The sequence below is a fragment of the Ictidomys tridecemlineatus genome, chromosome 13 (genome assembly GCF_052094955.1).
Source record: "Ictidomys tridecemlineatus isolate mIctTri1 chromosome 13, mIctTri1.hap1, whole genome shotgun sequence".
Classification (NCBI taxonomy): Eukaryota; Metazoa; Chordata; class Mammalia; order Rodentia; family Sciuridae; genus Ictidomys; species Ictidomys tridecemlineatus.
Window position 1 is genome coordinate 68,851,950 of NC_135489.1, and position 144,179 is coordinate 68,996,128.

A 144,179-nucleotide genomic window follows, 5' to 3' on the forward strand; every position below is an offset into this window, starting at 1 on the left:
AAAACAAAGGTAAGCTAAAGATTACCTTAACTACTTTTATATATTTTACTCATTTCCTTAATCTACAAATTTGTAAATGGTAATAATTAAACTAGGATTTATCATTCTTTTCTAGAAAAAACTACATTGCCATTTAATCTAATAACCTGATAATATAAAGTTCTCTTATCTAAAATAATTTTAGTTGTATATGGATATAATGCTGTTATTTTTATGTAGTGCTGAGGATTGAACCCAGTGCCTCACACATGCTACATAAGCACTCTATCACTGAACTACAATTCCATCCAGTCTCCTTTCTTTTTTTTTTCAACAGAGGCTAGCATATAATGAATTCATGCTGAATGGTAGGTTTGGAAATAATATTTTTAGCCAATGAGCAGCTATATCATCCATACATAGTGAAATCTTTGGATGAAATATTAATGGACAACTAAATATAAGTGAGCTAAGTACTGTTATATAGATTGTATTTGAGAATTGGTGGATCTAGTGGTCCCTGCATTGACATAATTCTTAGTATTGGCAGCTCAGTAAGTGGTATGTCCAGAGGTCAAGGGGATTGTGATTTGAAATCATATGTTACATACATAACCACCTGTGAAGTAAGATTGCCACAGGTATTTCAGCTGTATTGAGTCAAGCAACTCCAGGTGAACAGGACACCTCAGTTCAACAACAAAGCTAAAGGAATAAAAAGAGATATAGAATTAGGAGATAAAGAAATGAAGTGTACACTAATTTTGGGCTGTGGATTTTTAGAATAAAGATCATATGAAAGATATGTTAGAATAAAAAGACACTGGTGAATATTCACTATGAATTATGTTCTTAGTATAAACATAGTATTACAGTGTAATTATAACATGCAGAAAATCTTGTGTATACTTGAGAAATTAAGCATGTAATATTAGGATGTTTATTATTGTATCAAACATTTTTTAACAAATGTTGATGATAATAACAACTAATACTCTTCATGCATAATTAATGTTGATACTAATATGAGTGCAAGGAATAGATTATGTATATTTTATTCATATATATACACATATACATATATACAGTTTTTATTTTTCTATACATTTACATGTTTTGAGTTTTTGAAAATTAAATATATATTCAGAGTTTCTAATTTTAGAATGTATATGTTCTTTTTATCAATCAATAAATATAAATACATATGTGCACATTTATATATTTAGAAAATATAAAAATAAAACTATTATCCACATAATGGAAAGAAGGAAAGGACAGTAAAGGGAGGAGTCCTGAGAGATGTTCTGAATGTTTGTGTCCACCCAAAATTCATGTTGAAAACAAGTGTCCAGTCAAATGATATAGGAGGTGGGACTTTTGGGAGGTGATTATGTCATGGGGACTCCACCCTCATAAATGGGATTAATGTTGTCATTAGATAGGTCCTTGGAGCTGCCTTGACTTTCTACCACAGCCAGCGGGTGCCATCTATGTACCAGAAAGCACAAGCTAACCAGAATGCATGGCATTTTAGTATTTGGCATCCCAGATGCTAGTGAGAAAAAATTCTGTTGTTTATTAGCAACTTAGTCTGTGACATTCTGTTATACAAGCCTAAATGAACCAAAACTAATATGGGAGGGGATGGAAGAAGAGAAGAGGGGGAGCTTATAAGTTCATCATAAACTTCCTATTGCTTTATAATACATAGTTGGCTTATTCATGAGGTGTTCTTCCATAATTGTTAATTGCCTTTGTATGCAAAATGTGCCAATTATAACATTTTTGCTCTGTGTCTACAGCTTGACCCTTTGGTCAATTCTGATATATGTTCTCAGCTCAAGACATTATTTACAGAAGTTTGTATTTCAATTTCTTAACCAGACATTTGCCAATATTCAGGTCTCCCTTGTGGCTACTAAGCTGACTTTTCTCTTTTTTGCTCCTTCTGAACATAGAAACTAACTCATTTAATGCATAGAGATCACAGCGAGATCTCTAACCCAACTATAGAAAAATTTGAAAACTTAGTTATAAACTTTTTTTCTAAACATGGCTCTCTTGGCCAATGCTATTATTTTAAAATCATAGGAATTCCATCACATAATTTCCTGTACATCACCAGAATGGAATATGGCAGTGATAATAACTAGTACTTCTCATGTGTAATTCATGTGGTTGATACTAATATGAGTATAAGGGATAGCTTGTACCCATTTCACAAAGGCAGAAACTGAGAATCAGAAATCAACTACCTTGCCTAACCCTAAAGCTACTCTGATTAAATGTCTAAAATGGTTTTTATTTTAAATTTATCTGCCTCCAAAATTATTCACAAAATTAATCACAGATTCAACTTAAATTAGCAGAACTCTAATTTACATACATTCTTATTTCAATAATGATTACAGTATGATTTCCAGGACATAGATTACTCAGTTATAAGGCACAACACCTCATATTTTCTTTGTCACAGTACAAGTTGCTAATAATTACACCTTTGGGCTACTCTAGGTATTTATCAGATTGTTTCCAGAGCACTTGGTTTGGAGATATTTTAGATCAACATTATGGGAACCATAGCAGCTTTATTGGGAAATTTCCCAGCAATTGCAGAGAAATCCCTGACCTTTCACTAGGGAATTTAAGAAACATCTGTCACTATGGATGGCAGCCATAGAAAGCCCTGTTGCACTGTGCCTGAACTTTGAATTGTGTACAGACCTTAACTGGTAGCAGGACTTAGCAATGATCTTGTTGCTGAGAATCATGGTTAAGTATCTAGAAAGGTTCATGTTTCCTGAATATATAAGTCAGGGGCCAGTAACTGAAGGGAACTGTTATCCTTTATTAATTATTCTAATGCATGTTTAAAAATCTCATGGGCTTGAAATACTTCAGACTTTCTCACCTATTCTTTTCCTGTTTGTATTAGAAATGGTAGACTTGACAGATACTCTTACATTGGTAGGGTTTTGTTTTTGTCTGTCTCCATTCCTTTTAGTACTATGCTGCTTTTCAGAGGAGGAGGGACAAATATTTTACAGGTAAAACATTACTAACAAATACACCTATTATTTTAAAAAGAAGCACCATTCTGTAAGAACTTATCAAAGCAAATTCATAAGACTACATAGAAAATTTTGTTAATTTGGTTCAACTGGATGTCATTTTCTACTGGTTTTATATTAAGCACTGACTCTAGTCCTGGTACAAGGATATCTGGCTTATTAAACTTTTATGGTATATCCTCTAAATCTTGAATATTCATTTCTGCTTAACAGTTTTGTAACTTTTAAATACCTGGTATTTGTACAATTTCCTCTTTAATATTTTAAATACATGTATCCTTTCTTTTACAGCAACAAATGTATATTTCCATTCATTTGCCTTGTCTAAAAATCCAATTCCTCAATGCTTCTATAATTATCTTCAAATTCTAAACATCCATTCCTATAGAATGAAGGTGTCCTTAATACTATGACTCCATTGCAACTCAATTTCATTTTTTCTATTTTTTCCCACTGCTTGTTAGTTCTCTCTTTCTCCCAGTGAATATAGAGAGGATTGAGTTATCAACTGTTCCATGATTTAGAAACAATAAAACTTTTTTTATTGTCAGAAACTGAGAACACTGGAAATTATTTTGTGAAACAAAATCATTTCTGTATTCTTTCAAAATTAAAGCAAAGGCCCTTTAACATAGTTGTTTTGTGACATGGATACTGAGTAGCACCACACTGTCTTTAGAGAAAGCCCAGGAAAAAATTATTTTACCTATAATGATATTTTCCATAGCTTTCGAGTAGTCATTCATTTTTTTTTTAAAAAGTGGTTTATGTTTGCTTTGTCTTTTATTTTAATTATGGTTATGTTTAAATAAATAAAATGAGGTTACCTTACCAAAATCCAAAATGTCCCAATAAATCTGTCATTTCATTCAGAAGGAAGACTGGATACTTCAAAGGGCCATTTTATAAGAAATTAAAAATTAGGTACTGACATGTAAAAAAACAATTTTTAAAATGTTTTGCATACATAAGTATTGAGAGAAAATTATAAAGGAAAAATATCAGGGTTAATGGAGAGTTGTAATGTAATGATTAAAATTTTAATTCATTAAGAAGATAAAACAGTTGTAAATATATATGTACTTGAGAGCATAGTATAAAAGTAAAAGTGAAACAAATAAAAAATTCACATGGAAAATAATTACTCTGTCAATTATTGGTTGAACAAAAAGATATTTTTTTAAAAAAAAATACAAAATAGAAATACCAAAGGTTAAGAACTTGAGCACTAATTTTCAGGATAAACAAAAAACTCAAAAACAGTTAACAACAAAACAACAAATAACCCAAACAGTAAATAAGCTGAAAAAACTAAAGAGATAATTCATAGAAGATATGCAATAAATTAACAAATATATAAAAAAATGTTTAATATCACTAGCAATTAGAGAGATGCACATTAAAACTACTCTAAGATTTCATTTCACTCCAATCAAATGGCAGCTATCATGAATATAAACAACAATAAGTGTTGGTGAAGATAAAGGGTAAAAGACACACTCATACATAGATAGTAGGACTGCAAAATGGTGCAAACACTGTGGAAATCAGTGTGGAGATTCTTTAGAAAACTTGGAATGGAACCTCCATTTGACCTAGCTAACCTACTCCTCAGTTTGTAAGCAAAGGATTAAAATCAGTACACTAAAGAGAAACAGCCAAATCAATGTTCATTGCAGTTCAATTAATAATAGCTAAACTGTGGAACCAACCTAGATGCCCTCCATCAGATTAATTAATAAAGAAAATGTATATATATTCTATTTATATATGTGGAATATATATAAATGGTTTATATGGAATATTATAGGTGGTATATTACTTAGCCTTCAAGAAGAATGAAATTATGGAATTTGCAGGTATATGGATGGAGTTGGAGAATATCATGCTATGTGAGGTAAGCCAATCTTAAAAAAAAAAAACAAAGGCCAGATGTTTTCTATGATATGTGGGTCCTGATCCAAAATGAGAGGGAGGGTGGTGGAATGGAGGAACTTTGGCTTACACAGAGGGAAGTGAGGGAAGGGGAGAGGGTATGGGGGTGGGAAGAATTGTGCAATGAGAGTGACATTATTACCCTATGTACATGTATGATTTCCATTATCAATGGTATAGTTATATAACTAGTCACATATTCATTATAATATGTATCCATGTATCCTCAAATTTAAGAAATGCATAATATCATGACTCTCATTACAATCTACCCAAGGTCAGAACGTGTGTATATATATATAATCATATATATTTTCACATGAACATTCTTATGAGTACTCTAATGTTGGAAGATACAAATTCCCTTATCAGAACACAAACCATAAAAGTTGGCTGAACTGAAGATTAACCTAGTGTGATAACCATATTTAAACAATTTTTTACATAAGAGCATGTAGTATAAAATCAATATTTATGTGGACTTTGAATGATACATATTCAATTATCAAAGGCATATTTCATATCTATTATTATATACTCATGTATATGATATATGTACAATCTACAAATATGAGTAACATTATACACTAACCTGAGTTATTACATGTACATTTAAATGGATTTTCATGCAAATTTTCAATAGTTCAATTTCAGGAATATTCATATTTCCTGATATTCTTATTCATTCCTTCATGCTTGCAGTAACCTTTATAATATTAAATACTAACCTTAATATTACCACTGTAACTATACCTAATTTAGCACAAATCCATATATATTCATATGAGATTTGATGTGTATTTTGACTTATAATTTTAATTAAAAATGGTTAAATTAGTATATATTGATTATATTGTATATCCATTCCTTCCAAGTTCAAAACTTTGTATTCATATGATTCACTTTAAATCATTTCTTGTTTTAATACATATCTAGTCATCCATATTTTTCTACTCTGTTTGACATGAATATTCTTATAATTATACATGGTTTTCAAAATATATATTTATTTTCTTTTTAAATAATATTTTATTTGTTTATTTTTAGGTGGTCCTGAGGATCAAACCAGGGCCTCACACATGCTAGGCAAACACTCTACCACCAAACCACAACCACAACCCTACATATTCATTTTCTACAAAAATTTCAAACAAACTCAATATGTAATAGTAACCCTGATATTACCACTATACCTATAAATAGTTTGAATTAATTAATTTTCATGTATATCAGATTCCATATATATTTTAAAATGTAATTTCATTCATCCATGTTGAATTTCCATCAAATATTTTATATATTCGTTATATATTTATGCATCATCTAGTTAAAAATTGGTATTCATAGAACTCACAGTACAACTTTTTCTATCTAAAAACACTAATTTATAGGATTTCCAAACATTTTCACATGTATAGTAGAATAAATACTCATGTTACCTAATGCACACATTTATTTAATAATAGTAAATTACTGACACAATATTCAGAACTAACCTTGAACTGATGTTTATGCCAAAACCTAATCTTAAATAAAAGCATGTATGGCTATAAACATACATGGTTATATTCATAAATATATTGAAATTTCAATGATATTTTTGCATATATATTTTGTGTCTTTGTAATATTATATATATTCTGCTATTCCCAATTTAAAAACATTCATGATCATATAACTCACATGATACTTTTCCCTATCTCAGAACTTAAAGATGTATATCTGTTCTCAAACATATTTTCTCCTGTACATCCTTTTGAGTTCTGTATGCTGACATTCACATTCAGAATCTAACACAAACCCTACTGAAAACGAAAATCAATACTAATCTTAAACTCATTCTTCTTCCTAAATCTACATTTGAAACCTACAAACTGAATGTTTCAGTGGATTTTGACATGCACATTCAGTACACTTTCATATATTATCATATATTATTTGACTTCTATGGGACATCCATGCAGCCCCTAACTTAAAAAATAAGTGTCTAAATTACATACCTAATGCCCTTCTATGTTTCAGATCTTACATATTTGTATGTTTTCATACATATTTTCACCTATACATTCTTATGAGTATTCATGTTTCCCCATACCAACATTCTTCCAGTAAAGTGACTCCTAACCCAAACAAAAATGGCATGTTAATCCTAACCTTACTCCCTTACCTAAATCTAATTTCATGAATAAAGTTGTTTTTCCAGTACTGGTATGTAGGGGACTATACACCTGCTGAGAACCTCAAAGGTAGATGCCAAAATGATCTCTGGGGAATATTAAGGTTGCTCTGTAGGCTCTAAGATGCCTAATGTCATCTTCCAGGACAAAAAAAAAAAAAACATGGTCAGAATGAGGGGATGTGTCTGAAGCAATCCAGGAAAGATGGACAAAACCAGGCCTGTCAGGATACTTGATGCCAGGTGCGTTGGTATAACTGTCAACTTGTGAAAATGCCATAGGAAGATGGGTGCAGCCTCCATCCCATGAGGCCCTTGGAAACACCTGGTAGGAGAAAGTGGTTGCCAAGGAAGTGACCTCACTTCACTTCTTTGAAGGTAGTGACCCCACCTAACTTCATTGTTGATGGAACTCTCTGTACTTGGAACCCAGGTAGCTAGGCACCCAGAGCCACACACAGTCCCAGTCTGCTTACTTGTTTGGACTCAACAAGTGCAGAGTTGTACTTTCTTGATATCTACTGATCTGTGGATTGGCAAATTCCAGGAAAGCACCAGGAAGGGCCCTTTCCTGAGAATGAAAGTACTTGATCATCACTGGGTCATGGCAGCTTCATTGAGTTTGCTCAAGGAGACCAGAGGTGAGACAGGACAGGCCATTGAAGGTGATCATAGTTTAACCCACCATCAGATGACATTTTGGATAGATGCAGAAGTTCAGGGTATGTCTTGGTATGTTTTTGTAAATATGTTTGAATTTGTGGTTTTTGTCTCATATTCCCTGAGAATATGAAGGGAAAAATCATTTATTTGGTATTTAATTGAGTGTATAGTGGTGAGTCATGGAACTGTGGACAAAGAATGGTTACTGTAAATATGAACAGGAATATGGTTTCACAAAGTAATTCAGGCCCTTAATTAATATGCCTGCTTTTTAAAGGTATATGACCAGACAACAAAGTTTTCCTCTGTCTTCTTGTCCATGTTGTCTGATATTTCAACAATTTTATTTTCCATAGCACTTCATTTTCCTTCTACTATTCCCTTCAGATTGAAATGAATGGAAAAAGTGATCCCCTTCTCTTTTTCCTATAAGCTCTACACCTGAATTGGACTTTAGTTTCTGTGCCTGTCATTGGTAATTAGTTATGACAATTTAAATGCGGGACTTAAGTCCATCCTGAAAGGTTTGCCAACTTTAGACAGTGGCTAATCTCAGATAAAATTTAATAACACCAATAGAATTTAACTACTTTAAAAATATAAGCATATTTCATTCAGTCATTGTTTTCTTCCTAATTTTTAATAATGTAAAATTTGACTCAGGTATTTTTGTATGATGCTGTTCTCTTAAGAATAGTATAATCTTACAGGGATGGGGTTGTAGCTCAGTGGTAGAGTGCTCACCTAGCATATGTGAGGCCCTGGGTTGGATCCTCAGCATCACATAAAAATAAATATAAATAAAGGTATTGTGTCCAACTACAAGTAAAAAATAAGTGTTTTAAAAAAAGAATAGTATAATCTTAACATTTCCCTTTCTAGCAAAAACTTAAACAGGAAATTTAAAAAGTAAATTGTAAGTAAATGGCTATTACTTTTATTTTTTATTAATGCATTATAATTATACATGATATAAGGGTTGATTTTTACATAATTATACAAGCATAGATTATAATTTGTTTCAATTCAGTCCCTAGTACTTCCCCCTTCTCCTCTTCCCTTCCCATTTTCTTTCCTCTACTCTACAGTAGGTTTTTCTTCCTATTTATTTATAGATTTCTATGAATTTAGAAAATACATATAAGAAATACAATACAAATTATACAAAATCTAAACAGTGAAGAATATCTTAATATTACAATTAACATTTCTATCTATATTTATATAAAATGCTTCTGTATAAAGTAGTTTTTACAAAAAAAAACCCACAAAAACTTATATTATACATATTATTTTGTATTTGCATTTCTTTGTGTAATATCTTTCTGAGTCCTCATTTCACTTAGGTACCATTCTATGTGATAATATAGGAAGTGTGTTTATAAAATATTACAAACACTGTCTGGAACATAATAAGCAATCAAATGTCATTTGTTTTTGTAATCGCCTTATCATAAATATGAAATTTGTGTTGCTGTTTTCCTATTTGTAAAACTTTACTTTGGATGGAAGATGGCGGCGAAGGGAGTGCATCACCCCAGTGCGCCGCATCACTGAGCCAGTGAAAGAAGATATGAAATGGCTGAAGGATATCTTGTTGGGAATTTCCAGTGAAATTGAGGCGCTACAGAATCTAATAGACAGGTTTCCATCGTGCGAGGTTCGGCAGTGGGAGCTCCATTTCTCCGCACGGAGGGTCGCATAGCCTGATCGCTCCGCGGCTGGTTGTCTGTGGCGCGCGCTGGGGATCGGCAGGTTGCCGGAGCGGGAGAACAGCGAGGAGAGGGAGAACAGCGATACGGATTCGGAGGGCTCCTGCCAGTGATACATCAGCAGCGCTTGGTGCGGAGTTCCGGCTTGAGACAGAGGAGAGAAGCGGTGGTTCCAGTCACCGGTCTGACCACGGAGGACGGCGGCCGCCATCTTGGAGAGATGATGTAATCATCCCATTGTTCTGCTGATCTCAGCTCATTCAGCTACGGAACAGGTGAATTCAGACTGGTATTTGCCTGCGTCTAGCAGACAGATTTCTTGCTCAGGATCGGGACTGGGGATCTTGTGGAGAATACTCTTGAAGGCTCATGCCTGGCAAGGCGTGCGCCGGGCACTGAGCAGCGGGACTTGGGTTCCCGGGACTTGGGTTCCCGGGGCTAACCGGGCGCAGGTCTGAGGAATCTGCGGAGACTGCCTGTGAAGGCGAGCTCCGAGTGGAGCGTGTGCTGAGCTTGGGGCGACTGGGTTCTGACTCCCGGGACAGTTTTGGCCTGGGGCTGGGGAACCCATGGGGGTCGCTCGCTGGAGCCAGCTCCCAGCAGAGAGAGTGTATCTGGATCGGAAAGGCGGGGTTCTTGCTACTTAAGCTGCTTTGGCCCAAGGCTAGGGAACCGGCGGTGACTGCTTATCGGCCAGGGTCCTGCTGGGTGCTGTGGGGGCAGAGTGGAGCTTCCACCTGCACCCAGAGCAGGCCAAGTGACCCGCCAGCATGGTATCATGAAACCCCAAATGCAGCTAGGGCTGAAGAGAGAAGCCGCCCACGCCTAGAATAGGACCAGCGACCCACTGGCAAGACAGGCCAGGTAGCTTGCCAACGTGGTGGACACGTAACACTGAGGCAGTCGCGTCACACTGGTTGGAGTGGGGGTGGAGCAGGGTTGCCGCCCGGGTCCGGAGGGGGCTCAGCGACCCGTTGGAGAGGTAGTCAGGTACCCCCATTGGGAGTGGGGGCTGTGCAGAACTGCGACCCACCGGCCTAGAGGTCTGCCAGCATGGTAGACACGTCACACCAATTGGAGTGGGGGCACAGCAGAGCTGCCACCCACATCCAGATCAGGACCAACGACCCCAGGGCGTGGTAGTTACGTTACCACAATTGGAGTGGGGTCAGAGCAGAACAGCCACCAGTGACTGCAGTGGGGGCAGACCTGCGACCAATTAGCGTGGTAGACAGACCACCCTAATTAGGGGAGGAGCACAGCCACTACCCGCCCTGCAAGGGAGACTTCCCAACTATACAAGAGCAATATAAATAAATAGGAGGTAAATTTCAAAAACACAACAGTTGCACCAAGCAGAAAGAAACGTGAGCAGTATGAAAAGACAAGGAAAGAAAGGACCACAAGCAATGCAGGTCAACTCAACTTTAGAAGAGGTAATAGCTGCAACAGACGGAATGTCAGATAAAGAGTACAGGATATATATGCTTCAGATGATCTGGAGTCTCAAGGAAGACATGAGACAGCAAAATCAGACAATGAAAGATCACATTGACAAACAAATCCAGGAAGTAAAAGATCAATTTCACAGGGATATAGAGGTAATAAAAAACAAACAAATTGAAATCCTAGAAATGCAGGAATCATTAAACCAACTTAAAAACTCAATTGAGAATACTACCAGCAGATTAGATCACTTAGAAGAGAGAACATCAGACAATGAAGACAAAGTATTTCAACTGGAAAAGAACATAGACAGCTCAGCAAGTCTGCTAAGAAACCATGAGCAGAACATCCAAGAATTATGGGACAATATCAAAAGACCAAATTTGAGAGTCATTGGGATACAGGAAGGCACAGAGCTCCAAACTAAAGGAATAAACAGACTATTCAGTGAGATTATACAAGAAAACTTCCCAGACTTGAAGAATGAGACAGAATCACAAATCCTAGAAGCCTACAGGACGCCAAATGTGCAAAATCATAAGAGATCCACACCTAGACACATTATAATGAAGATGTCCAACATACAGAATAAGGAGAGAATTTTAAAAGCTGCAAGAGAAAGAAAGCAGATTACATTTAGGGGCAAACCAATCAGGATAACAGCTGATCTCTCAACACAGACCCTGAAAGCTAGAAGATCCTGGAATAACATATTTCAAACACTGAAAGAAAATGGGTTCCAACCAAGAATCGTGTATCCAGCGAAATTAAGCTTCAGGATAGAAGATGAAATTAAAACCTTCCATGATAAACAAAAGTTAAAAGAATTCGCAGCTAGAAAACCATCTCTTCAAAAAATCCTTGGCAAAACATTACAGGAAGAGGAAATGGAAAATAACATTGAAAACCAACAATGGGAGATAGGACAGTAAAGGGGGAAAAATAGTCAAAGAGGATAACAAATCAGGTTTAGAAACATCAATAAACAAATATGGCTAGAAGAACAAATCATATCTCAATAATAACCCTAAATGTTAATGGCTTAAATTCACCAATTAAGAGACACAGGCTAGTAGAATGGATCACAAAAGAAGACCCAACAATATGCTGCCTACAGGAGACGCATCTGATAGAAAAAGATATTCATAGACTGAAGGTGAAAGGTTGGGAAAAATCATACCACTCATATGGAATGCGGAAACAAGCAGGAGTGTCCATACTCATATCTAATAAAATAGATTTCAAGCCAAAGTTAATCAAAAGGGATAAAGAAGGACACTTCATACTGCTCAAGGGAACCATACACCAACAAGACATAACAATCATAAATATATATGCCCCAAATAATGGTGCGGCTGTGTTCATCAAGCAAACTCTCCTCAAGTTCAAGAGTCTAATAGACCACCATAAAATAATCATGGGAGACTTCAACACACCTCTCTCACTACTGGACAGATCTTACAAACAAAAGTTAAATAAAGAAACTATAGAACTCAATAACACAATTAACAACCTAGACTTAATTGACATATATAGACTATACCACCCAAAATCAAGTAGTTACACTTTTTTCTCAGCAGCACATGGAACCTTCTCAAAAATAGACCATATATTATGTCACAGGGCAACTCTTAGACATTATAAAGGGGTAGAGATATTACCATGCATCTTATCTGATCATAATGGAATAAAACTGAAAATCAATGATAAAAGAATGAAGGAAAAATCAAGCATCACTTGGAGAATGAACAATAGGTTGCTGAATGATCAATGGGTTTTAGAAGACATCAAGGAGGAAATTAAAAAATTCCTAGAGTTAAATGAAAACACAGACACAACATATCGGAATCTATGGGACACATTGAAAGCAGTTCTAAGAGGAAAATTCATTGCTTGGAGTTCATTCCTCAAAAAAAGAAAAAACCAACAAATAAATGATCTCATACTTCATCTCAAAATCCTAGAAAAAGAAGAGCAAAACAACAGCAAAAGAAGTAGAAGGCAAGAAATAATTAAAATCAGAGCTGAAATAAATGAAATTGAAACAAAAGAAACAATTGAAAAAATTGACAAGACTAAAAGTTGGTTCTTTGAAAAAATAAATAAAATTGACAGACCCTTAGCCATGCTAACGAAGAGAAGAAGAGAGAGAACTCAAATTACTAACATATGGGATGAAAAAGGTAATATCACAACAGACACTTCAGAAATACAGAAGATAATCAGAAATTATTTTGAATCCTTATACTCCAATAAAATAGAAGATAGTGAAGGCATAGATAAATTCCTTAAGTCTTATGACCTGCCCAGATTGAGTCAGGAGGATATAGACAACCTAAACAGACCAATAACAATAGAGGAAATAGAAGAAACCATCAAAAGATTACCAACTAAGAAAAGCCCAGGACCGGATGGGTATACAGCAGAGTTTTACAAAACCTTTAAAGAGGAACTAACACCAATACTTTTCAAGCTATTTCAGGAAATAGAAAAAGAGGGAGAACTTCCAAATTCATTCTACAAGGCCAACATCACCCTGATTCCGAAACCAGACAAAGACACTTCAAAGAAAGAAAACTACAGACCAATATCTCTAATGAACCTTGACGCAAAAATCCTCAATAAAATTCTGGCGAATCAGATTCAAATACATATCAAAAAAATTATACATCATGATCAAATAGGATTCATCCCTGGGATGCAAGGCTGGTTCAATATACGGAAATCAATAAATGTTATTCACCACATCAATAGACTTAAAAATAAGAACCATATGATCATCTCGATAGATGCAGAAAAAGCATTCGACAAAGTACAGCATCCCTTTATGTTCAAAACTCTAGAAAAATTAGGGATAACTGGAACATACCTCAACATTGTAAAAGCAATCTACGATAAGCCACAGGCCAGCATCATTCTGAATGGAGAAAAATTGAAGGCATTCCCTCTAAGATCTGGTACAAGACAGGGATGCCCTCTCTCACCACTTCTGTTCAACATAGTCCTCGAAACACTGGCCAGAGCAATTAGACGAAAGAAATTAAAGGCATAAAAATAGGAAAAGAAGAACTTAAATTATCACTATTTGCAGATGATATGATCCTATACCTAGCAGACCCAAAAGGGTCTACAAAGAAGCTATTAGAGCTAATAAATGAATTCAGCAAAGTGGCAGGATATAAGATCAACACGCATAAATCAAAGGCATTCCTGTATATCAGTGACAAATCCTCTGAAACGAAAATGAAGACAACTACTCCATTCACTATATCCCCCCAAAAAATAAAATACTTGGGAATCAACCTAACAAAAGAGGTGAAAGATTTATATAATGAAAATTATAGAACCCTAAAGAAAGATATAGAAGAAGACCTTAGAAGATGGAAAAATATACCCTGCTCATGGATAGGTAGAACTAACATCATCAAAATGGCGATATTACCAAAAGTTCTCTATAAGTTCAATGCAATGCCAATCAAAATCCCAATGGAATTTCTTGCAGAAATAGATAAAAGAATCATGAAATTCATATGGAATAATAAAAGACCCAGAATAGCAAAAACAATGCTAAGCAGGAAGTGTGAATCAGGCGGTATAGCGATACCAGACTTCAAACTATACTACAGAGCAATAGTAACAAAAACAGCATGGTACTGGTACCAAAACAGGCGGGTGGACCAATGGTACAGAATAGAGGACACAGAAACCAATCCACAAAACTACAACTATCTTATATTTGATAAAGGGGCTAAAAGCATGCAATGGAGGAAGGATAGCATCTTCAACAAATGGTGCTGGGAAAACTGGAAATCCATTTGCATCAAAATGAATCTGAACCCCTATCTCTCGCCATGCACAAAAGTTAACTCAAAATGGATTAAGGAGCTTGATATTAAATCAGAGACACAGCATCTGATAGAAGAAAAAGTTGGTTATGATCTACATACTGTGGGATCGGGCCCCAAATTCCTCAATAGGACACCCATAGCGCAAGAGTTAACAACTAGAATCAACAAATGGGACTTACTCAAACTAAAAAGTTTTTTCTCAGCAAAAGAAACAATAAGAGAGATAAACAGGGAGCCTACATCCTGGGAACAAATCTTTAATCCACACACTTCAGATAGAGCCCTAATAACCAGAATATACAAAGAACTCAAAAAATTAGACAATAAGATAACAAATAACCCAATCAATAAATGGGCCAAGGACCTGAACAGACAGTTCTCAGAGGAGGACATACAAGCAATCAATAAGTACATGAAAAAATGCTCACCATCGCTAGCAGTTAGAGAAATGCAAATCAAAACTACCCTAAGATACCACCTCACTCCAGTAAGATTGGCAGCCATTAGGAAGTCAAACAACAATAAGTGCTGGAGAGGATGCGGGGAAAAGGGCACTCTTGTTCATTGCTGGTGGGACTGCAAATTGGTACAGCCAATTTGGAAAGCAGTATGGAGATTTCTTGGAAAGCTGGGAATGGAACCACCATTTGACCCAGCTATTCCCCTTCTCGGTCTATTCCCTAAAGACCTAATAAGAGCATGTTACAGAGACACTGCTACAACGATGTTCATAGCAGCACAATTCACTATAGCAAGATTATGGAATCAGCCTAGATGCCCTTCAATAGATGAATGGATAAAAAAAATGTGGCACTTATACACAATGGAGTATTACTCTGCATTAAGGAACAACAAAATCATAGAATTTGGAGGGAAATGGATGGCATTAGAGCAGATTATGCTAAGTGAAGCTAGTCAATCGTTAAAAAACAAATACCAAATGACCCCTTTGATATAAGGGGAGTAAACAAGGACAGGGTAAGGACGAAGAGCTTGAGAAGAAGATTTACATTAAACAGGGATGAGAAAAGGGGAGGGGAGGGGAGGGGAGGGGAGGGGAGGGGGGATAGTAGAGAATAGGACAGACAGCAGAATACATCAGACACTAGAAAGGCAATATGTCAATCAATGGAAGGGTAACTGATGTGAAACAGCAATCTGTATACGGGGTAAAGTTGGGAGTTCATAACCCACTTGAATCAAACTGTGAAAGATGATGTATTAAGAACTGTGTAATGTTTTGAACGACCAACAATAAAAAAAAAAAAGAAAGAAAAACAAAACAAAAAAAAAAAAAAACAAAAAAAACTTTACTTTGAAACAATCTCAAATATACAAAAAATGTAAGATTAGTACACAGAATATTTCTTTTGATTAAGTCATTTTGAACAAGTTGATAGTACAGTGCCTTTCAGCCTAAAATTCTCTAGTGCCTATAAATGAGAACATTCTCCTTAGATAACCTGAATTCACCCATCAAATTCAGGAAATTAACATTAATACATCACTAAACTCTGATCAAAGCTAATTTCATATTTTTCCCAATTATCCCCAAAGAGTTCTTGACAACAAAAAGTTCCAGTTTAGAATCCTGTATTACATTTAATTGCAATGTCTCTTTATTATCTTCCATTTGGGACACTTACCAATATTTCCTTAACCTTCATGACCTTGACACTTTTGAAAGCTGCGGGCCATTATTTTGTAGAATGTCTCTTCACTTTCTGTTATTCTTTTGTTGTTGTTGTTGTCTTATTGGGGATTGAACCCAGGGCCTTGTGCATGTGAGGCAAGCACTCTATCAACTGAGCTATATGCCCAGTGCTTCTGTTAGTCTTAAAGGTCCATCATGATCATATTTGGATTTTGTTTCTTCAGGAATTGCACAGGTTATCTGGTCTTTTCAATGCATCCTATCAGTTGGCACCTGATTTTAATTTGTCTCATACTAACAAAAACTTGATTATGGTGGTATTGGTCAGATTTCTCTAATGCTATTTTTTTCTTCTCTTTCTAGTTAGCATTATTTATGGGTCAATAAGGAGTATTTTGGAATATTCCTCATCAAACTTTTAATATTTCATGTAATTATTTCTATGAGTATGGAGTCAGCCTCATTCAAAGAGTTACAATGTTATTTATTTTGGTGCCAAATGCTCTCAGATTTGGCCAGTCCGAGGCCCTTTCAACTTGTTTCTGTGTAGTTTAAACATGTATCTATCATTGTTCTTAACCTCTAAGTTCATTTTGTACTTTTTCTGTACAAAATGAACTTTTTTTCTGTACTTTTTTGTACTTTTTCCCTTAGCAGAGAATGGTTTCTGGAACCAAAATCTGTGTACTACAAGTACTCATTGATATTTGGGGTATTGCTGCTCCTAAGCCCAATTGGTAGAAGAGTTAGGGAACATACCCATATACATATTAATATCTGTATTTCCAAATGTTTATACATGGAAGACCATGAGTTCTTTCTAATACCTCAAGTTCTAATTCATGACCATTCTAATTTTTCTTTTTTCATATTTTCACTTCTCAATAACTAACATTAAAAAATGTGCTTCCCAATATTTGACTGGTTCTGATGTAGGCCAACAATACTCTGTTAATGCACTCTTGCCCTCCACCTCTCTGAATACCCTCCTTACTCTTGGCCTCCAATAGTCTATGCCTGGCTGCAGCTGCCAGCTCCCAGAATGAATATCCTCCTCATTTTTTTCGGGCTTCAACTTACTGTGCCAGGTCTCCCCTAGTCCCCCTATCAGGCATGTCTGCTTTTCGGGGCCCGAATAACAGGATTTTGACTGAACTGTTCAGGAAAGGAAATGAAAAGAACAGTTTCTATCCTTTAATTTTTAAGTTGATGTTACCTATTTTCTCACTACCAGAATTTTTAAAGATTACTACTCTTCTATTGGATGTTCAGGTATCTCACATGTTCTTGTTGTGGTTGTTCTTATAAATAGTGATTTACTGCAGGCAACCTCCACATTTTTTATTATAATTTATGGGAATTTTGCTTGCCAAATTGAGTGCTGTTCAAACTAATACTAACTAGCTTGCTGGGCATGGTGGTGCACACCTGTAGTTCCAGCTACTCAAAATGCTAAGGAGGCTGAATTTCTTGAGTCCAGAATTTTGAGGTCAGCCTGGTAGCATAATGATATCTCATCTCAAAAATATACAAACAATGACAACAACAACAAAAATCCAACAATAGTTTACTCATTTATTATTATTGCTGGTTTAGTTTCTACCTAATTATATTATAGAAATAATGGCTTAGTAAATGAGGCAGCTGGGACTAAAATGAATTTTCAGATAATTTTGGCATTATTTGAAAACTCCTACTGCTTTCTCATAATAACCATTTTTGAATGAAGGTAATTTAAAAATCTATTGTATGTAATCTATTCCTAGTTATTTAAAATTAAGAATATGAGTTTTTAAAAAGTCTCATGTCCTTTGCATGTTATAGAAAGCACTTTACTGAACTCCCAAACTACCTTTTTTGCCACTTTTCTTTTTGATTAGTTTATCACATCATTTATCCTTCCTCAAGTTGCCACTTTGTTTTTATTTCTGCAATAATGCTGTGTTCCTCAAGGCATAGGTACCAAACAATGATGTGAAGAAAAGTATATTTGATATTTCATGAGCATTATATTTCTCATCACCAAAGAAATTAAATCTTTATTTGACTTCTTTACAACTAAGTCACAGTTTAGAACTATTTATATTTTCATGTACACATGAGGGAGACACCATAACCTTTTTCTGTAATTAGGCCTCTGAAGTTTTAATCAGACCCTCCTCTGTGTCTTTGCTCTTACTGAACATTAGTACTCTGCAGCTTGCCTCCAGTCAAAATCACATGATTTTCTGTCCCATAGTATTTGATTACACATCTATTAAAACACTTAGAATTTACTTGTGTAATATTTTTTAATACTGTCTCCTGACTAGACCATGAAGACCATGAGGAAAATAAGTGTTCTTATCTAGCCATTCATTTCCTGCAGGTATCCTAGTGATTTTTCTCATGTAGAAACTCAAATGTTGTCAAACTGAATAACTTATTGTCTTGTTTATAGATGCAGCTGGTGGCCCTTATAGCAGAGACTTAATTATTTCTCTTAAACTGCAGGACACTTAATTCATTAGTATCTGCTAGGATAAAATTAGACATGTCCAAGTATCCAGTTTGTCAATACCTCAAACTGTTCAGAGAATAGGTAGTGTAGAAATAAACAATATAAAAATGCCATAAGATTCTGATGCAAAAAGATGGTTTGCTAGTGATTTTTTCCTCCATCTCTCCCAGTATTCTGACAAGCAGGATACATCTTTTGGTTTTCTAGATTTATCTCTATACATATTCATGTTCACTCATTTGCACTGTTTTTTTTTTTTTTAAATCAGAGAACTTACTTAGATCAGGTCCAGCATTGTAAGCACTTCCAATTTGTACACACTAAAGGTAATTTAAAGGTTCTTTTGCTGTATAAATATAATTTATCTGTGTCCTACAAGAGCCACAACATGGCTTAATTCATTCTTATCCTATCTGTCCTGCTTCATTGTATAAATAAAGCTCCAAAGGTCATGTTTTAAATGTGGAGCCATCTGAGTAGGACATTTTCCAATGGCAGTGATTCTCATATGCTAGTTAATGTCATCTGCAATGACATATAAAAAGCAACAACTTGATTTTTCCTCAGAAAGCTAAATTTTTATTGAATATAAAGGATTATCTTTTATTCTAAGATTGTCCTTCATACTTACTGATGATTTAAATTGAAATTTGCCCTTTCTTTTAATGAAACATTCATGACCAGTTACTGTGAATTTGTACCCTCATAATGTGAAATACTTGAGACAACATATGTTTCAGAATTTAGGTTCATTTTGGATTCTGGAAAGGTAATAAAGTCCATGTATCCTATATGACATAACAGCCACAGTAGGGTCTGAGAGGACACTCCCTAATCAACTACAGTAATGTTTCTGCAGTGAAACATAAGAATATTTATACTACATGAGAGAATAAACCTGTGAATAGCCTCATGTCAGTTCAGGTCAGGCTTTATTGCCAGATGAGGAGGGTTAGTTGAGATGTTGAATGTAAATGAGTTACAGGCAAGAATAAAAAGGCACGTTTGATTTTCAAATGTTTGAATTTTGAAATTGTGAATGAGAGGTTGCCTTTTAAAATGTTCTTAGTTTGAAAAATTAAGTTGGATACCCTGTACAGGACCCCAAGATGTTTTTTGAAATTTCACTGGTCCACAAAATCTGAAAGCAGAGGGAACACTCCTTGAAAGCTGTTGAAGTGAGTGTAACTTTACTTTTATACTCATCCCTAGCCAATGATAATGTCCCTTTCCATTTTGTTTGCAAGGAAATACATTGTCAGTTATAATCTTTGAATGTTGCAAGATTCCCAAACATGCTTTTTTAATTGAAATAATCAAATTTATCTTGTGACAATTTTCAGAGATTAGAGCAGGATAGGTTGCAGTCTAAATCCATTCACAATGTCAAATGGTGGGTTAGGATTTTCCTAAAGTGATGGGTTCTAGCCAGAAAGGTCTTCTTGGTTGTATTTGTTTGGGTCAAATAGAATTGTGAACATAAGACTGGAGGTTGGTCTGTGTTGGGGAAGGGCACAAATATCTATGTGAATTTAGGTTAACTTTGGCATTTGTAGTTTATGTTCCTATTCATCAAATGAAGCTAATAGTTCCCACCCCACAAGTACAAAATAAGTTAGCAGTCATGAAAATACTTGGATGAGGAGGACACTTTAACATGTCAAATGGCTGTTTTGAGAAATAATTTATATACTATGAAGCAATACAATAAAAATAACACAGATATACAATTCTTATCCTAGCAAATTTGTCCAGAAAGTAGACTTGGTACTTTATCCTAGCTAGGCTATAATTAACTCTTGCTTAAAAACTATATTTTTCTTAGCCATTGTGTCAGTTATTTATAGTGTTCTAAATTTAAAATCTACTAAAATCTAAATTTAAAATCTACTACACAGCTACTTTATACTAGCTAGGCTATAATTAATTCTTGCTTAAAAACTATATTTTTCTTAGCCATTGTGTCAGTTACTTATAGTGTTCTAAATTTAAAATCACATTTTTGCCTGCTTTGTGAAATGTATCTGCTCAATCTCAATTTCCTTCTTGGGAAGGTAGAGATAAAAAAGATAATAAATTAATTAAATCAAGTATATTAAAGTGCACCATGTAAAATAAGGTGACATTACTTGTATTTGTTAAATGTTTTTCTCTTCTATATGTTTAAATTTCTAAAAATATTTACTTTTTAGTTGTAGTTAAACACAATACCTTTATTTTATTTATTTACTTATATGTGGTGCTGAGGATTGGACCCAGGGCCCTGCACATGCTAGGCGCATGCTGTACCACTGAGCCACAATCCCAGCCCTAAATTTTAAATTATATATAAAACCATTTCAGAAATGTGTCCTGTAGACTAAAATAAAACTTAGGTATTTTAACAACAAAATTACACTAGCACACTATACATGACAGCCCTTTTCATGAATGGCACTGAACTGGCAGAGGACAGTTGGACATACTGTTACATACTGAGTGTTCAATAAATATAACCTGGATAGATGAAAAGTAGGGAGGAAAGAAGAGAGAGAGAGAGATGCTAGCCTTTGGGCTTAGGTTCCTTATATCTCTTCTCCATATCATGGCTGCCATTCCTAAATGAAATGCAAAAACTAATTCCTTACAAAATCTACAGTGTGAGAACTGAGAATAAATGGATTTGAAAGATCTCTGAGGAAACATGAAAATTTTCTAAAATTATTATGGTGATATTGGCACAACTCAGTAAATTTACTAAAAAAAAACATTGAATTGTATACTTTTTCCAGGTGAATTTTATGATATATCAGTTATAATCCAATAAAACTATTTTTAAAAATTCAAATTACATTTTATTTCAAAAGCTTTGAGGTTCCTTCAGAGGTGCTTATAACTTAATAAAACATATTTATATATAAATATATGTAATTATCAGATGAGGCTGAATGGGCTGGTGCTAAAGTAGGGGAATAAAACAAGGTACAGCAGACCCAACAATTGGAGCTTAATCCAGAAGATTCATGAATTCCAAGGCAAGGCAAGCCAGGTGATCTTGCAGTATCTAAGTTGCCATTTCTTAAATGGCTGTGACATAAATGGATCTGATACTAGGCAGTTTACATATATTATCAAATTCAACTTTACATTTCTTTTTTTTTTTTTTTTTTTGGTACCAGGTGATTGAACCTAGGAGTGATTAAACACTGAGCCACATCCCCAGCCCTTTGTAAAACACTTTATTTAGGGAGAAGGTCTCATTAAGTTGCTAAGGGCTTCATTAATTTGCTGAGACTGGCTTTGAACTCAAGATCTTCATGCCTAGGCCTCTTGAGCCCCTAGGATTACAGGTGTGCACCACCAGACCTCGATATTTGTATTCTTAAATTATTTTAATATGTCTTGGACTAATTTTCAAAATACTTTGAGGTCAGGTTTAAATGCAGATGTTTTATTATTTAATTGAAACTCACCCGTTAGTTGTGACAGTAAAGTCTTCAGATAGAAAACTGTTTTTTATACAATTTCTTAGGCATATCCTATTTTTGTATACATTAACAGACACTTGCACTTGGAAACATCGTTAAATATGTTTTACCTCACAATTAGGATAAATAGAAGAATGACATGATAATCTCCATATTAAACAAGGAAAATGATTTGTTCACCAATTAATTGGGTTTGAAATATTCTAGGGATTGACATACTTGTTTGCATATAGGAATAAATATAGCATGCTATTTAAATTGGAGATTATTACTGTTCAAATCCAAAGCATGGTGATATTGGCATAACTCAGTAAATTTACTAAAAAATAACATTGAATTGTATACTTTTTTTGCATATAGGGATAAATATAGCATACTATTTAAATTGGAAATCACAGGATGAGTGCATCACCCAGTGGAAGATGTTGCTAAGTGCAAGTGATTGTGAGCCCTCCCTATGGTACTTGTCTTTATGGCTGGGATTCTATAAGATGCTCCCCAAAGACATTAACTTTTCTCTTGGGAATTTAAGAGGTATGAACCTTCATATTTATTTCCAATTTTTATGAGGAGTCCATACTTTTTCCATTTGAAGATGAGGTGGAAACTTCCTCTTTCTTTGGCCATAAAACAGATGAGGATAGCTTGTGCAGCTTTTAAAAAATAGCCCCTCTTAGATCAGCATTTTCTGAAGAGTGGTATACATATTACTAGAAGTAGACAAACACACATAATTTGAATTTGCTTCTTCTTTTAATGCTTATTAGAAAAGAGAATGTCTTGGTTGTGCCATATTTATTATTATATGAATGTTATTGCTGAAGTTAAGATGAGAGCAGGCGTCAGCACCCTATCCAGACCAAGTGATAAATTACTGATGCAGTGCTCAGGTATGCCTGAGAAAGTGTTGCTACATTTTTTTAAAAATATCTTTAGTTGTATATAACTTTATTTTATTTATTTTTATATGTGGTGCCTGACACATGCCAGGCAACCACTCTGCCACTGAGACACAACTCAGGCCCTGCTACTGCATTTTTATAGGGATACAGTAAAATCTTATTTTCATAAAATGGTAATAATTAAATATACAACATATTTACACACAATTGTGAATTGGAATCAAAACTGTGCTCTGTTTTTTCTTCCTATTTTATTGTTCAAGTCAACATGTTCAAGGTATATAATATACCTTTATATTTATTAAATATAAAGGTATATTCTGTGAGGGAAATGTTAATACAAGGGAATGATTTTTATGAAATCAATTATGTATCTTTAGATAGATATTGAGACCAAATTTAGTAATTGCTTGAATCATCTACTACTCTTATAGAGTGACCAGCTGTAAAGAAAACTATTATCCCACAAATATGATAAAAATATTTGAAGTTTGTTTTTTCATAAGCGTGTTGAGAATGAACGTATTTCATTGTATGCCATAAGTTTAGGGACATACATTCTGGTGTGATTCTTTTTAACCCCAAATGTTATTTTGAAACACACACACACACAAAAAAAACATATATATATATATATATATATATATATATATATATATATATATATATATATATTTCCTCAAAATTTCAACATAGAATTAATCTTATAATCTGGATATGCCACTCCTAGATACATACCAAAAGAATTGAAAATTGATAACGAAACAAATCTACACCTATGTAGAACTATGTACAGGGTAGCACTATTCACAATAGCCAAAGGGTAGACAGGGGAGAATGGGGATCAGTTTTCTCTTGGGGTGGTGAAAATTTTTTGTAACAAGATAGAAGGCATGGGCAGGTTGGGCTGCTGCAGCTGCAGCTGTGGGAGTCGGGGCGCTGCGTGTGAAAGGTTCCAGATGCATCTGTGGTTCTAGCCCCGCCACCCTCAGCCTCTCCCACCCTAGTCTCCGGGCTGGGTTCTGAGGGGAAGAGAAGGCACTAGCCTTGGGAGCCCCTTGTACACCCCTGGCAGCCTCAGACACCGCCCTCCTTCCCATCACTGAGGCTGGCCTCACTGGGTGCTAGGCTACTTTGCGGAAAGTCGGTGTCAGTGGCGATGGCTGTGTGCTGTGGAGAGTCCTGCTGCCCTCCAGCCTTGCTCCTTTGCCTGGCCCTACAGGGGCCCGCCCTTCTGCTCGCCTTCTTCATCAGCTGGTTGGAGCAGCGTGGATCTGGGAGGTCTTTGGGCTGAGGAGGTGGCAGCTCCTCAGGCTCCATCGTGTCCATGGGTGGAGACTTTGGGAATCTGCTAAAGAAATTCAAGCTGGTGTTCCTAGGAGAGAAGAGCGTTGGAAAAGCGTCCCTGATCACCAGATTCATGAATGACAGTTTTGACAACACTTATCAGGCAACAATTGGCATTGACTTTTTATCAAAAATCATGTACTTGGAGGATCCAACAGTATGATTGCAGTTATGGGACACAGCAGGTCAAGAGCGGTTCAGGAGCTTGATTCCTAGCTACATTCGTGACTCCACTCTGGCAGTTGTTGTTTATGACATGACAAAAGTTAACTCATTCCAGCAAATACAAAATGGATTGATGATGTCAGAACAGAAAGAGGAAGTGATGTTATCACCATGCTAGTAGGAAATAAAACAGATCTTGCTGACAAGAGGCAAGTTTCAATTGAGGAAGGAGAGAGGAAAGCCAAAGAGCTGAATGTTATGTTCATTGAAACCAGAGCAAAAGCAGGATACAATGTAAAGCAGCTCTTCTGACGTGTAGCAGCGGCTTTGCCTGGGATGGAAAGCACACAGGACAGAAGTAGAGAAGATATGATTGACATTAAACTGGAAAAGCATCAGGAGCATCCAGTCAGGGAAGGAAGCTGTTCCTGCTAATCCCTCATGGCATCTTCAACCCTTCTCCAGAAGCTCACTGCTTTGGCTTCTTTACTCTCATTGATTGCAGTGTGAATATTGGCTTTTGTAATATTCCCTTTTGTAATAACGCATTGCAATTTATCATTGCTGCCTATATCGTGGACATGATCCATTAGCTTTACATGCACAAAAAAGTCAGTGTCTTCATTGTTTATATTTTACAAAGAACCAAAAGATTCCAGCATATTCTAGTGATAACCTTAAATATCAGATACATTTTCTTAACATTTTTCTTTTTTTAATGTTATGATAATGTACTTTAAAATGATGGAAATCTCAACAATATGAGCATGGCTTGGTTAAGGAGCAATATGGTCTCAGCAGCATTTACCCTACCTACTTGATCTTTCCCTGCTTTTCTTACCTTTCTCTTATCTGCATTCCCTATTCTCATCCTCTCACAAAACAAACAGGAGGTGGCAATGCAGCAAACCCATTGGAATTATCCTTCAGTTTTATAGATAGCCACTTGCTTTAGGCTAAGATGTCCAGAATTATTCTTGAGCACTGATATAAATTACTTTTTGAGGTCAAAACATGATGGACAATGCTTAAATGAGGAAAGGGTTCTGGTATATCCTCAAAATTAATCCTAATGAACATACTGAGTACTTATAAGTAGATGAGCATAAAATTTATTTCTGACCAAGACAATTGACTTTTTCACATGTACTTTATTAGACTCTGGGAGAAAAAAAATAACCTAGTGCTTCAGAACAGGTTTTTAATGTTTAATTATTCATCATAAAATCAGTTCCAATTAACTCTTTCTCCCAAGTTTTTAAAATTGTTGATATAGCTATTGTTTGTTTTAAAACAAAAAACTATACCACCACCCTTTTAAGCAACAGATTTTGCTTGTATTTTCTTTCTTTTAAAAAAATGCTATGCAGGCAAGGCATTGTGAAAATCAAATTCCTTTAAGAAACAGTGGAAGTATTTAAATTTGATGACTTGATCAAAACTATGACAAATAAAGATAATGATACCTAAAGCTTACCCACAAAACCCTCACAGAATAACAAATACCCTACTATGAACATTTTAAGTCAAAATTAAAATGGAAATAATTTTTTGTAAGCTCCTAAAGGTAGATAAGAACATTGAAAAGGGAAAGGAGAGAATGGAAATAAAAGTCAATATTATGCAGATTTATGCTTTATTTTTTAGCGTTTTTTAAAAATGTTGCATCTTTGAAGCTGGTTTTGCTTTTTATTAGATCTGTATTGTTTGGTTAATTAACTAGTGATTTAGTTTTATATTTAAGCTACAATTAATCTTTTTTTCTTTGGTGATATTTATTTCTTTGACTTTTTTTAGATTTGATTTTTTAGATATTTTGGTGAGTCATTTAGAGCTTCATCACCATGGCAATATGCATTTTTCTTAAAACACTGCAAACAAATATACTAGGAGTGCACCCTTTTAATCTTTACTAGTTACTGTGAGATTGCTGTGTAAGTTAATAAACATATATGTAAATACATTGTTTGCAGGGAGAAAATTTCTGAGCTAAAGCTCATGAAAAGCCTGCTGAATTTATGTTGTAAGCATTACTTAACACAGTACAAAGAAGAAAAGACAACAAAATAACTTCATACTTCCTTGTCTCCTCATTGCTACAAAACCCTTAACTCAATACCTTACTCCCCTCTATTCCTCTTCCTCCTTCACTTCTCATTTATTGTCACCTTGTAATATTCAGAGAGAACTTGGATTATGGATCTGAATAGAGAAATGATTTCAGGTGATCATTAGCCCACATACGTGTAACTTATACTCAAAGATGAGATGGAGTTGTAAAGTGCTTTTGTAATAGAATGTTATTGCTAAAAGCAAAAAAAAAAAAAAAGATAGAAGGCATGATTCCATAACATTCTGAATGCACTAGATGCCCTGAATTTGAATTATTCATTTTAAAACCATAAATTTTATGTCATGAGAATTTTACCTCAATTAATAAATGCAAAGATCTATCTATCCTGTAGTGTGGTATGTTTAATAAACAGAATGATGTTAGGGTATGTATAAGCATTACTTGATTTAGGAATTACATATTTCATGGTTTTCTTTTTATGGTAAATTATATTAATTTTCTACTTTTAGGAATATAAATTTTCCTTTTAAGATAAATTTTAAGTTTAAAAGGATTAATATAAAAGAAAGAAATAATAAAAGTACTACAGATGACAAATGAAGACAATTAAGAGATGAGTGAAAACAGTAGAAACTTCAAAAAATACTGTATTTTATGTTCAAGCCAATTAATTTTTAATGAGAAAATATTGAGTACTAATTGTTGTTCATATCAAAGTTGAACAAAATTTGTTTCTTGCCATCAGGAATTTCATCTAATAAAGATGATAAACCATATTCATAGATAATTTTAGGCAGAGGCTAAATGTGCCAAGTGCTCAGACAGACTGAGATCAAGATCAGGAACCTGTTTGGTTACCAGTATCATTAAATAAAATGAATGGCGAGAGAGAGAGAGAGAGGGAGAGAGAGAGAGAGAGAGAGAGAGAGAGAGAGAGAGAGAGAGAGAGAGAGAGAAATGAACTAAAGCCAAAGATAGCAACTTTAGGCATTGTTGGTTGGTAGAAGGGGTATTGATGGGACACTATTTTAGAGAACAATTTGCCTTCAAAGTTAGAGATGAGGAGCTGCAATGTATTTAAATACACAAGCAGTGTATTTAAGTTCTATGCACTGTATTACTTTCTGACTGTACTTTCTGACAGTTATCTGGGTTCCCTGTCCTTGATGATAGTATGCTAAAGCACTTAAGAATGTGGGCTCTGAAGCTCAATTGCCTTGGTTCAGATTTCAGTTCCATTAGTTATATGTCATGTAAAGTTAGTAACATCACTTGCTTTTACTATCTTAGTTTTCCAACTTGTAAAATGAGAATACTATTATTATCTACATTACAAATTTGCAGTAAGGATTAAGTCAAATGATTAAGTGGATAAAGCATTTTTTTATTATGGTGCTGGGAACCAGATCCAAGGCCTGGTGTATAACAGGTAAATGCTTCGCCACTGAGCTACACCCCAGCCTTGACAAAGTGCTTTTAACATTGATTTGAACTTAGTAAGTGATGAATAAATGATAGCCATTATCATTATTTTTGGTCTATTAGTCCTGTACAGTCTACCTCCTAAAAATATTTTTGAATGTCCCCCAATCCCACTGCCTTAGTTTAAGACCTTATGTAGTCACAGTTGCAATTTTACCCTAACTACTTGCTTCATCCCATCCAAATTCAGAGGGCTAACAACTTCTTGATACACTTTTGCTTAGTCTCATATATTCAACTCAGGTGACATCTTTTGAAACTTTCCCCAATCCTGTACTACCCTAGCCCAGTTAGAGCCATCCACCGGCATTTATGTCACCTTGAGAATACCCCAATTATAGCACATCTCATGGTCCTGTGACTACTTGATGATCCTTAGGCTATGAAACCTTGAAAGCTGCTGTTACAAAGTATATACTTATTGAATGCTTAAGTAGATGAATGGATGATTTCTGCCTGTGGACTGCTGGCTCACAGTCTATACTCAGAAAGTTAAGGTGAACACACTGAAGAATAAATAACTATGAACATTGTGTGGTAAGTGCTGTAAGAGTTCAGGGAAAAAGGAGTATTTGGTGAGTGTTGGGGTAATCTAATTAGGCCTCAAAAAGGTAGAGCTTGATTTGGAATTGAAGAAAAATTAAAACTGTGTGAAAAGAAGGGCAACCACAACCTGTGCAAGGGAGATATTTTATGAATTCAATGGATGGTGACATAAAAAACATGTAACATTTACAAAACAGAAGACACCAGTCTAACTAGGGTGTTTGGGTAGGAGTTATATGTTGAAAATGACAAGTAGTTCCCATAAACAGTGTGTGTTCTAAGGATATGTTTATAAATTATTAGGACTTTAGAGATTACATACATGATAATGAGATTTCTGAGCCAGCCTAAGATACTGTAATTAACCTACTAAAGTAGTCGAAGTGGCCTAGGACAGCACTGGCCTGAGCTCTGGGGCCTCTAGAAGCAGAGGGTCAGAAAAGTTGTGGTGGATTTGGAACAAGAAGATAAAGTGATAGAGGAAGTCAAGCTTTGTCTTTAGCCTATGGCCCTCTCTACACCACTTTTTACATGTCAGTTTCTTGGTTCTACAGCTCAGTTTCTCTGTCATATCCCAAGACCTCTGTGCTGCTAACTACCTTGAAAAAAGCAGTAGAGTTGAGGGTGCTGGGTCTCATCTCCAGCCTTCCCCACTCCCTCAGGGTAACAGCTCTTTGCTATTTAAAGAGACTTGATTGAATTCATTCAGGACAATGTGACAATGACTGATAGCTACCTCATTCTGGCAGCTGTATTTCCTATAATTTTAACAGCCTACTCCTTAGCTCAGCTCAAATGAACTTGTAATTGCTGGAATTTTTGACAGTAGTACAGATCAATAATGGGGTGGGATAAGGGTTGAAGAAAAAAGAGAGTTCCACTGCATAAGATATTTTCATAAGGGAAACCTTGGCTAAAAGATTTTCATAGTTCCCTTTCTTCTTCACCTCCCTTCCCCAAGTTGTTCTTGTGTATTTTTCTCCACAGAGTTGCAAGTTGTGTAGTTTTTTTTTCATAGGTTTACAGCAGTTCTTGGTAAGTATTGTTATTCATTTGTACACGAATCTGGGACAGCCTGTAATGGAAAATAGGGTTGATTACAAAGGCAGGAGCTACAGTTAAGGGGTCCTTGAAAGTGGAGCCTACAAAATACATCTACACAAATAAGTAGAGAAGGTTTTTGAGTAGAATATTGAGATTATGAAAGCAATAAAGAAAGCACAATTAATTCTAAATTTTGGATTATAAATGATGGGGTGTCTACTTGAATCTTGACTTGTAATGATTAATACAAAATCTTATTTGTACCTGCTGTTTTTTTAGTTTACTTTTTTATTAAAACTGTTAATGTCTAGTTCCCTAGTCATCTGACTTTTCTCTGTGGCTCCTGAACAGACTTCCTTTAAGATTAAAGCTCTTTGAGGCTTTTGTGTTCTTGCATTCCCAAGTAGCCCAAAGATCTTATACATTGTTTCTATATTTCAAAATTCAAATCCAATGTTAGCAAAACACCAAGATTACTTTATAAAACAACATTTTTCTTTTTAGTAAAAGTCTCCAGCCCTTTCAACTGTCCCCCAGAACACAACAGAGATAGAAGTTAATTATCTGCGTCTGTTAACCCACAGGGCTGCAGGAGATTCTGCCCTCCTCCCCAAGCTATGCATGGTAAACCATATTGCAAATAGACTTTTTCCCTGTTGTTTTCTTCTTTATAATGTTCATTATGTTAATACCTTTGATGTTTCTACCCTCCCAGTCTGCAGAAAGGAAGAGGCAAGGTAGTGGGGGAGATAGACATATCAGACACTTTCTTAAACCTAAATTATAATGCTGTATTTGGAACAGGATTCATAGGCTTTAATCAAATGTATATATTTTCCTACATATTGAAAGTTAAAGAGTCATTAATATTAGACGCTGGGGCATCTCATTTGCATACTTTACTCTTGACAGCTTGCCATACCATTTGTGATACTGGGTATTAGTGATGGGCAGTGAGTTTCTTGGTGGAATTTGCTCTTTTATTTTCTTGTTCACATCTAATGGAGCAGTTATTGTCAAAATTGGATTTTGTGGTTTAGTCTTTAATCACCACAGGTTGCAGCCATAATTCAATGAAACCTAATAATCCAAACAGTACACTTTCATCTTTTTCAATTTCCAGTCTGTATAAATGACTAGTTTTAGGGGATAATATTTTATTGTGTATTATTCACTGGTCTAGCTGCTGAAAAACCAATGAAATGCATTTTTTACTTTCTAGCATTAACAATACTATTTTGACTTAGAAAACTAATTACTGACATTTCCTTTTCTTGTCTGAGCTAAGTGTTTCCCTTGCTCAGTTCAGTTCAGCAGTCACTTATTGAACAAGCCACACACACCCTACATCCATTGATCATAAAGTTGTTGTATATCTGTTATGCTGGGCACCCTGCCAGGCACACACAGGCTCTATCATGCAAACAGCAAGTGGAACTATTTAAGAATATTGTTTGCAATTTTAATATTTTATTTATTTTTTATGTTTCATATCTTAGTTTTATAAAGTAAGAATTTCTTTTAAATTTTCATTAGAAAAGTAAGCATAGGCATGGAGGAAGAAAGAACCTCTCTCTGCTGCTTTGATTTCACCAAAATTACCTCCTATTGGGTTATTATGTGATAGGCACTGAGTTAGGTATCATATCAATGTGGGATTTAATTCATGAACCTATCTTGTGACAAAATGGGGAAACCCCTAAATAGCAATGTCCCCAAACCTATAAGATTAGAAATTCCTCATGCTTCTGACATTAAAGAAATTGGCATGCCCACATTTTACCTTTGTTTTGTTTTTTGTTAGTTTATTTTATGTTCACTTAAAGTGATTAAAGCTTAAGTAATTACTGATGTGAAAGCATAAAGGTATAGCTAAGACATTGCATCAGAAAACTTTAATGTTTAACATGAGATTTTTAAAAAATTCTACTTATCTAAAACCTGATTTCTTTTGTGTAATAGCTTAAAATCTGATGATTGATGGTGGTGATGGGTTGTATATGGAATTGTCTTCTACAGTATTTTTGATGAATTTGAAACATTTGGAATTAACATATTGGTCAGAAAATGAATCTTTCAATCAAGACTTTTATACTGTAGTTGTATGTCAATATTAATAAGTTTGATGTTGCATCTTTTCACTTCTGTGAACACATTTAGTTGGGCCCTTTTACTCTTCCACACAGCACATTCACATGGACAGACTAAGGAAAAGGAGATGAAATTTAAATCAGCATTTTTTTCTTTATTATACTTTTCCAAAATAAAAAATAAAGTACGTTGGAACCTTTTATTATTGTACTTGTCCATGACTGTCTCTTAACTAGGTACCTTTAGAAACTGCCAAATAACTTCTGATCATTAAGTATTCATTTCGTCTTCTCTGTAGGCTTTAACACTATTTACATCACAGTTTTGTATATTCTAGCCATCTTTGTTAGTGGTCGTTTCATTTAAATTTTTTGGCTAATATCCATTTGTAGCAATGCTTCAAGTGCTTGCCACATACATTTTATTAGGCAAAACTGATTCTATTTCCCATAGTACAATGAAATAGGACTGTCAAGAAAAAAAAAGTAACTCAGTGCATATCAGATACTTTTAGCTTTTTAGCCTGCAATCCCTGAGTAACTTTCAGTACTGCATATTATCGAGCAGAACATGCTCGTGATTATGCCATCACCAAGCATGGTGATTTTAACAGTGCAACACAGGAACTAAGCCTTTATAAAACATTTTTCCAGAGGCTAGCCTCATCTGTCATTACCTCATCTCTTTCAACTACAGTATATTTTCTTGTACCCACAGATTAAGATGTTAAAAAGCCAAAACCCCATACCTCAAATGTATGCTGAATCCTGGCATGAAAAAGAAACCTTAGGTTTATATTCTAAAGGAAATTAGGCTATTATAAAGTAATGCCTTAAGTTCCTTGCTCTAACAACTAAGTTATGCTAAAAGCTCACCTAACCAAGCAAGGATTACTGATGCCCTAACCTATCACTTCAGTGCTATTTTATTTTATTTTATTTTATTTTATCAACAATGGGAACCCCATAAGATACAAAAGGGTTTTATGATTAATTCAAGGTTAGCTTTATTAATATAATCCTTTCAATCTCCAACCTATATAGACCTAAATAAATAAGTTCCTAGAGAAATGAGTCAAACTTAAATCACCTTATATTTTTAGCCAAAGAGCAAAGATGTGAAAATGTTCTTAATGTTAAGTGCCAAACTTTCTGTTATTTCCCACCTAAGTTCTTATTTCCCATGGTCCTGTTTTGCACAATCTCAGACTGATGTGTTAACACCAAATAAACTAGTATATACTTAGCAAAAGGATAGCTGGTGACCTCTAGTTTAATGTTTGTCTACCCAATATTAAGGGATGAATATTACTTCAGAAAGTACTACAGTTCACTTCTAATTTCTCAAAGGGCTTACTTTTAATACCAAGGTTAAAACAAAGGTGACTCCAGCACTAGTTTGATGCATAGTGTTTTATGCTTCTCTTACAAAGGTACCTGTTAATAGTGTTAGTATTAAGCAAAAAAACCTGAGTATTAAAAAGTTAAAAAAAGCAGTAGCCTGGCTAAATCTATTTTTTTAAATATAAAAACTTGGGAGGAATGACAACTATGCCTCTCCCCAATCCAAGCTAAAAGTCATCCTCATATGAAGAGTACTGTAGTTCTACTGAACATTTTAGGTAAACTTAGGCAATTCATAATTTAATTAGTTTTTATTGCCAATAGAAATTACTAATGGTTCCTTTATAATTTATGCTTAGGTGAGTTCCAGTGCATAGGTATTATAATGTATTGCTAACCCTTAATATATATATATATCCTTGCTTTTATTACTAAAAACATTAAAAAAGTTTTTCAAGATCTACCTCAATCAATCTCAGTTGCAGAATTATGGACTTTTTAGACTCAAACCATCTCAAAAACTTTAGAGGAAAAAAAAACTCCAGAAACAATATTGCATTATCTTCCAAGAGGAAACATCTGATAGGAGACTAGGAAGTGACTAATTGAATTATTCTTGGGTATAAGTTTCATTCTCTCTTTTTAGAAAACAAGATTTTAGTTATATATGGGAAGGAAATTATGGAAAAGTTGTTTAAAGCTCATTTTAGTTTTGACCAAAAAAATTTCTCAGTTCTACAATTTACAGACAATGTTATCCATTTCACCTAACTGAACAAATTTTTAAAGTGTATCCATGAATATAAAATACCCAGATGAAAAAAATTCTCAAAATACTACTAGCTACGTTTCTTTAAAAAAAAATGCTTTCAAATTTTTTAAGACTGCTCCCTTGTCATTTGCCGTTGAAATCTTCCATTATAGGATTTTATTTTGCTGTCTGGACACAAGGCCACTAAGGGTGTAAGTTGGTCACTGCCCTTGTAAAGGTCAGAGCCAGAGCCCTTCAAAGGCTAGACACAATTATATAACCTACCAAGGAAATCTATGCTGACAGTTATTTTCTATCTTGCATTATTGGTTTTTCTTTTTCCCTATAAATGTCTATATTTATATCAACATTTTTTTAAGGGTTCTGGGATGGAACCTAGGACCCTGCACATGTAAGACAAGTGCTCTATTCCACTGAGCTGTTTCCCCACCCCCCACATTTTTGGCTCAACACATTACATTCTAAGAGCTGCAAAACTTGCTACATAAAAGCACTCCTTGAACCAAAAGCAAGGTCAAGCTTTCCCCCAAGTCAGGATTTGTTCAGAACTAAGTGTTGTTTTTTATTTTTTGTATTGCCATGGATTGAGGGCAGGAACTAGGAGGGGTGAAGGACAAAGTCTTATATCTGCAAAAACTTGACATTTCTTGAAATTAACTTACCTATTTTCCTCCCCTTTGCTTGCCTAGTTGGTACATCCCCTTTTCTAAATTTAACTACTAAGATTATTTTTCATACAAGTATAAACAACCCTAATCATGAAACTGCTTCTTAGAAGTTTAACACATATCCAGACAGCATTTTTTTCTCCCATCTGTTCCCACTCCTTGCTAATCTGGGAGCTATGGTGGCCTGCCTAGTATTATCTGACCATTTTTTCCTGCTGCGGTTATTAATTTATGCAATTTAACTACAAGGTATACTCAAGACTTTTTGAAAGGCACAAATAAACTGTAGGACACCTAAACTGATGAGCATTAAAGTTGGAACCTTCCTCATTGATTAAGTATATGCAATCTTCCTTCACAATGTATATTGAAAAGTTAACTCGTGCCAGTGATTGCTAGCAGTAATTGCTAAACATACAAAAACCTACTTCATATTGTTAAAATATCTCTATTGTGATCAAATCTTCATCCCCAAAATTTCAAGTGAACCTACATCACCATCTAAAAACTAACTTGTATCAAAAAAATTCCTAGGAGTATGAAATGAAGTTTAAAAATCTGATTTTACAGTAGCTAAAACAAAATCCTAAACACTCAAATATAGCAAACCTGAACTTACCAGAAACAGCCTAAAACACAAAAATAAAACTACACTGAAGTCAAATTTTAGTTCTACAGTTTGACTTCTGCTTCCTCAGTTCACAGTGAGGGTCCTTTAGAAGATTAAATGTTCTGTGCAAACCCAATAAAATTACAATTAGGGTATCTAATGTTATCACATAGCTACAGTTAAGTTAGCAGTGTTGTGTAGTAGTGAAATCAACAACTGGCTTACATGATGGCTTCTAAAAGCATCTGTTCCTGGAGTTTCATGTATCATAAATATGTATATAAAATTATCAGTTGAGGACAGCCGTTAGCATTTCATAAAGATGATACAGTGAGCGTTAACTTCTCCCAGCCAGTACCTTTTCCCCTCATTAAATGTTAAAAGCAGTCTGGGGGGGGGAGGGGAAGGGAAGAAATCAAACTTTACTTCATATTATCAATCAGTACACATTTAAGTTTTTAAAACCTAAATGTTCCAAGTACAGAGTAAAGAATAAAGCTGTCCAGAAAGCACACACTTAAAATTTTTCCTCTTGGGAGTTGTACAAAGGGATTTTGAACCTTGATGGCAAGAATCCCAAAACAAGAGTAAAATGAATTCTTTTTATTGCAAACAAACGTCTAAATTAATTTCTCCACCCACTTTCTTTAGAAAGAAAAAGAAATCAGCAGGCTAAGGAGATACCCATTCAAGAACTGACATGATTAAAAATTAAGATATAAATGGGTGACTCACAATTTTATTAGCTTACAAAGATGGTGGAGTTAACTACTACAAGCACACTACTTAAACAGTATTTTGTGGGAGAAGGGCATACAGACATAGCTAACTTCATATAGATCCCATTAGACAACTGGATTTACAACAAGTTTTTTAATAAGAAATGGGCAAAGCCAGCTTTCTTTTCAGAATCAAAATGCAGAACAAATGGAAAAATTATGGTATTTAACCTTCACAAGTTTGCGCCTCCACAAATAATGCAACCAAGTTTTACATTTTTAACAGCCCTTCTACATACACTCCATCTTCTCCATGTTGGTTCCAAGTTTTAGCTTCATTCCCAATTATGCCAATTCCATTGTCATTTAAACTGAAAAAGTCTTCCCAGTCTTTGTTGGAAATTACTATTTAGCTTATCCCCTCCACTACTACCCAGCAAACTAGAGAGAGGATGGAGTATAATATTGAGCAGTACAGAGTCTTAATGCAATTCATGAGGACCACTTAGTCCTTACATGAATCTGGTTGCTAACATTTCTATTATATTGTGACAATGACTCCCGACTGTTATTCTCTGTGAGAAATAGGGGAGTAAATTCTTAATAAAAGACACCAGGTACAAAGCAACATTTTACTTTGGTTGTGATAAAAAAGTCACATTTTACAGATAAAATGTAGAACTCTGAAATACTGAAACATTCTCTTATTGTGCACAATGCTGAGGTTCTCTTACGATTCACTTTAAAACTGCAATTAAAAATGTACAAAAAAGAAAAGAAAAAGAAATCAACCCACAAAGCTTCTAAAAAAGGAACCCGCAGGCACTTCCTCTTGTGGAATGTTTAAAAAGTTAGCCTACTAAAGAAAAAGGTCGACTTCTTGTGAAGGTTTTGGAGAAATATGTATCAGTTCGTTTTATTTGGGTACTCAATAATATCCTTGGTGATAATGCTGACTCCATGGCTTCTGACCCCAGAATTGACCCTGCTGCCACTGGTTGTAGCCCTGAGATTGGTTTTTATAGCCAGGATTGTTTCCTCATGCTCTGAAGTTCTGGTTATAGTTCCCTCTGTTGGGCATTCCACCTCTGTTGTAGTTCCCTCTGTTTGAGTAGCCACCTCAGCCAGGAAAAACAGGGCCACGAGGGTATGGATTCCACCACTTCCACCGCCACCACCACCTCTCTGTGGCATATTGCCCCGCCTATTATATCCACCACGATTCCCAGGAGCTCCCCCTCTGAAGTTTCCACCACGCATATTGAATCCTCCATGTCCTCTATGGCCACCACCTCTGTTAAACTGGTTCTTGCCACTCTTGTTTTTATTGCTCTTCTTTGAGCCAGTGTTTTGTTTCTTTTCTGGTGGAAGTGCCTTTTTGCTTTCTTCCTTATACTACTCCAGAAGTTTTAGAGCTTCTTCTTTCTGAAGTTCAACATAGGTGATTTCATCAAAGCACTCAGCCACCTCTGGTAGAGTAAAGTTACCTTTCATTTTAAGGACTGCATGTTCTGGTAGATCTTTTCCCTCTACTTCTGCTTTCTTCTGTGTTCTCTGCTTGTAGTCTTCATCTTTTGGACAAACTACAACAGCTTTTCGTTGGAAACCTGCAAACAGGCACATTTTTCTCCTCTGGGCAGCAGCAGATACATTTGTCTGATCCAGAATGAAATTTCGTTTCTTGCGGGCAGTAATCTCGATAAGCTTTCCAAGACACTGTGGGGCTCTCTGCAACAGTGTGTTCAGTTTTCCAGTATCTGCCATTTGTTTTTTAAAACCTGCCACCATCATTTTATCCATAATGGTATTTGTTCCAAGAATGTTGTATTTACCAGGATTTTCAGCTGCATGTTTAGTAACCCAGGTAGTTTTTCCAGCTCCTGGCAAGCCAATCATCATAACAACTTCACAATCTTTCTTCTCTTCAGGCTCCTTTGGTCCTCTAATTCCATCCTCTAGGGGGACATTCTGGATAAAAGTATAGTCTTCAGGTATTGGAAAATATGGCTTTTCCTTCTGACCAAAATTAAATTCAACTGCACAGTTATGGCAGAGAACATGCGGAAAGAGTGGTCGTCCAGCAAGAACTTCCTTACTAATTTTGAAGGCAACACCAAGATCTTGTCCAGTCTTGGCATAGGAGAGCTCTACTTCATCGTTTTCAAAGTTAGCAAAACATGTAATAACATCATTTTCATCAAACTTCTCTCCATAATCTTCTGTCTCACAGTTGCATGTTTTAATTCCTTTCAGAGAATACCCATACGAAAATTCTTCTTCACCAAGCAACATTCCACTTGTAGTCAGTGACCAGCCAATTCGAACTTCATGAATGTCAATATCTTTTGTATATAAATGCCTTACAGGAATCTTCTCTGTAACCTTCATCTCAAAGCAGACTTTGCCTTTTGACACACCATAAGCTGCCCTTCCTCCAGCCCAAAGAAAAGCAAAACTCTCCATAGTAAGAGAAGAAGCACTGTGGCGATCTCTTGATATTTTAAAATGTAGATCACGATTATAAGTATCAAGACAAACCACTGTGTCATCGAAGTGCTCATCTTCTTCTTCAACAGGTGGCTGAGGAGACTTGGCTCTGCTGTACTGGTTTTCTTCGACGTACTCAAAATATCCTCGGCCATGATCTTCTCGGGTCTTTTAACACCTCTTTTTATCTCCGCCTTTCTGTTCTGTTTTGCCATCTCCTCCCGCCTGCTGCTGGCCCTGCCTCGCCCCGGGTGGCGCCACCGTCACCGCGAACAGCGAGGTGGGGCCGCTGCTCTTCCCTGCGGCCTCCTTGGCGGCCCCGCGCTGCTGTGGGGGCTGTTGCTGCGGCGTCGCCGGCGGTTGAGGCTGCTGCTCCCCGTGCCCGTTCTCGTCGCCCGCGCCCTCCTCCTCGTCTCCGAGCTCGTCCTCCCCTTCCTGGAAACCTTGATCGTCGCCGTTCTTCTCTTCCGAGGCGGCCTCCTCCTCCTCCAACGGGCCTGAGTCGGCCGCCCCCGCGGCCCCGTTCTCCTCCCCTAGCTCCATCTGGTCGTGGTCCAGCGCGGCAATCCCTTCTTCTTCCTCTTCCTCCTCCTCGTCGCCGCCGGCCGTGGCCTCCTGCTCGAGGCCTGCTCCTGAGAGCCCGGCGGAATCCCCGCCCAGGTCTAGGCTGCCGTTCCCGGGCTCCATGGCGGGGCGGCCGCCGGCCTCCTCGTCGTCCAGCGCGGCCTGGAGTCGATCCATGAGCTCGGCCTTGAGGCCCTTGTCGGAAAGGCGCCGCTTCTTGAGCTCCTCTTTCAGCTCCGACACCTTCAGCTTTTTAACATTAACAGGCACAGGCGAGAAACTCATGGTGAGGGCCCCGATTCACCGATAGGTGCTGGTTCAACCTCTGCTCCGCTCCCTCGGCCACTGGTGGCGGCGGCTGCTCCTCGGCCCGGGCGGCAGCTGCGGCTGGAGAAGGGTTCGTGCTGCAGAGCGGACCCGCCTGGTTGTCGAACAGCGCCTAAGTTCAAATTCCTGCAGATTATACTTTGAGCAGTTATTTATCTGAGAGGATGGAAAAATATTCTATTTGTTATTATTTTAGAAATGTATATTAAGTAAAAAACAGTGAACTGCATTGAGAAGTCTATCCAAGATTTTTTAGAATTTTCCAACATCTTGTTAATTTCATAAAATGTAGTTTTAAAAACAAATTTTAGGAGATAAAACAAAACATTCTTTTAAAGTAGTATTCACAAACCTTTTCTTTTGGTGGAGGAAGGAGTCAAGGAAGGCTGGACATTTTTAAAAAAAACAAAATTAGTGCAAGAAAATCTTTTGAGTAAAAAAAATGAATATATATATATATATATATATATATTTTTTTTTTCCTGCTTTAGGTTAACTGTGTTGTAAAAGTCTCGCGAGTTGCCATTATTAACTTAGTTTTTCTTTTATGTTAGATTCAGAAACACAGTGACATCTGTCAGGTTCTTTGAAAGGATTTTAGCTGCTGAGGAAGTGTGTTTATGCTTTCAGTCCAAAAGAAATGATTCCCTGGAAAGCACTGGAAAAAATGAGGATATTTCAGAATCATTTTCAGATTATTTTTCATATTCCTTTTTGATGCTATAAGTTATTTTACCTGTTATAGGTGTTAAGCACTTTTTTATGAAGTAAAAAATTTAGACTATATTTGGAAAAAAATACCCAGCTATATCTGATTTTTAAAAGCTGTTTTATCAAAAGCATAAATTAAAAGTGGTGACAAGTTAGTTGAGCTGTCTCACATTATGTGAGAAAATAGCATATGCTGGAGGACTTTATGAATCATGCTGGTGAGAAATCACCAAGATTTACCAGAAGCAACTTTATCATAAACAAACTTCATTAAAATCAACAGATTCCAATTCATAAAGGTTATAAATGTTTCTAGTATTCATACTGTTCAAAAGATTCCAATCACAGCTCCAATTGCAGCTGATTTGTCACTTTTAAGGGATGGTCGAATATATGCCCATATTTTATTAATTCATACTGAGAGACTGCAGGGCCCCAGACCCAACTTTAAGAATTCTAACCCCCGCGCCCTCTAGAAAGTCCCCATGCATAAGCACTCCCCAGCCTCACAAAGCACTCCCCACAAGCACTCCCCAGCCACACGTAGCACTCCCCGACTGCATGTAACACTCCAAACGCTATACAATGCCACCGCCAGATGTTCCATATAGATAATCCTGGGAAAGACAAGCCTGAGGAAATAGGGTAAAAACGGGAACAATGAGGGTAAAAACGGGAACAATGAGGGTAAAAACGGGAACAATAAGGACGGGATGTAATTTATGGGTTTCTTTTCTGAGAACGTAAAGTGGAAAAAAAAACAAGTTTACCCCCCAGGTGACCCCAGGACTGAATTCCAAGGAACCTATAGAATGGCTGTTGCTATGCTAAGCTGAAAACTGACCCCCGCTCCCTATAAAAACTCTGTACCCCCGAGCCCGGGTGTGCCAGTCACCGAAGCTCCCGCCGAGGTTTTGCTGTGCACCCACGGGCACCTGTGTGAGAATAAATCCTCCTGCGGTTTGCATCCAGTGTCTCGCGTGGTCCATTCCGGGTTGGGGAATCTGGGGGTCTTTCAATACAAGCCACAAGTCCATATACAACTTAATAAAATATTTTCAGTGAATCACTTTCTTCCTTTTAAGTATTTACCTCTTTTACCTAATGATATGAGTGAACTGATTTAGAAGATAGAATCCAGAAAATACCACAGGTTTTACAATGCAAAATATTGATCATTGGTGATACACATAGGTAGAATGGAAAAATATGTTAGAAGACCTGATGGGAGGCTAAACTATTTTGACTCAAATCAATCTATATATATATTTAAGTGTGCCTAACTTAGTTTTCTTTACAAAAGAATTAATATTTATTGTTAAGTACATATACACCAAGAGAAAATATTACATATAGGGAACACTTGCTTAGGGAGTTTAAAGCAGGTCTTTTTTAAAAAAATTGTGTAGTTTTTTACTATTTTAGATCATAGTTCATTGCCTCACTTAGAATGAAATAAAAACATCTTATTTAACATGTTCTCATCAGTATTTCTGTATATTACATAAACCTCCTACATGCAAAATTGATATTACGATTAACATAAAATTTAAAATTATGAAAACTAAGTTAGATTACTTACTCAAGTAGTGCATTTGCTCTCACAACTGATTGGCTGCCAAATATAGGTTAAATCAATTTCTTTGCCTAAACTCTTTGCATTGTAATGGAATAAATTCTGACTGCTTGAAAAATTGTGATCTACTAGAAATGTACCTGTAAAATCATTTTTAAACATTAAATATTTTGAATATAGGATTCATCACAGTTGATATAAATAATTTTGTATGTACATTGTATGGCATCAGTGTTGATTTTTAATGTTTATCATTATCTTCTGTAACTTGTCTAAAACACATTATGAGATTTTCATTGAAGTATTGGGTACTTTCTCCAAGACTGAAATATAAATATGAGGTGTGCTTGGAAGTTGCAAAAATGTGTTGCATTAATTGAGCAAATGAAGAAAAATATAAAGACTCTTTATGGTCTTTTTCTAAACCTAGTGCAGGTGATGCTTAGCTGTAGCTCTTTATTGATGCTATAGATAGGGTGGTTCTGCTATGCTAGTGAAAGTTAAAATACAAAACATTTCACTTACTGCACACCATGAAGAGAAAGGCTATTTTTTTCTTTGTGCATTTAAAGACCAATTTGTTTTCTCTTTTTAAAAACACGAATGATACTTGAAATGTTTCAACAATTTTAAGGAAAATAGATTCTCTATTACAATAGTACAATTTGTGATACAGAAGAAATAGAGTATATTAAGACAAAAGACTTGGGATAATTATTATGTAGATATAATCTTTCAACTTCAGATTTGAACACTTGCAGGATGGTATATCATAAATTTCTTAAGGGATTGTCTAACTAGAAATCAAGTCCTTGGTGACATGTGTTTATGTTACAATCTTTTCAACAGTGGGTAGCCTGAGGAAGAATTTCCTTATCATTGTAAACTGCATTAGCAAAGACTCTGTTCTTGACAGCTGCAAACCATACAAACTACCCTGTCATTTTGCCTAAAGTAATAAAGCTTAAAGGCCAATCATATCTAAGTTGTTTTCTGGTATTTCGATATTCACTGTTTTAAACAGCAAATGATTCCTTTAGGCCAATTTTATGGGGTTAATGCATTGTTAGATTCTAAAGACTCACTGAAATAAACAAGATTAGCACTAGCAATCTTTTTATCTTTTCTTCACAAGCACCAAATTTTAACAATAATAGTATGACTATCTGTTAGGTAAGAATTAGCCAGTGCAGTATCACAGTGAATTTTAGCAAGAAAGATGATTGATGTGAGATGTTTTTGTTAGAATTTTGTTTCTTAAGCTAAAAGACAAACAGTGTTAGTGAACTAGCTTTGGACTCCTTTAGTCTCTGCACTTGTACTCAGTGAGCTTCCTGTATTCAATTATTTTGTTTAATAAGTTAAACTATATTTTATAATAAATGCCAATAGCACAATATTTTATAGCAATTGCTTTCAATTATTTCATCAATAAAGCGAAGTCCCTAGATTTCCTGTGAAAAATTATGCAAACTTTATAAATTTTTCTTGTTTGTAGGTGATTCAAAAGATAGACATCATAAAAATGTGCTTTCTAATTTTGACATTTTATTCCAATAAGATTGTCTTTTTTCTAATTCATTGAATATATCAAGATTTCAGAAATCTTATTTAGTAGAATAAACTTTTTAAATTGATAATCTCAAATTAGAAAGAATATTTAGTTCCTCTCAGAGTCACTACAAACTTTTACTTGTGAGTCTGCTTAATCTGTTTGTACTATATATGCACACTCTCATAAAATTGTGTCAAGAAATAATATAGCTAACACCTATGAACTCTTTTTGGTCAGTCTGTAACATTTTTAGCATGTTCTTTGGGAATATGCCTTGTGTGTACTTGCAGAAGGGTTAACTTGTCATTTATTAATGGAAAAAATCATTGAGATACAAGTGATCTTTTAGATCATTTGGAGAATTTACACTCCCTTTAATTAATGCAGGAGTTACTTTGTGATACCTCTCAAAGATGGTAATACATTTCCTGCTTGAATATGGTCAGTGACAAAGAGCTCACTGCCTCACTAAGGCAGCAATTTTCATTCAAGGACAGCTCTTATTTTGTTGAGCAAAATCAGTTCCTCCTATCTTTAAATCTCCTGATCCCAACATAGCTACATAGAATTTTTTTCTCTATTACATTTGAGCTTGAAAATCTCATGTGCCATGGTTTCCAGATCCTATACTCTCCCAGTTATCCTCACCTATTAATCTTTATGTGTAATATGCATTTAAATGGGATCCACTGTATGGTCCCACTAGGAAAAGGCATCTCTCTTTTTAAAACAGATTTCTGCTTGTCTAAAATATCCTGAGATTATGCTAGTTTTTAACTATGGAATTTATACTTGTCCCTCATGAATTTAGAGTTTGCACACTTCTGTTTTGGAGGTTTATGATTGGATTGCTTGCTCCTTGTTGTCAGTGTTTATTCTTTCAGCTGCTTAGGCATGTGCAAGTACAAGTTAAAATTTTGTCTTCAGCCCTATTGCATATATTCTTTAAACCTTCATTTTATTTATTTATTTATTTATTTATTTATTTATTTATTTATTTATATGTGGTACTGAGGATCAAACCCAGTGCCACATACATGAAAGGGAAGTGATCTACCACTGAACAACAACCCCAGCCTACATATATCTTAAAGACCTCTTGACACCATTTAATGTAACTGAAAAACACTATCAAACAACAACAACAAAACACTATTAAATCTTAAGGATAGCTAGTGTTTTTGTTGCTTTTAGATATTTCAAATAATTTTGTTTGGCAATAATTTATGTAGATTCATTATTTTTGTGGTTATATGTGTCTTGCTTTTACATAAGCTTCCACTTTCCCAAACACCACATCATTCTCACAGAGCGAATAAAGGCATAATTGTAAATTTTCACACCATCATGGGAAATCCAGAGTTACTGAGAATTCCAAACATTCAACTTGACATTTAGCATATATAGGTGAGACCTCTGTGGAGCCAAATCTGGGGGAGAGGGATGAATAAGAAAGACTGTGAGAAATAGGTGATATAAACCTGATACTCTTGGGGAATCCATACATAAAGAGGTTCATGGATAATCCAATTTCACTAGTACTCAGTTCACTTTCAATTACGCTGAAAGTTGAAAATATCATAAGTCAAAATGCATTTAGTACACCTAATCTACTCAGCAGTCCAGCCTACCAATACAGTACAATGCAGAATTTGGTTATTTATCCTTAAGATGGTGTGGTTGACTGGGATCTGCATCTTTGCTGTAGCTTCCCAGCATCCTAAAAGATTATCATACCACATATGATTAATTATAGAAAAGGAAAAATTCAGAATCAGAAGTGTTATACTCAATGTATATCACTTTTACACTTTTACACTGATGTAAAGTTTAAAAACAAGTCAAACTATCATTATGTCCGTGCCCATCTCCCTCCCTCTCTCTCTCTCTCTCTCTCTCTCTCTCTATATATATATATATATATATATAGAGAGAGAGAGAGAGAGAGAGAGAAAGAGAGAGAGAGAGAGAGAGAGAGAGAGACATGATTTTTTTTTTTTTTGAGCACCAGGGAATGAAATCAGGGGCACTTGACCACTGACCCACATCCCCAGTCCTATCTTTTATTTTATTTAGAGACAGAATTGCTTAGCATTTTACTATTGAAGAGGCTGGTTTGAACTCAAGATCTTTCTGCCTCAGCCTCTGGAACCACAGGAATTAGAAGTGCATGCCACTGCACTCAGCTTATATTAAGTTCAAAATGTTTAGCAGTTAATCACTATTATATGTCAGGCATAACTCTTGTGAGTATTAGGAATATAGATTTGCATCCATTCAGAAAGACACTTCTTCATCTCCTGTACTATCTTTATTTATAAAGAATTAAATTATTTATTTTACTGTTGTTAAAATTCAGAACCAAGACAAATCGTTTAAATAAAATTTTGTTTACTGTAATTTTAGTATTGATGATGGATGCAAGGGCAATGAAAACATTATAGAAGCAAATCATGTCTTGAATAAATGAGGAGAAATAAGTAGGAGATAAGTACCGAATTTCAAAGTGCCTATCATACAGCATAGAAAATGAAGTTTATGCCTAAACTTAATGGTATTCTTTTGTTTTGTTTTGTTTTTTAAAAAATAGTGTTTTATTAACTACCACACTGTTATAATACACTTTAAACATACAATAAGGTAGCCTTTAAATCTGAGGTGGTCTTAAAGATAACAAATGAACAGAATTCCAAATTTCTGAAGTAGGTGAACTGCTGCAGTTATAGGTATACATTTAGGAAAATTGTATAGCTCTTACAAGACCATCAATGTAACTTTACTTTGTACATTTTTAATTGAAAATATAAACAATAATTAAAAAATAAAAAGAAAATACAGCATAATAAAAAACATACGTTTCTCAATTAAATGTATTGGATACATATAAATTTTAAGGGAAGAAGCAACAAAAGAAAAATGGTTGATATTTAAGTGCAGACTGACTACCTACACAAAAAAACAAACAAAAAAACTTAAAAAATATCATAAAACGTCTAGTTTTCTATGACTAATATCCATATGGTTGGAGTATTGTCACTATGGAAGTGATTTTGTTATGTTTGCATATGTTATACTTTATTGGTAATTTACATGATGGCTTTTAAGGCCCTGGCAGACATGGTTTTTGGAAACAAGATTGGATAAAAATCACCGCTAAGACGCAATACACCTTATTTATTTTTCTTTCTTTCTTTTTTTTTTGGTCCTCCAATATTCAAGAAAAGGGCTAACTCACTATAACATTTTCTTAGCACCCAAATGCCTCAACCTATACATTTTAAACTTTTTTTAAACATTGGTTATATTGCCCAACTTCGTTATTGAAAGAATATTAACAAGACATTATTTTGGCAAATTAAATCTTAAACATGGCTTTTCAACAGGATTTAAAAGGTGACTATCCCTAGAGTTTCATGTTAAAATGTAGTTTTCAAAATCTTACAAGAGTAATGCTTAAAATATTGTACATAGTTAACCTAATTAAAATAATTAGCTTCAAAATTACAAATTGATAAGCTAAGTAAAGCCTACACTATGTAGCATTTGCTTGGAAACTTGATTTGTCAGTTATGCATAATAAAAATTCCAGTCATCAAGAAAATTACAAAAATTTTTATCATAACATGATTTCTTTCACCCACCAACTTTTTTTTTAATCTTACAATAGATAAATACCAAAATGTTCTCATTTTTACACTAAACCACACAGGATTGATGCATTTGGTTAGACTACCATTCGCATTGTTAACTTCAATTTTCTCTTTATATAACTTGGTAAAATTTCATTTTTTCTAGATTCCAAAAGTACCTACAAAACCCATGCAATTTTAGCATTTTAATATACTATGGAATATCATACAAAGTAAGGCATTTCAGTGTCATGTATAACCAAGTTACTGTCAATCCAAAAATGTTTGCACATCAATAAAAAGATATCTAAGAACTTAGGAACAATATTCTTCTCACTACTGTATAAAAATAACCACAATGAATAAGTATTTGTGTAATATTTACTCCATTGTCTTATTTCCAGAAACTGTCACAAGCTGTAAAGGTATTTCAGTGTTGGTAAGAATATCCTGATTGCTGGTGGCAGAAGTATTAACAGTTCCTATCCCTGAAACAGAACCTTGTTGAATATTTGCAAGGATAAGTGTTGTTCCTCCTGCAGTTATCAGAGTATCATCTTGCCCAGCTTCCACAGAGGCTATCACTGTACTGCTAGAGTGGATAACTTTTTTGTTTTGATGTGTTTTAATATGTTTGACAAGGTGGTCACTTCTCATAAAACGTTTTGAACATTCTGGACAAATAAATTTCTTCTCACCTGTATGTGTCCTTCTGTGCCTCTGTAATTCATCACTTCGAGTAAATCTTTTGCCACAGAAAATCCAGTTACAAATAAAAGGGCGCTCTCCAGAATGCCAACGCAGATGCGCTCTCAGATGTGAGGTCTTCCCATAGACTTTACCACATCCTGGTATATGACAAATGTGTTGCTTCTTTTTCCCAAGATTGGTACCTCTCCCACCGCCTTCTTTACAGTTGGGACAGGTGCAAGCTACCCTCCGAAGTCTTTTTCCTTCTTGATGTTGTTGGTCCCCTTCTTCATCTACCACCTGTACTCTTAAGTGTGATAGATCATTGGTATTCAATATAGAATCAACACTGAGCTGCCACTCTTCAGGATCAGGTTCTTCTTCCTTGATCCTAATATCTGCAGGACTGTCAGCATTCTCTCCTGGATGCAGCTGTATACCAGTAGAATCTATAGAGTTTACTGTAACTGTCTGTAGATTTGGCAACTGACCAGTGCTTAGACTAACTGGAGTTGAAGTCAAGGCTCCACCTGCTGCAACTTGACCAAGCGTGAGTGTCTGGACAGGTGTCAAAGTTATTTGTTGGGCAGCAGTATTCTGTATTTGCAAATTCTGCAAGTTCTGGACCCCTTGTACTTGAAATGTTTGCCAATTTCTTGAAATAGTTTGAAAAGTATTGGTATTAGTTCTTCTTTGAAGGTTTTGTAGAACTCTGCTGTATACCCATCAGGTCCAGGGCTTTTCTTGGTTGGTAGTCTTTTGATGGCTTCTTCTATTTCTTCCTTTGTTATTGGTCTGTTTAAATTGTGTGTGTCTTCCTGTCTCAATCTGGGCAAATCATATGCCTTAAGAAATTTATCGATATCCTCGCTATCTTCTATTTTATTAGAATATAGGGTTTCAAAATACTTTCTAATTATCTTCTGTATTTCTGTAGTGTCTGTTGTGATATTGCCTTTTTCATCCCGTATATTAGTAATTTGAGTTCTCTCTCTTCTTCTTTTTGTTAGCATAGCTAAGGGCTTGTCTATCTTATTTATTTTTTCAAAGAACCAACTTTTAGTTTTATCAATTTTTTCAATGGTTTTTTTTGTTTCAATTTCATTTATTTCTGCTCTAATTTTAATTATTTCTTGTCTTCTACTACAATTGCTGTTGTTTTGTTCTTCCTTTTCTAGGTTTTTGAGGTGTAGTGTGAGTTCATTTATTTGTTGGTTTTTTCTTTTTTTTGATGAAAGAACTCCAGGATATGAATTTCCCTCTTAATAGAACGCCAGTAGCCCAAGAGTTAATGACAAGAATAAACAAATGGGACCTACTTAAACTAAAAAGTTTTCTCTCAGCAAGAGAAACAGTAAAAGAGGTAAATAGAGAGCCTACATCCTGGGAACAAATTTTTACCCCTCACACCTCAGATAGAGCCCTAATATCCAGAATGTTCAAAGAACTCAAAAATTAAACAATAAGATAACAAATAATCCAATCAACAAATGGGCCAAGGACCTGAACAGACACTTCTCAGAGGAGGACATACAATCAATCCACAAGCACATGAGAAAATGCTCACCATCTCTAGCAATCAGAGAAATGCAAATCAAAACCACCCTAAGATACCATTTCACTCCTGTAAGATTGGCAGCCATTATGAAGTCAAACAACAATAAGTGTTGGCGAGGATGTGGGGAAAAGGGCACACTTGTTCACTGCTGGTGGGACTGCAAAATGGTGAGGCCAATTTGGAAAGCAGTATGGAGATTTCTGGGAAAGCTGGGAATGGATCCACCATTTGACCCAGCTATTGCCCTTCTTGGACTATTCCCTGAGGACCTTAAAAGAGCACACTATACGGATACGGCCACATCAATGATTATAGCAGCACAATTCACAATAGCTAGACTGTGGAACCAACCTAGATGCCCTTCAATAGATGAGTGGATAAAAAAATTGTGGCAGCTATACACAATGGAGTATTATGCAGCACTAAGAAACGACAAAATCATAGAATTTGCAGGGAAATGGATGGCATTAGAGCAGATTATGCTAAGTGAAGCTAGCCAAGCCCTAAAAAACAAATGTCAAATGTCTTCTTTGATATAAAGAGAGCCACTAAAAATAGAACAGGAAGGAAGAGCATGAGGAAAAGACTAACTGTAAACTAAGACGAATGGGGGGAGAGAAAGGAAGAGAGAAGGGAAAACATATGGAAATGGTAGGAGGCCTTCAGTGATACACAAAATTATAAGAGGTTATGAGGGGCAAGGGGGTGGGGGGAAAAAGGGGAGAGAGTTGAACAACAGCAGAGGAGGTAGAGAGGGAAGATGGGAGGGGAGGGGAGGGGAGGGGGGATAGTAGGGGATAGGAAAGGTAGCAGAATACAACAGTCACTAATATGCCATTATGTAAAAATGTGAGTATGTAACAGAAGTGAGTCTGTATTATGTATTTGGGGAGTTCAAAACCCAATTGAGTCGAATGTATGAAAGATGATATGTCTTGAGCTCTGTAATGTTTTGAACAATCAATAAAAAAAAAAAAAAAAAAGAAAAAAAGAAATGTTTGCCAAGTTATCTGTCCAGAAGGGGTCACTGTCTGTGCCTGAATTAAAAAGGTTCCAGGATTCAGCTGCAACTAAAGATTTGGCAAAGCCTGTTTTGATATATTTTGACCACTGGCTTGCACACCATGGATTGTCTGTGGTGTAATACCTTGCACAATTTGGGCTTGACTGGTTGGCTGCTGAGAATCTTGAAGCTGTAGATGTTGTACAACAGGCTGTGCTGTAGAAACCTGAATATTCTGAGCCTGTGTCTCCTCAGAAACAGGCAACTGGATATAATTTCCCTGAAGATCTGAAGAATGAACTTGCCCACTAGAATTAGTCAAGCTATTTGTATTTTGTTGTAATATACCTGTACTATCTATCGTAACAGGCAACTGTGATGAAGAGGATGTTGGCACAAATAAATCTGTATCAGTATTAGTTTCATTAATATCAGGAAAAACCCGCTCACCAGTCCTTTCTGAATTGTCTGAACTATCCATAGCTTGTCCTGTGTTTATCAAATGTCCATCGGCATTAATGCCTGCAGTCATTGTCTCAGAACTGCCCGAGAGTCCCAAAGAATCTAGATCGACACTATTGATTGGTACAAAGGTAATATTTCCTGGCAGACCAAGAGGCACATTAGCAACTACTTGGGTTTGGCCAGGAAAAGATGAACCACCAATTGCAACTCCCTGAACCTGGACTTGACCAGTCTGTGGTATGAGACTCTGGATATTAGCAGGAGGTGTTCCAGAGGCAAGTAAGGTTTGATTAGAGCCAGGAATGATCTGAATTTGACTGCTTTCTTGATTTATACCCCCATTATCTGAAGAGCCTGTGAAACCAATCTGAACCTGCTGACCATCTGTTGACTGAATCTGTGGTATTACTTGATATTGAACATTGGGCACTGTACCATTTGATGAATCTGATCCTGGGGCAACTGAAAATATTTGTTGATTCTGCAAATTTTGAAGGGGAAGGACATACTGCCTACTCGAAGTAACAGCACTTGGAATCTGTACTAGATTACCAGCTTCATCTTTTATAATTGTAGGTGTGGCTGGCAAAACCTCCCATCGGTTTGGTGCTCCTCCTAACTGGGCAGAAGCCAAATCACCTGTCGCTCCAGCGGCGGCGTCTGGGGCCCCGGCTGCTGCGGCTGCCTCCTCCTCGTCGTCGCCCGGCAATGGCGGCCTTATTTTCCTGCAGGTAGCGGCCAACAGAGCAAGCGGTGACGGCTGAGGGTCCTGGGCCGCCGCCGCAGCCGCCGCCACCGCGCCCTTTCCGTGCTGCTGCTGCTGCATATACTTGCCGTGGCTGCCACCGCCGCTGCCGCCGCTGGCTGTCCACGTCCAAGGCAGCTATTTCCTCTTGTTTCACGGGCTTTTCGGGAGCTGCAGGCACACCGCGGGGGGGCGGGAGGAGGAATGCGGGGGGGAGGGGAGGGAAAGGGGCCCGCGGGCCATGGGGAAATTACTCCCTAGGAGCCCCGACCGAGGCCCCTTCCCCTCCCCCACCCCAATGGTATTCTTTTGAACAAGAAGAATAGAATGCCATCCTTCATGTTGGGCAGGGAAAAATTTATTCTTTAGATGTTTTTATATCACATAAGGGTACACATATTGCTTTCCAAAAAGCAATAATTTGGTCCCAGAATACAGCATGAAATCTTAGTTTAAAATAAAATGATTTTGTTTCCACTTACACTGAAATTTTTTTACTGGAGTAACTTGCTATGATGAAGTTTCCTATTATTTTTATCCATTTTTTCACATTTATCATATGGTAAGACAAGAAAATACCCAATTTGTTTTGAGAGTGCTTCTTAAACTATTGATTGAGAAGTTAAAAAAAATCCTTCAATAAGGGAAATATAAACAAAACCAGTTTAAAACATTAATTTATCTTGTATAACAGATATTCTCAATTTCATATGAGACATATTTATTCCCAATGTAAAAATGTGCTGGTTTAGCTTAGTTAAACATAATACTCTTTATTGAGTGCAACTGTAAAAGTGCTAAGCAACTTGCATGATGTTATCCCAAAACTTTTTAAAGTAAGTCTTCTCCCTGTTTACATATAAGTAAAATCCCTTTACTCTAAGGATGTCTCTTCTATTTGAATGGTACTTCCCCAACACTTTTATTTTTTTTTGGGTGGGGGAGTATCAGGGATTGAAGCCAGAGGCACTTAAACCTTGAGCCACATCCTCAGACCTTTCTATTTTTTACTTTGAGACAGTGTCTTGCTGAGTTGCTTAGGGACTCCCTAAGTGGCTGAGGCTGGCTTTGAACTTATGATCATCTTGCCTCAGCTCTTGAGCTGCTGGGAATAAAGGCATGCACAACTCTTTCCAGGAATTACATTTATTTTTGCATAATCACATCAATGCAGAAATGAGTAAAAAGTAAGATGCTAGGCATTAAAACTTTGGTATTTCTTTGCTTTCTTCAGATGTAGGTTGCTTTGTGATAATTTGTATGATCCAAATCTTTTTTAAGTTAATAAGTAGTAGTGCCACATTTTTAATAAAATCATAGAATTCTTAATAAAATTTGATGTAAAAAATAGAAGTATTCAAAATTACTCCATTGGCATCAGAACTTTCAAAAGTACAAAAGTGAGTGCAAAATATAAGTTGGTCAGTGTTAATTGTATTGAACAACTGAAGGACTCAGCTGAGTGTTGTGGCACATATGTTATCCTAGTTACTCAGGAGGCTGTAACATGAGGATCACAAGTTTAAGGCCTACCTCAGCAACTTAGTGAGTCCCTGTGTCAAAATAAAAATGGATGGTGGTGATAGGAATGTAGCTCAATGACAGAATGCCCCTCAGTTCACTCTCCATTACTAAAAAAAGGAAAAATTGAAGGAATCTATGTTTCTATCTTAAAACATTTTCAGTTTGTTTAAAAAGGTTCAAAATCAGAAAAAATATTTAGGCTGCTATGTACATTACAATAGCCAAGTTATGGAACCAGCACAGGTGCCCATCAACCTAAGAATGGATAAAAATATGTGGTATATATGAACAGTAGAATTCTACTCAGCCATAAAGAATAATGAAATTATGGCATTTGTTGGCAAATTAATGGAACTGGAGAACATCATGCTAAGCAAAATAAGCCAGACTCAGAAAGTCAAGTGTTGAATATTTTCTTTTATGAAAAAGCTAGAGATAGGGAAAAAAATTCAAAAAGAAAAATAGAATGGAAACCAATAGATGAAGTTGCTTGAGAGGGAGGGAGAAGGAGAATGTATGAGGGCATACTAGTAAACAAAAATCTACCAAATTATGCTTGATTTATGTAAATGTATCACAGAGAATTCTGCATGTATATATAAAGTTAATACATTATATTGCATTATATATACTATATATATTTATATATATACATGTGTGTATATATATACATATATATTGCATTTAAATAATAATTATAGAAGGGACATCAATAGGGGAAAGCAAGCAAATCAGGAGTACTTTGGAATGAGATTGATCAAATTATGAAAGTATGAATGTGGCATAATGAATCCCACTATTATGCGTAAGTATAATGCACCAATAAATAATTTAAAAGAAACAAAGGCCACTATAAAATAATAGTTGACAACCTGAGTGTTCCCTCACATCTCTGGAAATGGCACAGATTGTTGCAAACACTTTAAAAATCTTCATATATGTCAGTTTAAAAATAGATTTATTTTAATTTGAAAAGGAAAGAAATTCAATAATCTTAAAAATATTTACCTAATTCTATAACAGTGGCAAACAATTATATGGTTGTTGGCCTTTCAATATTTGGTCTTTGGCAGATGAGTGGGGACAATATTAAAATTTGGGTTGTTACTCAGTTAATGTTGAATGAAATAGGAGCTGTAAAATAACAAGTGATGAGCAAGTATGCTACTGTTTCTGAGCTTTTAAACCTGATTCACCAGGAAGTGACTCTAGCCTGAAAAGTGGCATTTCTCAACTTGGAGTTGAATGTAGGGAAGTTCTTAACTCAAATTGATTTGCCTACCTCTCTAGACACTGTTTCTTATCATGGGAATTGCAAGGGCTTGATTACGATTGCAAAAAGTTAAAATACTGTATTTTTGAGTACCAAAAGTTTAAGAACCATAAGTGAGGAGAATAATTGATGAAGTGGCAAGCTGAGTCTAGGGTATGTGGATAGTTGTGCTAAACTTATGCTTATACTATCCCTCTGACTCCTTCCTTCTCACATTTAAATCTCTCACTGCAGGTGTTTCAAAAATTTTAAATGATTCTTATTCATGATTTTCAAGGTTCCTTGTATCATCTTCTATTTTAATTTTTCATTTTTCTGGTTTCAAAAATATAGAGTGTTTCACCAATCAATGAGATGAGACCTTGAAATCTTAAAAAGAGCATAATTATATTGTTAAGAGCTCTTTGAATCCAAGAGCTCAAAGGCACTTTAGAAATCACTCTTTTGGTTGTACTTTGAAATGCCTAATCACTTTTCCTCCACCTAGGTACATTTTTATTTGATGATTCAACCCAATCTTAGTTTATATTTCATTTTTAAAAAAAATACCATTTCATCACCTGTATTACAAGTTAATGTTAAAGATCAGTTTACTGTAAGATTCAAATATGTCTCTCTTTATAGATATGATCACATCAGAACTTTCTTGGGTTCTATTGTGAAACATGTTCCAAATTAATAGATTGATGTAGCTAAAGATAAAAATATTGAAAATGGAAATTTTAAAATTCTATGGATGGAATAGTTTGCTAATAGATGATACAGTAGATAATTCCTTAGCATCAACAAGATAAATCAATTTTTCATTTATTATGAACATTTTTCCTTCAAGGGATGTATGCCTAATCATTTCTGAATGATTCACAGCTGAACAGAAATATGGGGAACTGGAAATTTTGGTCTTCAGTAGATCAGAGACCTGTCTCCTTAACATATTTTTCATAGATATTTTGCTGAAGTATATAAATAGATGCAATTAAATGCTGCCATGTTTTGAATTATCATAAATTTTGTCTCTTTCATATAAGTATAGTTGCAGTTTATTTTGGGGGAGGGAGGTTAAATCAGCCTTTATTAGAATGTTGTAGCAGTTGTGTTTGGAGAGGGTGGTCCTACAGAATAAGGATTTTAAATTAAAGTCCCTAAATGCATCAGTAGGAAAATGGGCTGGAGAAGAACTAGGAATAGCAGTGCCCAGTCTTCTTGTAGGCACACAGATGTGCATGTACGTGGGATTCCCTCACATGGGCACAGGGGTGGCTCAGTGTGTGGTAGACACAGAATGACTTATACCTTTCCTCACAGAACCAATTTTTAAGGAAAAGGGCAAGAAATAAAAATAAAATAAAACTAAAAGCAGACCTACCTGATCCTTTTAAAAAACATTCTGTAGATTATAAAGGGGAATAGTGAGAGAAAAAAAGTCTGAAAGAAGATCCTGACAGCAACTCCCAGCTTTAAGGAAAGGCTCTAATTAAACCCAAGTGGAAATCCTTAAGTCTGGGGGAAAGCAGCTCACCACACATCTGGACACACTTGTGCTCACTCACTGACAGGTGCACATGCCAGGGTGGCTTGAGATTGTGTCCATCAAAAATATAGGAAAAGAAAAGGAAAAAAATTAATAAAATAAACCACAACAACAATAACAAGAAAAACCCTACAGCAGCCCTCCCTCCCAACTTCCTGCTCAGGTTCCTGGATGCAGCTGCCAGTTGATTCTCTCCTCCCTGATTTGAAGACAGAGCACCACTTCGGAAATCCCTGGGTCTCTGACTGGGTCTGGCTGCATTTGTTCTTCTGCTACGTGTGGGAAGTCTGGGGGTCTCGAGCAGCAATGGAGGCTTTCAGCTGAAGCAAGAGCCATGTTGGCTGTCTCTATATCCATTAGTCATCTGGGTTGGGCCAGCCATCTCTGCTGGGGGACTGCGGCACCATCAGTGAACCATATTCCAGGGTATGGGCCTGGTGGGACTACACTATGCACGTCAGGGACCCCTGGACCTGCGCGGTTTACTTTAAATTCCTATCGTCATGAGGTGATTAGGAAAGCGCGTGCGCCGCGCGCGCGCGCGCGCGCGCGCGCACACACACACACACACACACACACACACACACACACACTTCAATCTATAGGTTGCCATCAGGGGAGGCAGTGGAAGATTGGGAACCTAAGATGGGGAAAAGCAAAAAAAGAAAATGAAATGCCTCGCTCGACTTCAGAAGCCCCGGGAGCCAGCCTCGCCTGAGTGTGTCACAGTGTTCAAGATGAACCCACTGTGTGTGCCTTCTGGGGGCGGAGGGAGGGGGCCAGAAGCACAGCCAGCCCCCGAGGTCCACTTTTCTGCTGGTGTCAGGCAAAGAAAGAAAGGAAGAAAGCCCACGGAAAGGTCCCTCAGTTATGATCCTTGTCCACCATGAAGCAGCACTCCCTCTCCCCAGCTGCGATGAGGCTCTGCAACCAAGGACTGAGATCTTGCTTCAGTAGCAGCATGGCCATCACTTGCTTGCAGAGGGCAGTGTAGTGTGTCCTTTTAGACTTCAGGTCACTGTGTGAGGTTCGCATATCCACTGGCCCATCGCTCACCAGTCTATCACCTCTGCCTGTTGTGGTGGCCTCTGCTGCGCTCAGCAATCCTTGGGATGGACCTGCTCCTGGGTCAGGTGTCACTCTTGTATCTCCATCAGAGTTGAAGTCTGCAGCTGAGGATCATCTCTCCAGTTACATTTTCTTACTCTCCACATCATCCTCTCTAGGGTCCTGTTCAAGGGCTCATTTCTGATTTAGTGTTCGGCATGCTTCCTTAGTCATTCTTAATGGGGCCGCGGATCCTCTGGGCAATGCACGGGTTTGTGGAGCTGCGGGGCCAGGCGGAGGGGCCAGGGGCGCCAGGCCATGAGTATTCGCTGTGCCAGTGGGGCCGCCTGGGGCCCGCGGCGTTGCTCCACGGGTCTGCCCACTTGCCTGTGCCACCTGCCCATGTCGCTGGCCAGATCAGCAGTTTATTTTTTGAATTGTGGATATTATTGATTGCTGAGACAGACTTACATATAGCCTGATCCAGAAGAAAATAATCCTTTAATATTATAGTAAGAGAAAATATGTGACTTTTAAAAAATTTAGTGTTTATATGCTAAATATGAACTGATACCCTAATGGACTGGGAACAAAATTTGCAATTAATTGTTATTATTGTTTATATGAATTATACAACATGATATTTGTTGGTAGATAATGTTATCTTATTATATCAGTTAATCTTTTGGAAAGTAATTATTTATTTGATGCTGATCTCTTAGCAAGTATCCTGACTGCTGTTTTTTTTTTTTTTTCTTGTTTCCTAATGCAATTCCTGGCATGTAGCAGCTACTGAATGAATGTTGAGAGTATGAGTGAATTTAGAGAGGCTAGTTTTTAAGTCTGTAGCAGTGTTTATATATATCACAATCTTACTGAAGAGTAATAATTTAGGGTATCTCTCCTATTAAAGAATGGATACAAAATTTCGATTCTATTCATTGTTGATGATAAATATTCAGATGCAAGCACAAACTGGAAGTAGTTTCATTAGAAATAGTTTGGCAGTCACAAAAATACTTAGTTATGGTGCACCAAATTGTAATTTGATAAAGAAAATAATGTTACAATCTGCTGGAAGGTTGCAATTACTCTTAAAATTAGGAGTTATTTGAGTTATTTTCACATCTTTTATCAAAACAGAGAAAACTATTCGAGACAAATTTATATCTTGAAGCTAGTATGCTTGCACTTAAAGGATAGTGTGTTTGATGTGAGGAATTTGATAAAAAGAATGGCTGACTAGGAGAAAAAGAAACCTGACTAGGGTTTAGAAGAAATATATTTAAAATTAGTACTCAAAAAATCATCCACATTTACTTATGTTTGAAGTTTTTATACTTAAAGTGCTTCAATGCAGTTAAATTATAAGATTAGCAGATATTAGATTTACATGAAATTAATTTTCTACTAAAAATGTTTAAATAAAATGTTTTTTCCACATTACTTGGTTAGCAATAGACAAAAAGTCATAGCTGTGAATATGTATAAGCAATGTACTTTAAAGGAAAAATTATTATGTTGAAATATTAATTTATATTTTTGTTTATTCTCTAATTATATATATATATACACACACACACACATATATATATATATATATATATATATATATATATATATAATTTCTTTTGAATCATTTGTTGGAATGTGGAATCAGTCAAAGAGAGCTTGGTGAAGAAACTTTAAATATAAGAGTGTAGGATTTGATTGTTTTTTAGAGAGTAGTGAGTCATTGCATAGTTTTGAGCAAGGGAATGATTTACAATCAATCATTTTATAGTCAAAGCTATAAATATAATCATAATATGTAAAGCTATGCCATAATGTTTATGAAATTTGTAATCATAACCAAATCCAAGTAACTTTTAGTAGAGACTAGAAGTATGGTAGAGGCAGTGAAGAGGAGGTGAAGGGTAAAAACATTCTAGAGAGATGTAGTACTTAAAAGTTGAAGCCATCTGCAGTGGTTTACTCCTGTAATTCCAGTGGCTTTGGAGGCTGAGGTTGGAGGGTTGCAGGTTCAAAGCCAGCCTCACCAACTTATTGAGGCCCTAAGCACCTCAGTGAGACTCTGTCTCTAAACAAAATACAAAAAAAAAAAAAAAATGGCCTGGGGATGTGGCTCAGTGGTTAAGTGCCCCCGAGTTCAGTCTGAAATTAAAAAAAAAAGTTGATTAGACATGAGAGATGGGGAAGAGTCAGTGGTCAAAGATGACAAGTATTTTGATGATAACAATTTTCTTTTAGAATCTAAAATATTTGGTCTGTAGTTGCAGCTCAGTGGTGAAATGCTTGCTTCACAGCATGAGAGACTGGGTTTGATGCTCAGCAACACATAAAAATAAATAAATAAAAAAGCATTATGTCCATTTACAACTAAAATTATTTTTAAAAAATCCAAAATATTCTTTGTATGTCTCTCTTGAATGTATGACATCAGATACATTTGAGATTCCTAAAATTTCTTTTGACTAACCAAGCTTCCAGAATGGCCATTAAGAAATATGTAGTGAAATGCATTCCCCTGTAGAGTATCTTGAGTCTATGAAAAGACTGGATTTTGAAGATTTAAAAGTGATTATAACTTCAAGAAATAGCTCATGGAGATGAGTGCAGTAAACTTTGGAATAACATCTTCCAACTAGCTGGGCAGACTCTTAACACCTCAACTCCCTGCTATTCTCACTTTCTGGTTGACTCTTGACTTCCTTTGTCTGCTTCTTATCTCCAATCTGAGAGTCAGAAATTATAATTTAGGTGTGAAACAATTGTTTAAATGTCTATATTGAAGGAAGAAATAAATGCTTCTATCTCAGACAAATTAAGGTTATACTTAATTATTTCACAATTAATAGGATGCTTTTTCAAAACACATACTCATACAACCCAAAATGCTCCAATTATCTTTTATTTAAAATTTCCACTTAAATCAAGAATTTGAATGTTTGATACATATGGCAATATGTCATCAAATGATATGGTCTGTATAAATGATGTCATTTCTACCTAATAAACCAGAGCCCATGGTATTTCTTAAAAAAACTTACTCTCAAAGAAATAAACTCCCCAGTGATTTATAATTTTCATCTCTCTTCCACCCCATACACCAGTCTGGCTTCTAGGGAAACATTAAAAATTTTATTAAGAAATTTTAATTGTTTTAATGCATGGCACAAAAATACTTTGCCCAACTGACTCCTTCCTTAGAATTAATGCACTATGGACAAAGACTTATAAAAGAGTTTTTAAAGAACAGTTTTCATTATTCACTTAACACAATTTACTGTGGCTAGAATATGAAATTACTTGTGATCTAGAAGTTAGCACTGTAGTAATCTTCATTAAAATAGTTTCCTAGGAGTGTAGTAAAATGGGCTGGAAGGCATTTTAGGAGAAAAATCCAATACCATTTCTAGGATTAAAAACTGCATTTATAAAATTGAAGTATGATCATTGTTTTTGAATAGATGAGTGGACTATAAGTGATAGTATGGATTTTTGCTTTTCCTAACAAATAGCTTAAGGCCAGCAATATATATGTTTCTTTCTGGAGAAAATAGTACAGAAGGATAATTTCACATTTATAACAAAGTTTTTAAGAAAAAAATACCCTTTAATGTAATGTAATGTACCTTTAATTGTAAGACAGATATAAAAAAGGAGAAAAATGACAACTTAGAATCTTTGCTTCCATAAGCCCCATATGTGAGATGAACTTGAGAGAACAATACTAAGTGGAATTCCCAAACTTATGAGGGTGAGAGCCTGTCTTCCATTTTTTATATTATTCATTCTTGTTTTAAACAATACTGGCAATTGTATTAAAAGCATATGATTGATTTGATACTGAAATTTTTATATTCATTGATATAATTAGAGATGCTGGTAAGTTTGAAGGTTGTGATTTCTGATATTTATTGTTGGATGTATGTTTACTTTAAGAGAGAAATAAACATTCCCTTAAGACCTGGTCATGAATTATGTGAAGTTGAATATAACTAAGAAATTCAGAAAAGGAAAGGATTTTCTTTATCTTTTTAAAAGTACTTTATTAATGCTTTTCCTTTTCCCAAATGGATTTGTCCCAGTGATTTCTAATTGGTTTTTGGATGTATGAAATCTGTCTTTATAATAAACACTAAAATTGGATAACTTGGATGTTTGAATATTTAAAAAACTGAAATTTTATGCAGGTGAAACCCAATTTGTTTATAACATGACTTTCAATTTAAACACACCATGGCACAATTGTGACATTTCAGAATTGGTAAGCTACAGATAATGGGAGTAAAATGACACATTGATTACCATATCATCTGGAAGCAGAACTCCTTTAGAAAAAGTTGGCCTGGGTGTTGGAGGGATTTAAATGCCTGTTCCAGTTTCTTCATTCTGGGATTGAAGAAGGCAAGCTGTTGCTGTAGGTATAGTCACACTTCTCAATGGGCAGGCATGCTGTTAGCAGTAGGGTGAAGGATTGTGGTAGAGGGTTTATGTGCAGCCAGAGGATTGTAACCATTTCCTCTGTGCATTGTGAGAGGGACTGTTGACAGCAATGGAAGCACATGCTTTCTCTCAACCTACATCATATCACCATCTTCCCACATAGAGGCATCTCTAATGTCAATGAATATCAAAAAACTTCAGTATCAAATCAGCCATATGTTTTTAATACAACAGATACAACACCCAATATTTTAAAAACAAAACACTGTCGCTTGTACACTTCCTTATTTTATGTGGCTTCTTAAGGACAAGAAGAGCTTTGAGATTTGGTTTTTTTGTTTGTTTGTTTTTTTGATTGCATAGTCAATATAGAATCAATATTCATCAATTCATTTTTCTTATTTGCTTATTCCTTCTTAAGGAAATAGAGTGAATTCTTACATATCTTTTTAAAAATTTTTTAATTTTTTATTTCTATTTCCCTACCTACCATCCATTTCTCCACTTATTCATCCATCCACTTACCAATCTGTCCATCTGCTTGTCTACATATCTTGTTTCCACCAGAATAGTCCAAGAAATATTAATAGTGAAAAATAATAGATAAATCAGTCTTCCTAAACAGAATTATTTGGGGGCTGGGACTGTGGCTTAGCAGTAGAGCGCTCATCTAGCATGTGTGAGGCTCTGGGTTCAATCCTCAGCATCACATCAAAATTAAAAAAAAAAATAAAGGTATTGTGTCCAACTACTTTTAAAAAAAGAATTAATTGGTCAACATTGTGAGACTCTATATAGTTTTAGTAGAATCTGGATTTTATAAGATGAAGGAAAACTAAACTCTTGAAATATGGTAAGTAGAGGGTTCAAACATTAATTTTAAAGTTTTTCAAGGGCAGGATTGAGATATTCAGTGCATATGCTTTTCAGTTTGGATAATTAACTTTCATCCTATTCTAATTATCTAAGGAATGTCATTTATCATTCCATTGATCTAGCCCAATTCTCTCATCTGTATCATAGTGCTATTTATGTGATTGTGATGGTTGGCATTGGAATGTGGAATCTGTTCTTTCAAATGCTGATACCAATAATGTAAAATTCTCCCTATATTTAATCTGAGTTACATTTTAGGACATTCAATCTCCTCACTCAATATGCAATAGAAATTTTTAGCATTGGCATTGTTTTTATGGAAATGGAGTGGTAAAAGTGCATAACTTCAATGATTTTTTTATTTTTAAACTATATTTTTAATTTTTATTGTTTGAGGCAGGGTCTTGCTGTGTTGTTTAGCTGATCTTGAATTCCTGGACTCAAGCAATCCTGCCTCAGCCTCCCAAGTAGCTGGTATTATGGGCATGTTCTGTGCGCAGCCTAAAAATATATGTTCATTTTTAAATAAGATATAGTAATTGTACACATATATGTGATACAGTGTGTGTGTGTGTAATGTTTATATTTGGGTAATTGACATGTCTACCGCCTCAGACACTTATCATTTCTTTGTGTTAGGAACATTCAAAATCCTCTATTAGCTACATCAAAACACTCAGTTTATTTTGTCAACCACAGTTACCCTATTTAATTGTACTGAATAACTATTAGCAATCCTCTCCTCTATCCCCCTCCCTGACACACAAAGCAGGTGTGTTTATACTGAATTAATTAAACTAAAAAAAATCACTTGCCTCTAACAGAATCTCTCAGGTATCCTTGTTGTATTTATAAATTAAGTGTTGAAACAGGAATTGCTTTTTATAGTTTCTACTATCTGCTATTTTTAATTTTTATGTTTTGTGCATTGGGAACAATGTGGGTTCTGGGTTCAGAAGTGGGTTCAAAATCAGACTCATAGTGAGGCCTTAAACTCTCTAAGCTTCAGTTCCCTGTCTTTAGAATGGGGATGTCATGAGGATTAAGTAGCATACTACAACGTGCCTGGCACAATGCCTGGTACATAGCAGGTGCTGGGTAAATGATCTTATTCTTATATTAAAATAAACATGAGCTATTAATTAGTGTGATTCAATTTTAAATTTGACAGACATATAAGAAGTATGTGCAATAGCTACTCTGGAAAATCATCTTCTAGTATAATCCTACCATCTTGATCTTTGGTGGACTCTGGTATAGCTACATCAGAAAAGAAAGTTTTGGGAAGATAGCAGGTATTTTATAAAATATCATCTATGGTACAGGTTTCCATTAATGAAATCATTTCACACAGATAGATATCTAATTATACTTATGTCATTAAAAATACAAATAACCATCTAAAACTTTGTCTCTCTGGAATCCTTATAGGCAAACACCACATTAAGGAGATACGTTTTTTTATAGCATCTTAAGCAACAAGTAATTTATGCCTTCTTGAAAGAGGTTCAGGCCTTGTCTGGGGTTGTCCTTTGCAGCTCCCACACTTGTGCCACCAATTTTGGGATGCTTCCTCTGCTGTGCTGCCTTCCCAGAGCCCCCGGTGCCGCCATAGCCTGCCTCTGTGCTGTCACGCCCGGCTCTTGCCTCTGGCAACTGCTGCAGTGGGCACCTGGGGCCCAGCATTGGGCCCTAAAGACTGCTCTTTGTGTGAGCCAGGTCGGAGCAGCAGCCAGGCCTCTTGCAGCCTTCTGGGCCCTTGGCTCTGGCTACCGCACGCTGCGCATGGAAGGAGATAAAGCTTTTGTCGAATTCCTGACAAATGAAATTAAGGAAGAAAAGAAAATCCAGAAGCATAAATCCATTCCCAAGATATCTGGAGTGAACGTGACAGAAACTAAATCAGTGCAGAAAGTTGCTGGGGAAAAGATTACTTTGAACATTAACAATAGAATCCCAACAACATTTGATGGTGAGGAAGAGGCCTCAGAAGGGCAGAAGGTTGAAGAACAGGAACCTAAACTGATCCACTCCCAGTTGTGTGGTTGAAATTACGGAGAGCGATAGCTAGAAAGCTCTTGTACTAGACTGTCAGTATCCAGAGGATGAGATTGGACAAGAAGAGGAAGCCTAGAATGACATCTTCTCTATTAAGGAAGTTAACTTTCAAACCACTGGCGAGTCTGAATGAAAAGACTATTTACACTCTGAACACAGATTCCTTAGACTGAGCCTTGTATGACCACCTAATGGATTTCCTTGCAGATCGAGGGGTGGACAACACTTTTGCAGATGAGGTGGTGGAACTCAGCACAGCCCTGGCACCAGGAGTACATTAATTTTCTTGAAGACCTCAAAAGTTTTGTCAAGAGCCACTAGAGCAATCAGAGACACTTGAAGGCCTTAATAGTATGGTGAGCTTTGACCAGTGAACAAAAACTACCCTTACACCAGACTGTGTGCTTTGAATTGGATGTCATCCTAACATCATGGGGGTGGGGCAGAATAAGCACATTTAAATTATTGCTATCATGCTCTCATTTACTATTCATTTGATAGTTTTCCTGTACAAACCTATTATTTCTAGATTTTTGTATAACATAATGATGGACAATAAAATTATTTTATCTCCAAAAAAAGAGGTTCGTATGATATTTGTAATTTCTTCATATAAAGATACCTGATAACATTTTACACTTTAGTTGGAGGACAGATCTTTCAATGCTCAAAGATTTAAAGGTTTTTTCCCCATTTTTTTCAATAAACAAGACAAGTTTATTTTATAGATGTTAATTCATTTCAGGAGTTGGAAATTCTAAGTCTGATTTTTATTTAAAATATTCTCCTAATTCTTCATAACAGAAGATGAGCCTGTGTGTGTTTTTGCAAAAATTCTTGTGGTCTAACATTCAAGTTTTGTTTGGGAGGGGTGATAAAGGACAGTAGAAAAGTTATTAATATCTTTAGAATTCAATGTTGTATGCATAATTTGAATATATCTGGAAAACAATGAAAATTATTTCTACCATCTCCAGTTTTTAATTAATTTCTTAAGGGTGGAAGGAAATACTTTGAAAGATTTAGCAGTCAAATTCAAATGACTATGCAAACAGGTGGCAAAATTTCTTCTCCACCTGCCATGCAACTTTATCTCAAGAAATGTTTCATTCAGCAAATGCTGCTGCTAACAAATAATTCTCTTTTTTCAGAGCAAAAAAAAAAATGGAGGGGGAAAAATTCTTTGAAGAAAACATTTTTCTTGATTTTTTAAAAAATTGTGAGTATTCTGCAACTTGTATTTGGGGTAAAAATGGGAGTTCATAACCCACTTGAATCAAAGGTATGAAAGATGATATGTCATGAGCTTTGTAATGTTTTGAACAACCAATAAAAACATAAATAAATAAATGAAGAAGCAATGAGATAATTAAAAAAAAACTGTTTTGCAAATCCAGTGCAGAATAAATTGGATCTAGGTAGCAAAAATTTAAAAAAATTGTAAGTATGAAAAATATGTATTTTATTTTCTTGGGGGATGGGTGGTGGAAAGCATGAATGAGTGAGTACACTGATTAACCCACCTGTTTTGTAGTATTGTTAAACCATTACTGGCTTTTTTGTTTTGTTTTGTTTCTCTTTTTGTATACCAAAGCACTGGTAGTAACTTTCAGATGTGATAATTATATTAACATGGGATCTTAAAACATTTGTATAATACTTTAAACACTAGCTCAAGAGACCATATTCTTAGTAAAATTATGTTATTAGAATATATTGTTAGACTTAACCTCTGTAAGGAAATGGTGGCAAGCAAAATGTTGCACTGAGAAACCAATTGGCAACTAAATACAAAAAAGGTAAAGATATTGTTCATATACTTTTGCATTTTTACTTTTCTTTGATTCATTTATTTGGTGTGAGCTAGAAGCTAAAGTGCCAATGCATTAGTTGGCATACACAGCCTCTACTAAGAAAAGTTATGTTTCTCTGTATTTTTGAAACTAATAATTTCAAAAAGCACCAAAATTTAGTTTCCCATTCCTTCCCAGTAAAATTTGACCTGATCTGCCTTTCTATATAACATGAATTGGGGTTTGCAATGATTGAACCAAAGAAAATGAAATGTACATTTTATATTTTACCGGGACAACTCCTCATTTTTTAAGTACCAAAGTACTGGATACAGTGGATTTGTGAAGATTTAGTTCTGGGCATTGGGAGATTATTTGGGCTTTGAACTCAAATACAATTTAAGAGGTGATCTTCCATTTCCTATGTGACAAGTTAATTTGCTATAGCAAATTTTAAGAACGTACCATTATTTATAGAATCTCTAACAAATTAAACTTCTACATAACTATGTTTTTAGAAAATATATTTGAACTGTATTAACAGAGCACTCTCGCTGTAGCCCATCTACCAGGACATGGATGTAGTATAAAATCATGACATTTGCCATAAAAAATAAAAATAAAAGATTTGTCCATTAGATGATTTTAAATTTTCTTTTCAAATATCCATTTTGATGAACATTCCATGTAGACAGTAGGGACTTAATATATGTCTGCACTAGGAACTTCAAAGAATGTCTTCTGCTCTGCTCTGATCATTTTATAGGTTTAGAGTCTTTGTTTTAATTTGCATATTCTGGAATACTGATGAAGTTTAACCTACCATTTTTGTTAACCATTAGTATTTCATGTTTGTGAATTGTGTGCTCATGTGATTTAAATATATTTCTCTTAGGGTGATTGTTAAACTATGGAAATTCTGAGGCAGGATTACAATGTTAGCATCATTTTGTGAACATACAACATAATTAAAATGTTTTCCTTGTTTGTCTTAAAACAACAATGCAAAGAAATGTCATATTCTGTGGATGTTCAGTTTGACCATGTTTATAATTCTTTCCGCAAAATGATACAGGGATGCTTCATCTGTAACCTAATGCTCTTCAAAAAAGTAATTGTTTTCTGTTGGAAAGCACAGTTGACTGATTCATGCCCATTTTTGTGAAAGATTACTTTTGTGTTCTGGGGTTGTTTACATTGTTTTGAAAATAGTAAGTGTCCAATGGATAGGAGTGCCTTGACAGACATATGCAGATTTAATATCATGGGAAGAAAGAGATATTTAATTTTTAGAGGACATATATTATGCTTTTCATGCCAGGCTCTGTGTAGAAAATATAGATACTAATAAAGATACTAGGTGCTTGAATATCCTATTAAACTAATTCTCAATGAATAGAAATCTTCTGATTAGAGATACTACTCACCATCAATGTATTTTTTTTTTTTACTTTTCCAATTGATTCTGTAATTTTAAATGCCTGGCTACAAAAGTTATTGAGAAGTATAGGTGAAGATATGTATTAATATTTCTGTTATGATTATGATATCTGAAGTTTAAAATTTTATCCTTTTCATGAGATCTTCTAAGAATTTTCACATTTTAGATTCTTGAAGCACTGGAAATTTAATTTTGTTATGAGGTAGGTGCTTACATTTTCTTTTCTTCCATGTGACAGTTATTAATTTGGTCAAGTGCTATCTGGTTGCATATAAAATCTTGTGGGATTTTAATTTGAATTGCCTTAATTTCCACAACAGTTAATGGATAATTAATTATAATATTGAGTCCCCCCATTGGTGAACTTAGGGCATGTTAACATTTAATCAGGTTTTCTTATATGTCCTTCAACAATGTTTGTAACCTTCACAACAACAAAAGTCCTCCTTGATGTTTGTTGTTGTTGTTTTTTACTTCCTGCTGTTACAATAGTATTTTCTAACTAGTTTCCACTGTGTACTGGGAAGCTATTAATTTTTGGTCTTTTGTCCTAGAAATTTGCTCTCCTTTCTTGCTACTAAAGAAAACCTTTTTGATTTTGTCTTTTTTGTTCTTATTCTTGTGCCCTTATTCCTTATCTTGTCTTATTGCAAGGATCTCCAGTACAATGTTTGACCTAACAGTCACAATTATCTTACTCTTGCTTTGATAGTACTACAACCAAATGTCACTATTCATGTGATATTTTCCATATGATTTTTTCTAAATATATTTCATAAGGTTAGAATGATATCCTTCTATTTCTTGTTTACCAAGATTTTATTTTTTAAATTAAATTTAGTGTCTATTATATCATATGCTTTTTCCAAATATCTTCTGAAATGATAACACATTTCTATTTTCTCCTTCAGTCGTGTAATGTAGTTAATTATATTGATAATTAACTTCTGATAGTTAACCAGTCTTTTATACCAGCACTAAATCTTTCCAGGTCATATATTTTTGTTTTGTTTCAAACAGATGGTTAAAAATTACAGTGCATTTAACACAAGATGATGGGAGTTGATGCGTTTTAAAGAAATAAAATCATTTTCTCAGACTTAGAACTTAATTTTTTGATTACTGTAATTAGACATTATTATGAACTTACACTATTTCATCTGTCACTTGAATTGTGAAGCAGTTTTTTAAGTGGGTATAATTTAATGAAAAATATATATTATAATTTTGGTTTCTATTTTTCATTTTTTAAAATACTTGGCTTTAATATTATTTGATTAAGCTCTCTTAATATGAGAGATCATGTGTATATGAGATACCTATGGGATTTAGATGATTTGTTTTCATTTCATCATGTATCTTATTTCCTAAAACAGCATTTATATAATCAGAGTCTCAAGCTCAGTACCCAAGTTAACTTTGCCTGCACATATAATGTAGGCTTACCTCTTTTATGAAAGCATATCAGTAACTTCTCTGTCTTCCCATGGTTTTTCAATCAAGTGGCACAGAACTTTGTGTTGACTGCTTAAAAACAATTTTTCAGAAAGTTGTATTACTTTTAATGCAAATCCCTGTTATTAAATGTCAAACATTAAGTCCATAAATTTATACAAAAGATGCTTTCTTCACACATTCTATGGGGTTTCTACTTTCTTTCCATTAAAATGAATGAAACATAACTCGATTTACAAAAGGATTAAAACATGATTAAGTTTCAGGAGTGATGTCATGTGAAATGCCTAGATGGGAAATAATAGATAATTTATTTTTCCTTTGTCTAAATATCAGAAATGTTTTAAATTAAGTTACTTTATGGCAATTATTATCAGTTTAATTCACCTGACTATGATTAGAATGGATAGGTAAAAAGATGCCTGGAGCAACAGCTGATTTTAACTTTCATTCTTGCAGTTAGATTCCTGGGGATGGGTATGTTTAGTCATTAGTTAAGTAAGGACAACCACATTTTGTCCAGAAATGGAAATTATTCATATATTAAAGGAAATTAGAAAAAAATGTGTGCAGTCTGCAAAAAATAAGATATCATGGGATAAATTATCCATATTCTAATTTTGGGGGGTTGGTAATAAGTGAATTCTGAATTAATCTAAAATGTATTTTCTGTGAGTATCTCTTTTATTGAATATTTATTAATTTTAATTAATATTAAAATGTTATTCAAAATTGAAACAATTTTAAGAAGTTTTATGAATGAATGAATTTTATTCTATACATTTTAATCTAGGAATAAGTAGATGATTTTTGTGTACTTAATATAGAGATAAATGTGTAATTCAGACAGTAATTCCATGCTCAATAAAGTAAGAATCTGTAGTTTGCATTCTTATATTTGTCCAATCTCATACTGTTTAAGATAGATCAGAACAAATTTATCTTTAACATTTGAAAAGAGAAAGAAGCATATTACATGTCACAAGTCTAGACCTGAACTGTGCAATGGAAATTTCCATAGTGAATAAAATCTTCTATAACTGCATTGTCTAATATCATACCCAGAAACAATATAAGGATATTGAGCATTAGAAATGTAGCTAGTACCATAGAGATCTATATTTTGAATTTTATTTAATTTTAATTAATTTTGTCTTGCATACATATATTCACACGTGGCCAGTGTCTGCCATATTAGACAGTGCTGGTCTAGAATCAGGTTCTCCAACCTTGTCATCATAGCCATAATCCACTACTACAACATCAACATAACTCTTGTTTTTATAAAATATGCATACCAAATTTGAAGTTCATACCTCTTATTAAAATCTATTTGGCTAATATTTCACATGTGGATCAAGTTACATTTTAAATAACATACTGCCATAAACTAGAAAAATTCTGAACAAAGCAAATGCTGAAAAATTTTATTGTGTGTAGGGAAAACTGATAAAGGCCAATACAATTGACCAGTACATTTCTACCAGTTTCCATGCCAACAGAACTTTGATTATTGGGATATTTGATGATAACTGACACAATGGAATAAATATGAAATACACATCCTAAGACCTTTTTTATTCTCTATTAATGTTAAAAAATCTCAAACTAAGATTACTTGTTAATAACTTTCTTTAAATAAAAATTTTTCTAAGACTCTGATATGGAACTAAGAGGGCTATAAAAATAAATTTATATTTGAAATATTAGATATAAAATATTAGATCTGTTACTGAGGTCCATACATTCAAAGAGAATTAAACTACCCCTTAAGATTATCCAATGATGTCACAGTAACATTTTAAAAGCCAGAAATAATCAGAAACCACATTTTTACATGGTGAATGACTACTATTATAAAATATTTTTTTAACTACTTTATTTCTAAGTATTGAAATTATAAATTAAAAATTGATAAAGAATTGTTGCATATACTCTGAGGGAACAAAATTTTAAAATAATTTTCCAGGCCTTAAACTCAAAAGCTAGATTCCAAGTTTTAGTTTTTCAGAAAAATGTTTCTATACATTATTTATTCCAGAATAAGATACAATATATAACTATATATTTTATTTTCTTTAATATTTTTTCAGCAAATTCATTTCAGACATTAATTGTTGTGTAGGTTTTTTCTAAAAGGTATTAATCTTCTTAACATATAAATATACATGTACATATATGCATACATGTATACACTTTTAGAATTAAAACCAACATAGAATTATTTTATTAATACTGCTTGAATAACCTCATTTAGTCATTTTGTGCATGTAGACATATATGAAAGATAAAATATATTTAAAAATAAAATATGATTTCAAAAATTTAAAATGTGAATCTCACACACATAAAAAATGAAAATATGTGCTGAGGTTGTGGCTTAGTGGTAGAATGCTTGCCTAGCACATGCAAGGCCCTGGGCTCAATCCTCAGCATCACATAAAAATAAATAAATAAAATAAAGGTATTGTGTCCAAATACAACTAAAAAATAAATATTAAAAAATTGAAAATATGTCAAAGACTTTTAGTTATTAAAATGAACACTGGCAAAATGATACAATGGTGTGAGAACTTTATAAACAGTAGTTTTATCATCCATCTCAAAAAGATGCTGAATTAAGTTGTAAGTTAGAGACAAATTTGATTAATATAATATAGAGCAATAAAACAATCTTTTTTCAGAGAGAAAAATATGCACCTTTAGTGAAAAAAAAATATAACTTAATATGTTCCCAGAATTAGGTCCTAATCAAACAGTAAATACTAAGTGTGACAGAAATACATCCCTAACAGAACTGAATTTTTGAATGTGTCTGTCAAACAATGCTCAGTAAGACATTTAAAGTTGTATGTCCATGTACATATGTACAACTATAATGCACCAATTAAAAAATGAGGAAAAAATACAATAACAACAGACATATGGCCTTTATCTTATTTTCAGGCTTTTGATAATTTCTTAACAGAAAGGAAGTATTAGATCTTAGAATTTTTTCATCAGGATAATACTTCTTTTTTTCCAATCCAAAACTCTAAACAACAAAAAAAATCTAAATAATTTCTTCATAAGCTCTTGAGAGATAAATAATTTAATTTTGCAATTTATGCATCACATTTTACCAACACTGATAACCTTAGAAAACAGAATTTTGTGCATTTTAATGTGGTGACAAAGACTTTAAGTATCATTGTAATTTTTGATCAAACTAGAGTGGAGTCAGCATGCAGGCAATGCAGAATGAAAGCCTTCTTGTTTTCTCTTATTAGTACAGCTACCATTTCAGAGACCATTCTGCTGCCATCTGTCAGACTAAGGCTCTTTTTAGGCTACAAAGATTCTTTGGTTAAGTTATATGGGCTGGTGGTGAGGTGGGGTGTGGTGAAAATCTAAAACTGGAAAGGGGACTATATTAGAAGAAATCCCTCTTTCTTCCTGCCTCCCTCCTTCCCACCCTATTTTTTTCCTCCCTTCCTGCCTTTATCAATTCCTTCCCTTTCTTTGTTCTTTATTTCTAGGTTAAGGAAGCTTATTTCTCCTTTCTGTGCAGGCTCCCACTAATAGCTCCTAGATAGGTGGGATAGGGGAGTGTCACTTAACAAGATGCACAGATCACAATAAACAAGTGAGCAAACAGATAAAGAAAACATGGTGGGTGCTTCTCCCAGAAGAAGGTTTGTATAATCTGTTTTTTTTTTTTTTTTAAGGGAAGTTGAAGCAACAGAAAACTCACAGGCAGAAATTTTTCCTGTGTTGGTGTGATAGATACAAAGTTCTTTCCAAGAGTCTTATAGAGATATAATGCAATTTAAAGCAAAGGGCAGTGGGGAGGGGAAGTAGGTAGAGTAGCATGGATATCTGAATTTTAGTTATTGACACATTATAAACGTGCAATAGCAAAAGTGCTGAGGCAAGAATAAACAGAAATCTATATTATGGAAAAGAATTTAGCATAAGTGGTGTTTTGAAAAAATATACTAATATTTTAAGATTTGTGATTGTATTTTTGTTTCCTTCTTTTGATTGTTTATCTTTTCTGTATTTTTAAGAATAAATCTGGCCGGTATGTGCATGATGGAGGCCACAGCGGCAGTCATGGTGGCTCGGTGTGTGAGGCTGGTGCAGCACAATATCCCAGCTTTGGCATTGTCTCTGAGGCCCTCTCCTTGGTTGTTGTGCACAGCTCCAAAACAAAAGAACAATGCCCACAGCCTGGAAGAGAATGTGGGTCACAATGAGCAGAAGACAGAGCATCCTTGGAAGAGAAGGTCAAGTTGGAATAGCAGCTGACACTATGGAAAAATACAAAAGAGCTTTGGCAGATACTGAGAACTTTAGACAGAGGAGCCAAAAACTGGTGGAAGAGGCAAAATTATATGGCATCCAGGGCTTCTGCAAAGACTTGCTGGAGGTTGTGGACATTCTGGAGAAAGAAACGCAGAGTGTTCCAAAGAGATTACAGATGAAAATCCTCACCTGAAAAGCCTTATATAAGGGGCTGGTACTGACCGAGGTGCAGATCCAAAAGGTGTTCACAAAGCACGGCTTGCTCAAGCTGAACCCCCTTGGAGCCAAGTTCGACTCTTATGAACATGAGGCACTGTTCCACACACCAGTAGACGGCGAGGAGCCAGCACGATGGTGCTGGTTAGCAAGGTGGGGTACAAGCTGCATGGGCGCACCCTCAGGCCTGTCCTGGTGGGGTGGTGAAGGAAGCATAACTGCCTACCTCAGGGTCTTTGGCTTTTAAGTCACTTGCTGTAACTCTTGAAAGGCGGTCTATCTTTTCCTAATTTTTGCTATATCCAGGCATTTAAACCATAAAATGGTAAAGCAAATGTAAAATCCAATCAAAGAAAGACACATCTCTGAAGATCACCTGGTGACAAAATTCAAGATATGACACATACTGAGAAGCTTAATTTAGCAGGATAATTGTGAATAACTTCCAGGAAATAGTTTGAAAAAGAATAAACATATAATAATTATTCTGTATAAAATGATCTGCTATTTAATCTGAGATTTAGGAATGCCAAGCATATGAATTTGTTCCTTCAGTCCTTCTTTGAAATGTTTCTATAACATACAAAACAGTGAGGGAAATAGGCCATGGTACTCTCATGTTTATCTGAAGCAAAATTAAGAAAATCTGTTAGAATTGCTTTTCATTATTGAGTATGTTTTCAGAATCCTCTATTTTCTGTGTCCAGATCTATACAGTAAAATAGCTTTATCAATGGCATTTTATATACCAAAAGGACTTGGAACACAGGCAGGTGTTCCAAAGAAGAACAAAGGTAATGTTAATGAGAGATAGTGAAATAAAGATAAAATCTTTGAATATTTGAGAAAACAAAATAGGATGAACTGGTACTTGCTGAGAGAAGTAGGGTAAACATGACATAATAGTATTCAGAAAGCCTTCCTGGACTGCAGCAAAACTGAAAGCAGTGCACAGCAAGGCCCCTGGACATTCCGTCAGGTGTCAGACTGGCCCAAGGGTGAGCTTCATTTAGAATTTAATTGCAAGAATTTTTTCTCAGGTCATTGAATGTGTACCTTGAGTCCATCTTTTACTTACCCATCTTATGGGGGAAACATCTATTTCAAAGTTGATCATTCATTTTCTGAGGGAAGATTCTCACAGTCTCTCTTGGACAATGGCAGACAGCACTTGTTAAAGTTTACTTTCCAAGAAAAAATAGTGATTCAACAAAATTAGCAATTCTTTAAATTAGAATGAAACTTTACTATGTTCTCTCATGTCAATATTAGGAATCATTGCAATAAAATTCACAATTCAGATGTTTAAGCTTAAAGCAAAAAATAAAATAGAAATACACTCTTTCTGAAGATACATCCTGACCTAAATTTGGTTATTTTCAAAACATCATTAGCCTAAAATTAGCACATGTGTAATTTCCAAATGCAAAGATATGCAAATAACCTTGTGTATTTTAGCTTCTAGGATTGAGACACAAATCTCTCTGTGGTTTTATTAGTAATAATTTATATAAATTTAACAAAATCACTCTGCACAATTTTTGACAGTCATAGAAATTAAAATTTTAGAGTTACAGTTTTTTAGAAAGTACAAATGCAATCTTCTTATGAGTAAACAGAGCTGTGGTCATCCAAGGTGGGTGCCTGAGTTATCCCATACTGTAGTTACTTATTTACCTTCACCTGGATTCACAAAAATGCAATTTAATCTACCATGAAAATTATATTCTATTGAAACAGCACTATAATCTGAAAAAAATATGGTTAACTTGATCCAAGTTAAGGCAAAGGGCAAAAAGGAATGGAGCTTTGCATAGTTCAATCTGCAAGCTGTTGGGGATTCTTTCATTTGGCTTTCCTCCCTTCATGCCACAAGCAGTGAGCTCTATATGTAAAGAAACCATAGTTATCATTTTAACTCATTTGAGATAAAGATAATTTTTTTCCCAAGAAAGATAGAGTAGCCCCTGTATGTTATGGATTGATCAATAATATAGGAGCAAACTGCGTTTCTGCAGAGTTATACAAGTCCAGGCATTAATAATGACAATGATTTAAAACAAACTGAGCTATTGGGAAAAGGCAAACATTTAAGAGTCTAGGCTAGATTTGTAACTCAATATTTATTAATTACATGTTGGCTGAAGTTGGGTTCCCTAGAAACTCGAGACCCAAGTAGTACTAGATGTGCTAGTGTCTTATTTGGAGATCAATCCCAGGTGCACCAGTGGAGAAGTCAATATATGATACAATTAATGAGCAGGTTACTATTGTGGGCAAGGGGGTCTCTGGATACTTCATGAACTACCTGGCTTACATGGATAGTTCATGTCTATCTGAAATACTGAAATTTCAATATCACACTCATTTTCAGTACAGTAAGACACTCATCTTATAGGGCCTTCACTTATAGGGACACCCAGGGAATGAAGGATTCCCTTTTCTCATCTCCTACTCATACTCACCGAAAGGAATGGCAAGTGAAATCATTAATGCAATTTCAACTATGTTTACCTCTCTTTTTGTGCCAAATACATATATAGAGAATTTAGACAAGTTATAGTTAGAATGCATAGTCTAATAAAGCTCAAAACTCTCAAGGGAAATGTGCATGCAAGATATTCTTTATGTGATACACCTACCATTCAGTGTTCTCTGTCATGGGGAAAGTGACACTCTCCAGTACATGGAGCTGCAGTGTAAAAAAAAACTAGCTTACTTAGCTCAGGACACACATATAGACCACTTCTGCCCATGAGAAGGCTGCTGCAAGGTGCTCCTGGTGAGAGCTGTTGCTTGAGCTGTGCTCTCCCATGGGAAGCACTTGTATGTAGCCTCTCACCATCTTTTTCCCTCTTTCCTTTTATAGCTAAAAGTGGGACAGAAACAAGACCTACTGGCTGAGCGAGGAAGCTAGAGCAGAATGTAAGCTATGGGAACAGCCCCCTTGAACTTATTGAAGGTCATGGCTCATTTCTCAGATCAGTATCTGCACAGGCCACCAAGCAAACAGTCCTCTCAGTTGCTCGAACAGTTCAGACAGAACAAGAGTCCAAGCTCCTTCCAGATAAAGGAACAAGTTCCCTTTGCTTTCCAGAGTGAAGAATCACTCATACCTAAATACACCACCAAATAAACACTTATCTTTGTGCCCATCTGGATCATTCTGGAATGTTCTACTGAATCAAAAATCTACCAGTCAACCCTACATATAAAAACAGGACTCTTTACAAACAAAATAGTGTTTTAAAAACAGAAACAAAGCACTATTTAACATCTCTGAATGCCTGCTAAGACCATGTATTCACATTCCATAAAATTAATATAGCTAATCTCTATTGACAAGAAATTTCTTAAGAGAAAAGCAAGTTTCATTCTTATAAGTGGGGGATGACCTAAAAATCTCATTAACACATTTTATGGAAATAAGAGTAACCAAAACAAATACAAATAAACAATGCATTATTGTTAATACTCTCTCTTAAGGTCATGAGAAGAACAAACTTTATTCAAAAACTTAATTGGGCACCTAGTGAAGTTATTGCTGCTCTACAGGCACTGTGGAAGATAGAAACAAAGGTAAATTGAACAGTTACTATCCTACTTCAACCCTCCCCCTTTAAGAAGCTTAAAGTCTACAAGAGCCTTAAGCCAGCATCTTACCATAAGGAAACCCATAGGAAGAACACAAACACTTGTCAGCAAAATAAATGAAGAAGTCTTAACAGGTTAATGACAAGAAGTTCATCAAATGTTCCTGTGAGGAGAAGTGTAACTGATCAATCATATATTTATCCAAATATATACAATGGCTTTAAGTTAATTGCTTTCACTTGATGAGAAAGAAAACACAAGACAATAATAGAGTAGCAGGAGAGATTTTGCTATTACAAGCACATAAAGGTATGATTGAGAATTGTTTGACTACTCACTGTTTTTCTTGTACGTCAGAATTTCATAGGAATTCATCTCATATTTCTCAAAGGTTTGCCACACCTTTTCAATTGTGTCTTTATGAGTCAGCTCTCCATACATAAACCTGCAAATCAACTGAAGAGCTCAAGTTAGCAAATCAACAGGTATTTATTATTCTATAAGCACATGTTAAATATCTGTTCTGTTCCCAAACTATATGCTAGGCATTGTGATGTGCACACATATGTGAAAATGTTTGTTGGATCAAAAAGTCTTAGAGATTTAACTGTAAGAATTTCTCACTGTCCAAAAAAACTAAGCCTAATGAGAGACCCATATGAAGAAACAATACATCAGAAGAAGATACAATCAGTGCTACAGTCGTGGCACACATAGAATAGGCAAAGACCATGCTTCAATTGGTGAAAGAAAACTGCCAAAATTTAAGGACAAATGAGATCCAAAGAGTAGAGGGAAAATAGCAAGAAAGAAGGGAAGAGAAAATTCAAAGCAGAAGATGAGCATGTGAGCTTTAACCAAGAGTCATGTTAATTCAATAAAATAACAGCCCAATATGACTGAAGGTAGGCATGGAAAGGGAAATCTGCTATAGATAATACAGAGAAGCAAGCAGAGGACAGATGAAGGAGGAGACTATGGCAATAGAAGCCATGCGAGGCAATTCTAAGTTTATCCTGAAAGCAACTGGAGGACATGGAAGGTTTTAATCAAAGGAGAAACCTAATCATATTTCATTTTAGAAATGTAAATCTGGAAGAATTCTGATAAAAATGGCCAAGTAAATATGGACTAAGATATTCCCTCTTCTAATTCCTAATAAACAAAAAATTAAAAGAGGAGCAGGGATACAAAAAAATATTCACCAACTAAACAAGAAAGTGGGTGCAATTGGATGCTGTAAACATTAAGATACAGCTAAGGAAAAAAACAAGATTCAGTCACTGTCTGTGCAGCAACTTTTCCTGATCCTGCCCCACCAAACAGAAAAGAAAAACAGCATTGGGTTAAAAATAATGTTGACAGCATAAAATCCTACATGTTATTAATAATATATCTCCCTGCTGCTCATATGTAGAGACAAGTAGCCTAAGGGGGTAAATACAGAATATGAAATGAGAGAGAGAGAGAGAGAGAGAGAGAGAGAGAGAGAGAGAGAGAGAGAGAGAGAGAATGAGCTAGAGAAAACCTTGGGATAGAGCTTTACTGACTAACCCTAGTTCTTAGGCAGAACAATTGCCAGGACTGTCCATTTTTTCTGGTCCTACACTAAATATGGTCTGAATACCAGAACTTATCCATGCTGGAACAAAATAGTCCCTCAACTGAGTAGAATGAACCTTTCCACTGGACACTAACAGAATGCAAGAGGAGGGGCCATCTCTCAAGGGAGCTGGAAGACCAGCTTCCAGATGAAGGATGCTCAAGGTTTCTAATAAGCATTTTCCCTTCCCACCCCAGGTCTCAGGCAACAACGATAAGGAAGGACATCTCTGGTCAATCCTCCAAGTCTTAAGTAATGCAGAAATGGTGATATGGGTTCCCAAAAACATACATGTCCCAAAGAAACTCAGAGCTTATCTGATCTAAAACTAAACAGCCAAGTCAAGCACTATACTTAGCTTGACACTGGAACGACTTTAGACTTACTATAGGCTTCTGAATTCTGGCACCCTAGCTGCTGATTCTATGAATTCTGTGTCATTTTATGAATACTTTTTTTTTTTTAATTTTACTCTCCAGCGCATTGAGGGACAAGATTATCTGGGCATTACGTCATGTAGCTCTCTGTTTTTAAGTTGTTCTTTTTACTTATGTACTACAAAAACAGAATATTGACTTTGTTAAACTATCTTTTAAAAGAAAAATAGATCAACAATAAATTAGCCCTACCTGAAAACAAGGGAATTTCTCTTTATTTTTCTCTGAGTTAATTTTATAGATATGTGGCCATCATTTAAGTGAAGCCATGGTACATTTAATAGCAATTTTCTTCCCAAGTTAACATAAATTGCTGCAAAATTGAGTCTTCATATAGAAGAAGTGCCATAATTATCTCCAGTTTTCACTGGTCTTGGTTACTCTTTCAAGTAGAGCAGATGTAAACTTCCTTAACCTGAACATTATATTACAAATATCTACAAGGCAGGAAATAAGCCAAAGAAGTTCCTGAGCTATCAGTAACATAGCTAGTACAAAGGTTTTTTTATTCTTATAGTAGGGGTCATTCAGGTAATTAAATAAGTTGTTTTGAATTGTGCATAAAAGTTTGCTAGATTAGCAAAATATTCTATCTGATTTTTTAAAGTACTTATACTCAATAAGAAGGAAGAAAGACAAGAAAAGGCTGTTCAATTTATACCAAAAAATGAAGCTAATCTTCTCCATTTATTGATTTGTACATATGAAGTACAGATGCAGATATAGATGCAGATATATAAACGTATAGATATTTAAGAGGAAACCAGCACAGAAAGAATATAACAGCATTCTATTGCAGTTAGAGTCATAGTTTCTAAACCTCTGAGAAGTGGGGAGAAAATCTTAAATTTTCCATTGCTCAGTCTTCACAGTATAAAATTTTAGAAAATTAAAATACTTCCAAACATTTCTTGTTTTTCACCAAACTTTTTATTTGTCCGATTTAATACATGAAAATGTAACTTCTGAGAACAGACAAATATGTCTGAACAGACAAGCTTCTCCACCCTTCATAGATGAGTTTATTTCTTAATTTGGCAGGTGTGGGAAATGGTTCCACTTTATGTAAACAGTGCTAAAGAGAAAAGGCTGAAAAAGGAGAAAAAGAGGAGCTTGACGCTATGCTGTACAAAGACCTTGGCAGGGCACAGCAGAGGAATGTCTGGCAGGATCCAGGCTACATGCCCAGCTCACCACCTTGAAGATGCTTTGAAAGGATTTTCCCAATGCCAAGGCCCAAGGGGAGTCCTCAAATACATAATATTTGCCATTAGCACAATTTGCTAAGAGAACAGAAAGAGAGCTCTAACAAAGCCATAAAATATTAGTTCTCTTTTTCTGAAATAAAAAATTTTAGCTGAGAAAAAAAAAACTCTTTAAAAAAGGCTCTTGTCTTTAACATTATAAATTACTCTTCTCTAAAATGTTCATAAATCTTAAAATTAATCCAATCATCTAAATTTTCTTTTCATTTTCATTTACTTTTATTTGATATTTTTCAAACTTATTCCATATAAAACTTCATAAGCTTCAGAGTTCACATTTTTTTATAGATAAAGTTTTCCCAAGCTTTTCTAAGTTTCTCCCCATCTTACTGACTACAAATATGTAGTTGTAGCCACCATGCCCCACATAGGCTTTGATTTTCTCAGCACATTCATGAATGAGAGAACATATTACAATAAAAATTCTTCAATAAAAATGGAATGAGGGGAGCTCCTTTTGTGAGTGGGTGGAGGTGAGTCCCTGCTCAGAGCAAGCCCTGGGCTGTCAGTGCTCCAACCCTCCTGGTCTGCTTTCGCTGCCCAGAGCGCCCCTCTGCTCTTCTCCTGGCTCTCTCCCAGCTGTAGCATGTCCACCACTGTGGCCCTATAGCGCTGTTGCTTGCTGCCTGGCCTCTTTGTTTTGGCTACTCTTGTTCGCGTCCTGGGCTTTCCATGGGCGCGCTGACTGCTGTTGGCTTCTCTGCTGTTGCTGCTATGGTGGCCTTGCACTTTCCCCTGTGCCTCACCTAGAACTTGTATCCCCCACACCTTAGGCCATGTGGTTTCAATCAGAGCAATGCTTCAGTAGGCTGTCAAAAGACAGCATCTCCAGTCTGAGTGTGTGTAATGAGATGGAGGCAGGAGTGGTGAAGTGAGAGCGCTGGATCTGAGTTGACGCTCTTCTGTGGCCTAGGACAGTCACTGAAAGACAGAATTCTCTCCTGCACAGCCAGAGAGGACTGGCGGGCTGTAGTGCCCCACTGCATGTAAATTCTCCCTTGGTTGACTCCTCACCACACTGAAAACTTTAGGGAAAATCCTTTTGTTTAACAGCAGAGGCTTTAGAGTGTAATCTATACTGGGGCCTAGAAATCATTTTAACTGGCGACTGACATGTCTCAAGGTGAACTCGGCCATCCAAGGCACTGCCACTTATAGTGGGAGCTCAGCTGATCCACCCGGAAAAGATAGGTGAGGTAGAAGATAGCACCATGCAGATTCATCAACTTGTGAATTCTATGTGGAAACTCTGCCCAAAATAAGCTTTCTGAAGGTAAGGAAGAAAAGGAAGAAAATAATGGAAAGAAGGATTGTGTGGCATAGGTAGTAAATATCTGTCCTTGTTCACAGTTTGGACCACCTCAGAAGAGACAATTCTTTTATTTTTCATTAAGAACTTTTTGTTTTGGGGTTGGGGTTATACTTTAGTGGTATAGCTCTTGCCTATCATGTGTGAGGCACTGGGTTCAATCCTCAGCACCACCTTAAAAATAATGAAGGTATTGTGTCCATCTTCAAATAAAAAATAATAATTTTTTTTTTTTTGGTTTTTGTTGTACATGTTGATTCATTCATGTTACACATATATAAAGATATTTTGTTATCATTTTTCTCTTTTTATTACCTTTTACTATTTTGTTTTGTTTTATGAGTGTTTTTTATTTTTTTTTTGGTTAATTTTCTTAGCTTCTCCCTCTAATAGTTAAATTCTCTTGTTCTCTATCAACCTGTCAATCTGCTTTGTTGTATTTTTAAATTTTGTTATTTTCTCCCTTCTTTATGGCCTTCACTTTCTTCTACCTCTCTTCTACTTTATCTTTTTCACCTTTGGAATATTTTAACCATTCTTTTGACTTCCTTTCTCATTTTCTTCCTTGTTAATGAACTGTATTTTTGCCATCTTTTAAAACTAGTTTATATAATTCTTGCTCCCACGATTCATGTTTTTGAAGTTATTAGTACTGTGGATGTTGTAGCTGATATTCAGTGTTTACTTTAATTCTAAATCTAGTTCACTGCTTCTTATGTTGCTGTTTTAATTTCTGATTATTAGTATTGTAGATATCATAATTAACACCTGGTATTTACTTGAATATTGTAGATTCTTCCCTGTTATTGTTGCTGTTCTTCATTTACCCTTTTCCATAGTGGCTGGGCACCAAATGTGACACTATAAATTGTTGGGGAATATGCTCTGCCCCTGAGTTACACCCCCAATCCAGGTAAGAGATTGTGTACCTAATTCCACACATAACAACTATTCTTAACCTTCAGCAATAATTTAAAGAATATTGGGGACCTCAAACTGGCAACCATGGCCTAAGTAGAAGTTGGAGAGAATGCTCAACTTACCCATGGACATATGCTCCTACAGCAACAGCAGAGAGAAATAACACAATGACCTCAACATAGGTTACTCTTATACACTCTTAGAATATACAGAATTGCCATATCTAGAAGATCAATCATGGGTGGTATGTATATACAGTGATATAGGCAACACAACTGTCGATCTTCTAGAAAGATCCTGTGAAATCTACAGAGAAAGTGGAATCCTCAAGCTCTAATATACTACAAAACTTGGAATGATCACTTTGATCACTAATCACAACCAAAAACATTAGGATATTAAATATACTACAAAAAAACACTGGGAAATATATTCAACAATTCACAACAATGTGATATACCAGAACACTTTGCCAAGAGAAGGCTGTTCCCTAAGAATAACCTCACATAAAAGTGAAAAAGAGGTGGCTGGAGTTGTGGCTCAGTATTAGAGGACTTGCCTAGCATGTGTGAGGTCCTGGGTTTGATTCTCAGCACCAATATAAAGTGAAGGTACATCTACAGCTAAAAAAAAAATTTAAATTAGAGAAGAAACCCATCTCAATAGATATGCAAATCTCAACATAAGAATATAAGTGATACAAAAAACTAATGTAGTAAGACACCTCTTAAGGTGTGTAATTCATCAACAACAGACTTCAAAAATATCCAAATACTGGATACAAAATTTTTTTAAATGATCATTTAAAAATTATAGGATTCTCAGATGATAAAAAAATAAATAAATTAAGAAAGTCAGTACATGATATAAATGCTAAATTCAATGAAGAGATAGAGATATTGAAAAATAACTACACAGAACTCTTGGAAATGATCATCAAATCAAAAATCAAATTGTATATGTTTCCAATACATTAGATTGAGTAGAGGACAGAATTTTAGAGATTGAAGATAAGGTGGACATCCTTGAACATTATTAAAGACATCCTTGACAGTATTAAAGAAAAAAGTAAGAAACTACAAATCTAATAAGAACTGAGGAAACATTAAGAGACCAAACTTAATGTTCACAGACATTAAAGAAGGATCAGGGATACAGGATCATGGCAGTGACATAATGGCAGAAAAATTCCTGCAGACTTAGGAATAAGATGAACATCCTGACACTGGAAGCATTTAGAACCTCAAATAGCCCAGACCAGGAAAAAAAAAAAAAACTTCTTCACATCCTATCATAATTACAAAGCCAAAATTTCAGTTCAAAGAAATAATTTTAAAAGCTACTAAAATTTTAAAAGCCAGGTCACATTTAAAGAAAAATCAATCAGATTAACATCCAATTTCTTGACAGAAACCCTAATGTCCAAGAGGGCTTGGAACAATGTATTTCAAATCCTGAAAAAAAATAACAGCCAACCAAGATCATTCTATCGAATAAACCATCAGAATTGTACTATCAGAATCAAAGAAAAAATAAAAACCTATCGAGATGAGCATAAAGGAAAGAAATTCATTATTACTATTCCAGCATTGCAGCAAACACTCAGAAGAATTCTACACATAGAAGAAGATTATAAACCACCAAGAGATCTTAAAAAAATGAATTAGATTGCAACTGGGGGTGAACATATGCCAATCAGGATAGAAGCAAACATTAAATGTAAAAAAATAAAAATAGATGAGAAGTAACACATTCCTCTCTAATGACACTGAATATAAATGGTCTCATTTTTCCAAATAATAAACATAGATCATAACACTGGACAAAAAATAAGACCCAATTATTGTTGCCTCAAAGAAATATATCTATGGCCAAAGATATTCACAGGCTAAAAGAATTAAAAAATGACATTTCATGTAAATGAAACTTGAAAGCATGCAGGGATACCTATTAATAACCAACAACGCAGATTCAAGCAAAATTAGAGGAGAAGTACAGATCACCATATCTTGGTAAGGGGAATAATCCAAAAAGAAAATATAAAGATAGTAAACATTTATGCCCCAAACATTGGTGCACCTGATTACATAAAACACAATGCAACATAAAGGTTTATATAGGGACCAATATAATAATAGCAAGTGACTGCAATATACCTCTGAGAGACCATCCACACACAAAATCAACCAAGATACTACAGGGTTAAATCAAACTGTAAATCAAATGGATTTAACAGGTATTACAGAGTATTTCATCCAACACAGCTGAATCCCCTTTTTTCAGTTTTCTCCAAAATAGATAATATTTTAGTGAACAAAGTAATCATTAGCAAATATGAAAAAGTTAAAATAATTCCACATATCCTGTTTCAATGAAAATGGAATAAAATTAAAAATCAAGAAGAAAACCACATATTCAAAGACATAGAGATTAAACAATACACATTGTAATGATGAGTGGATCATCAAAGAAATCTGACAAGAAACTAAAAAATTCTAAGACTCAACAAGATTAGAAGTTCAACATACCAGGGCCAAGAAGCTGCTGCAGCAGCCACTGTTTAAAATCTGGTGTCTCTGGGGGCTGAGGGATCTGCTGGAGGATGGAAACAAGAGAAAGCCTTGTGGCCTCAGCATATCCCAGTGCTCAATCCCTCTCTTCAGATGCACAGCATCCACCTTGGGAGTGCATTTAGCTGATACTGTGGTTTCCAGATGCGGAGGTCCTGGGTTCCAAGTAGCAATGAAGGGATAGCAGTGCCCTGCTGCTGAGCTCCTTCCTGCCCCCTGTCTGCCTAGGCACAAAGGAGGGTCAGAGGAAGGCCTTGCAGTGTGCCTGCCTCTATGCCTCATAGCCTCCCACCCCAGGGTCACTGCCTAGGGGTGCCTGCTACTCAAACCTTTGCACTACAGCTGTGCAGGGTGCCTTCAGCTGCCACCTGCCATCCTGAGGCAACCACCCTCAACTCAATCTGACACTGCTGGTGTTCCTGGCCATGCTGCTGATCGTCCTGCTGCTGCTGATGTGCAGAACTAGCCTTAAGGCCATAAGCAACAAACCCTGTGCCAACATTGTACAGAATAGGGAAAGCCTGAAAGCATTTCCTCTAAAATCAAGATCAAGTCAAGGATGTCCACTCTCACCACTCCTGTTCAATATAGTTTTTGAAACTCTAGCCACAGAAATTAGGTAAGAAAAGGAAATAAAGGGGATTCAAATAGAAAAGTCAAATTGTCTCTGTTTGCAGATGATATTATCCTGAACTTAGATGATCCAAGAAGCTCCACCAGTACACTTCTAATGATGATAAACAAAGTAAGCAATGTAGCAGGATACAAAATCAAAATGTAGAAATCAACCACTTTCCTATACACTACTGATATATCTGTTGAGAAAGAAATTAGGGGAAAATCATTAACAATAGCTTCCAAGAACATAAAACAGTAACAAAGTTAACCAAAAAGGTGAAAGATTTCTACAAGAAATATTTACAAAATATGGAAAAAATAAATTGAGGAAGACACCAAAAGATGGAAAGACCACAAATGTTCATGGTAGGGAGATTTAATATTGTTAAAATGACCATATAACCAAAATCAATCTGCAGATACAATGTAATTTCCATGAAAATACCAAAGATATTCTTTTGAAAACCAGAAAAACAAATCCAAAGATTTATACAGAAGAACAAAATACCCTGGATTGTCAAAACAAATCTGAGTAAAAAGACTAAAGCTGGAGGTATCACAATGCCTGACTTTAAATTATACTATAGAGTCACAGTAATGAAATCAGCTTGGTACTAGCATACATATAGATATTTAGATCAGTGGAACAGAATGAAGACACAGAAACAAACCCACAAAGGTTCTATAAAATTACACTGGAAACAATACAGCCTCCTTAACAAGTGATGCTGGTAAAACAGGATACCATAAGATTAAAAATAGATACCTATCTATCACTCTGTAACAAAAGTCAACTCAATTGGACCAAAGACCTAGGAAAAGACCTTAAACTTTGCAACTGATAGAAGAGAAAAAAGGAATAGCTCCAACATATAGGTACAGATAATGACTTACTTAATATATTGTACTTCTCCAACTCAGTAAATATTAAGGACTTCTCCAAAAAATGCATTCCATAAATGGGGAAAGAAGTTAAACAGACATTTCTTAAAAGAAGAAGTACAAACAGCCAAAAATTATTTTAAAAATGTTTGACAACTAGAGTCATCAGGATAATGGAAATCAAAACTACACTGAGATTTCATTTCACTCCACTTAAACTGACAGCCATTAAAAATACAAATAACAATAAATGCTGGCAGAATTGGGTAGGGGAGAGAACCATCCAAATCATTTGTAGGTATCTATATTAGTACAGCTAATACGGAAATCATTATGGAGATTCCCCCCAAGACTAGGATTGGATCCTGTAAAGGAACACCTATGTGGGGAGAATTGTGGAAGAGGCGCACAAACGACAGACACAGACACACACACACAGGGAAGGGTACAAACAGACAGAAGGATGGCAACAAAGGAATGCCTACCCCTCTCTGCCATCATCTTTAATACCCAAAAAGTTACATATTACCCACTAACAGTGATTACACTTTGACTAGTATTCCTTTAACCCTGAGTGCTAGCTTACTAAGATAAGGTCCAGGTTAATCCAAACACATAGCCTCTTTCCTTCAAAGGATATCACTATGTAAACCAGGTAGTGCATCCACATAGTTATCTTAATAACCTCAGCAGGGAATAGCTGGGCATTCCAATCATGGGAATAAGTTACCTCCTGGGATTTTGCTCACTCAGAGAATGCTTCCCTATTTCCACTGTCAGAAATACCTACAGGAACCACCATCATCGAGTATAACCATTTACTCCTCAGTATCTATCCAAAGAATTAAAGTCAGCATACAACTGTGACACATGCCTCTCCAGTTTAAAGTAGCACTATTCACTATTGTGAATTATTGTATGAATCACCAATTTATGCAACCAGTCTAGGTATCAGTCTATAAATGAATGGATAAAGGAAATGTGCTATACAGACACAATGGAATTTAATTCAGGCATAAAGAATCACAAAATTATGTCATTTGCAGGGAAATGGATGGAACTGGAGAACACTGTGTTAGACAAAATAAGGTAGACTCAGAAAATCAAGAAACATATTTTTTCTCAAATGTGGAATTTAGGAAGAAAAATGGGATCTCCTGAAAATAGAAGGAAGAGCAGTAAGGTAGAAAAAGGGAATAAGGAAATGGAGGAAGGGAGGGTAAGGGGGTACTAAGTATTTATATCTATCAAATTTTGCAAGGTACATGGGCTTGGGTTGTAGCTCAGGGGTGGAGTTCTTGCTTTGCATATATGAGGCACTGGGTTTGATCCTCAGCAGCACATAGAAATAAATAAAATAAAGGTGTTGTGTTCATCTACAACTAAAAAAAATTTACAAGGTACATATACAAATATACCACCATAAAACCCACTATTCAGTGTAATTTTTTCTCACTTTTAAAAAATTTCTTAACTGAGTTTTAAAAAACAAATGACAGCAGAATGCATCACAATTCTTATTACACATATACAGAACAAGTTTTCATATCTCTGTTTGTATATAAAGTATGTTCACACCAATTTGTATCTCCATACATGTACTTTGGATAATGATGCCCATCACATTCCACCATCCTTGTTAACCTCCTGCCTCTCTCTTCCCCTCCCACCCCTGTGCTCTATCTAGAGTTTCTCTAGCAACACAGAGACCTCACACAGTTTTCAAGAGATCCCACTCAAGTACTTCATAGATTTCCCAAAAACCTGACATATGAGACCTTTCACAGAGACTTCCCACAGAGATGCCAAATCCATTCTTCCTTCCAAGTGGACCTGAAACCACTTAGCCAACTGAAGGATACCACCAGCCTGGTTCTTCCCTCAGGACCCAGAGACACTGAGACACTCTCAACATGGTCTCCCAAATGGTGTTCTTTGCTTGGAAAAATCCTTGGGAATTTCTATTCCTTTGTAATGCCACTGCCTCTGAACAAAAGAAATGCAGATTCCAAATACAGATCTGCAAAATTCCTTCTTCTCCAAGTTTCCACTTCCTTAGCTCTAACCCACAGTTCAGAGAATCACAAATATTAATCATGAATAAAATGTGGCCAACCTTCAGTGAGAGAATTCATTTCTTTAGCTTTACTTATTCACAAGTCAAATGCATTAATATCTCATTTTACTTCACTGAAGATAAGAACTGAATTCAAGATGGTTGACCACTTTGGAAACACAATAAGACCTGTAACAAATGGACTCTAGAAATGAAATAAACAAGCAAAGAAGCATCTGGACTCACTCTACCTCCCAGGGGGGCTGTCCAACCAGCATATTATTCTGCACACAGCAGGTAGTAACAAGTTTGGAGAATCTGCTTTATTTTCAAATGAAACAAGATAAAAATCAAGTAAAGAATTTTTGCAATGAGATTTCTGGAAATACTCTTATTTTATCATCTAGGAAGATTATATTTAATCTTATAATGTTTTGTTCCTTAAAATATGATAAATCCCTCAAATAATATTACACATTTCCAAAATATAAAAGTGTTACTGTTCAGTTAACATAGCTTAAACTGATGAACTAAATATAAGATTTCATTTTCATTTTGAAAAGAATTCCAACAAATGCACATTTTTTTAAGACTCAGGCAGTCAAGTTGTTTTATGTTCAGTATAGAGCAAAAAAAGGACTAGCTTCAAACAGTTTAAAATCCTTCAAAATATATCAATCCATGTTTGAGATACACATAGAGCCTAATGAAACTACTAAGGAATATTTAAACACTGGAATTGAGAAAATTGTACATTTAGTCATATTTATATTAGAATAGTCCATAGTGAAAAGTCTCATTTATCATACCTCAGCATTTTCCAAAGGATGCAATTGGTAAGACTACAAATTACTTATCACTCATAAGCAACCCATTGGTTCTATCTTATTTATTTTAAAGACTTCTGTCAAGAATGTGTCACTGGTTGTGTCTCTCAGATTATCCATCATGATAACAGCATCACAATCTTTTCTTCTCAGTCTTTTCATTAAAAGTAGTGGAGCTGACATAAGAGCTCTTTAAGTCTATTTGTTTCAAGAAGTCCCCTTCTCCATAATTACAAACTTATACTTACTAATTTTCCTACTATATTACCTTATAAAGCTATCAAATCATAAAAAGAAGCAATGTGATCATGGATGTCCTCTTATATAATTGGACTATTTGCTTTTTGATAGTGGAACTTATACAAGGTAAGTTACAGGAAACAAATTAGGAAAAAATCTATACAGAAAATATTTTATAAAGAATAGTGTATCCTTTTAAAATTGATTTTTTTGAGGGGAGGGTAATCTGGGATTGAACTCAGGGGCATTCATCCACTAAGCCCCATCCCCAGCCCTATTTTGTATTTTATTTAGAGACATGGTCTCACTGAGGTGCTTAGCACTTTGCTTTGGCTGAGGCTGGCTTTAAACTCTTGATCCTCCTGCCTCATTCTCCTCAGGTGCTAGGATTATAGGTATGTACCACCATGCCCAGCTCAATTTGATTTTTAACATGGTTAAATTAAGTGATTACTTCTGGATCTTTAGAGGTGGCTGTAAAGTCTGAAACTACACAAACATTCATAAAAAATAATCACTGACATGCTGAATATATTGTCCATCAGTAGCAATTTGTAGTTCATTAAGCTATGCAAAACAGCAATAAACAATTTGCATTAAAGCAACATTCCCATCAGTCACTGCACATGCATCTGTCACATATCACCTCAATGATTTCTGTGTCCAATTTTCATGACAGAAATCAGAAGTTTATCCAGGGCCTTCAATCTATTATCCAGATACCTCTAATAACCCAGGGGCTTCAATCTATCACAAAGATATTTACATTATAGACTTTATAGCCACTGGTATTTTAAGATTTACCCACTATACATCTTATTAATATTTCAGCATTTTTATACATACAAAGAAATAGATAACCAAAACAGTAAGATACTGGAGAAAATAAGAAAATTATATCATCTTTGTCTTGAAAATTTTTCACATCAAAACATTTTGCTGCAAATAAAAGTAATTTGTTTTGTTTTGCTACACAGTATAGAGATTGAATCTGGGGCCTAGCACAAACACATGCTCTACTGCTGAGCTACACCCCAAATCCCCTTTTTATTTCATTTTGAGGAGGCTGGCTTTGGACTTGCAATCATCTTTCCTGAGACTCTTGAGTAGCTAGGATTACAGGGGTGTACCAACATGCCTAGCTTGAAGTGACTTGAAATCTACAGATGAAAGACTTTAAATGACATTTAGAATTTACTGCAAATTCGGTTTTGAAATAAACTTTTCTTAAACAAAGGGTTCACATTGACTTCCACAAATCAGGCACTCCAGAATACAATGTAGAGTAGTGAAATATGTGATGCCTTCTACATACACCAAGGAAAAAAGGTCTTTTGCAAATAAGCAAAACCAGAATTGCAGTTGTCTCTAAGAACAATTCCTTCCCATTCATAGACTATAATGCTGTTGACAATTTCAAGCACTTTCACTTCTAAAGAACTCCCACAGGAAGAAATTCCTCCAAGCTTTCCAGACACAGCTGCACTTTCTGTCCTTCTCACTACCTTAACAGTGTGACACATCTAGCTCCAGACAGTCCCAATAGCTTCCCCCTGTGTTCTCTAAGGTCAGTCACTTTCACAACCATTCTTGTAACACAATAAATTGCTATAATTATTTCCAGGGCCTACGTGTATTGCTGCATTTTCCAAACAGGTGCAGGTCTCTGTGGTTACTCAGAGGTTTGCTAGGGCACCCTTCCCTGGGCTGAGCTGTCAAGATCAGAAAAGCCCATCTACCCATAAACATGTGCCCCATCCCACTACCCTTTTATATTCCTGTCATAATTTAATGCTAGGAAAACTTTACATACCTATTTCCAACAACAAGAAAAACTTCACAAGGTATACAAATTTCTTTTGTACACTGTGATCCCCGGAGTGAGAGAAACTTTCCATATTCCAGGTCTAGGACTTAGGCAAGTATCTTGGGGTCTTCAGACATCACTTTCTAAAATGAAAATGAAATTCAATAATATGAAGTTACAACATTAAAACACTTTGCATAATTCCTATTAGATTATTTTGATGTTATCTTTATTACCAATGAAACTGGATGATTTTGATATTATCATTGTTTTTATTTTCACTGCATGATTATCAATTTAACTTTTACTTGCTAAATCAAATATACACACTTGTGGTATACTGTTTTCACAATTAAACAACTGATTTTCTAGCACAAAAGCTAATGTTTAATACATACTAGACATTTATAGTTCTAAGAAAAAAATAGATATTCTTTCAAGTCATTTTTCAAATCGCTTTTTTGAACACGAATAAGCTCCAGGTGGGCCTAAGGAGAGTGAAAAGGCAGAGGAGCAGCAGAAGCCTGTCTGTCATCCTCCTGTGTGGTTAGATAGGGGTGAGAAGACCTTGCCTGCCAAGGGAGCAGTCCACAGAGTCTGACCTGGAACTCTCAGGGCGGGGGCCTCCTGGCTCCTGGAGATTGCTCCAAGAGTATGTGGAGGTGCCTGAGAGAGTCTTTATGTCCCCAAACTGAACCTCTTCCATTGCCGCAGGGTAGGACCCTTTTGGAAACCCCTTTCAACATCACCCTCCCCCCCGCAACAGGCCTGCCTGTCCTCAGGAGCTTGTCTCTCTTTTAAGATCCCCTCACTGAGACCCACACACCTGTTCCTCCACTCAGACACTTTAAGGTATGCCCTCCACCTAAATGATCCTCACAGTGCACCTGCCCCTTAACACAGCTTACCGACACCAGCGGTATCCCTTTGCCTCTACCCCACAACCCCCAAACTCGCAGGCCACCCCTCCAGCCCTGTAGAGGTAGAAGCCTCCAATAGATGAGCTGCCCTCTAAAGTGGCGGCTCCTGCTGCCAAGGAGCACCTCTAGAAAAGCCACTGCACCTCACCAAAAGAGCCTGCACCCTCCCCGAGTGGGTCCCAGTACCTCCTTCTTCAAGGTGCTCCACATCTTCTGCTGGGTTTCTGCCCCTGGGGGAGCAGCCAGGAATGTGCGTGTGAACTCGCATTAGGAGTGATGGAGGCTGTCCTTCCTGCCGCCTAACCTGCGGGAGCCATGGCCAAGCCGTGCGCAGCGTCCTTTTGGCTTGGGTCCTGTCCTGGGCAGCTCTGAACTCACCGAGGCCGGCCGTGGCTCCATTGTTCAGTGGCTCCTGTGCTCTGGCAGCGGCTCCTGTTCCTGGATTCCGGGACGGTGGTGTCCTGGCTCCAGGGATTAGGTGATGCCGGCGGCGGCTCCTTAATTGCTGAGAAGGGCGATGGCGGCTTTGGCTCTTGTGCTCTGCACGTGGTGGCGGCGGCAGGTGGCTTTGGTGTCCAGAAGAGGGAGACAGTAGCAGCGTTTCCTCCCGCGCTCAGGCCCTTCCTGTGCTCTGATGGAGGCGTCAACATTGGCTCTGGGCAGGGGGTTGGCTCCGGTAGCAGCTCCGTGTCCTGTCTGCAGTGGGGTCGGCAGTGACATTGTCTCTAGCTGGTGGGCGACTGCAGTGACAGCGGAGCGAGGGAAGCGGTTCCCATGATCTGGACACGCTGAAGGCTCCAATGGTTCCTGTGCTCTGGAAGTGGTGACTCCCGTGAGTCAGCGTTGACTCCAGCAGTTGTTGGACCTGAGGGCGGCAGTGGCTCCTACTCCCCAGCTGGCATTGTCTACCACAGGTCTTGTGCTCCAGCAGCGGCGGCGGAAGCTCCAAGGTCTTGCGGCTGCATTGGCAACAGCTGCGGCGGGCGGCAACGATGGTGGCAGTGGCTCCTATGTTTTAGACGCGGCGTTTAAGGTTGCTGTGGTCTCAAGGCCAACAACATTGGCTTAGGGCGGCGGTGGCGTTGGTTTCTGCATTGGCTCTGGCGGCGGCTTTGGCTCCTGAAGCAGCGTTGGCGGAGGCCTTGGGGGCTTCTGCAACAGCAGCTCTGGTCCTGCAGCTCCAGCGGCTCCCACGGATGAAGCTGGCTCTGGTCCCTGCTCCTGTGGTGGCTCCTGCACTCTGGATGCTGCAAGGAAGTGATGGCCTCTGAGCTAATGGTCCTTTGGCAATAGACACTCTCTATTGGTTAGCTCAGGAGCTCTCACTTCCGTTTTCCCCCCAGGGGGCGTGATGACATAAATTTGGACCAATAGTGTTGCAACTTTTTCCAAACCCTTATTAGCATAAACTTGAACCAATAGCATTGACCCAAGAGGTATATATATATATATATATATATACCTCTACCTGCGGAAAGTCCTGCAGCTATTTGCCATAGTGTCTTAGAGGCTGGACTTCCTCTCCTGGATTCAGAACACCGGTAACCTGGAGAAGATTGGTGGTGAGCTGCTGCAGTATGCTGGAACATGGGTGGGCAGAGCCTGCTACCCAGAGCTGCTTGGCTCCAGAGGCTTGCTGCTTCTGAGGAACCCACCCGCCAGTACAAGTATGAAACTCTACTTTCACTACGGGGACCTTTTAGCAAGGCATGTGTACTTATTCATACATATTAAAATAAATAGATTACATTTTCTTTACATATGTGTGTGTGTGTGTGTGTGTGTGTGTGTGTGTATAACTTCACACATTGTTTACTCAAAATAAGAAATTAATTTAAAAATTAGACACAGGCAATACATGGTGGCACATGATTTGTGATCACATAACTATAATCACAATTATTAGGCCTAGGAAGGAGATTTGCCAGTTCAAGTTTCCATTTCATTTCAAATGACTAATAGAAAATCTATTTCCAGGAATTTATCTGTTTAACATAAATTATCAAATTTGAGGATCAAGAGTAATGTAGTATTATATCATTTCCCTATTAATATGTATGGGGGCATTGAAGGTGCCTCTACTTTTATTCCTGATACTAACAATTTTTGCCCCCCTCTTCAATCAGTATGGTTAGGAATTTAACAATTATGTGTTTTTTTTAATATCCAGGTTCATATTGAATTTTTTCAATCCATTTTCTTTTATCTCCTATTAGGATGGTCTCTTTATTTCTGGTTTTGAAAAATTTGAATATGGCATACCTGGATGCAGTTTTCATTTATTTCTTATTCTTGAGGCTTATTGAACATTTGAATCTGAGAGTTTATGATTCACATCAAATTTGGATAATTTATGGCCATTATTTCTTTAAAAAGCTGCTCCATCACCTCCATTCTGGAACCTCCATTCCACCAAATTCCAGTAATTACTGAGAAGTAACTTAAGTTTTTTCAGTTATTTTTTAAGGACATTTTAGAAAGTTTTGAAACATTGTTCATTCCAGGAGTGAAAATGAGGGGAGATAATTATGCAGGTGACAATAATGAATCTAGCAGGAATGTGGCATCATTGAAGTTGCTTTCTTCTCCTAAAGCATATGACATAATACTAGATTTACTCGGACATCTTCTAATATATTTCATTTTGAACTCAAATATTCATGTCAAGACACAGAATACAGTTTCTATAAGCTATCAACAATATGTTCACCATTGAAACATAAATTCCATTTTAAAAGACATTTAAAAGTATTTTATCCACTAATTTATCACTGTGTGAAAATTACCTTGCTAGTCGTCAACTGTTTCACCTTGTTTATTTCTTTATATCTAATTATATTTATCTAATATTATGCTAATGATACAAACATTATTTTTTAAAAAAATATGCAGCTGAAGATACTTTGTGGAGAAATAAAAAATACATCAATATGCCTAAATTTTTAAAAAATTATTTATCTTCAATCGAAATAAATATAATACTGAAACAATAGTAAATTCAATTGTTCGAGTACTGGTGACTATTGATTTTTCTGAGTCTTGAATTTTCTCATTGTCACAGATGTCCTCAAATCTTTCCTATTTCTAGGTGTTTTCAACCCTTCTTTTAGCACTTAGTTCTTTTGTAGGATCTCTTGATCCTTGTTAATGTTTCCAATATTTTCTTTCAAGTGTACAGTCCTCTAGGGACATTTAATATCTTCATGATTAATTCTTCGATTCTCTTTTAGCTCTGTTGGGTCTGCTTTATCTGATTATCGCCTGTCTTCCACGTAGGCTTTTTCCTTAGGTCTCATTCTCTTTTCTTACAATGCATGCTCACTGACAGACACCAGGTACAAAGGCAGCCCTTTAAACATTAGTGGTTGGCTCTGTACCTGGAGGCTGGCAATACCTTGTCTTGGATTCTGGCAGTATTCTGTTTATCCCCTGGAAACAGGCTCCATTGCCCTTTTGGAAATAGTTGTTTTCTTCTTGGGGCTCTCCTCAATAATCCCTTATTCTTTCTCCCCATTCAGTGTGAAGTGGAGGGGAACAGATGTGAGGCAGTTAAGAAAAGAAATTCTCAGGAAAGAGAAATTCAGTTACATTTTCTTCATGTCCTCCAACCTCTGAGTGTATTTTTTTCCTAACTAGAAATTAAGTATCTTAATCTGGCCAAAGAAAAGTCTTGCAAGGTCAGTGTATCTCTATGATTCAGTCTTCAGATTGGACTGACTTGACTTCCAAAAGCTGGGAGTCTCTCACAGGTTTAGGTTTGGTTTTCAAAATATCAAGTTCCTTCTTATAAATGTTGCATCCTAAATAATTTAACTATGGAAAGGAAGAAATATTGTCAAGACTATTACTTCAAATGAGCATTACTTTAAAGGGCTCAATTTATGTAAGCCTTGTTATCAGTGCTCTCCATTCTGCAGAAATGGTTATGCCACTGCTTTATCTGGAAAGGAATAAACAAGGGTAATAATGAAACAGATTAAAAACCATCTTTACAAAATTCTGCCACCTTAACACTCAGATCAAAAGTTGACCAGAAAACATTATATCCTTTAATAGAAGCACAATTAATGGCTTAGTCTACTTCTCTTTTGCAAAAGCACATGTGATTCGAGACATTTATTTTACCCAGTGTACATAATAATCAACTTAGTATTGAATTGCCTTTTGTTTCAAGGGATTGACTTTTAATATCTGATTGCTACAGAAATTATTACTACAACTAAATCTTTACACCTAAATTATATTAAGTAGACAAAAATTATTTATGAAGCACAAACCTAGAATACAACTAAGCCCCAATATATATTTTACAAAATAATCAACTTCCTCCTTACTAAACTACAAAATATTTCGGGTATATTTTCCTCTATAAATAAATTATACTGATTGCATTTTCTTGCGACTAGTCGTTACCAAGAACAGATTATGACGAGTATAGTTTTAATACAAAAAGTAAAAATAAAGCCTATGGCATGTGCAAAACTAAATATAGTACTGCTTTCCCTTCAGTTATTTGTTGAGTTGTATAATAGGAATATCCAAATGGAAATGCACACACATGAAATATTTAAGCCAAATATCATGAAATTCATGTATTTCCTTTCCTGTAATAAATCTGTAGCTTATGGATATAGAAACTGAACTTCTTGATTTATTCTGAAAGAAAAGAAAACATTTTCACTTGGAATCATAAGCATAGTTAAATAGAAATGTGTTAAATATGAAAAAGAATTCATTGACTAGGCCCCATGTGTAGAAACAGTAGCATCTCTGAAATAATGCATTATAATGAATAAAAAACTGGAATAATAAATAAGTAGTATGGGAAGAGCATGAATAATTCAACAAATTTCAAATGGTAATTCTGGATATTCTGAAGGGAAATTAAGAGTAAAGGTTGACACTGCATCCTTAATTCACTTTCCTTTTCCTCAGTCATTTCTTTAAAAGTAAATTTTTTAGTTTAATTATTTTGTACCATACACAAGCAGCATGGGTTTATACTCAATAACAAAAACACTTCAGATTAACATATATGCTTTTAAACAAACTTTAGAAAGTAAAATTGAATTAAAATAAACTTTTCTTCCTTTTTTTTTTTTTTTTTTTTTAGGATTGTCTATATAGAATATGCTACTGGGTTCCAGCAACACATGATGTTTTTAGAGCAGACCAGATTCACATGGCCCTTTTGCATCAATGCCATTGTGCACATCAGACAGGTTTTGAGGCACTCAGTGAATCTCAAGACATATGTAGGATTATCTTTGGAATCTAATTGGGCAGTAGACTTCACTTCCTAAGTTCCCAAAGAAGATTCTAAAATTATGTAAATGTGTTTGCAGCTGTGTGCACTAGGCTGCTATGCTGTTGTGCACACATTGAGAGGATGCCAGGTGAGAGAGAGGAGTTACACAAAGACTCCATCTCCTTGTCCTCACCCTTGTCATGCAGGGGGATTTTCACATATTACTTCTTCATGGCATCTTTTCCTTTTAAATAATGTCCCCCGCCTCCACTCCATGTTCCTGCTAAGAGATTTAATTACCAAAGTTACCCAAATAACCACAAGGCTAGAGTTCACAATAACCTCAGTCCTTAGGATTCAAACATTGAGCAGATCCACTCAGATGCATGGAAGTTGGATTTCCATTATTGTGATGGCAGCACCCTCTTTTTTTTTTTTTAAAGAGAGAGTGAGAGAGGAGAGAGAGAGAGAGAGAGAGAGAGAGAGAGAGAGAGAGAGAGAGAGAGAGAGAGAAAGAGAGAATTTTTAATGTTTTATTGTTTAGTTCTCGGCAGACACAACATCTTTGTTGGTACGTGGTGCTGAGGATCGAACCCGGGCCGCACGCATGTCAGGCGAGCGCGCTACCGCTTGAGCCACATCCCCAGCCCAGGCAGCACCCTCTTGATAATTCTGCTTTCGGCCTTTGATATTCTTGAAACTACATACTTGGTCTGTAATGATTTATTGGGGTTGGATTTTTCACTGATTCATTTTTTTATTAAACAAAAAATAACTGGGAAACATCTTTTCTTTTGCATAAAGCCATTCAAATTTAACTGATTTCAATTGTTATGAAAAAAAAATCATGGAAAGAGCAGATTGTGTGCAGAAAACAGTGAGAATGACCAGAGAAACATGGAACATTTGAGCAGAAAAATTCAAAATCAACATTTAAAGATTTATGGAAAGAGTCAAATATTTAAAGCCGATGCTGGAATATTGAGTTTTTAAAAATGCAAATTGAAAAGTTTAGAGAAGCTTGTGTATTCTTATTTACCCTTGATCAATGGCCTCCCTTGCTTTGCAGTGATGTGGAAAAGAAGAGAGCCTATATTTTCATGGTAGGTCCTGAATGACTGATAAAAGCAGAGAAGACATTATTCCCTGTGTTAGTCATCTTTGTGTCACTGTGACCAAAATACCTGATAAGATTCACTTAGAAGAGGGAAAGTTTTTTTTGTGGCTTATTAATAATTTAACCAACTACCAAGATACATAATCAATGCAGTTGATCAATGTAGCTGATTTCAATGCATTCACACCGAATTGAGAAGGAAATATACAAAAGTAATCCATATTCAATAGCATTTGACAAAAAAAAATAAGAAATAAACTTTACCAAGGAAGTAAAAGATTTGCACACTTAAAAGCATAAAACATTGCTTAGGAGATAAAGAAGACTTAAATACAATGAAACACATTCCATGATTATGGATTGCAAGACTTAATAGTGTCTTAAGACAATAGCATCGGTAATTGGTTTAAGATTTAATATTGTCTTTAACAACACTACTGTCAGAAGTAAACTAAAGTGTCAATGTGTTCTTCATCAAAATCCTAATGACTTTTTGCATATGCAGAACAATCAATTATCAATTCAACACAGAACTTTGAGAGACTCATAATGGCCAACACAATCTTGAAAAGGAAGAAGCCAGGCTTGGTGGCACACACTTTTAATCCCAGTGGCTCAGGAGTCTGAGGTAGGTGAGTCACAAGTTCAAAGCCAGCCTCAGCAACTTAGTGAGGCCCTAAGTGACTCAGTTAGTACTGCCTCAAAATAAAAATACAATATAAGGTTATATCATCTACACTAGAGCTATTAAGTTAGGTAAGAATAGATAAGGTTAATCTTCTGCATTCAGTATAATTAATTTCCAGCTGATAATATCAATTATGGAACATATAGCTAATGATTTAAATTCAAATAAAATTTATATGGATTGTCAAAGTATGTAGAATGAAATACATTGATTTAGTTTTATCAATCAATACATATTAAACAATAAGGCAATGATGCCAGATTGGTTAAATTAAAATTGCTGCTTGATATATGTTATTTCCTGAGGCTGCCTGTCCTTGCTAAATATAATTCAATGGTCATTGTATTTATGCCAGCCTTTGGCAGCAAATTTGGAATCAGCTTTTTGCCTTTGCATAGTAATTTCAGATATCTGACAAGAATTTAATTTCTTCATTGTTAAAATAATAAACCTTCCACAAATGGCCTTCCTGCTGAGGTTAAGACCATAGATTTTGTTACTTTAACCTCTATGTTAGGCCATCATCATGTTCCTTTTTTTTTATAATTGGGCTTTGAGTATAAAAAATATGCCACACAACCACCAACTTCAGCAAAATGCTGCTGTCAAAATTTTATTCACACTAAGTGGCCTCAGCATGCCACTGCCTTCCTGTGGGAACGGGAATGGCTCTCTGTCAAATACCAAATTGATTTTAAAATTGCTTGGATGGCTTCTGAGGCAGAGCAGTCGGGAGCTGTGTGTTTATCTGAGACGGTGTCAGTGCATGAGCCAGGCTCTCCTCTGGTGGGAGTGGAGCATGTTTATGCCATTTCCTAGCACAGAAGGGATTAAAACCTCAGGCTCAACGTTGTAACCTGCACATATGCTGATCACAGCACAAAATCAGTCACACACAGGGAATATTTATATTCTATGTAGAATTCAAAAATTATTTTATGATGAATCCTTTTTTGCTTAGATTGTGATACAGAAACAGGTCAGATATAATACACAATAAAGGATGAAGCAGGGGCTAGGATGTGACTCTAGAGTAGGAACCCTTCCCTGGCATGTGTGGGACCCTGGGTTTGAGTGTTTAGTGAAACAAAAATAAAAATTATAAAAGTTAAATAAATAAGTAAATAGACAGAAGCTTGAAGAGAACAAAAAGTTTCCAAATTTCACTACTCACTTTTACATTTTGAGTTTCTGAAACAAAGAATGAACCAACAATGCTTGTAAATTCTTCCTTTCTGCTCCACCTCTGGAAAAACTGATCAGAACTCTGGGGCAGGCAGAAAATTCAACATAAAATTTCTTGGGGATATATGGGGACCACAGTCTTGGTCCCTCCCCCTTATTATAATGTGAAACTCCAAGGCTTTTCTGCACCTGCATGTCATTTTGTAACTGTGTTGAAGCCCCGCCCCTGACTCCACAGAAACCTCAAGTTTGGAAGCCATAAAACTTTACAAATAGTCTTGGCTACTGTGAGTGGAATAATCAGTCTCCACATCCTAACCAAATTGTGGGTGGGGATTTATCTTGATCTTTCTAGGCTGAGAACAAGCAGATGTAACACACACATGGCTGAGTATGGAAGGAAAGAACATACATAGTTTCAAGATTTAAAATATAATGTATTTTAAGCCTTCAGTATTATGGTTTCTTTAATATGTATCTTAAAAATATTTCGAAACAAGACATTTGGTCATAACTTTTGAAGTTGAATATGATAGGATATTAAGAGTGACACTGGTAATTGTAAATAGAATGTTTAGCTCCAAATAAAACATTTTAGAATCCTGTACTCTAAAGAGGGGTACAAACAGCTAGAGATAAAATGTTCTCCAAGTATTATTAAACTGGGAGGCCAATTAACTCTGCTACCCTGAAATAACCCTGGCCATATGTAACAGAATCCTTCCCCTGGACCCAGGAATGTAAGCTGAGTTTTCTTTCAGTAGGAAGTAATCAGATAAATACATTCTCAGGAGTAGAGGCATTCATCTTCAAAAAGTCAGGAATATTATACTTTTCCATCTCCCTCACTCATGGAATGATAACAGAATATTTTTTAAAAGCCAGGTTGTTGTAAAATTCCTTGCAGACTGAAATAATTTTAAGGGGTTTACTGTCTGGTTATCTCCAACTAGAGTCTATTTAGGTAGCAGATCTGACATTGCACTTTCAAGGTTGGAGAAGAGACATTGAAGAGATGATGGAAACTCTGCAGATGCCAGACTGTTCAATATATATTTTTTTGGTGTAAAAATATGTTTTCTCTTTGATTCCTTTCAAAATGAAAGTTGTTCATTTCTAAATAAATACTCTTAGAAATATACAGATATACAATTAATGTAGAGACAAGTCATTTGTGATGTTAAATACACTCTTATTTGTGATTCCTTTCCTGCACACTAATGGTATGTAATGTGAATTCTTACATTTTGTAAATCATTTTTGCCTGTTATACCACCTGATGGTATTTTCTATGGTAAGATATATAGTTGTTCGTGTAAAACCTGGTGTTAGACATAATAATATTTCAATTGCAAATTCCATGCTCCATTTTACTGTGTAGATGTTAATAAATATTTTGCCTTAAGTGGCTTGTTAAAATTGCTATTAAAATTTCTTGTTTAAATAAAGGCATGCTTAATTTATGTTGTGGAGTATTGGGACATCTTGAAACTTTCTAGGAAGAACACATATTATTTAATGGTGCATACTTAGATAAGTGGTGTTCCTTATCTGGACCTTAATTTACTTATGTAAAATTATAAGCTGTACTATATCATTGTGACTTTTGAGGCCCTCTGAAGATGGTTTTTAAGTAATTGCCTCAGAAAACAAATTGCTTGGGTTTGAATTTTGGTTTCATTGTTTTATAACTGTGGTTTTAATAAATTATTTAAACTCTGCCACATTTCTGTCAGGGATACTTAATAATAAGTACTAAATGCTTACAAAAATACCTGAAATAAAAGTAAACCCCTTTAAATATAAAGTATGATATCATGAACTTCTGTGTTCATAATTTGCTCTAAAATTTTAGAAGAAATCAACTGGTAGACCACTTACCAGATCAAAAAAAAAACATATCTTGTGAAATGATTTGTTTCAGTAATAATAAAGAACAGTATACTTTATAATATAAAATAAACTCATTGATTTAATTGAGTGACAAAGTGATTCTTCAAAGTGTTGTAAAGACACTACAGTTACAAAATCATTACTAAAATATTTAGCTTATTTCCCCCTTAATAGATGGATTTTATCCTAAAATTTTATCCATTTGGTAAAGTTGAACGCCATGCATTCTTTAGATCAGAAAACATTTCACTATTTAACAACAAGAAATCAGGAAAGCAGATGCTACATGAAACTGAATCTCATGACAAAGGGAACAGTCATAGTAACAGCACTGTAAGGAGGCTTCAGGAGTCAATCTGCTAGATAATATTAACAGGAAAATATTCTTAAAAATGTAAAATTATTGACAAGTTATGAATGTTTACATAATATAATAAAAACATCTTAGGTAATTTTTATTGTACTTGTACTTCTCAGTATGACTTTTAATGGGGTGATACATTACAATTTTTTCCCTTCTGAAGTCTAACAGGACTGCTATTTTTAGTTTGTAACAAATACAAAATGAAATATTTTCACTTCATTTGCCATTTTAAGTTCTGTTTTTCATTGTTCACTCTAGGCTAAATGGAACTCACTCATGTCTTAGTACTCAAGAAATTTCTTGGCACAAGTGCAAAATTGAAGTATTTAGGTATGATTGAGAGTGCATAGAGATAGGCCCTGAGACTATTGATGCATGATTGTGATTAGTCATTCCAGTCATTTAATGCTAAATTCACACATTTACCCACAGATCTCTGAATTCTTTCTATAAAAAAATTGCTGGATATATTTATATGATTTACTTTTTTGTTCTTCTTCTCCTCCTCCTACCCACCCACCCACTTTCTTCTTCTTACAAAAAACAAGGGTGTGCCAAGCTAAGGTGTTGTGGTCTAAGGCACTGGTAAAGAGACTCCAGGTTAATAGAAGTCTTTTTCTCTCTCCAATACTGTTTGAGAGCTGATGTTCCAGGTCTCTATGCCACTCGCCTGTTTGCTGACTATGAGACCTGAGATCTCAATCTTGGTCCAGCTCTCCCCCAATGTATTCAACACTGACAAGGCCAAGGCCTGATTGCCATTTCTAGGGTGCAGAGCACAAAGAGAAAAGGGATGTGGAAATACACTTCTGCCAGGGGCTCAAGTGTTTTGTTGGCAGGTCAAATGCTCCTGTCTGAGTTTAAGGAATAAAGTCTGCATGCCCTTGAGGAAGAGGTGGGAGAAGTATTTTTGATAAACAATAAGAGTCTCTGTCACCCTATGCTCATTTTTTTACTTTTAAAACAGAGGTGTTTGCTTGGTATTTCAGGCATTATTTAATGTTTTTAGGTAGGAAAATTAAACACTAACAGTATTCTGTCCCATTAATGACTTGCTACAATCTGTGTCAAAATAAATTGATAAAAACATTATTCACCTATGTACAAAATCTGTTTTTCTCACCAACAGTGACACAAGGACAGATACAATGCCTTGAAAGTTCAGCATGCATCAGTATGTCTGAAATCATCTATGGATGTGTCAAAACCTGGTTATGGCATTAAAAAATAAAGCTAGCTGAATTAATATGATTGTTTTTGTATCTTCTAGGAGATAGAAAAACTCTCAATGAACTGTGCTTTGATGATGACATGGTGATTTATCTCAGGTTTCTGACACTAAAATAAGAATACATGCAAAGAACAATATCTACAAATTGCATATACTTTAGCCAAGTCTGACCCAGAAGAAATAGTAATTCACTGCCATGTGATATGAGTACTGGTATCAGAAATATGAACAATTAGCTTATTCCAAAAGAATATGAACACTATTTCATATATGAAGAGTCATATATCGCTCTTTCATTGCCTCCAAAGAAAATCTATATTTCCTGCTAGGAAGTTTTTAGCTCCATTTAATGAAACACACCCTTTCAGTAGTTGAAATTTGAAATATAACAAGTGGCTTGGAAAGAGGGAAACCCCAGTCACATGATGCTGCCATAAAATAGACTAAATTTTTACTGTTTCATGTAGGCAAGACCCATGCATTCTCTTTGAGGTAGAATAATAATACCTTCCTAGATCAAAGTCAATATAAGGATATCAACATTTTTAATCTAGAAGGAAACTATAATATAAATACTATCAATCAAAATGTAGGATTTTGAGATTCATTAAATGCAAATATTATTTAAAATATTTACAAAATATATTTACTAATTATTATAAATAATGGAGCAATTTACTATTAAAAACAAATTTGAGGGCTGGGGCTATGGCTCAGTGGCAGAGCACTTGCCTAGCACATGTGATGCAATGGATTTGATCCTTAGCACCACATAAAAATAAACAAAAAAATAAAGGTATACTGTCCATCTGCAACTACAATTTTTTTTTAATTTGACAGTCTATTAATTTCAGATGAGTCAATAGGGTGATGTTTGTTAAATAGTATATTTCATAGTTAATTTATTCCACATATATTTAACTGAGTTCCTAAAAATATCATTTTGTGGAGATTTTAAAGATGAATTATTGGTCCAGAGATTGAGAAATTTACAATTGTAAAATTTGTTTATAGAAAATTTGCTAAAACTCTGGTTTTATTATGAACATATGGTCATTCCCGTAATTACTTCCCAGTCTGGTTAACAAATGCAATTACAATATATAATGTGAGGGATAAAGGCAACATTCTCCACAAATTTACTTAAGGAATATAACCCATAAAGTCATATTTTAATGTACATGTTAACTTTCAGATTTATAATAAGAAAATATTAATTAGATTTTTTTAAAAAGAAGGCCAAGATGAGTGTCTTGAAGATGTTTGAATTGGATCTATGCATCTACGTCCTATGGAGACTTTGGACTGTGTTTGGGGCACTCTGTTAAATGTCTCCACTCTTAAAGGTAAAACTGACCATAATTTATTTTTCTGAAAACATATTATTCCACAAAGCAAAGATACCAAAATTGTCTATTCTTGTTCAGTTTGCAGCTCTCTAAGATCCTTGATGATACATGATGTTCTTCAGGTTAGACTCAGTTATAATTTATACTACGGAAAAGCACTTGAAATTTAATTTGAATCCAAGGAATTCTCCCTTTAATTGGGTGACTCTCAATAATAGTTGGATTGTTAATTGAGAGGGAAAGTCAAATAAATGAAGATCATATTGTAAATAATCCTGTATTTAGCTTCACATCACAAAATATATCACAATATAATTGACGTGCCTCTTGTAATTCATGTTGGATTAAATTTGTTTTAATATAACATAAGAGGTGAGACTTTCATGAGGTCATTAAGACATTACAATAGGTGAGTATGGCTCTTTCTGCCCCTTCATCCTCCAGCTTGCTGTCATGTAATGATACAGCAAGAGGACCCTTGCCAGATGCCTGGACCTTGATTTTGAAGATCCCACCCTCTATGATAGTGACAAAACAAATTTCTGTTCTTTATAAATTACCTAGTTCGTGGTATTCTGTTACAGCAGCACAAACTAAAACACAATCTTCATTTTTTTTTTACTTTTGACCTGAATTTTAATTTTCCAAATTATAACCAGAGACAATCCCAAGAAAATAAAAATGAGCTCTGAAGCATTGCTATTGTGCATTCATCATTAGCAGAGCTCCAGTCCTCCAGTCCACTGGGAATAATGCCCTTTTCAAGTGTACCAAACGATCTCCACACTTAAATGTGAACATCTGTTAACAACATAAATAATCATGCAAATAAAACACAAAACATGTAAACATATGGTATCAACCATAAAAAATCTCTTGATTTATCAATAAATTGTCCATGGACCAGCTACAAACAGAGAGAAGTCAATAATGACTTGTAAAGAGCAAGTAAATATGGTACACTAGCTATCTGCAAAATTTTGGAAAGTATAATAAACATAAATATACCTAAATATTTTATGATTACTTTTGCCTACTTTTAATAAAAATTTATTTTAGTTGTAATCTGTGTGATTGATTGCTTGTGATGCTGATGAGCCTGAATCCATATCCATTATCAATATTTGACTTGAATTGACTGCATAATGTATGATGTATTACATTACCATCCTTCCCTTTTATTACTTTGTTTTCACATAGCAACAACACACATTTGTGCTCTCCAAATAACTGGAAATATGAAATCTTTAGAAAGTTAAAGAGAAAAAAATGAAAGAAAAAAGAAAGAAAGAAAATGGACAGTATCTTCTTTTCAAATACTTTTAATGTAGGGGTTCTGTTTCTGACCCTCTATATTTTTACCAGGTATTATGGTTTAGATATTAGGTGTCCCCCAAAAGCTTTTGTGTAAGAGAATGTAAGAAAGTTAAGAGGTGAAATTCTTTGATGATGAGAGTTTTAATCTAATCTAATCAGTGCATTAATCCACTAACAAGGTTTAACTTAGTAACTGTGGGTAGGTAGAGTATATATGGAGGAGATACGTCTCAGGGGACACGCCTTTGGGGTGTATATGATTTTCTTACTGAGCAGAGCATTCTCTGCTTCCTGATGTGATGTCCAAGGCCACTATCCTCTGCCACACTCTTCTACCATTATGTATTGCCTCACCTGGAACCCTGGGAAATGGAGTCAGTCATCTGTGGACTATGACCTATGAAACTGTGAAGCCCAAATAAACTTTTCATCCTCCAGTTGTTCTTGTCAGGTCTTTTGGTCATGGTAGTAAAAAAAGCTAACTAAAATACAAGGTCTGGAATTAAGAAACAGTGTTTGGAAATTAAAAATTTCCTTGTTCTTATGCCTACACTTGTTGCCTGTTAATTTTTTTTCATGAAACTATTATTGACAATTGATGAATTATAATAGAAGTTCATGAAAATTTCTCCTAGATATTGAGAACTGTTTTCATATTTTACAATTTTCTGTGTTCATAACATCATTTAAATAACTTTCTGCATTTTCATGAAAATGTCCCTGGGTAATGGTTGTAGAATCACATAAAGAATTATGATTCTGGAAAATGCCTTGACAGGCTTACTCTTTTGTTTTCATTGCTGGGTCCAGCTGCAAACAGAGAGAAGTCTACAACTTGACTTGAAATTTCTCATAAGAACAACTTGGAAGAGCGAAGGTTTACTCGGGGCTAATGATTTCAGAGGTTTCAGTCCACTGACAGCCAACTACATTGCTCTGAGCACAAGATGAGGAAGCACACCATAGAAGAAATGCCCAATGGAGAAAATCTACTCAGGTCATATTGGTGTCAGGAAACAGAGAGTGGGAGAGAGGAAGGAAGGGGCTGCTAGAAGTGCCATCCTTCCAGGACATGCCCTCAGTGACTTACTTCCTACAGATGTACTCTACCTGCCTATATAGCTACCACCTAGTTAATCCATCCAATCTTGGGCAGACTGATTAAGTTTGTGCTATCATAATTTGACCAATTTAAATTTGAAAATTCCTTCATTGACAGGAATTTTAAAGGGAAAAACTCACATTCAAATCCTATTATTCCATCCCTTGCCCAAAATACTCATGTCTCAATCGACATGCATTTAGTCTATCTCCAGAGTCTCCTAGTCTTAAGAGTTTCAACATTAACCACAAGTCCAGACCAAGCCCACAGTCTTATCTGAGACTCAAGAAAACTCTTGGCTATAAGACACAGTAAAAATTAAAAGCAAGTTACATATATTCAATATGCATTGGAACAGAGTATATATGCTCATCCAAAAGGGAGGAATAGAGACATAAAAAATAAAGAATAGGGGAAAAGCAAGACCAAAACCCAGATGAGCAACAGGTCCTGTAACTCTGTGAAAAATTTAGGAGACTTGATTGAAAGATATAATCTCTCCAAAGGGCTCCAACAGCCCTCCCTCTTTGGGCTTTCTCATAGTGCAGATGCACACTCATTTAGCCTAGCTCTTTCTGCAGCCAGCAGTTTTCCACCTTACTAGCATTTATTAATTACTTGAGTCTCCATTTCATCTTTGGCTTCACCTTCACCTTTTCATGAATTTCCTGTTGAAAGAAATCCTTCAGGAATCCCAAACCTGCCACAATTTGCCTGGCCTCTTCACTCTGCCTTTGAAATCTCAATGGAATCCTCCAAGGTCCCTTAACTTGAACATTCTGGATTCCTGTAGAACCAGCACCATGTAGATGATGCCAAGGTCTGCTACCAGTTTGTACAGGACCTGGACCCTTTGATGTCCTGGCTGCAGAAGCCTGTGAGTGCCTGAATAGCTCAGCATGATGAATCAACTTCCGAGGTCTGCTTGTACAAGCTGGGTGCCCCAATGATCTCTTTTCAAGGAATTTTATCATCTATATCCTGGAGCCTGTGGTGAATGTGGTATTGCAAATGCCTGATTTGTCCTCAAGGTATATTTTTTATTGTTTCTATTCAAAGTACTTAACATCTCTTCTGTGGCAGTAATTTCTTCATTATGCTCAACTTCCTTAGTTCAGCCTTACCTGCACTTTTCTGCCAAACTGAAATTATTTTTAATCCTTTAGCTCTGTTATTTTTTGCACCAATTCTCACAATAAACCTGGCTAAAAGTTACTAGCAATGTCCAAGCCAGTGACTGAATGCTGTCATGTCTTGAAATTTCTTCCACCTGATTAAATAGTGCATCACTTTTAAGTTTAGCCTCCCACAAAGTCTCAGGACATGGGCAAAATTTGGCCAAAATGTTTGCAGAATATAATATGAGTGGCCTCTAGTCCAATCCCACTAGAATCCTCTGAAACTCATGAGCACAGTGTGTATTCCTATCAGCATTCTACATTTCTGAGTTCCTAGCAGAATCACCTACTAAGCTTTGCTCAAACACTATAAAGCTTTTCCAGGTTTCACCTCTAAACTTTTCAAAATTTCTCCTATAAACAATTTCTAAAGTCTTCTTGTTAAATTTAGTCCAGCAACCATCCCACACTTGGTAAAAATTTTTGTTTTAGTTCATTTTGCTGTAGTCAAAATCTTTGACAAGAAAAATTTAGAGGAGGAAGGTTTATCTGGGGCTTGTGGTTTAGACGTCTTAGTCCATAGATGGTGACAATATTGCTCTGGAACCAAGGTGAGGCCAAATGCCATGGTGGAAGGAAATGGTGCAGGAGTGCTGTTCTGCTCATGGAAGCCCAGAGACAGAGATGGGAAAGGGGCAAGGGGTATCAGGGAAAATGAGGCTTCTGGGACACATACCCAGTGACCTATATCTTTCATCCACACTCCACCTGCCTACAGTAATAAGCCAGACAGGCCATTCCAACTAGTTGGACTGATTAGTTTTCAGCTCTTATAATAATTTTACCTGTGAACCTTCCTACATTAATAGGAGCTATTGGGGATACCTCATATACAAAGCAAAAAAGTCCCCCTGGATAAAATCTGGAAAGGGTCTCTGCAGAACTGAAGTTTAAAGCACCTTTGGGGAAGTCAAGAGAGGAGGGCTAAGGTGAAAACTAGCTGAAAAACCTATGTGTTGCAGCAGATAACTAAGGTGATTTCACAAGGTTCAGCAGGGTTATTAGAGTGTTTTATGCATAGGCAAAGTAGGTGTAGTTTCAGATTACCTGTACAGTGTAGTTATTGGGTGAAGGGTGTCCCCAAAAAAGGGACATGAGTTTGGGTAAAGGTCAAAGAACTTCATGCAAAAGCCTTGGCAAAGACTGTGAGAAATCAATGCTTTTAGTATCAAAAGGAACAAATTCCTTAGTATTGATGGAGAAATCTGAGCAGGACATCACAGCATTCAAAGCAATTATAGGCTTAAATGACTATCTAATTAGTCAAAATCTCATACATTTTCTTTTGAGGGTACTAATTATTGTAAGATTTTATACAATAAGTTACAACCATACTACATATTTATGTATATAAAATACACATCAAACCTCCATATCCATGGGTTCTGAATCTGTGGATACAATGGGCTATGCACAAAATATTTGAAACTTATTGCATTTGCATTGAACATGTAAGGATTTTTTCTTGTCATTATTCCATAAACAATACAGCACTAAAACTATTAATATAATATTTACACTGCATTTGGTATTACAAGTAATTCAGAGATGATTTAAAGTATACAGTTGAAAGTGCATAGGTTATATGCTGTTTGCCATTTTTGACAAGTGATTTGAGCATTTTTAGATTTTTGTTTCCAGGTGTAATGTTCCTGTAACAAATGTCCTATGGATATTAAGGGACAACTTCATATATCCTATAAGTACAGAATTTAGATTGGTAAGTCTGTGTGGGTAAAAACATGGTTCCATTAGTTCATATGGTCAACTAAAAAAATAATTTATTATTGGTAAAATATAGATATTTAAATCTAATCTACCAAAGAAGAAATAAACATGTTAGGTTTAACAGTAAGTCTTTTTATTCACTTGACTTTGAAACAAATTTCATAAAATGCATAGCGGAATTTTACTGTCTTAACCATTTATGTGCACACTTCAGTGGTACATTCAATTTGTTGTGCCATTATCCATCTGCAGTATTTTCATCTTGCAAAAGAGAAACCCTCCTTATTACACAATACACTCATTTCCTCCCTTTTTCTGACATTTTGGGAATGTGCCATTTTGTTATATTTCATGTTGAATTTGGTAATTTAGGTATGTCATATAAGTGGAATCATATAGTATCATCTCTTTGTCTGGTTTATTTTATTCAACATAATGTCCTCAAGGTAAACCTACGTTGTAGCATCTGTCAAAGTTTTCTTCCTTGTTTAGGCTGAATGTAGTTTTTATATGTGTATATATCATATTTTAGTTATCTATTGAGCCACTGATGAACAACTTGGTTTGTTTTCATCTTTTGGCTCTTGCAAATAATGCTTCAATAATATGAATGAACAAGTATCTTTTTGAGAATCATCTTCTGGTTCTTCTGGGTATGCACTACAAGTAGAATTTCTAAATCAGTAATTCCATGTTTAAGTTTTTGAAGAGTAATCGTACTAATTTCCATAGCAGTTGTAAAATTTTTTATTATCTCTAACATTACAAAAAAGTTTCCAATTTCCTTCAATTCTCAATAGCACATTTTATTTTCTATATTTTTTTTTGTATTTTGATAGTAGTCATCCCCACAGTATGAGGTGATTTCTCATTCAGGTTTTGACTTAAATATCTCTAGTAATTAGTGATGCTTGCTGAGCATCTTATCATCTATTGATTGACTATTTTTCTTATTTTCTATTTTATTATTATTATTATTATTATTATTATTATTATTATTATTATTATTATTTGTAGTAGTAGTAATAGTAGTAGTAGTAGTAGTAGTAGTAGTAGTACCATACATTAAACCCAGGGGCACACTACCACTGATCCACCTCTCTAACCTTTTTAATTTTTGAGAGAGTGTCTCACTAAGTTGCTTGGCTAACCTCACACAGGTGATCCTCCTACCTCAGCATTCTGAGTCACTGAGATTACAGGTATGTGTTGCCACACTCAACTTATTTGTGTATTTTTTTTTTTTGGAGAAACATGTAATCAAGTCCTTTGCACGTTCTTAATTGGGGTCTGAATTTTTGTTTTCATTGCTGTGTTTTAGGATTTCTTCTTATATTCTGAATATCAACTCCTTTCCTGATACATGATTTATAAATATATCCCCCATTTAATGGATTACCTTTTCATTCTTTGATTGCATCCCTGATTCACAAAAAGTTTTAAGTTTAATATAGTCTAGTTTACATATTTTTCATTCTTTGTGTTTTTTATATTATGTGCAAGAAATCATTGACAAATTCAAAGTCATGAAGTTTCTTCATGTCTTTAAAAATGTGCATTGTGAGAATTCTGTTTGCATTTTTTCATGTTCATGTCTAGTTTTTCCATCTTCCTGCTGTATTTTTCACAGCAGTTGAGAGCAAACATCGCTAGATTCTTTCAATTTTCCTAAACTTCACAAGGACAATCACCTGATGTCTGCAAGATCTACACTTAAAAAAATGCAGAGAAATTCTATTGAACATGTTTATTTTCTGTATCAGATTTTCTCTTCTGTCTTCATTTTGATTTAATTTTGATATATATGAATGGCAGTAACTCTGCTATACTGCTATAGACAATCAAAAGAGATATAAAGTTTTCTAGCAAGTAAAATACTTATGCAATGCTATTCAGGAAATATCTTTAATTCCAGGAAAATCCTTATCTATGTTATCCCTTGGAATAATATGATTTATTGACCTCTGATTGCCATTCCACTCTGAAATATCCACATTGTCTCTAAAGATTCAGAGCTACAAGACATTCGCTATTTTAAATTTTGTCATCCCCTTTGAAATTAGGGAGCCTATTCCCTGCTATTAGTTGGGGCTTGAAAAAAGAGCTATTGTTGATACCTGCATGGCTGTCCACTCAGCTTCCTGAACTAGGTGGTGGGTGTCAAGGGGATTGGAAAAAACACAGAGAGATACAAAAATAGTAAATAGGCAGGACTCAGTGGTTCAGCCTGCCTCTGGTGAAGGCAAAATGACCACAAGCCAGCTCAGCATATTAATTATATAGGTTTCAACATCAAAAGGTTTAATTGTGAGAATTCTTCTTTAAGATAAACAAAGCCAAAGTTGAAGGGAAAATAACTCCATTACAGCCTATCTATCACCTTGCACCCATAACTGTACTTCCAGGCAGCTGGCCTTTGAACTCAGGGCTATGATCTAGGAAATTCTAGTACAGAATCCCCTTCAAGCAGGATGTCACTATTCATTGGGGAGTTTTTGACAGGCATCTTTGCACTTGAGAAATTCCAAGGGGAGGTATCCCCTCTGTCTTTGGTCATTTCAAAGCAATGATTCATTCATGGATGCCAACAAGCTCTACTGACCTGAACATAGTCAGAATGCATTTCACCAGCAAACTTCCATCCAGCTTAGTGAATGGAATGGGACTGTCTTTTCCAAGGGACAGTCATTTTATGGTATCTTTTATACAATGATTTCTTCACACTGATAAAGGAAATCTTGCATCTTCACTTACTGAAGATAAGCCATACATTTTTAAGCTCTCAGAGTCATTTTAACAGTGTTTTATTGCCTGGTTCCTCAGAGAAAGTCAAATCTTAAACACAGGAGAGTCCTTCCACATGAACCAATTAATATTCCTCATCTATTTTACATGTCTGCTCCCTGTTGTTCCAGAACTATTCCAGTCCAGTTGTAAACAGGATCTCCATGCTTGTTCATGTTAGTCAGTTACTATGGTTGCTCCCATTGGCAATCCATCTCATACATAGCCTCTTCAGTCATGCCAACAGAAATTTGAAAACAAAACAAACAAACACACACAAAAAAACATTTACCTTGTTGCCAGGAGGTGAAGTGAGGGTGAAATTTTGAGGAGGTAAGTATCCTGTTACGCAGCATCTGTCTTAAGTTTCTCTGGAAAGGAATTGACACTCTTACACATTCAACTAGAAAAGCCAGTGATAAAATCTTTGTATTAGAATAGTATATGATAACTGATATTTACCGTCTCTTTTTGTCCCACATTTACCATTTAACTGGTAGGTAAATTTAGGTCATATTATAGGTGATCTCGTGACCTCAGCTTCTAGATACTAAATGTGAAAATCCAAATAAAATATATTTAAAGGAAGAAATAAAGCGATACACATATGTGATATTGTTCTAGTTCACTTTTTTGTTGCTGTGACCAAAAGATCTGACAAGAACAAGGTGGAGAAGGAGTCTGTTTGTATCAGATTTGCTCTTCTGTCTTCATTTTGATTTAATTTTAATATCAAAATATGGTCTCAGCCCATAGGTGGCCAACTCCATTGTTCTAGGCCCAAGAGGAGTCATCAAGACAGAAGGGCATGGTGGAGGGAAGCAGAAAGAGCTCTTGCTCCCCAAGGATATGAACCCCAAAGTCACGCCCAGTGGTCTACCTTCCATCCACCCTCTACCTGCCTACAGTTGAGTTGTCACCCACTTAATCCTATCAATGGATTAATCCACTAATTACTTTGTAGTTTTTCTAACCTGATTATTTCACCTCTAAAATTTCTTATAATTTTTTTAACACATACACGTTTGGGGGAGACCTCATATCTAAACCATAACACACAGAGAGAAAGAGAGAGATGTGTACAGAGACAGAGAGAAAGACAGAAACAAAATTGAGAGTTCATCTTAGAATACTAAGTTGAAATATAAATATTTGGATTTTAATAAATGACCAACTAACCCTAACCTACAACATGCCCCCACTAGTATGCATAAGATTCAGAAGAAAACAAAAGCTTAGGCATAAGAAATGAATTTGCCTACTGAGAACAATTATGAGGATATGACAATTAACTTTAAAAAGTAGAATACAGTTGTAAAAGAAATCAGATTTGAGGAGTGAAACCATAAATAAGAGAATAAAATTTAATTGGTAAAATGTATAGAAAGTGATTCTATATAAAATAATTATTGAAAAATGAATAAACTAAAATTTCTCTGGAATTTTTTTTATTCTTATTACCATTGAGATCTTCAAGGAGAGGTTGGCTTGGCATTTGTAGAATATTTTTTGATCAAATATATGTACTTCATGAGGGGCTGGACAATATAACAGCCAATTTTCTTTTGATTATCATACCATCATATACTACCTAGCGCCATTATTAGTTATTGGTTAGTATATTTAAGGAAATCTGATTTACAGAGAATGCATATTACCTATTTCTTTGTTAAAATGATTTAGACCATAAGATGTATAGCACTATCATTTAGAAAACATTTAAAAAGCCTAGAGTTGTGTGTAATTTTATAAAATATAGGAAACTTGCCTGTGCTTTCTCACACTAGGGTCAGCTGAAATCATGGCCCAGAAATACTGATTTTGTTTTCATTTTACCTTTTGCTTTTAATGGATTTAGCTTTGTGTTGTTATTAATCAATGTTAATGTAAGTTAAATAAACTAATCCTTGTTATTTATAATTGCATTCTGTTTTTGTTTATTTAGTCATAAAATAATGTTTATTTTTTAAACAAAGCATCATTTGTTAAATGCCAAAAAAAAGACTTTAATCATTCCTTTAAATTTTTCTAGATGAATTTACATCTCAGAAGTTTTCATCCACTTTAATTCTTTTAGCTAACTGTCATTAGGCTAATATATGAAAGATGGGCTGAGGATGTGGCTCAAGCAGTAGCAAGCTTGCCTGGCATGTGTGCAGCCCAGGTTTGATCCTCAGCACCACATACAAACAAAGATGTTGTGTCTGCTGAAAACTAAAAAAAAAAAAAAAAAAAAAAAAAATCTTAAAAAATTCTCTCTCTCTCTCTCTCTCTTTAAAAAACAAATATATGAAAGATAAGCATATCAAATATAACACATCTGTCTGAAAGAAGTGGGGAGAGTACTGGCTAAACAATCATTAAAAATATGAGAGTATGTCTCATCTCAAATACTCAGAACCTTCTCTTTTTCATAGTTTTTTTTTAAATAATTGCCTTGACAATTACAAGTTACAAGCATGAGATGTGGCACGAATGAAGAATTAATGTTACTTTATGTGATGATTAACATGTTGTGTGAACTTGACTACATCATGACACCCAGGTATATGATAGAACATTAGAGATTTCTGGAACAGTGCTTTATAGGTAAGATTAAAACTGAAATCAACAGATTTGATGAAAGAGGATTACTAGTCTTAATGTTAGTGGATTTCATCCAATATTTTGAAGGACTGACCTCCACCAAGGAAGGACTTCTGCCAGCAGAACACTGCCTTTGGAGCTGAGCTGTAAGCAAGACTCTTCCCTGGGCTTCCAGGCTGCCAGTCTCCCCTGCTTAATCTGCACTGGCCATCTTCCACACTCACTATCTCTCTCCCTCTCTGTGATGTGGATAGACATAGGCACAGACATGGATCTAGATCTGTCTATCTATGTGTCTATCTTCTCATATTATTAGTTCTATTTATTTGAAGTAACCCTAATACACCCCAGAAGAAAGAAACTGGGAAATCATTTGGTAAAGCAGTAAAAATGCATTTTGTGGTTCCTTATCTTAATGTCCTCTTTAACATCACTCCTGGTTTCTTTCCACATGGTCATGATGTGATATTAAAGATTACAGCTTGTGTCTATGTGTCTGTCTTTTCATATTACCTGTGTTTCAAGTCTTCATGATGTTAATATTGTGAAATAAAAAGGTCAAAGAAGGGGTTCTGAAGTGCAAGAATGATGATGTAGGCAACTCAGATATGCCAAATGGAAGCCGCAAAGTGTTTCCTTTAAGTAAAAGGGTGAAAGTTGGCAACTTATAAGGAACCAAATATTAGGTTGAGGCTGCTAAGATTTATGACAACAACAAATCTTGTATCCTTCAACATTTCAAGAAGAATTAAGAAATTCCTGCTGGTTTTGCCGTCGCACCTCAAAGTGCCAGATTATGTAAGCATTAACATGAAAAAGAAATCAAGTCTGTGCATGTGTGTCCTCCATGATCCGTAGGTAATGTGCTCATTTCTCCCAGTGCATGCTTAAAACTGCAAGTAATAGCCAACCCTATGTGTCCTGTATTGTTTCTATACATACAAACCTAGGAAAAAATGTAAACTACATATTAGGCACAATAAGAGATTAACCATAGTAAATATAACAGATCAATTAAAAATATGCTATGATAAAAGTTGTTTAAAAATAATGACTTGCTTATTTCTGGAATTTTCCATTTAATATTTTTGAACTTTGTTTGGACCCTCGGAACAAACGGGAAAACAAAACATTACTCTGAAGTAAGAAACATAATACATACAGGTTTAGGTACGATCTGCAGTTTTAGGCCCTAACTGCAGTTATTAGAAGGTACCCCTTTCCATAGGAGGACGAATGTGCCAGCTGTGGCCGTGTGATTGTGTATAGAAACAAAGATTATACTAGTTTTAATTTCTTCCATAAATATACATACATATGAATACATATATGAACATACATAGGTATATAGAGTTTGTTTTCTTCCCTATCATTTAACAAAATGTATTAATAATAGTAGTAAACTGATATCACATTATTTAAATTTCAGAATATCCAAAGGAAAAGGTAAACATCACTTAAGGTCCTAGAATTTTCTTCTAGAGAAGAAGTTAGCATGCTTTCAGTTGTGCCTGGGGTAGTTTTGTCTTGTTATATGAAAGTATTGCTTGGTTATTGCCTTTCTTGGGAAGGCCATGCAGTTTCATGAGGTGTGCATTTGTGTCAAGAAGGCAAAGGGTAGAATATGAGGGATTCTGTTTCAAATTGGTTACTTTGTGTTTCTCATTGATTTCTAAAAATGCTAATCTAGATGCTGCTGCAGTGAAGGAATTGTGTAGTGTAGAGGTTATTAAAGTACATAATCAACTGACCTGAAGACAGATTTTTGTAGATAATTGATCAGGCCTGATTCAATCAGCTGAAAAGCCTGAGGAGAAGAACTGAGGTTCTTTGGAATTAGCCTAATTGGCAGTGTCACCTAAGGCCTGAATGTTCCAATCCATTCCTATGACCCTATTTATGGATTTCCAAGTTGCATGGTCAGATCCCAGAGTCTCATGAGCTAAGTCCTTACTGACATGATTCTGTTCAGCCCTTAACACATACATATGTTACATGAAATAACATGATCAATGATAGGGTCATTTTGTGCAAGATTTCTAGGCTAGTTCTACAGCTGTCCTGCTCTTACATCTTATTTTACAGCACTAACACCATCAAGCTTGAAACGTGTGCATATATGAAAAAATAGACACATAAGCACAAGCTGCAATCCTTAATATTAGTTCAACACCATGTAGAAAAATACCTTGTGTTATGTTAAAGAGACCATTAAGATAACAACCCACAAACTGCATTATGATACTTCACCAAATAATTTCTAGATCATTTTTCTTAAGGTGTGTTAGCCAGGGTTTATTCAAAGAAGCAGAACTAATAAGAGGAGTAGATGAATAGGTAGACAGACACATAGACAGTTCTATGTTCATATATGTATCTGTGTCTATCAATATCAAATATAGAGAGATTTTTAAGAAAGTGGCTCACATGAGTATGAAGTTAGCATGTGTGGATTATGAGTTGTAGATGGGTCATCTGGAAGCCCAAGGAATAGTCAAGCTTGCAGCTAGTCTCCACATTCAGTCCTTGGCAGAAGTCCCTCTTCCTTGGTGGAGGTTCCTCTTTGTTCTGTGAAGTCCTTCAGCTGATTGAATTAAACCCACCAATTAAGGGGAGTATTCTGCTCTTTTTCAGTTTATCTATACAAATGCTAAACAATTTTAAAGTTAAAAATCATTACTTTGTTTCCATTTAGTTTTTTTCAGTCCATGGTTGACTGAAGGCAATACATTTTCAGAAAGCAAAAGTGTCTAAGGAGGAATTATTGTATTTTGAGGAAACATCTGCACTCCCATGTTCTCTGTAATCTCATTCACAATAATCTATATATGGATGCATTGCAGATGTCCATCAGCATACAAATGGATAAACAAAACCTTGTAGATGCACAATGGAATACCCTCACAAAGGGAGAAAACCTGTCTTTTGTGACACCATGGATCAACCTGGAAGACCATATGCCAAGTGAAATAAGCCAGGCACATAGTGTCAAATATTGCAAAAACTCATGTTTAGAATCTAAAAAGTAAAACTTACAAAAGCTGAGCATATGATAGTGGTTACCTGAGGCTGAGATTGGAGTTGGTTGTCATGGGGAATAGTGAGATATTGATCAAAGGATACAAAAATTTAGTTATAAATGAAGAGTTAGGTTTTGAGATATATTATACAGTATGCTGACTTTAGTTAATAATAATTTATTATATATTTAAAAATTTATATAAGAGTAATTCAATATATTATCACTAAAGAAAATATGGGATGGGATGAATATTTTATTTAGCTTGATATAAAAAATGTCTCAAGGTATACATATATTAAAACATTACATTATATGATACAGATACAGTCAATTATTATTTCTCAGTTAAAAATAAAAATACATTGCCATGATGTAATTGAAGTAAGCCAGACACATAAAAGATAGGTATCACATGTTCTCTTCCATCTGTGAAAAGAAACAAACAAGCAGAACCTGAACCAAGAGTCCATGTGACACTGGAGATTGGGACTTTTGATTCAGTAATGTTAGAAAAAAAAAATTGAGTCAAGTGAGTGTGAACATTCAGACAAGACTTGTACTGGAGCTTCGGCCAAAAGGGAATAAGTGAGTCTTCACAGAAGCACTAGTTAAAAACCATATGGTCCCCAAACAAAGGGAGATACAAGCTTTTTTGATTTGCTGGGGTGGGCTAGAGTATGGTCATTTTCCAGGGTCATGTTTGCAGGAGACGTTTTCCCTTGCACAAGGTTCATACTACCAGCCTGTTGTGGTCAACTTGCCCCAGGACCTGCTGAGATAGTCTTGCAGCTGAATCCATTAATGTGTGCACATATCCTATCTATATGACTCATTCTGGATCATGTGATAGGGTAGAAGGACTTTGGGTGCTTGGGCCGCCATCACTGCTGATAAAGCCCAAGAAGAGACAGAAGAAAACACATACAAGCTCCCATTTGCAATCAGCACATCAGAGAACTACAGAACCTCAACCTAAAGTAAAGAGCAAAGGGGTCAGACATCATCTGAAGACAGAGATGCCGTGCCTTTCATCTTATTTCAGTCCCCCATCAAACGTCCATAGAAATAAGTGAAAAAATCAGCATTTGTAGCAAAAATGTACTTCAAATCCTTGAAAAGTAACCTAGGCACCTGTTTCCACATTCGCAGATCTGAGGTACTTTCTAGAATGATAAGAGAATATGAATAATGCCTCATCTAGCTGTGTGACCTCCAAATTCGTGATTTTAAAGCTAAGAACAAGTGACTTTAGAGGGCATATTGAGGATTTCACCAGTAAAAATTTTATCTTTTGCAAGCATTCTGCTTCTGCGAGTTTTATCAGTGACTGATGATGGGTCTTGGTAAAAATAGCACAAGGGTAGAGAAACAAAGTGCTGTGCTGGGAGGGTAAGAATTTATTGTTCTAGGAGTGTATTTCATTGTCCCAGCATGTGTCCCTTTATGGTGATCCTTGATTGTCTCAGAAACATGATTACTAAGAATCTGTAAGGGTACAGTGGGGGGAGACATGGGCCAAGGACAAGGAGAGACTAAGCATGGATGGATGGGATAAATATCATCATGACTTCCATTTATTTGTACAGTTAACATGTATAAATACAATTAATTAAGTTAAATTGGATTTAACTATGGAAAAAAGATCTAAGAAATTCTAGTGTTTGTTTTTAAATTATAACAGAAAACAAATAAACCTAAAACAAAATAGCATAGGTATACACATTGGAAAGAAAAACAAGATATTGAAGTTTGAAGATAGACTGATACAGTAAAAAAGGATTATTCATAAATTGTAATGAGACAACAAAGTGACACAGCCTTTACCATGCTAAATATTATAAGATCAAGAAAAAATAAGTACTACACTTTGACTTATAAATCTACCTCATGGTAAACTAAGAATTAATTATACAGTTATAAAACAGTAGGACATTTGTACAAAATAATTTACTCTGTTATATTTAATAACAAATCACTGAAAAAAACCTAAGTGTCTATCGGTAAGAGACTGATGTTAAACCTTCTAGAGAATGGTTATTTTTGAATGCTTCACAGCTCTAGAAAGCAATCAGGATATGTGGTTCAACGTGATAAGTGCTGACTTAGTCACCTTGCTCTTCAGGATAGGTAAATTGTAAACACTAAAATGATCAAGAATTTATGACATCTGTCTTTTGTGTAAGAAGATACATACACCACAAAGGAACAAGGAATATAACCAAGTGGTAATGAAAAAACAAACAAATCCAATAAAAAAATTTCATCTAGTAAAAGTTTGTAAGAAAGGAAAATGTAAAGACAACACTTTATACTATATACAGTAGGGTTTTATAATCTTTTATATCTTTTATGTAAATTTGAAAGAGAACGTTAAGCTAAATAATCTTTATATCAGGTGTGTAAAACAAGCATACTGAGGAAACAATTATTACAAATTACCTTAGAGTTCATTATGTTGGTATTATAGTTAATGGAATATTCTTTAAAAAGGAAAACATTAAAAATAACTAATTGATTGACATTTATTATAGCTAAAATATTTTAATTCTTGTTTTAAATATATATTATTGCTAGCATCAAGCAATTAAGTTATCTTTTCTCTAGGTGTGGGGATTGAATTTAGAGTCTTGAATATATTAGGCAAATAATTTACCACTGAGCTACATCTCCAGCCCGAGTGATTATTTTGATTCTGATACGATGTTTTAACAAGAGTAGAAACTATGTAAGCTTTTATAAAGTTAAATGATTGTTTTAAAATTGTAAAATTGAGAATTTTAATTAGAAATTTGTAGGCATTGAAATTCATAAATTCTTTCACATTTGAAAATTGCTTATATTCTACCTTGGTCACTGAAGAATATCTAGAAGTAATTGTAAAAGAAAAATGATACCTGGCCATATCACCACTATGACTAAGTGTATCACTTTCTATAGCAAAGGAGAAAAAATCCTGCCATACAGTAAAATAAAGCCAAGAAGAGTCCACCTAATGTAGAAAGAAACACAAAATAAATGAGCACATACACATACATCTCTTTTAAGTCGTTGACTCCCTATGAGAAAATAACCTCATTCTGGACATTGAAATATTGGTGACTGCCTATATGTAACATCATATACAGATAAAATAAATGCATGAGAACACCATTTTCCATCAGTAGAACTCAGTAACTCTGTGCCTTTTTTTTTCATTGAATATCATTTGGTTTATTTGGGATTCCAAATATTCTACAATACATTATAAAATACTTCAGGTGAACATTCTGTAATCTTCAGGCATTATCTCCTCTCACAGAGGAAACACCATGCAGCAGGATGCTTAGAACTGAAGTCACCAGCCTCTAGCCATGGGGCAGTGACTCCACCCCAGCGCCCACCCGCCATGTTGATAAGGAGCTTTTCCTCTGAGTTGCTCTGTTCCATTCCTTGCTGTTTCTGTGTCTTGGTGAGATGTGTTCTGTCAATGCATTTTCTGTTAGTGGAAATAACAGTGGGGTACCGTGACACTGTCAAGTGCCAGGCAAACAGCAGTGTCATTGGTGTATTTTGTTTGTCTGTCTTGAAGACTGATATTTTCTGGCATTTAGGCACCATTCTTTCTGACACAGGGCCAGGATAAACCTTTTTGTCTGATAAATGGCCAAGCTCAAAAGCACAGTTGTCACTCTGTCTGTCTAATGTTTCTGTCTTTATGAACCCTCAAAGAATCTTCTGGATTGTTTTTTATTGTTTGTTTATGACTCTTAGAAGAGATCAATGGGGAAAAAAATGTGAGTCTTCTGAGAAACAGCCAAATTGAGAAAAAAAAAGCATGCATTGGACAATGCACTTCAAAGATCTTCATTCAACGTGTGGAATACAGTATCCCTCTCATCTGTGGGACATATGTTTCAATACCTACAGCAGGTGTCTGAAGACTTGATAGTACTGAGGGCCATATACACTAGGTTTATTCCTGTACAGACACATTTGATTCAGTTAATTATAAATGAGGTACAGAAAGAGACTATCAATGACTATAGTAAAACTGACCAATTTTAACAACATAGTGTAATAAAAAATTATGTGAATACAGAATCCCTCTCTTGGAAGAGTAAAGACAAATTTTCAGACCACAGTTAACAAAAATCAAAACAAAACAAAACACCTGAAACTATGTAAAACAGATTTTTTTTATCCAATTCTCTAAACACACCCACATCAAAATATTACTATTATCTATCTCAGTGCATCCAATCTGCTGTAACAGAATACCATAAGCAAATACCATGAAATATAACACTAACTAGAGGGTCAACACATAAGCCGTGTAGATAACACACACAACTGGAACTTGCTTCTTATGGTTCTGTATGTAGCGAAGTTCAGGACCTAAGCACCAGCAGACTCAGTGTTCTGCAATTGCTCATGTACTGGTTCATTAGGTGGCGCCTTTTGACTGTGCCCTTGCTTGGTGGAAGGCAGCCCTCTTAGGCGTCTCTCATGACTCCACTCCTAACACCTCCACCTAATGCTGTCACCTCCGGGGTCAGGATTTCAACACACAGGTTTGGGGGAGATATAAACATTGAGATCATAGCATTCCCCACATCCTATTTTACTGGAGAATTTCTGAAGGCTCACATTTATTCAGTCATTCTTAAACATACAGATAGTTCTTAGAAATATAAGCTTTCTATTTTTTTTTACTTAATTAATTCAACTTTATAATGACCAAACACAGCTGGCATAATACTTTTGAAAAAAAAATACAAGGGTACAATGGACTCTTTTTGAAGGCACACACTGGAGAAGAGAACACTGTTCTCCAGTTTTCAGTGGACCATAAGTATCGCTTCTCAGCACAGTTCATGGAAAAAATAGTGCCTCGATTTAACTGTTAAATTGGAGAAACCATTTCCATTAAATACAGATTTCCTTTCTTCTCTCCATATAGGAAAAGTGTAATGTTTGGGGAAGAGTTTTGGGGAGCTTTAAGTCACATGAAGACAGAACTCTTTAAAAAGTATTTAAAAACATATATCTTATGAAAATTTATTTTTCACCAATTATCTTTTCATTCTCACTTTGCTATTTCCACAGAGTATAGTTAGTTTTCTCTTAAATTTGTTTCTGATTCTCATATACTTAGCCATTCTATCATTAATGAATAACTCAGTCTTCATCATGACTGGAAAACTTATTGGCTATATTTAAGGAAATAAACAACTATGCATAACTTCAGACAATATGAATTTACACAATCCTAAGTATTTTACACATTACAAATTGTAAACCATCTTCATAATCAGAAAATACCATAATTTTTATTCATGTATATTTTCCATAAGACTTTTCTTCTTAGTTTGGGGGTAATAAGATACAAATAACTGTTAAAAGAGTAGGATAATTCTACAGAATATATGAAATGGAACTAAAACACAGTATAAATCAAACCTGTAATATGCTGCTGATGGTGGTCTCTGGAAAGTCCAAGAAAAAACAAATTAATGCTGTCAATTTATGCCTAAGTAATTCTTAGTCATTCCTTATGTTCTATATATCTGTATCTATATAATATATATAGTTGTTTCCTTAAAAATTATGTATGTATGTATGTATATATATATATAATGTATGCATAATAATATATAACATGTATACATGTGTATAATTAACATAAACTTGTTATCCCCCCGTTTGGCTTTTGTTTTAATGAAAAGTTTGCACAAAAGATACCCTTCCATTTCTCTGCCTAGATTTACAGGTCTGGAACTCAGTGTTTAACAGTTTTGGGGGAAACATGGGGAATGAAATCTGGTTGCCACCATTGGCAGGTAGTTTCTAGAACAACGGCAACATTACACACCACGGTATGTGGCCTGGAAACGAGGTGCGCAAGGTGCACAACAGCCCTGGGTGACACAGTGCGGAATCCCCTGGCGCAGAACCTACCTATGCCCTTTCCTTCCGCAGACTGAGTCCTTTGGTCAATCCACCGCATAGCTCTCACCAATGAGTGTGCGCAGTGTGGACTCATTTCTTTCACATCCCCCAAGAAGCTTCCAATCCAGACACTGTTTTTCTCCTTCTCTAGAGAAAACCTTCAGCTCTCAGCTGGGAGGGAACTGATTTCTGGGAACAGAAAGGCACAGGGAACAGGAGGCGCTGAATACTTTTTGATAGACCCCTGCTTCACTTTCTGATCTTGTGACACTTTGGTAAGGGTATACCCAAGGTGCCTGTTCCTGAGCTTTGGAACCTTTCAGTGCAAGAGTAAGGTTGCACCTTGACCTTCTCCACTATTAGTTCAGGATTCTACTTTCTGTGTTTTCTGTCGATTATACTTTCTACATTTTGATATTGTGTTGCCCTTCTCTTCATTTATAATCTATTTATATTTATATTTTTTGTGTATATGTGTTTAAAAAATCCCACTATTGTCTTTCTAGGGGCATTTTCCAAAGCAAAGGAGATAGATTTATAAATTCAGTACAGTGATTCTAGGTGAAAGAATTGCAGGACTTTGAACATAAGTTGTATCTTATCATCTGTTCTTTGTATCAGTGAGATTTTAAAGCTAGGAGAAGAAGGCTTGAAACAGTATGTGTGTGTGTATGGGTGGAAGTCCTAAAATGATCATTAGTAAGAACACGGGGGTATCTTGAAGACAGCCACAATGGTATAGCACAGCCTGATTAGGTTTCCTGTGGAAATATTTTCTTCTCCCATTATATGTTATTGCCACACTTAACAGGAAGATAATGTGAATTATCATCAATTATCAGTTAAATTCAAAATGTTATTGAAATTAACAAAAAAAAGGCAGAGTAAAACAAAACACCAAAATATGTATGCTACAACATGTCACCTAGAATGCCCAGTATGGCAATTTCTTATTCACCCACAGTTTGCCCTGGCCTTAGGCTCACTCAGCAAACCACAGAGCAGTTACCTGGCAGGTTTCAAACACACTAAAACTGACTTATACATTTGAAGGTAACATTTTAAAACTGTTTTCCCCTCGTTTTCCTAGACAATATTTATATGGAGAAATTGGATCTTTAAGAGGTAGAATATACTTTTTCCTGGAATCAGACTTACAATATGAGGAAATGTATATCAATGTAAATTTCATTGTTCAGAAGTATTTATCCTGATTTGTAACATTAAACTTGTCTTATCAATAATAAACTCAATAAATAAAAATTATACAAAATTTTACTAGTATGTAAACATTTCTTCAACTTCCCATTTGTTTACTATATGGGATGCAATAATTATGTGTTTTGAGGAGTATTACTAATTACCTAGTAATTTTCTTACAATTAGCCAAAGAATTTTGTTGATTTGGAGGAGGAAAAAAAATAATATTGCAGATAAAGAAGGAAATAAGTAATGAATTCAAGATAAAACTTCTATCCAAGATTTGGATTATATTCTTTTACCATGAATTAATAAATTGAAATATCGGTGGCATGGCCAGCAGAGCATCAGATGCGTTAGCCTTACTGTCAGAGACAAATGCAGTCAGTCTCCTTTTGTCATGGAATGCAGTTATCCAAGCTAGAAAAGAAATGGAATGTCATGAATATGTCTCCTTATTTAAGTTAGCAAAGAAGGTTCTCTCTCTCCCTCTTACACACACACACACACACACACACACACACACACACATTGAATTTAGCTCAAAAAGACACAATGGGAATGCATGAAAAGTTAATTCATAAACTTAGTATAGGAGGAAGCTTGGTACAGAAGGAGAGAAAAAGAACTCTCTGAATTTATGAATTTTATACTGTGTGTTCAGACATGGTGTGTATCTTTATTATGTAGAAGATTCCTTTGGAATATGATATTTTCTTAATTTAATGCATTATATTATCTCCCAGAAGAAGAGCTCAATGAAGTATAAATTATAAACCAGAATATAGTTTAATAGAAGAAAAGTAACAAAATGAGATCACCAAGATATAGTCTTGTATATCAAAGATACATATATGTGTTGACTTTCTATACTCAACTCAATTTTGTGCCTAAAACTTGTAAAGATATTTGCTTTGTCATTTTCTAATGCATGTTCACCATAAAGCACTTCTGAATTTTTTAAAATTTTCTACATTTTTTTATTAGTGTCTTAAATTGTACATAATAGTGAGATCTGTTGTTCCATGTGTGTGCATGCATACAATATCACAATATAAATTGTTCAGTATAACTCCCCTGCACGTCCCACTCTCTCCCTAGCCCTTGGCCCTTTCTTCTATTCTACTGATCTCTCTGATTTTCATGAGATTCATTACCCCCTCCTTTCTTTTCCTGTAGCTTCCATAAGTGAGTGAAAATATACAATGCTTGATCTTCTGAATTTGGTTTATTTTGCTCCTGTGACTAAGAGAACTAACAAGAATAATTTTAAAGGAGAAAAAGTTCACTTGGGGCTCAATGTTTTGGATCTTAGTCCACTGACAGCTGGCTTCATTCTTTGGGGCTCAAGGAGAGGCAGAACATCATTGGGGAAGAGTGGCTTAGGAAAGCAGCTCAAGACATCACATCAGAAAGCAGAGAGAGCTCCACTCAACAAGAACAAAATATATACTCTCCATGCACGCTTCCAGTGACCCACTTCCTCCTCCCAAAACCTACCGGTTTACAGTTACCATGCAGTTAATCCCTATTAGGATTAGCTCACTGATTAGTTTAAAGTTCTCCTAACCCAACCATTTCAGTTCTAAACCTTCTTGCATTGTCTCACACAAGGGCTATTGGGGGACGCCTCACATCTAAACCATAACAGAAGCCTACAGTATTTTTTTCTACCCACTCAATGCACTTATATTATATGTTGAGTTTTGCACCACATATCTTAGAAAGGTGATTGTGTTTCATTCAGAGAGCCAGAGTGAGGGTATATGAGGAGGAATGACTGGAGAAATGAAGCTGCTTACCTTGGCAGAAAAAAAAATTTGAAGCAGATAGAAAAATGTGCGGGATGACAGGGACTTCAAAATCTACAAAGGGTATTACATGCAAAAATAAATGCACCCCATTCTGTTTCCCTGGTTTCTAATGTCTTTTACCAAAGCATGTGTTTCTGTATTATTTTATTTCACTGATCTCCACAATTTCAATATCAAGGCATCTTGACCCTTATTATCCTTCAACTCAAAAATTCCTAAATTCTACCTTAATTTGTTGGTCCTGTTTGTCTTTATATTTCTCATGATTGAAAAGAAATAATTATTATTGTTGTTTCTTGAATTTGTAACACTTTGGCACAGTTGAAGCTTTTCAACCCTTTTAGTATCTTGGCAAATAAGTCTGAGACAAAGGACAATAATTGCAATTTGGCAGTGTTTTTATCTTGAATTATTCACTAGTTTTTATTAGAAATTCTTGAATAACACGACCAGAACTTATCATGTTCAATGGAAAGGGATTTGTCCCTGTTTAGACAATATTTTCAAAGCTGAATTAAATTAAAGTTTCATATGAAGCAGCAAACACATTTTTAAAAGTTATGTTGTTGTCCTTTTTGTTGACGTTTTAAATACAAACTGAAGTTCTTTAAAAGGCTTTCTAATAGGTATTCAATGTAACTGAACAAAATAGGTCTAGGATATGAAAAACAAGGAATAATGTTATACCCCCAGTTCACTAATCCCTTCAACCTATTTAATTGCATAATATCATTATTGATATTATTTTCACTGCCTTATACATTTTTGGAAATGTTAGACGTGATTAAAACTGAATATGTCCTCCGATCTACTTAATTTCCATAAGTTACTATTTTAAATAAATTATAACTGAACATATTTATGGACTAATTCCTCTTACTGGATGAATTTGGAATGTGTAGTCTTTACATGCAATCACATAACACACATGAATAGAGCAATAACATAGGTTCATTTCAGCATAATTTATTTTTAAGGTTAAATCAACTGATGCTTTGAAAACACTATAATGCACCAGGATCTATTTAAATTACTTTACATACTTTAACTCATTAACTGATGGTAGGTGTTATTACTAGCTCCATACTACCTATCAGACAACATAGGCATGGGGAAGCTCAGACTTGCTTAAGGTCACGCAGATGGGAATTATTGAGCTGGATTCAAGTTCAGGTGATGAGATTCCACAGTGTGCCCCAGCTCCCATCATATTAAAGTGCTTTGTTGAAGATAAGAAATGTGTTTGTGAACTTTGAATTTTATGATACATATTTTATATAATTAAAGTTGTTATTCCCATGTGGTTAGTCAACTTTGGTCTCTGTGACAAAACACCTGAGAAAAACCCCTTAAAGAAGGAAAGATTTATTTTGGTTTATGGTCTCAGAGGTTCCAATCCATGGTCATCATTGGGGTCTGTTTCACTGGTCTTGTGGTGAAGCAGAACATCATGGTGTATGGGGTTTGGTAGAGGAAAGCTACCTCATGGTAACCAGGAAGCAGAAAGAGGGAAGGGGAAGAAAAGGATGGAAGTAAAATAGCAACCTTTCAGGGGATGCCCCCAGTGATTTGCTTCCTCCAATTATACTCCATCATTCAATATGAATCTATCAATAGATTGATCTATTGATGAGACAGATCTCTCATGAACCAACCATGTCCCCAAAACCGCACTTTCAACACTGTTGCATTGAGAGTAAAGCCCTTGAGCCTTTGGGGGAACATTCCAGAGCCAAAGTAGAACATATTACATAAAGGATTTTAATTTAATAAATTTATAAGTATTGATTCCATTCTTTAACTGAGACATTTTTGCATTTCACTGCAGATATGAAAAACTATTAAAGTAAAGCATTTCAATATTCATACTTCATCAAAGTATGAGGAATCCTCTAACCATACTAAATAATTCAGGAAATTTTCATTGATTTCCTGTTATGCCTGTAATGCACTTAGAATTTTAAACAGAAGTCTCAGTTTAAATATGAATATCCAACATCCGCTACGGTGCACACTGGATACCCCTTTCAGAGGGTTTCCAAAGTCAGGCCACATTCAAATCCCTTCAGCGCTGTGTACAATGGCTCTACTTACTGAAATGTATAGAGAACCTTAAAGCATCAGTGAACTGCACAGGATTTTTAATTAACAGAACAAAACTCATAGTACCTTCATTGATTTATTCATTCACCCAATATTTGTTCAACACCTACTTTGGACTCACCCCCATGTGATTCATGATGAGGACCTATCCTTTGGAGTGGTTATGTTCATATTGAGTCCACAGTCTCCTTTTGACATTGAAGAATCAACTCTATTACCAAGCTGTTCACAAATGCTTCTTCCTTCACATCTTTGGTACCTAACTCCTGCCAGAATATCAGTGTGCCCAGCTCCTGCCTAACAGTGCTCTTCCCTGGAGTCTCCCACAGAGCATCTGCTAGCTATCACTCAAGCCCTGGTACTAGGTTTGTAGCAGGAATTTGATCTATCTACTTCCTAGTCCTCCTATCTCTGTTGCCCCTCAATTTCCTGTTAATCCCCCTCCATCTCTCATCACATCTTCTTCTCCAAACAAATCTTATTTTCATTGTGGATCTCAATAGTGCTATAGATAGCCCATCAGCTCTCACCACCCATCTTGTGATCACAGTTTGAAATGTGCCACCACAAATAACTGTTTTCCATATTAAGCAGGAGATAGAGAAATCTCATTGCCACAGCGCTTTCCTGATTTAAAACTATCAAATTTTTTCCCTAAAAACTGTTAGATTACTTCATATAAATGCAGCACATTTTTGTATGTTACAGTTGGAATGATAGTTCTACAATTTAAATATGATTTTGAAAATTCTATCATTATACCTTATTGTAATTCTTGAAGAAATTGTCTAAAATTTGTTTTCCTCGTCAAGGAACTAAGAAATATACCTGAAATTATAAAGACTACAAAGAATAGTAGGTTAGAGTAGAAAAATAGTGGGTTAGAACAGAAAAAAAAACAGGACTAATATTGTAGCATTCATATTTGAGAAAGAAAGTGGAGAGAGAAAGATTTATTTTAAGAAATTGACTCAAATAGTTGATTGGACACTGACAAGCCCAAAATCTGTAGTACAAGTCATCTGCTTGGAGGTAAGAGATATGGTCTTGAGTCTTTTTTTAATATATTTTTTTAGTTGTTGATGGGCCTTTGTTTTATTTGCTTATTTATATGTTGTGCTAGGAATCAAACCCAGTGCCTCACATGTATGAGTCAAGCTCTCCAGCCCCTAGTTTGAGTCCTTTTTAAAGAAACTATAGTCTTTCTTTTTACATCCATTGACTGATTAAACAACTTCTCTGATTTAATAGAAGGTAACCTGCTTTATTCTAAGTCTTCTAATTTAAATATTAATAACATCTTATAAAAGTACCCTCACATCATCATCGAAACTAGTGTTTACCAGAGCTGGGTATCATAGCCTAGCCAAGTTGCCACATAAAATTAATCATCACAAACAGAAAGAAAAAAATGGAAAACTGAAGTATGCATCTATGTAAACAATTGTACAGTTATACTGATCAGATTTTAGGCAGTATCTGTTGATTGTGACGAATATGTGCAGTGCTTTAACAAGTGTAAAAATAAAATCAAGGCAGAGTACCATCTACATAGATAAAACTAAGAATATTGCCCGGCATGAAACTTGGAAATAATTTAACTATATATCCTATATATATGCTCATATATTTTCCATATAGGTCTGTTTATTTATTTATTTATTTACTTTTGATAAAAACTCAGATTCTTCTAGGGTCAAAATGTGAAGATATCAATTTCTTCAGTTTGAATTTGAAATGTGCTTTATCTAAAAATTACCAAAAAATTGGCTGTATACTAATCATAGTACCCTGGTTTAAAACAAAACAACAATGAAACCTATGGGCAGAGCAGTGACTATAAGAAAACCAGTTACATACCTCTACATTGAGATAAAGTACTATTAAGATGGAATATGGGATACATCAGTCAAGATATTGTCCTATTATCCATGTTGCTATGGTTTGGATGTGAGGTGTTCCCCAAAAGATTATATGTGAGACAGTACAAGAAGGTTCAATTCAGAAATGATTGAAATATGAGAACCTCAACTCAATGAGTGAATTAATCACAATAGGAATAATTGAGTGGGAACTGAAGGCAGATAGGGAGATATGGCATGGCTAGAAGAAGTGGTTCATTGGGGCCATAGCTACAGGGTATATATTTTGTATCTGGTGAGTAGAGTCTTCCTCTCTCTCTCTCTCTCTCTCTCTCTCTCTCTCTCTCTCTCTATCTCTCTCTCTCTCTCTCTCTCTCTCTCTCTCTTTTCTAATCATCATGTGAGCTGCTTCCCTCTGCCACAGTCTTCTGCCATGATGTTCTGCCTCACTTCAAGTCCTGAGCAAGGGAGCTGGGTGTCTATGGATTGAAACCTCTGAAACCTTAAGCCCTGTAAATAAGCTTCTCCTCCTCTAAAACTATTCTTGTTGGTTCTTTAAGTCACAGTCAAGTCTGACTAAAACACTGGTGAATTTATGGTTGCATCTGTCTTAGCTCCAAAATATAATATGATACACAGGACACCATTATTATTTCCAACCAGGAGAATTCATTTAACAAGAGAGTAAATGCTGACTCTTGGTGTCTAAAAGAAATAAACAATAACAATGGCAAAACTGTATGGGGTTAAGTTGTGGCATGCCTGAAGTAATTCTTAAGGGCACATATGGTTTGTTCAAAGTCACAGATCAGATTGAGCTGTGCTTAGCTGGGGATCACTTGCTTCAGGTTCCTGACTTCAGCAAATGTCTGAACTCAGGAGACATAAATCAAAGCAGAAACAAACAGAACTGATAAGCTTTGGGATATGCTAGTCCACCACTGATTAATAGTATTACATGATAATACTGAAATATAAGGTTCTCAGGCAAATTTAAATCTTAGCCATATTTTAATAGGTAAAATTAATTTCAGAACAGTTAATTTACCCAATATATCTTGTGTATTAACATTTAAACATGCAATCATAAAATTATCACAACGTTAATATATTGTTCTATTTTCATATTACGACTTTGAAATCCTGAATTTTATACTTATATAACATCTCAGTCCATACTACCCTTAACTCAAGTGCTCAGTACTCATACGATTCTTACAACTGTTATATTTGACAACCCAAGCCTGGTCCTTCCCACCATGTTTGAGCCACTGAATTAAATAAATTAAGCCTATTTCCACAATCTGGGAATTGAACATGGATGAAGAGTATCATGTGTGGGTTAAATCTGAGGTAACTTAGAAAATAGGCAAACCTACTCACTCTAGAGAAGGACTTTTTCTGTTTTTGTTTGTTTGCTTGCTTGTTTGATTATTTTTACAAGTATTTATGTATTTTATCTATTTTTAATTTTTATTGTAACATTAAATTATACATAAATGTGGGCTTCATTGTTACATATTTGCATATACAGACAATATAATAAAATCATGTAGAAGGACATTTTTTTTGAGGAATTGAGGTGTAAAATTCAGGATATCAATATAAAGCTAAGAAAGACTTCATAGTTGCTTTGGTAAATTTTGGATGACCTCTGTACTTAAACAGCTAATAATTTAATTTGATTGTTAACCAATAAGTATTGAATGACTTTGTTCCACAGGTTGGGGTACAAAGTTGGTAAATGCTAAAGCCTAAAAATCAGGCCCTCTGTGACTTAAAGCATTTATCCAAGGAATCAGAAATAAGTATTTAACAAAAGAAAAGTATGATTAAAGATATGACATATGCTATAGAATATTCTTTTTCCTATCAAACATTTTTTTCCAAGAAAGGATATATTAAAATAACAGTAAAATTCACTCTTTAAATAGAATGGTTTAAAAGTCTTCTTTCAGGAGAATTTTTTTTTCATGACTTGAAAAATAAATCATATGACAATGATTTTGCAGTGGTGAAATAATATATGAAAGGGAACATATAGATGTATGTCAGTGCATGCAAGTAAATTAGAAGAGACTATTGTGTCTGGACATTGTGAGGAGGAGAATGATGCTGGAAAAGTGAACAACAGCTGGTTTAGAAATGCAGCACAGGACATTACTAGTTTTCATACAGCGTGCCAAGCAACAGTCAATAAGCAGTTCACCTTCATTTCATTTTCTCCTGGATAAAAGGGAGATGATAAATAAATTCACCTCCCATTTGTACTTCTAATGCTTCAATCAGAGACCAAATAGGAAGTTCTTAGTATATTCCTTACACATAGCAAATATTTGGTACATGTTATTTTTTCTTAATGTCTGATACTATTTTTAAGTTTAATTTTACTTGAATGAGTATGAAAGCATAAGGTAGTTTAGGTTGGGCAATGACACACTGCAATAAGCACTTTAGAATAATTACATTGGCAGTTGAATAAATTTGAGGAAGATGACTCCACTATCAGAAGTATTTAAGAACCAGTTAAAAATCCTTGCAAGCAGGGTGTAGTAGCATACTTTTATAATTCCAGAGATTCAGGAGGCTGAGGCAGGAGGATAATAAATTCAAGGCAAAACTCTTCAACTTAGGGAACAATTTAGCAAGATACTGTTTCAAAATAAAAAATAAAGATTAGAGTTAGATGCCCATTGTTTCAGGTGCAAGTGATTTATATATATTCAATAGTCCATGTGTGAGTGTTGGCTTATATTTGGATAATATTTGTAGATGTGTGGAGATGAGTGAATAAATTTGAGACCTATTTAAGGAGTAGACTTGAGGGATGGGATGTGGGTAGTACACATAAGAATAAAATCATATGTAAACTGAGTAGAATCACCTTTGGCAACCTCGCATTCCCTACTGTCTTAAGGACAGAAAACATTGCCAGCAAGTTTCTGGATGAGTTTTTGCCAGTGAAAAACTCTGAAAGGCACAGAAGAAAAGCCAATTTGAGAGAAAGAGGAAAAACCATATTTCCCACTCAGCAGCCTTGGGCATAAGCATGGTTTTGACAGATAGGAATGTGTGTACCTCTTCTGCTGTTTCCCTACAGCTTTCTGTCTGGAGCTACAAGGAATGGAGAAAACTGTCAGAAGTTTCCTTGTAGTTCTGCAAATTAAGAATTTCCCCAAATCATTAATTTTTCTCTGACCCTCCCTTCTCCTCTGTTTTAGGTTTCAGACTATCATTTCCCTGTATTAAATTTCTATCTAGGACACGAGTAGAAAAGAGTGGTTTCTATTTTTCTCTTAATAGACTTAATTTCTCTTCTCTCCTCATTGTTTCAATTTTAACTCTACCAATAAGAAGCAGTTGAATGAGATCTGCAAGTCAAAAGAGATAAACAGAAGTGATGATTCCCATAACAGAGGGCAGATGCATGAGGATTAGAGGAAGCAATAATCTGTAGATCCCAGGCTTTATTTTTTTCCCACCAATTTCTTATTGAGTGTCATAAATATCTCTGATTGTTGACATTTTCCTACAATAACTTTTTGATTCCCTGAAAAATTTACAAAATTTTTCTGATTTTTCAAATGAAATTTTCCAATATTCTTATGCCTTTATTTCCTTAAATTAAGTGTTATTTCGTTTGATTTACCTGCAGTCACAGCAATGAAACTTCAATAAACAAAGCCCTCACTCTGAAACTTATGTTTAGCTACCAGAAGATTCAGATACAGAGTAAGGAAATTATGCATCTGAGTTTTAATTACCAACAATAATTTTTTGATGTGTGTTTTAAAATATTTTTGAAAATATCCCTGAGAAATATGGACTTCATTGTAGTGTTTTAATAAAGTATATATGTTTTGGATGTTCATAATTGGAATTCACCAGTTGATTCCTTAAGTTAATATTATAAATACATTTCATAGAAAGCTATTGTTGAATTTTATACTTTGAAACTTTCCATGACTTTGATTAAACAGTAAAAGAGATGTTATAGTATCATCAGATGTAATAAAGCTGAGAAATTGAATGACTAGATGGTATGCTGTTGAAGAGTTCCTTCATCTTGCAATTTTAGCCAGTTTACTACTTGTGTTTTGACACTTGTCAAATCAAAATTTTCAGCTTATTTTTAAGAAGTTGTAAAGGATTTTTCACTGTTATGGTACATTTTCCCAAGTTTGACATAGAATGTATAAAAATAATGTTGATATAAATCTGTGCAGTATAAAGGCATGATAACATTCCAGCTGCCACAGTTCATTTAATTCTTATTAACTTGAAATAGGAGGTGTCTATGACCCAAAAAAGAGCAATCCTGTGTCTCCGTCCAGATTTAAGCCTTCTTCTTTTTTGGATAAGTGAATTTCATATGGATAATTTATACTATCCTATGCATCTATTTTATGCTTTCATTGATCACCTATTGAACACAAAGCTCAGTACTATGCTCTGTGATTATTAAAGAGAGAACTTTTTGGCATGATGAATTAGGACCAATTCAGAAAGGAGTAACATATAAGAATACAATAATCAAAGCAACCAGTGATAAAAATAAAAGTTAAGTAACCACTCTGTCTTCATATGTACTACAAAGTGTCACTATGGGACTCAGTAAATGAAATGACTTGCATTTAATCCCTTTTCTAAATGTACTTTTTGATACTTTTAGAAGTTTCTGAAAAAGTGCATGTGGATGAAGATAGTGCTTTAACATTATTCCAAGATATAACTTCTTGGCATCAATTCTGATATCTAGTAGACTAATCCAGCTATGTTTCAAAATAAAATTGCCCATAAGGATCTTGTAGTTACATTCTGAAAAATTCATGCTTTAGAAAATTTTTTCTATAATTCTTTAGTAAAACATTAAACCCACTTTACTGTTAAATTATATAAGAAAAAAATATGATCTACAGGCTTTTGCTTTAAATAAATGTCAGGGGTGGCCACTACTAAAAGATCTGTATCTTATGAGAAGTACTGTGTATGATAATCACTCCACAGAATGTGTCCATTCAAAGAAATGGCTGCATTGGGAGAGATTATGGATGAAATGTGGAGTTATATGCTAAAAATCTAGGTTACTTCAAAGTCATATACTCCTCTTTAACCAAGCCAAGTTAGAGCACAGCAGAAGAGCTCTTCTGTGTAGAAACCTCCTCTTTAAGACATGAAAGTACTGTGGAACAAAGAATAAAAATGTCATTGCTGTAGGAGTATACATCCTCAGAGGTTTCAACAATACTTTTCTGGGTGAGAAAAGCTGTGAAAATAATAAAATTATTCTTATATTTCTGTAATAAAATATCTGACATTTATCTTAAGGCATATTTTCTAATTTTATCTCAAAAACAATTATTTCAATGAATTCCTATAAAGAAACTAATATAGACATAGGGAGGTTAGATAATCTGATTTTCCACCTTCAAGTCTATCCTCCTCTCTCAGATATTATGATAATCAATTTTGCACATGAGTAAACTGATAGGGGTTTAAAATCATTACCACATAACTGATAGAGTCAGTACTAGAACCTGACCTCCACAGCATTATCCAGACAGACTCTAAGCCATATTGTTTAACACTCGGGACATTGAAAATAAGTCATTATTTAAAGCACTGGAGTACCAAAATATCCTGTAAGTATATCGGGTTTTCAAAGGGTGATTCTAATACAGATTGTAAAGGTGGACAGTGAGATAGCTGCCTGATTTTATAATTAAAGTTTTATTGGAAAAAAACTATGTTAATTTATGTGTTGTCTATGGCTCTGTTGTGTATATTTAATCAGAGCTGAATAGTTTCAATTGGGACAAAATGTACAGTAACCTTAATATATATTATCTTGTCCTTTAAGATAAAGTTTTCTGGCCACTGTCCTAGAATTCCCCAAGTCACAAAACACTTCAAATCACAGCACAACGATGATGAAAAGTCTATAGGACTCAAGTCATAGAGTGTGTTCATTATCTAAAAATTGTCCATATTTTCTACTGGTGTCCATCATTGATTATGCCCATTTCAGAGAAACTTATATAATTTTACATAGAATTTTCATTTTATTTTATTTTATTTTTTTCAGTAATGGAGAACTAACTCTGGGACCTTATACATGCAAAGTAACCTCTCTGCAAATGCACTATACCCACATCCCCATGCCCATAATGATCATTTAAGGTCAGACTTAAATGTATTTGGAAAACAAATCAATTAGAATGATTAACATAGTGATTTTAGAATGTAGAATATGATTTAAACATTGGTGCATATTACTTAAGTCCTAGCTAATTTTGAGATAATAAAAAAATAAAATAATTTAGCTAAAGAAAAAAAATCAGAAAAATAGTAAGAAATTGATTGCATCATAATTAATTTGATAAAATCTAGGTTGTATTTGTCCAGGTATATTGATGTATAAAAACTGATAATATTGAATATTTTATGTAATATAAAAAATCTAGAAAGTTGATTTCATGAAGTTTTTCCTACAGTATTGTTATGCTATGATCGTTTTCTCTTGCAAACCAATAAGTTAACTCTGTCACAATTTTATGGACATTGGCAAAAAACATCAAAGTTGAAGGTCAGAAGCAACAGAGTTTATTACATAGAGCAAGAGAAGCAACCACAGTGTTTGTCTTGGTGCCAATTTTCATCCACAATTTCACAGAGTGATACAAGGAGCTGTAGGTGGTATCTGCTCATGCATTGATTTGTATTTTAGAAGAGGAACCATGAGTTTAAGAAATATGAATCTTTTATATTAGGTGGTAAACATGACTGTCCTTTGTTTCTATGGGAGATGCGTATAAGAAAACTGGACTTAAACTCTTGATTTTAACACTGTCCTGTTTCCCCTCTCCCAACATTTTCACATCACATCATTGAAAAATGGCCCAAATAAAGAACAGTTTCCCTGTGCATAAATTATATATGGACATGAGCATGCCAAGCAGAATTGCTGTGTATGCCTTGTTGAAGATATAATGCTATTTTTATATTTTTGTTTTTATATGTACACTATGTATTGATTATCCACTTATATAACTAGGTGTGATGCTTTCAAAATTAATTGTTGTTGCTTTTCCTCATCAGTAAATTTCTAGTTCCAAAGTTTTTCAATGACTTTCATTTTTGAAATTAAAATTTGGGGAGATAATTCTGACACCAGCACCAAAAGGAAAATACTTGGGAGATGTAATGTCCACACTTACAAAAATAATAAGTAATGAGCAAGCTGCAAAATGATGAGCCTTCTTAAACCCACCAGAGAACTGAGGATTCAAGGAGAAATGATAGAGCTGGGACCTGCTTCTCTGGAGGGAAGGTCCTTTTTGCCTAGATTAGGACAAATGGCCTTAGGCTAGGGTGGACAGCAGTGAGAAGGAAATTCCTGGGTCTTGCAATCATTGAAGTTTTCACTTAAGGAACTGGAGAAAGTTTTCACCCTGAAAGAGATAACAACATCAACAAAAAACAAACAAAACCTTGAGTTCCCAGCAGTGGAACATGAGAAATAAGCATTGGGAAAATACATCCAGAATCTTCTCCTGAGCATATCCAGAGCAGCTTGTCTTCCTAGGCCCATAGCACTCTGTCAAGGCTTACTTTCCAGACAGAAGACTTAACCATGTGCCCCACTTATGGGTCAAGGCATTTGCCTCCCACTACCCCACTAGCTTGATGCTCACAGAAGGGCTTAGTAGAGCTAAGAAATAGTTGTGAATGCTACATCATGGGACACAGGACTTATAAAAGAGGTCAGTCATAAATTGAGACTTAATTATAAAGTTAGATAATGTTTCACCTCTCTTTCAACCCATCATCACATTACCACAGGTCCAGTATAAAAACAGTGGATCATAGATGAAATTATTGTAAGCTTGATCTCTATGTAATGAGACAAATATCACCTTGGGAATCTCAAGTAATGAATAGACACCACAACAAACATGACTGATGATAATCCAAATATATATGTCATTACTGTATTTATTGATTTTTAAATTTGTCCTAATTAGCTGCACATGAGTGTAGAATGCATCAAAGTGCATCTCATTCATTGATAGAGTATTTATAGATTCATTTGCAGTGCCCAGAGCTTTACACATGAAAGGCAAGCACTCTACCACTGTTACACCCTTAGCCCCTTGGTCAACACTTAAAATGTACATGTCACAAATGCAACAACAGATCTTAGAACAGTGGTATAAAATATATATATACAATATCTTATATTATTCATCTTAAGTGTAATAACTTAGAAATTAGGAGTTGGGAAAAGATAAACCATGGTAATATTTAATCACCAAAAGTTGAAGTTGGTATATTAACTGCAATCAAATTGGACTTTGGAACAAGGTCTTATGTAAAAGTGATATGGATATATTATATATGGTTTTATAATTAAATATTGTTGAATACTTATGTAATGAAGGAGTCAATTATTCAAGATGTTAAAACCCTTAATATATATTCACCTAATAAGACAATATAAAAAAATGTGGGGCAAGACCTGATAATCTGGAAAGGAAACAGACATATCCACCTCAGAGCTGCTTCCCTGATAGTGAGCAAGTTCTGAAAAACTCATTCTAAGTTGGAAATATTGTTAACCAAATATGTGTGTAAAGACCTCACCTGCTGAACAGTACTGTTTTAGTCTAGGCTACCTGAAATGTGGCAGGTATGTTTGCATTAGCCTTCATCTGGGCATGACTGTCTCACAAAATGCTTATTTTATAATGAAGGGATTAATCAATATTATATGTAATTTATTGAACAATATATTAAAAGTGAAATAAAGAATGATATTTATCCATATGCATTTCACACACCCATAAAGTAGAAATATTGTTGAGAACCATTGTAAATCAGGAACCACATGTTTAATGCAAGATATCAGTGCCCTCTTTCATCAGATAAAGTTCAAACAGGCAAAATATAAGTTATGATATAGTTGGTATGGACAGTAGAATCATTTAATTTGCTCTGATTGACAACTATAGAATGTTACTTCCAACAGTAGCAAAATATATATTCATCCTGAGCTTCCATGACACATTCACTAAGATAACTTGCATGCATTCTTGATTATTAAAAACACTGCAACAAATTTTAAGACAATGGAATTCTATAAGAACTTGTTCACATACCAAATTATATTAATAGATAAGCCAGGATAGAAAAAATAGTTGCAATATTGTTAAATATTTGTATAACCAAAATTTTTTTTCTAAATCTCACATGGCTCCAAGGAGAAGACTTGAAAATTAAATAGATATTTGGATTAACTGTAAAATAAAATTAGAACTTATAGAGACTCAGGGGAGACAGCAACGGATGCTCAGAGTGAAATATGTAGCAAAAAATTCAAGTGTTAGAACAGATGAATGATCTAAAAATCAATATTGTAAGCTTCTGCTTTAAGAAACTAAAGAAGGAGCAGTTTAAGCCTAAAGCAAGTAAAAAGAAAAAAAAAAGAAAGAAGTCATAAAAGTCAGAAGAGACAGCAATGAAATTGAGACACAGAAACAGCTCCACAGCCAGTGAAATCAGCAGCTGCTTTCATGAAGAGATCAAGATGATGATTCCATCTCTAGTTTGGCCAACTAGGTAGGAAAAGAGGGGAGGGGGGGAGAGAGAGAGAGAGATGGGCAGGAGATACAGAGAGAGAAAAAGACATTAAATATTAATTTCAGAAACAAAAGAATGTTGGTAAGCACTAATAGATGATCTCGTAAGCAAAAAAAAGGGGGTAGGGGTAATAGAAAGAACAACTGTATGTGATAAATAAGATAAAATAGAGCAGGTAATTGAAATTCATACAAAGAAAAACAGACACTCTGTATAGGTTTATATCCACTGAAAAGGTGAATGAACAATTAACCTTACAAAAATGACTACACCAAATCCAGATGGTTCCATGTGTGAATTTTATCAAACTTTACAGAAGGGATCTCAACTCTTTGTGATCTTTTCCAAAAATATCAAAGCTGAAGAAAAACTTTCTTTCTGTGAGGCCAGTAGTACTGTAATGTCAAAGCCAGACGAAAACAGTGTAAGAAAGATTAACTACCCTTGAGCGTATCTGCTGAACAAGGAAGTGAAAGTCCTAAATATTATGTTAACAAATTAATGTAGTAAAGTAAATATTAGCCAAACAGTTTATAAAAGAACTAGACACTCTAGTCAAGGAAGATTTATTCCAGTTATGTAAGTCTGATTCAGCATTTGAAAATCAATTCATACAACTTACCACATCAACAAGTTTAATACACATACACACACACACACACACACACACACACACACACACACACACATATGACTGACATCATTCATAATGCAGACACTGGATTCTTGCACTTTGTTGGCAAAAGGCAAGGGTTTCTCCCCACTACTACTTAATATTTCATTGCAATCTCTATTTACTATAGTTTGCAATAAAATAAACTATCATACAGCTTTATTAAAATAATTTTTAAAAACTTCATTCATTGATATAAAAATTTTTCAGGTAATTAAAAACAGCAAACAATAAATCCTCAAATGAATGAGAAAGATAGTAAAGGCTCAGCATAGTGTACAAAAGTCAATTACCTTTTTATGGAAGAATGCCAAACAATTGGAAGTTGAAATATACACACATTAATGTGTATATTAGCAACCAATACAATCAAAATCCTTAAGTATAAACTTTAGAAAACTTGGAAATCTAAGAAATCAAAGATACAAATGAGTGGAGAGAAGTGGTTTGCTCACAGAACAGAGGACAGTATAATTAAGATGTCAATTCTTCTTAATTAGGTATGAACATTCAATGCAATTTCAAGACAAACTTCAGTAAGCTATTTTGTAGATAAAGAAAAATTATTCTAAAATTTGTGTGGAAAGCAAAAGATCTATAAAAGTCAATACATACTGAAGAGGTTAAATAAGTTGAAGGACTCACTTTTCCCAATTTCAAGGCTTGCTTTAAAACTATAGTATTTGAGATTGTAGGGCATTACAATAGATTGATGGAACAGAATGAAGAACTCAGACATGACTCAGATAAGCACAGTCAAGTGATCTTTGAGGAAGGGTCAAGAGGAAATCAATGGAAAATAGGCTTTTCAACAAATGACATTGGAAAAATACCATTTCTAAAAGCAAAATAAAAATAATAATGATGAATCTAGAAATACATTAAACTATATGCAAAATTACACCTTAAATGAAAACCCCAAACCTGCAAATTTTCTAGAAGAAAATGTTGGATGGAAGTATTTTTGAATTTGGGTTTTCTGGTGCATCTTTAAATGTGATGCTAAAAGTATAGTCTGTGAAAGAATAAAAATATAATAAGTTGTATATTATTACAATAAAATATTCTACTTCGAAACAGTACCATTTAAGACAATTAAAAGAATAATTACAAAATGTGTTAAAATATTTGAAAAACACACATGATAAAAATAATTGTCTAAAATACGCTAAAACACTGAAAACTCAATCAAAGAAGGCAAATAAGCAAATCAAAATGTGAGAAAAAGATCTGAACAGACATACTGAAAGAGATATACAGTTGGTATAAGTATCATTTGAAAGAATGTTCAATACCACTCATTGGGAAATGCAAATTAAGACAATTATGAGATATAATTATGAGATATAACCACATTTATTAGGGTGGCTAAATCTTAAAAGTCTCCCAACAGCAAATGTTGATGGAGTTGCAGAGCAAGGGGAACGTTCCTTCACTGTACAGTGAGGAACTCTAACTGGCACAGCCATTTGGAAAACCATTGGCATCTTAGTAAACTTAACTGTCCTATCACATGATCACGTCATCATACTCCTCAGTATTTACCAACTGATTTGAAAGTGGATGTCCACAGAGAAATCTACAGTGAAATGTTTATATCAGCTTTATTCAAAATCATCACAAAGGCATTTTTGGAGGCCCTAAA

General features: G+C 35.2%; 1 long non-coding RNA gene and 5 pseudogenes across 1 annotated transcript; 3 read left to right on the plus strand and 3 right to left on the minus strand.

The window, feature by feature from the left end:
* The first annotated feature begins 24,680 nt into the window (after nt 1-24,680).
* Nucleotides 24,681-25,342, plus strand: LOC101966887 (ras-related protein Rab-6A pseudogene; annotated as a pseudogene).
* A 10,741-nt stretch (nt 25,343-36,083) lies between these two features.
* On the minus strand, nt 36,084-39,565 carry LOC144369899 (heterogeneous nuclear ribonucleoprotein U pseudogene; annotated as a pseudogene).
* Nucleotides 39,566-46,963: 7,398 nt separating this feature from the next.
* On the minus strand, nt 46,964-61,845 carry LOC144369674 (transcription factor Sp3-like; annotated as a pseudogene).
* A 1,861-nt stretch (nt 61,846-63,706) lies between these two features.
* LOC144369675 (complement component 1 Q subcomponent-binding protein, mitochondrial pseudogene) lies at nt 63,707-64,603 on the plus strand (annotated as a pseudogene).
* Nucleotides 64,604-73,066: 8,463 nt separating this feature from the next.
* Nucleotides 73,067-73,893, plus strand: LOC144369900 (grpE protein homolog 1, mitochondrial pseudogene; annotated as a pseudogene).
* Nucleotides 73,894-77,411: 3,518 nt separating this feature from the next.
* On the minus strand, nt 77,412-93,151 carry LOC144370160 (uncharacterized). Its single transcript, XR_013430087.1, has 3 exons — nt 92,710-93,151; nt 91,610-91,746; nt 77,412-77,524 (listed from the first exon to the last, which is right to left on the minus strand). It is a non-coding gene; the product is annotated as an uncharacterized LOC144370160 (long non-coding RNA).
* Between the last annotated feature and the right edge of the window lie 51,028 nt (nt 93,152-144,179).